The sequence below is a fragment of the Girardinichthys multiradiatus genome, chromosome Y, assembly GCF_021462225.1.
Source record: "Girardinichthys multiradiatus isolate DD_20200921_A chromosome Y, DD_fGirMul_XY1, whole genome shotgun sequence".
Taxonomy (NCBI): domain Eukaryota; kingdom Metazoa; phylum Chordata; class Actinopteri; order Cyprinodontiformes; family Goodeidae; genus Girardinichthys; species Girardinichthys multiradiatus.
The window spans coordinates 11,360,623-11,476,841 of record NC_061818.1 but is presented as its reverse complement, the minus strand read 5'-3'; the positions used below and the strand labels follow the sequence as shown (position 1 = coordinate 11,476,841).

Sequence of the window (116,219 nt, the reverse complement as noted above, 5' to 3'; positions counted from 1 at the left end):
GGACAAGAGCCCAAAACATACAGCCAGTGGCATGGTTTAGACTAAAACATACGCATTTGTTAGAATGGCCTAGTCAAAGTGCAGACCTTAATCCCTTTAAGAATCTGAGACAATGCTTGAAAACTGATGCTCTCATCCAACCTGACTGAGTTTTTGTCTCTAAATGTAAAAAGCGGGTTGGGACATACCCCAAAATACTCGCAGCTGTAAATGATGCAAAGGGTTTTTCTACAAAACATTGACTAAGGGGGTGGAATACAAATGCACACCACACATTTCAGACTTTATTTGTAAAAGTGTTTGAAAACCATGCATCTTTTTCCTTTTGCTTCACATGTATTTCTTTGTGTTGCTCTATCACAAAAAGTCTCAGTAGAACACAATAGTTTTGGTTTGTAACTTCAATGGGTATAAATACAGAGCACAGCCCCTTATGACAGGAAAACTGCCCTCACTGTGGGTCAGATATTCCATTCACTGATAAAATGCATCATGAAACAAAAATGGAAAATAAAACACAGCACTTAAAGCCAAATCCCTCCTAAGCATTCTGAACTGGCCCAGTCATTTGTCAGCTGCTGGCCAAGGCACAGTTACCCAGACCTGCTACTGAAAACTGGCACTGCTCCTGTTTTTAGTTTAGGTTTTGCGAGACGAGATGTCAGAAAACAGAAAGCCAAACATGCAAAACGAGATGAAATGTTAAAGTAAGAGGATTGCTTAGAATAAGTGTGAAAAGTTTTTAAAGGGTGGGGGGTGAAAAAGTGTTTAAAGTAAAGGGGGGGAAGTTTTTGAGCCAGAGTAGGTCTTTGATTGAAACCATCTCTTGCGTGAGTGAGCATGCACCACTCGGTCAAGGGGCTTGGTCAGAGCCTGTTCCTGAAGAGCTTTACCAAACATGGTCACATAAGAGAGACTCAATGAAGGTTTCCTCCAGCTACTACAGCACAGCCTCCATCCATGCCTGAGCTCAGAATCATCACCTGCATGTCCTGTGGACTGAGGGGTGCACCTGTATGTTACAGTAAATACCGTCCATCATCACCTGCAACGATAGATGAATAGAATGCCGTGCTCGTAGATAGTAGACTATGTTTACTTTGTGTCCACAATTACATGAATTCATGTCTGTAAACGTCAAGTCTCCTCCTTAAAAGCTCTAATGTTTCACACTAATCACAAGCCAGTCACAAAGGCGAAGTAAGAGCTGTGTAAACATAAGCAGATTATAGAAATATGTTTATTTCAGGAGAAATTCATGCTGAAGACTTTTTCCCAGACTTCCAGAAGAAACAGAAACGTGGTAAAAAGTCAACATTCCAGGCTATGCAGGAGCTTTAAACCAGGTCCGGTTTACAAGGTACTTGGTGAGGGTTGAATACGTTACATAGCTAGCTTGTTTACGGACAGAACCAGAGTGTCACCTGGCACCTCTGACACAGATGGCAAGAACCTGTCCAAGCATTTAGGAGCAGAACTTATAAATTTGATGTTTCCTCCGAAATGCTCAATTAGTCAAAAAACTTGGACTTTCAGTTTTTAATCTGAGCTGAACTTTAAACATTTTCTCACAGCAGTAACAATGAGTAGAAGCAAGCAGAAATTAAATTACATGTACAGTACAGACCAAAAGTTTGGACACACCTTCTCATTCAAAGAGTTTCTTTATTTTCATGACTATGAATATTGTAGCTTCACACTGAAGACATCAAAACTATGAATTAACACATGTGGAATTATATACTGAACAAAAAAGTGTGAAACAACTGAAAATATGTCTTATATTCTAGGTTCTTCAAAGTAACCACCTTTTGCTTTGATTACTGCTCTGCACACTCTTGGCATTCTGATGGTCCAACTAAACGCAAACCGGATGGAATAGCATGCTGCTGCAAGATGCTGTGGTAGCCATGCTGGTTCAGTATGCTTTCAATTTTGAATAAATCCCCAACAGTGTCACCAGCAAAGCACCCCCACACCATCACACCTCCTCCTCCATGCTTCACGGTGGGAACCAGGCATGTAGAGTCCATCCGTTCACCTCTTCTGCGCCGCACAAAGACATGGTGGTTGGAACCAAAGATCTCAAACTAGGACTCATCAGACCAAAGCACAGTTTTCCACTGGTCTAATGTCCATTCCTGGTGTTCTTTAGCCCAAACAAGTCTCTTCTGCTTGTTTCCTGTCCTCATCAGTGGTTTCCTAGCAGCTATTTTACCATGAAGGCCTGATTCACACAGTCTCCTCTTAACAGTTGTTCTAGAGATGTGTCTGCTGCTAAAACTCTGTGTGGCATTGACCTGTTCTCTAATCTGAGCTGCTGTTAACCTGCGATTTCTGAGGCTGGTGACTCGGATGAACTTATCGTCCGCAGCAGAGGTGACTCTTGGTAGAACCACCATCTGTGAACAAGTGTTGCCACATAATTTCTATTGGATTTAGGTCTGGACTTTGACTAGGCCCTTCTAACAGATTAATGAGCTTTTATCTAAATCATTCCATTATTTCCCTGGCTGTATGTTTCGGGTCATTGTCCTGCTGTAAGGTGAACCTCTGCCCCAATTTCAAGTCTTTTGCCAGATTCCAGGATTGCCCTAGATTTATCTCCATTCATCTTCTCCTTCCCTTCTGAAAAAAACATCCCCACAGCATGATGCTGCCAACACCTTGGTTCGATGTTGGGATGATGTTACTAATTAGGTGACTACTGAAGGCACTGGCTTGCACTGGATTTTATGTAGAGGGATCAGAGTAAAATGGGAGCTGAATACAAATTCATGCCACACTTTCAGATTTTTATTTGTAAAAACAAAAGTTTAAAATAAAATAAACTGAAGTTTGTGATGTAACATAAAAAATGTGAAAAGGTTCAATGGGTATGAAAACTTTTGCAAGCCTCTGTCATCAATCATCGACTATATGGGAGGAGATCATTCAAGTTAATTTCCGAAGGTTCAGATGAAAGTGGTAAAGCTGAAATAGTAGCTGAAAATCCAGATGAATAGGTCCTGGAGTGCCTCTCCAAGATGAAAGCAGCCAAAGCATCAGTCTCTGATGTGATGACAGTTTATCAAATGGTTAGAAAATCCTTAATTGTTTTGACGGGTCTTAAAGTGTACCCCACCACACCGCCCAACAAACTAAACATCCAGGTCCATGACTTCAAGCAGTGATTGAATACATCTCAGTATAATTTAACTGACCAAACCCAGGTTTGTTTAAGGTTTCCCGTCCTTCTGTAGCTACAGGTTGGAATTATGATGCCATGAACTCAGAACTCGCTGAGTTGCTTTGGACCATAACTAGCCAGAGTTAGGGTAGTGAGGGAAGCCTGGCTCTCATCAGAAATGCACCTCAGCATTTGTCAGAGGCCATCCTTCTCCTCTTTATCCGTCTCTGTTTAAATCCTTTAAATCCACCAACTAACCATCTTACTTTAATGAAAGGTCTTCACTTTCAAACTAAATCTTCCAGCAGGTTTGTCAGATAACGTGTAAGTAAAGATCTGACATCTAAACTTCTATAAATTGGATTTGGGAAGAGCTTATGATATTTTAAACTAAGCTCTAACACAGTGCCTTACAAAGAGACTTTATGTGACTTCAACTTTTTCACACTGTGTTAGAGCCACAATCTTAGATTTTAAGTGATACACCAATATAAAGTAGTGCATAGTTGTGAAGTAAAAAGAAGGTAACAAGGCACATCACCCTGAACACGCTATCCCCAAAGTGAAAAATGGTGGTCGCAGTATCATGCTGTGGGGATGCTTCAAGAGGAATCCTGCAAGAAAACCTGGAAAAGGCTGTAAAAGTATTGAGAGGCTCACCACACATACAACTAGAACTACAATGGAATGATTTAACACATATTCATGTGTTTGGCCTAGTCAAAGTCCAGACCTTGACCGTTTTAAAATCTGTTGTAGGGGTTTACAATTAATGTTTATAGAAACTCTCTATCAAATCTGACTGACCTTGAAAAATGTTGCAAGGAAGAATGGGCAGAAATTTTATTCTCTAGAGTCATGTCTTTTTCCTTGCAGTTGTCTCTATCTCATAGAATCCATATAAAACACTTTGTAGTTTAGGATTATAACATGACAACATGTGAAAAATTTCAAAGGGTATGTATTTAATAAAGGTTTCTCCTAGTTGATACAACCTTGACAGATTTTATTGGATTTGGCATTCTGCAACACAGGAAAGTCAGCCTGACTTAGTCCAAATCATTTAAGTGTCAAGTGACGTCAAATCAACATAAACAGTGCAGCAAATATCTAACTGTAGTCTGTTATTTTTAGTGTGAGGGATTACTATTTCGAGAGACATTACCGCTTGAGCACAGTTAGCTTAGGCTCCTTTATTCTCCCATAATGCCCAAATAAAGTGTCCAAATTCAATGTGTGTGCTTCTTCTCTCTGTGAGATGTTTACAAGACCATTGCTTGGACTGTGTGTGTGTGTGTGTGTGTGTGTGTGTGTGTGTGTGTCTCTGTAAGAGGAAATGTGAAGGAACAGAAATGAGAATGACTGTGGGAGCTTAAAACGAGGTAAAGGTTTTATATGTTATAATTTTAACTTACTTTAACTTGGAAACCTAAAACAATGCTATAAATGAATAGCTGCAATAGCTCCATCCAAAAAAGAAACACAGCTAAGCACAGAAGCATGGTGTCAGGAGTATGATTAATGGCAGCAATAAAGCCATCAGTGGTTTCATCCAGATGAGACAAGACAGGTCGCCGGTCCATCGCAGGGCAACACAGAGACACACAAGGCATACAACATTACACACAGGCCCTCACACTCAGACTGAAAGCCTGTTGAGCTAACATCCCTGGCTTTGGGCTGTTGGAGGAAGCCACTGTAAGTAAAGAAAACCCACAGATGCACCAGGATAACATGCAATCTTCATGCAGAAAGACCCCTGGCAAGGATTTGGACTTGGAACCTTCTTACTGTAAGGACTAGGAGAACGTTAAATAAAAGACAAATACACGCACCAACAAAGAGAACACAAAGTTGATGAGAGCAGTTACACAATAAGTGACTTTTTCTAGGAAGGAAACACAGCTAAACACAGAACTAATAAACCTGTTTCACTTTCTATGAAAAAGAATAGATTGCACAACGGTACTGGCAGCAATGACTCTATCCCAAAAAAGAAATATAGCTAAACAACTAGTTCTGGGAAAAGTGTAGATGCAAAAAGGTCAAATACTTCAACATGGTTCAGTCCAACAAAGATCACAAAAGCACAGGACTAAACGTACTTTCTACAGGAAGTATCAGTAAACTTTCTAAGGTATTGTTTTGCTCCTGACAAGTTACTGCATCAGGTCCTGCTTCAGCCAGGCAATGCATCTAACATGAAGGTGTGAAAACAAACATATTCCAAATTTAGCTCACTTGTCAGTTCCAACAAATGAGTTGCTGATATTAGTGGCCCGAGGGGGGGAGCCAACATGCTAGAACAGTTCCTAATGAAGTATGAGGCTGTGTTAGACACAACTATTTGCTTTCTCACTTCAAGCCTCCAATCATTTACCAGCCAGGGTTTGTCATTAGCCTGATTCTTAGTATCCTGGGACACCATATGCAGATAACTACGCTTGTTTATTGGATGATTCTAAGTGTTCATGGTTGTACATTTCTGTTTGTCTCATCCCAGCTGTAAAACATGTTAAGGATAATTAGTCGAAATGTTCGGGTTTAATCACTACAAGACAACTCATACTTCGAGGATATTCTCAGAAATTGCATCTACTAAAATACAAAATTCCGCACTTATTTCTTCTAATAACTGCGATGCGGTTTTTTTTTTTTTTATTTCACAGTCCACAGAGCTATTCTAACACATGAGCATGCTATGATCTAAATCGTTTGTAGCTGTGGCTGGATACTGAGGGTCAGTGTTTGCCCAGTCTTAAGTCTTTTGCAGACTCGAACTAGTTTCCCTGCATGGTTGCCTGGTATTGCGCTCAATCCATCTTTGCATTGATGCTGACCACCTTTCCTGTTGCTGCTGGAAGAGAGCATCCCCACATCATGATGCTGCCACCACCTTGTTCCAAGATGTAATGGGATGTATAATTTAAGTTTTCCACCACATATAGAATTTTGCATGTTGGCTAGAAGGTGCCCTTTTGGTCTCATTTGACTGCAGCAGCTTTTCCCACATGTTTGTTGTCATGTTCCCTACATGGTGTGTGGCAAACTGCAAATAGATATTTCTTGTGGCTTTCTTTAACGAACAACCATACTTTACCACTCCTCCATCAAAGCCCCACTTGGGTGACATCAAAAGACTATTTTGGGGTATCAGGGTGAAAAGGGCCAAAAACAAATGAAAGCCTCACTTTTCAGTTATTTTTTAATTTGTGAATTTATTTCCTTTTCCTTCAGGCTGTCATGAAAATCCAACCAAACAAAAAATTATTTAAGTTTGTGGTTGCAACATGTAAGAAACCTCTAATAAATGCTTGCAGAAAATGTCATATAACATCTGTTTTTGTTCTGTCATCACATTACATTTTTCACCCAACTAGTGCCGCATCACAGCAGCAGTGTGCCACATGGAAATATTTCTACTGTTTTTGTCAGTCAAAGCCTATCATGCACACCATTGCTCTGCACCAATTATTTTTAGCTGTGTGAAGACAAATCCACCACCAGATGAATGAATGCATTGCTGCAGCTGTATGCACTCCCAGTCGAGTAGATACAGCAGTCTGCAGCAGCAACTATTCCTTTGCTCTCTTTCATCCACCCCTGAGGTTTCCAAACTGCTCCCGCTTGGCTCCGATGGCAAGCCTAACATAGCCGTGACCCACAAGCTCCAACAAAAGAAAGAGCGGGTGATGAATCATGCAATCCATAAAGCAGCCTCCTCAGTGCTCCTGAATCCTGTTGCATTCCTCTCCTTGTCCTTGCCTGTGGAGGGAATAGGGAGGAACACAGTGGGATAAAACAGGAGAACTACCTCATTGTTCCCAAAGTGACGTCAGGCGTTCACAAACACAAGTCCAACATGCTGCCGTCAGCCCCACAGCAGTGTAGGTAGTTGTATTGTTGAATTCCACTGAGTTCCTTTTTAATAGTTTTTTTATTTGCTGTTAAATACATTTTCAAACAATAAAGCAAAAATGTATAAACAGCTTATAAACCCGATGTTTCGTCTGACTCCAAAGAGTTAACAATTGCACTTCAAACGCCAAATAGAGGAGAAATTGAGCCAATAATTCCTTTTGAGAACAAGATCAATCATTTTCTAAGACATAATGTTGGATGTTTCTTATGTGAGATCACACATTGCTAATTGTATACATAATATTGCAATACTCTCATTGGGAAAATGTATATTATAAAAGTCAGCCTGAGCCATAAAAACCGGATCTATGGTACTGACTGTAGCTTTTCATTGCGTAATATCTTTCACCAGTCTACAGTGCTGTGAAAAGTATTTACCCTCTCACAGATTTTTTTCATTTTGCTTTTTTTTGGCACACCTACATTTTTTAGATCATTAGAGACAATTTAATATCAGCCAAACCAATAACCAGAGTAAATAAAAAATGGCAGTTTTCAAATTTCATTAATTAAAGGAAAAAGCTATCCAAACAAGCCTAGTCCTATGTGAAACATAATTGCTCCCTTGTTAAATTGTGGATTAAATGGGATTAATAAAATGTTTTGTTCAGTTTCAGTTGCCATAATACCCAGGCCTGATTACTGAGCTAATCCAAAGAAACTCAAGGACATCTGAGAAACACCAGGCATCTCTCAGTCTGGAAAGAGTTACAATGCCATTTCTAAGGCTTTGGAACTCCAGCAAACCACAGTGAGAGCCAAGACCAAAGAAAATAGAGAAAACATGGAACAGTGGTGAACCTTCCCAGGAGTGGCTAGCCTACCAAGATTACTCCAAGAGTGCATCAACACCTCATCCAGGAGGTCATAAAATAACCAAGTGCAATATATAAAGCATTGCAGGCCTTAATTGCCTCAGGTGAGGTCAGTGTTTAGGTTCAACAATAAGAAATAAATTGGGCAAACATGGCATCCATAGAAGAGTTCTGAGGCCAAAACCACTGCTGATACAAAAAAAAAAAGAAACTCGCAAAGGCTCACATTTGCCTGAAAATCTCCTGATGATCTCCATTGACCTTGGAAAATTATTATAGGTGGACTGACAAGACAACAGTGAAATATTTTTGGAAGTTATGCATCGCGTTACACCTGGTGTAGTTCATAAAATGAACATCATACCTGCAGTCAAACATTTGGGTGGTTTATGTGATGATCCAGGGCTGTGTTCCTTCTTGTACAACCTGCCGTAATTAATGGAACCATGAATTCTGCTCTGATCTTAAGCCCAAGCACACTTGGGTTATCCAGCAGGATATTGATCCAAGGCGCACCTGCTGGTCCACCTCAAAATACAATAAAAACAAGCAAAAAAAAAAACAAAAACAAAAAAAACTAATGGAAGGTTCTGGTAATGGCCTATTCAAAGTCTAAAACCACCAACAGAAATGGTGCGTCCATTCATGCATGCTCCGGTGAGGCTAGATTAAAGCAATTCTGCAAAGAAGAGTGGGTTAAAACATTTTTGTTTCTCCGTGATGGCAGGTTTTGCACCAAGGGTGACCTTCCCAGTTATGAGATTTAGGTGGATTTTTCTTTTCAAACTGTGATCTGAATGACTTTTTCCCTTAATAAAAAGAAACATCAAATAGTGGCTTTCATGTTTCTCCTTTGTAAAACATTGCATTTAATATTTCTACAATAACGCAGGCTTCATAGAAAGTGTTTTGACCTCTAAGTGATAGCAGAGTATTCCATCCAAACACAAGTAGAACTCATCCCTTCCTGGGTCTGAAGGTGGAAAAAGTGACACTGATTAAAACCCAATATCCGAGCGATGACATCACTCCCCCTTGACGGAGAGGCTGCGTCCGGATTGGACAGCGGCTCCAGCCAATCAGAGAACACACACATGGGTAGAGTTTAAAATGATTTCTGAAAGTGTTGGAAAGTTGTCATAAAGGCTCAACAGCTGTTCCGAGAGGTACCGTAGCTAATTCAACAGGCTGTTTACTTAAAGAATTACAGACACCTCCGGGTTTTCTGAGGACTTCCGTGCTGCGTGTTCCTGCCTCGGACTGAGCACCGCAACCTGTTTTCTCCATTTTTGAACGCAGCTCCTGCAAACACACACAAACTGCAGAATGACAACACATTTCAGGAGCGGCCCGTCCTTTGGACTTTCCGCTGAGGTTAAGAGTAAGGTATGTTGTCCTGAAGGGTCCACAGGATGGAGGATGGACTCAACAAGGTGGGACCCGATGGGTCCCCCCATCCCCTCCCCGGTGGCAGCACCGAATATTTGGGGAGCTTATGGGAACAGAGTCCTGCACACAGTGGGTTTATGTTCATATGGTTTTTGTTATGGCTTATTAAAGCCTTTGGCAAGGAAGAAAGATGAGATATTGCAATGTAAAGTATAGGGGTTGGCTTCTGAAAGGGTTAGAAAAACATTTTTATTCTTGTAGATTATAGTGATGGATGGTGCTTTAGTTCTAAATACTTATTTCAGATTGACTGAAACATTCTTCATACAGCTGACACAGAGAAGAATCTGGTTGTCTGTACAATTTAGCTGGAAAACTACAAATCTGTTTGAAGGGGAGATATAAAAAATCTGCAGTACCCTGGTTTCATCTTTTGCACACCCTACTTTGTTGAACCCCATTTTATGTTCTGTTTCAGCATTCAGGGTTCTTTGATATGAGTCTTAACAGCGTCCCACGTCTTGACCTGGTCGTATTTACCTTCTATACCCAGCTGAAATCCTCCAGATCTCTCAGATTGACCACAGCCCTCTTTAGGTAAACCCCGCAGATTTTCAGTCAGATTTAACTTTGGACTCTAGAACCTCTCTGTGGGTTTCGGTGTATTCTTGCACTGCTTGTGATGCTGAAAAATCAAACCTTTCTTTATGTTCAGTTTCTGGCACCTAAAGGTTTTGGGTCAAACCTGGTTGATATAGAGTACCATTTATATTTTTCCCCACCTTGATTAAAAATCCCAGTTTCATCTGAAAACATTGGAACCCCAAATCCCGATGCTGCCACCACCATGTTTCACAGCAGGCATAGTGTGTTCTTTTGCCATGGCAAATGTTGTTTTTGTGTAATGTTTGTTTTCATCAGACTATAACATCCTCTCCCACAAGTTTGTGAGGGATATTTAGACAGATCGAGATGTTTTCTTAGAAAGAAAACACTTGTGTCTTGAAATCTTGCTCCTTAGCCTCAACAGAAACATAGTTTTGGTGGTACAAAAGCTACTGTAATGTCTAGTTTAAAGCATTCTGACATATTATGACTGTTTAATTATTTTTAATTGGCATAGAAATAAACTGTTTGAAATATTTTTAAAAGCCCAGTTTTTCCCACTACCAAGGCATTTTCAGTTTTTTCTCAGCGATCAATGAAATGAATAGAAACATATTGGTAGCATTGTATTCAAATGTATTGTAGTAAAACAAATGTACTGAATATATTAATATATTTGGCATACTTTAGTATCCTTCCAGTCAGGCTAATCATCAGTATACATTATGTATATTTGAAGATTACTGTGCCCAAAGTTGACCATTTTGGAACAGCTATATACCATATAGTCAAAATCAAAATTTCTATTTCACTGAGGTACATTTAGTAATATATTTATTTGTTGTTCCTTACAAAGAACAAAAATGTATTCTGACTTCTGCTACAGTATTAATAGCTGTTTGCACGGTACATTCAGTCATATCCATTGATGTACAAAGAATCAGCAAGAACTGATGATGTGTCTCTTTTAATAAGGAGCGGCCCATTTCTCAGTGGATTAGTTTGCATGCTGAGTTGCAAGCAGCTGATTGAGAAGCTGATTCCTTTGCCAGCTGGTCATTTGGCAGCCAGTGGACTGCTTGTCTTTGGTGGGGAAGTTTGGCTTTTTGACTCCTGTTGTTGCTCCAGGTCACCTTTGTCATTTCATAGCCTCATTTTGCCCCTTCTTACTTCTATTTCGTATCTGTAAACAAATCATTTCACACCAAATTACTAAAACCGATGGATATCTGTTTATTTTTCTTCATACTCAAGTATTTTCATCACTTGTGGAAATAAATCCTCTAACTATATTCAAATCTCACATATAATTAAAGTTACTGTGTATTATTTCCAGGAAATATCTGGTATATCTCGTTTCTGTTTATTTTGGTTCTGATCCCCATTTAGCCCAGCTTACATTCATGGACTATGAAGGCTATGGCCCCTGGTCGAACTAAAATACCTCCCAGAAACCTCCTGGTGGTAGGTGTTATTTATTAAACTTATATAGCTACAATTCCTCACTGTAGAATAGGAGTAGAATATAGATTATTACTTCAAGTCGTTGGTTATTAAAGCAGGTACAAAATGTTGCTTTTGGTTTGAATAGGAGGAAGTTCGGTACAAAGCAACCGAAACTGCAAAAGCACAGAAGGGTGAAATGACCAGTGCCATCTGTTGGGTATAGGTTTATGTGGCAGTGAATGCTAACAGGAAGATAAACCTATTGAGGGGTTACTGTTTTTCAATGAGGGTATTTGCTTTTTTCTTTGAATAGTGCTATCAAGTAACAGAGGTTGGACAATGAAACTGAAACACCTGGTTTTAGACCACAATCATTTATTAGTATGGTGTAGGGCCTCCTTTTGCGGCCAATACAGCGTCAATTCGTCTTGGGAATGACATATACAAGTCCTGCACAGTGGTCAGAGGGATTTTAAGCCATTCTTCTTGCAGGATAGTGGCCAGGTCACTACGTGATACTGGTGGAGGAAAACATTTCCTGACTCGCTCCTCCAAAACACCCCAAAGTGGCTCAATAATATTTAGATCTGGTGATTGTGCAGGTCATGGGAGATGTTCAACTTTACTTTCATGTTCATCAAACCAATCTTTCACCAGTCTTGCTGTATGTATTGGTGCATTGTCATCCTGATACACGGCACCACCTTCAGGATACAATGTTTGAACCATTGGATGCACATGGTCCTCTAGAATGGTTCAGTAGTCCTTGGCAGTGACGCGCCCATCTAGCACAAGTATTGGGCCAAGGGAATGCCATGATATGGCAGCCCAAACCATCACTGATCCACCCCCATGCTTCACTCTGGGCATGCAACAGTCTGGGTGGTACGCTTCTTTGGGGCTTCTCCACACCGTAACTCTCCCGGATGTGGGGAAAACAGTAAAGGTGGACTCATCAGAGAACAATACATGTTTCACATTGTCCACAGCCCAAGATTTGCGCTCCTTGCACCATTGAAACCGACGTTTGGTATTGGCATGAGTGACCAAAGGTTTGGCTATAGCAGCCCGGCCGTGTATATTGACCCTGTGGAGCTCCTGACGGACAGTTCTGGTGGAAACAGGAGAGTTGAGGTGCACATTTAATTCTGCCGGGATTTGGGCAGCCGTGGTTTTATGTTTTTTGGATACAATCCGGGTTAGCACCCGAACATCCCTTTCAGACAGCTTCCTCTTGCGTCCACAGTTAATCCTGTTGGATGTGGTTCGTCCTTCTTGGTGGTATGCTGACATTACCCTGGATACCGTGGCTCTTGATACATCACAAAGACTTGCTGTCTTGGTCACAGATGCGCCAGCAAGACGTGCACCAACAATTTGTCCTCTTTTGAACTCTGGTATGTCACCCATAATGTTGTGTGCATTTCAATATTTTGAGCAAAACTGTGCTCTTACCCTGCTAATTGAACCTTCACACTCTGCTCTTACTGGTGCAATGTGCAATCAATGAAGACTGGCTACCAGGCTGGTCCAATTTAGCCATGAAACCTCCCACACTAAAATGACAGGTGTTTCAGTTTCATTGTCCAACCCCTGTAGTTTCTCTGTTTTCAGTAATTATTTGTTAGTAAATCTAACTGTTTCTCTCCATTAGATTAATTAGTACTGTGATGTTTTCAGTAACGTCGTTGTTGTGGTTATATATGCGTTTGTTGTTTGTCCCTGTGGTCTTCTCTCTCTCTGCAAGTGCAGAGGCAGTCATCTAGGGTGTTATTTTGTATTCTCTTTATCCTTCTTTCTCTCCTTTATTTTTATCTTCTTCTCTCCCTTTTACCTTTTTGTCCCACCTCTCTCCCTTCTCCTCTTCTTGTATTCCCTTTCGTTTCCGTCTCCGTCTCCATTGCATTTGAAATAATCCCAAAGCAGTTTCTAATAAAGTTTTTATACATATCAAGTGAAGCATCATAGCGAAAGCCGTAATCCTCCACTTGTGAAAGTAAATCTGTTGGACTTCTCTGCCACTCTGTGATGAGTGGTACTCTGCCAGACAGGACACCTTATTAAAATCGAATCAGCATTTTAGTTGTGAGTTAGTGGGCCCTCAGAGTGATGCTTACGTTCCTGTGGGATGACATTAAGAGCAGAGACGCAACCGAAAAGACTGACAGGTACATCAGCATCATCCGATGGCCTTTTAAGGAGTGGCCAGGCTCTGGCCGGGAATTTGAGAAAGTGTCTCTCTCTCTAAACAGTTTACATCAGAGTCAGGAATGAAAAACAGTGTCCTGACAGAACACAGGAGGCGGACTGGAGCAGGAGGCCGGGCAGCTAGAGAAACCTGGCCAGTGGAAGTGCAGTGCCTTCCAAAAGTATTCACACACCTTAAATGATTTCATGCTTTGCCATGTTATAACCACAAATATCAATGCATTTAATTGGTATTTATTGTAATAGACCAAGGGTCAAAACAAAACAGCTTGTTTTATAGTACGGTATAGGAAATATATTTAGTTTTTAAATTAAAGAAAAACAATTTTACTTTTTGTTTTTAGATTTTATACATCTTAAATGAGGCATTCAAAAATTATAAATATGCAGCACTTTGTTGCAGCTGTGGTTGTTTTAATGTTCATTATAAATAAATGAAGTAAGTTTCATAGAAACTTGTGTCAAAAAGGCACATAATCTGAAACTTATTGACAAAAAATGACTTCATAAAAGCTAATATTGTTTTAATTTTTTGTAGAAATATTATGCATATATTGCATGAAAACACTTAGGGAAACCTGGCTTCCCTGTCCCAGTTGAAGAATAACATCCTCGCAGCATGATGGTGCCACAAACCGTGTCTCACATTGAAACTCATATCTGTGTTTTAGGGTGACATGCTGTGCCAGTTTTCGGCCACACAAAATATTTTACATGTAGGCGAGAAAGTATAATCTATTTTGGTCTTATATGACCAGACAACCTCCACGTTTGTGCCTCCCCTACATGTGCTGGTGACAAACTGCAAGGACGATCCAACTGAAAACTCCTCCATTAAGTCCAGATTTGTTGAGTAAGAACTGTTCCATCAATGGATTCTTTCTCCTGAGCTGCTCCTGAGCTGATGGATCTCTGCGGCTCCTCCAGTTACCCTGGGTCTCTTGGCTGCTTCTCTGGTTAATGCTCTCCTTGCTGAGCCTGTCAGTTTAGATGGACAGCTATGTATTGTTAGGTTTGCAGCTGTGCCTTAATCTTCCCAGATTTTAATTTGTAAAAAAAAATTATAATAATAATAAGGATAGTTTTCCTTCCACTTGGGCTGTGTTTTGTGTTGGTCTGTATCCAGTAAAATGCATTGAAGTTTGTGGTTTGAATGTGACAAAAAGTGAAATAACTCGGGGGTTTGAACACTTTCTGTGTATATGCAGCGATCTCCACATGTCAGATTAAAACGGCTAAACATCCAGGAAGATGTTACTGTCTGGACTTCTTCCACTTGCTTGAGTTGTTTTGCTGTTGGCTGATAACAGGACTGATCTGAGAGATTCCACTAAATAGTTGACTCCTTCCTTTTTTTAGAGTATTACCCTGTAACAAACCACCCACTGGCTCCAGGATGTGAGAAGAAATGCTCCACTGCTGAGTCACTTTTTGCTCTGGGCTCAGAGTGATATTTGCCTTACTTGGTGTGGCGTGGCATGACTGTGTATTATATATTATCATGATCTTAATGGGTCATAGTGAAGGGATGTTTTACTCTCATCTTGTTTGGGCCTCCTCCTAGTATAGCATCATGTGACTACATTTGGGTGAAAAATTTTGTGATGCTTTCTGGCACGGTGAACTTTGATTTATAAATCATTTATACCCTTAAAAAGCATCTAATATAACAAATAAATTCTGTAGATAGGGTGCCTGAGTATAGGTGGCTTTGTAGAAGTTAGATTTTAAATTAGGACTGATATGATATGCAGGATTAGATTATACCTGTGTAGAAGCAGCGCATATAATAATCTAATATAGTTGTCTTGCAGGATTGCCTTTTATTTAGCTCCACTTATCTTCCCATTGACTGACCAGCTTCCCTGCCCCTGTTGAAGAAAAGCATCCCCACAGCATGATGCTGCCACCACCATGTTGCGATTTTGGGATGATTTGTTGAGGATGATGTGTAGTGTTATCTTTTTGCAACACATAACATTTTGAATGAGGCCCAAAAATGTAAGTTTTTTTCCCTTCTTCCATCTTGCTGCATGGCTTGTAGCAAACTGGACTTCTTATGGCTTTCTTCTTGCTATTCTCCCAAAAAGACCAGTTTTGTGGGGTAAATAATGAGTAATTAATCAGTGTTCTTCATGATGCTGTTTCTTTGCTAATTTTAAAAACTACATATTGATGTCCTTCCCCCTTACAATTATATATTTCTTTGTCTGTCACATAAAATCTCAATAAACTAGATGGAGGTTTGTGGTTTTTGTGTGACAAAATCTAAACACATTCAAGGAGTGTGAAATGTTCTACATTTGATGTATCAGCCCCACATCCCTGAACTGGAATTGGAAGACTACAGCAACACAAAGTACCGCTTATTTTTGTTTAAACGCAAATAATATAGAGATATTGAAATGTGAAGTTTCTGCTCCAGATTTACCTCATCAGAAGGAAATGTATTTCATTTTTTCAAGCCTAATCATAATGAATTAAATGGAAATTTAGATTCGTCCTTCTTTTCTCTTCCAATGATAAGGGCACAATCCACTCCGAATTACCTGGAATTATAAGTTTTTTTAAACCAATATGCCTGTGAAGCATCTCTGTCATTAAGAACACCCCATTTGATCGAATTTAATGGATATAAACTAAAAGTTGACAATCTAATTTAAGGACATGCCAGACGTTTTATTTTTCTGAGCATTTATTTTTGCTGTCATTTAAAGGGAATTATCACTAAACCTTAAGTCTTTAGTAAGAGATTTAGTAACTTCAATTTTTATTTTTGTGTGACCTCAGAGTGTTGGGAAAAGTAACATAATTCCCAATAGCTCAAGCAAATGCACTTTTGTGTTTTTTTTGTTTTTTTTTTGCCACAGCTTTACTTGTGCCATGACATTTAGCTCATCATTGTCACTTTCAGGAACTTAGAGCAAACCACCTCCTTCATGTATTTAAATAAATAAATGATTTTACCACTAGTTTAATTTGGCATGTTGCTAAAACTTTCAAAAGAGCTGCATGTCGGAACAAATAATTTCTCACGAAAGAGCAAAACAAATGATACCATGTTCATGTGTGTAGGTTAAAAACGAAGACGGTGATAGGGTATGTTCAAAAGATTTTTTTGAGATGTTCAACAAATGCTCTTTGACCCATGTGTGTCCTTGTTATTTGTTTGAATATTTATTCATTCTTTTGTAACTGTCCTTTTATTCAGCCAGAAAGTAATGTCCATGAAGATAAGAGTATATAAAACCGGCGAGGGAGACTATTCTTCCTTGAAACAAAACGGCATTCATATAGCATTAGTTTAAATGTTAGGATTATAAATAAATTCTGAAATTACGATTCTAAACTAGTTGCTATTTATGATGGAAACCAGACCTTGTGTGGGTAAATCAAGCACGTGGTTTTTAGAAACATGACCTAACAGACTATCTGGTTGATTTAAATAATGTTTAACGTGAAAACAGTTTTGTCAGACCATGCCTTCAACAATGTGCACCGTCTATATTCCTAACAGGAATGGAGGGAGGGTGTTTACTTCTTGTTATCAGCAGACTTTCTCGATTAAAGATGGTTGTTGCAGCATGGCTAATTATAAAATTAACCATCACATGACAATCTATGTAAATGTATGGTTTAGAATTTTTGCAGTGAGGTTCTGTTAAAAAGGTTATGACCCATTAATATATGTTCTACAGTAGAAAACTCTCTTGGCATCTTGATTTCCTATAAACCCAGATTTGGACCTGGAGGCTGAAGCTAACAGCTAGTCTAGCAGACTGTTCTTCATCTTAAACCAACGTCATGCTCAAAAACATCATCGAGGTAAATGCAAACGTTTTAAACTTTTTATGAACCTTTAAATCATTAGCAATTTTGAGTTAGACTGTTATTTGCTAAGAAGCACATGATTGTTTACACGGGAAATGGAAATAGGAGGCGGTGTGGCACCAATGATCTTCCTGAGTGAAGCATGTACTGAGAAGAGAACATGGACAGGGTAGCTGCCTGATATAAAGATAAAAAACAAATTTTAAACTGCTTTCTGGGAAATCTATTTATGTGTTTTCATACCAGCTTACTTTACTGAGTTCTGCTATGAAAAGATGCCACAACTTTAATTAATACACTGAGTTAAATAGTCTTCCTGGAAGCAGAACCTGCTGAGCATGGCCTGCGTTTGTCAGATGTGGGCAGTCTGGCTACTCGGTTCACTGTAAAAGGGCACATTCTGGAAAATCCACGGGGAGGAGGGGAAAGAAGAAAGCATGTGTGAGAGAAAGAAATATGAGCTAAGCCAATAGGAGATGGGGAGCAAGACAGTCAGGAAGGGGGAGGGAGGGAGTTTTTAGGAAAGCAGTTTCTCCCAAGTTTGGTGTGATGGACTGGAAGCTCAGCTATCCCTGCTGCTTTGAAATACGTGTTTGTGTTGGCTGCATGTCCTGCACTGAGAAGACCTATCTGCAGAACATTCAGAAAACACATGCGGTTTAGTATGTGCATAATGCCAGAATTCAAAGTATTAGTATCTTTGTGCCAGTAAGGTAATACATGGAAAGCAGAACAGGGGGGGGCTGAGAGGTTCTGGATGCAGGAATGTCAACAGGCCTTTTTCATTTTCATTTCACGTCCTGTTCTGTTCATGCACCTCACTTTAAGGCCCTTGTTATTACACAGTAAGACTTTCAGTTATGCTAAAAGTCTGCTGTCTGTTAGGAGAAAGGAATTTGTGAAAGCAATGTTATTTTAGGTACTGAAACCATAAAAACAGGAATCGAGTGAGCCACTGACAATTACAAGAAGATCTCATTCATCTACACTACATTTATTTCTTCATTTATGGATACCAGGGAAACGAGGCTGAATTTTGATGTTTGATGATGAAGCCATGTAAGATTTTCCTTCCGCTTTACGATTTTGCACTCTTTTGTGTTGGTCTATCAGATAATATCCCAATAAAATAAGCTGAATTCTGTGGTTGTAACATGACAAAACCTCAGGAAGTTAAATTATATAATACACTCAAACAAAAAGAAATGGGGAAACTGCATCGTCTGTTGGGGTTGCTGGATCTGACCAAAAAGTTGGACTTAACAAGACTCAACAAGCTGATAAAGAAGGCTGGCTCTGTTCTGGAGACCGGGGCTCTGGAGATGATTGCTCAAGAAGAATGTTTGTCCTCTTCACAAGTCTGTAGCACAACAACAGAGCGTCTTCAGTCAGAGGCTTTTTCTGATTCCCTGTAACACAGACCTCTACAGGAGATCCTTCCTGCCCATAACCATCACCATCAATAATGACTCATTGGAGAAACTTGAATAGTTTAAGTAACTTCATTTAATTTCACTTTGGGATAAAATTAAGATTTAACCTTATTCATGTGTTAGAATGGCTCAGTCCAGACCCAAATGCAGTTGAGAATCTGTGGCCAGATTCTTCTGGACGCCACATCCATCTATATTACACAGGAGATTGGGGGGAATAAATGTCTCTAGATGTGCAAAGCTGGTGGAGATACAACCCAGCATACTGACAGTTGTAACTGCAGCAAAAATTGTTCTAAATGTCATGTTGGTAATGGTGACAGAAAAAATAGGTCAAAAGAAAAATGGCTGGAACCAGCTGGGGAAGAAGGCTTGAGAAAATGTTTTCTGTGTAACCCTAAGCAAAGATCTAACATGTATTGATCCAACTCCAATATCATATATGTAAAGGCTCAGTTACTTTGGGTAATTTAATGTATTTTAACGCAAAACAAATTTACAATAGTTGTGTCAAAAACTAGCTTAATAAAATACATTATTAGAGTAGTACTAGTTTTTACATATTAATGCACCTAAGAAAATGGCATAATTATATTAATCCCAATGTTCTGAGCATGGATAATTGTAAATTTCCCATCTCCTACTGATTTCCTGGTTTATTTTTAATCAGTTGGCTGGGAAGTATGACCCACACAAGGAAGAAGAGCTGAGGCTGTGGATTGAGGACGTGACTGGCAAACGAATTGGAGAGAACTTCATGGAGAGTCTGAAGGATGGAGTCCTCTTGTGCGAGTGAGACACCGGTGATAGAAGCACAAAACTTTTCTAGCAAACTGGGAAATCTTACTTCTTACTGAAGTTATTTTTTTTCCTGTCTTTGTAGACTCATTAATATTCTACAGCCAGGCTCTGTGAGGAAGATCAACCCCTCCAGTCAGAACTGGCACCAGGTACTGCAGCAGCCCCGCAAAACAGTTATATTTCCTTTCCATAACGTAGCTGATTCAAAAACTGAAGCAAATTAGCCTTTCACAGCAGTAGCACAACAATTAGAGATTCTTTGAGCTGAATAAAGATTTCTCCACATGTCCATGCCATACTCAACTTACTCCACTTTAAATCCTGACCGCTTCCACAGCTGGAAAACATAGGAAATTTTGTTCGTGCCATCACGGAGTACGGCCTGAAGCCACATGACATCTTTGAAGCCAACGATCTGTTTGAAAACGTCAACCACACACAGGTTCAGAGTACGCTCATCGCCCTGGCTGGAATGGTGAGACACTGCAGTAAACCTTACTGTCCACATCTACCGGTTCATCTCAGTAAATTAGAATGTCAGCAAAAAAGTTAGTTTATTTTAGTAAATCAGGTCAAACAGTTTAAATAAAGTGTAAAATGGAGTTGTTACAGAGTGAACACCCACAATTCATCTTATCAGAAAATAAGAATATTATATTACACCAAAAAACCTACACAATCTGAGTTCACATTTTTCCAAATGGCATTTAAACCCCACACAAGGACAGTGAACCACAGATGGTCATTACCAAAGAACCTATTTTAATGGAAAATTAAGTGGAAAGAAAAGGTGTGGTAGAAAAAGATGCACAACCAGCAGGACTTAACCACAGTCTTGAGAGGATTGTGAAGCAAAGCCCCTTTTTATTGGCCTTATGCAATATTTTAATTTGCTGAGAAACTCAATATTGGGTTTTCATGAACTTTCTGCAATAATCATCAAAATAAACAGAAATGAATGCATGAAATATATCACTTTCTATGTTATAGATCCATAAAATGTCAGTTTCCCTTTTTGAAATAAATTATGTTTCTGACAACGTTCTGATGTTTGTTTTTTTATGCCCTTGTATGAGTACATGTTGACTCCACCTCATACAGGTATTGTGGGCTTTTATACCAAAGACACTAAAATAAAAAATTTGAAATTTTCCTCTGTGTTTCTTCATTTTCTTGTTCTCAGGCCAAATCTAAAGGTTTCCATTCAAAGTATGATCTAGGAGTTAAGTATGCTGAGAAGCAGCAGCGACACTTTGCTCCAGAGAAGCTCAGGGAAGGACGGAACATCATAGGCCTGCAGGTCAGAAAGGCTAAGCCTGTACTTTTCTAATAAGTGACTATTGTCCTAGCCAAGCTCTTTAAGCATTAGGGTTATTATGTTATCACTCACAACAAACACTTCTATTTTATTGTGATTCCAGATGGGCACCAACAAGCTTGCCAGCCAAAAGGGCATGACCTCTTATGGTACACGTCGTCATCTGTACGATGCCAAGATTGCCATGGACACCCCAATGGACCAGTCCACCATCAGCCTACAAATGGGCACCAACAAGGGAGCCAGCCAGGTGAGGAAAAAACTTCTTATTTTAACCCGAATTCATGCATCACTTCCACTTTTTGCTGGATTAAGGAACAGGTTTATTTAGCAGTTGTAGTATTGAAATGTTTCTCCATTACAGCCCTAGATTGAGGCTCCGGCCACTCAGCAGGTCTCCTAATTCATTTGTAGTGTCTAGCTCACACCCCGGGGCAGGCCTGAAGATGTTTTAAAGCAAAACAGTATTGAGAAAACCCAGCTAGGTTGATTTGTGGCCATTTCATATCAAATGGGGGGTGGATAAGAATAGGTTTTCATGCAGCTGAGTATTTTTTTTTTTTATAAATCAAAGTATTAAGAAGCAGGTTTTTAATAGAAACAATATAAACAGTTTGTTCCTCTGGGCGAACAGGGAACCCCAGCAGAGTCTAAACACGGCATTGTCTTTTAGATCATTTTAAAGGGTACTCACTGAAAACTTCGCATACACATTTCCATAATACAGTGGTATTGGACTCCCTTTTAAAGTTTAACAGTTTTTATCTTTATTTAGAAAAGCAATGTTAATGTAGTGACCATATGTTGCAAATGCACATTTTTATTTATATATGTACATATTTGTATATTGTATATATGTATATTTTGTAATGCAAAAACAAAAACCAGAGAGCAAAATGTACCGGAGTCCAATTCCTTGTTTGTATGTACGAACTTGGCAATAAAGCTGATTCTGATTCTGATATATGGGTCCTGTCTGTAGTTTGAAGAAGATTGTATAGAAGATACAGGAAAAACACAAAGTGAACAGACCATTATTTTAGAATACTATAGGACATCTTACTGACGGAGGTACTTGTCAAACACGGCTGGTACATTTTATAGATTGATGATTTTGCCTCTGGCTTGGGGCATTTGATTTAGCAGTTGCATTGAGCATTTAAGCAATGTTGGATCTTGCAGGTCCACCAGAAGAGTGTTGCCCTCCTTGCTGTAGAATTTGTAGGTTTGGAGGCTGCTGTTCATAGGGGCATTGAACACGGAGTGGTCGAACTGTACAGACTCATTTTGGTGTGTGGCAGCGGTGTCCTTATTCAGGCTTGGAAACATCAAGAGAAGTTAGCTTGTCGACAGAGCTTCTTAAGGATCAAGGCATGACTGGCCTTTTTAAAGGCATTCCTGAACACTACAATCTTTTAGAGGCAGGTTGTCCACTCTAAGTACCTCACAGTCCACCAGGCAAATGACATTCAGGATATTGACATTGATGGTGTATGTAAATACCACCTCTTTGACTTCATGGGGGTGCAGTGGAGGTGCACCAACAAGTTGCCCATATCAACCCAATTCATGTTTGCATTGTAACTTCTGATGACATCTGAGGTGCTCACGGACTCTTTCCTCTTGGACTGCAGTTGGTGTTTCAACAACTTCGTATACAATAGAAAAGTATAGAAAAGCTAAGTAACACCAACAAGTATAGGCACCAATAACATCTACAACCACAACTAGCATCAGGCTGTGCAAATACTTAATACAGGGACAGGAAAGCTGGTCAGAGCTGGTGAGAAGATGGGATGGAGCTAAAAACAGGGCAGTCCTGGGGGAAACTGTTTAAAAGCTTCAAAAGATTTGAGACTGGAGTGGAGGTTAACGTTCCAGCAGGACAACAACCCTAAACATACAACCAGAGCAGCACTGGAATGGTTTAGATCAAGGTATATTAATCCAGTAGAAGGGCCCAGTCAAAGTCCAGACCAAAATCCAATTGAGAGCGTAAATGGAAAATGGCCTGCACTTGTATAACACTTTAAGTCCGAGGACCCCAAAGCGCTGTGCACTACACCCAGTCATCCACCCATTCATACACACATTCACAGTGGTAAGCTACGTTGTAGCAACAGCTGCCCAGAGGCAGACTGACAGAAGTGAGGCTGCCATAAAATCAGCGCATGCAAAGTGGGTGAAATGTCTTGCCCAAGGACACAATGACTGAGATGGTTGGAGCGGGGCTTCAAACCAGCACCCTGTAACCTGTTGCCAGAAATCCCTGCCTCCATCGCCCGAGAGTGTGTGCCAAGACTAGAAAACTGCTGTCAGGTGATCTCCATCCAAGCTTGAACTGTGAGAGGGGACAAATTTCTGGTCTCAAAAAATCTAAAGCGGGTAGAGACATACCCCAAAAAACCTTGTAGCTGTAATTGCAGTGCAAGTGGGTTAACTTGGGGAGGCTACAAAAGCATGCCACTTTGTCTGGTTTTCATTTGTTAAAAAGAACTTTAGCATTTGAGCACCAAAGTATCAATTGTCATGTTAATCCTTAAATTGAACCAAACATTGAAACTGTAGTTTCTTTACAAATCCCTTCGTCTAACTCTCTGTTCCCTCCAGGCCGGCATGATGGCACCTGGAACCAGGCGGCACATCTTTGACAAGAACCTGCAGCTGGAGAAATGCGACACCTCTACCATCTCTCTGCAGATGGGCACCAACAAAGTGGCCTCCCAACAAGGCATGACCACCTACGGCCTGCCCCGCCAGGTCTACGACACCAAATACTGCAACAACCCCATCGAGACCTACTACAACAACGGGAGCGAGGTCGAGTTTGATGGCTACAACCAGTACTCTGACTAAAGAAGCCACAGACAGCCTCCCCTCTCGCCCCGCCATTCCTTCCCTTCGCTTTAACGCTCGACAACCCACCACAGCTGTCTCTGCGACGAGCAAAACTTCCAGACTGTTATTTGACTGTGAATTACATCATTTTTCTAAACATGTTCTTACCCCTAAGAATTTTATATTTTGCTTTTCCATGAGCACGAGACAATATATTGTTTACACCAGCCTTGCGTTGAAGATTTTCATGCTGTGGCCAACTTCTGTTGCTCTAGTTATTGTTTTTATTGGTAGAAAATACCCACACAGCACACAGAAGTTGAGATATTTATAGTTTTTCTTAAACTACATTGTATTCTTTTTATCAAAGATTTTAACTCCTGACACCCCTAATGTCTCTTTATTACAGTTCCAAAAATGTTTGAACACTGATGGAGTAGAATCTAAAGGTTGGTGCTATTGAACTTTGACCCAGCCGGAACAGAGCCATGTCCACATAAAAGCTTCGCAGGCTGAAGGTTCCCAGCGTTTGAGATGGGGCAGGAGCTTCAAAGCCATGGACTAATCCATGCAAGGACGGATACTCACCCAGCAATGTTAGCCATCAAACAGGAGTTATTCATGTGGTTTATGTGCCACATTTCTGAACAAATGGGTTTCAAGGAAGTATTCTGAATGCTTTTTGGTCACAAACGCATCAGGCTTCCACAAAGGAACACATCTACGTATAGGGTTATGTAGTTAAAAGGTTTGGTGAACATATTTATCAGTAGTTCCTGTATTGCACACAAGTCCACTTAAGTTACCCTCCATACTTGTATCAGCGGTTTCCTTTTGCCTTTTCGTAGTGGATTTTAACACTAGAGCTGTTGCTTTACTCGCACTTAACGTTTTGTGCAGAAAACAGCGGTAGAATGCTACTAGCTACATTTATTCAGATACTCTTTCTGGTAATATTCAATTCAATTCAAAAATACTTTATAAATCCCAAAGAAAAATTAAATGTTGTAGCTCATTATGAAGGTTTCTTCAAAGAGCCGTTGTAGATGCTGATTGCTGTGGGCAGGAAGTATCTCCTGTAGCGCTCCGTCTTACAGCAGATCTGAAGAAGCCTCTGACTGAAGACACTGTTGTTGTAGGACAGTCTCATGAAGAGGATGCTCAGGGTTCTCCAGAATGTTCTTCATTTTATGAAGAATCTGTCTTTCCACAATGATCTCCAGAGGTTCCAGAGGAGTCCCCAGAACAGAACCAACCTTCTTTATCAGCTTGTTGAGCTTTTTTAATATAGGATAATAATCATCTTGGCTCAGATGTAGATAAGGCAGCACCTATCACATCTCTTCATGACCAAACACCAGGAGGACTTTCCTTAGTCAGTAATGTCTTTTCCCTGTGCAAGTATCTGCGGTAACCACAAGTCTAACTGGCCTGTGGATGTACCACATCATCAGAATAAAGGTTTGGTGTAAAATCATCCCTCCCCAAACTAAATGTAACACATACGGCAGTACAGCCAAAAATAAGAATGCTTTTGCATTCGAGAGCATGCAAGACCATGCACCGGGGGCGGGCATGCCACTGTTCTTAAACCTGAATGGCTCTCAGACAAGGTCTGAGTACCACCACCACCAGCAGCAGTGGGAATATCGAAGGAGCACAAAATGCTTGATAAAGCTGTTGTAATGGAGATTTAGCCTAAAGAAATTAGAGTTTTTGATCATTATTGCTTTATTGTAAGGTTAAAGATGCCACTCACTATCGTGGTATTTATTACCCAATCAGCTGTAATTAAAAACTGATGTAGATTAGGTTAAAAGGCCTCAGACATTTCATTGGCAACTACACCTGTTGCTGTGACTATTGGAGGTACGCCATCTAGTGTTTCATGCATGACATCACGTATTAATAATCTACCAGATTGCCATCTCTTGTATTTACTGCATTAAATTTAGATTAAAGATTAATTTTTCGGATTGTGCCTTAAAGAAAATATTTTCGTCCTATCACCACAATAGCACAGACTTATTGTAAAGAACGGTTTCACCCTAAAATGTGTTTTTTTTGTCCCAATATTTAGGCTAATCTATCCCCTCCTCTGCCTTTCACTAAAATGGCATGTGTGCAATAAAAACACTTGAAAATGGTGACTGTGTTTTTATTGTTTTAATCACTGTCAGCACCTAAAAGGTACAAAATTCAAAATATATCACAGTGGTGTGAAAGCAAGTATGTGATTGTGGATCCACAGGGTTAAAAAAAAATTGGAAAAGTTTGTCAGTGCTTTATTGATAAAGGTCGAAACTTGACAAAACCTAAAAAAAAAAAATTAAAAAACGTCCATTCTCAAACTTCAGAATATTAGAGAGAAAAGGAAATGACTGATTATATTTTTGTTTAAAGAAAAAAAACATTTAAAAAATACAAAATGGTGAGAAAACTCCATGACAGTTTGGTCCATAACAGGAAATACAAATTAAATCTTGACTTACAAAATACAATCATTGAACATGTTTACATCTACACTGTGAACCGTGATGGAGACCAGTCACTGTCCGTGTGGCGTCACTCTGACCCAGAGGAATGTGACCTAGTCAGCAAATGTGGAACTAAGAATGTGACACAACTCAGAGAAAACAAACTGTTTGGCTACATTAGGTGAACCCAGGGTGAGGTTAAACTGAAGGTGTGAGCTAGGTAAACATGACTACTGATTGGCTGCTTCGCAGGCATCAATCCAGTCTCTGTAAACGTCCACAGGTTCAGAAAGATCTGATGAGTTGTTAAGAAAGATCATGTTTGTATTTTCTTATACATTTGTCTTCAAAACGTATTATAGTACAAAGATAAAGCACTACAGTCTCTTTCAGTTTCAGAGTGTTGGCTTTGAATATTTAATAAAGATCATTGGAACTTTGATTTATTGTAATGGAAATAAACTATATTTTGCAAACTAAAAAAACTAACAGTACGGTTGGTATCATACTATTGTACCATTGTATGAAAGCACCAATAAAATAGCAATATATTGATAAATCTGATCAGTTTCTCTTCTTTCTCAGCTCTCACAAATAATGGAAAGACTATTCATTACCAGCCCAGAGAAATCTATCAATAAAGACAAAATATTAGCAGAAAGCAAGTATGGGTTTAGAGCAAACAGATCAACAGCTATGGCATATAATTAAATTCAATGAGAAAACAAATTATATTGACAAAAAGAATACGAAGTTGGGATTTTCATAGACTTAAAAAAGCATTTGACACAATATCAATCATAACATACTGTACTCTGTGTATAGTTTAATTGAAAACAATCAGCACTAAATGTCAATAAAACAATCAATTCTATTTGGAAACAGTATTAAGAATATAGAGGTAAAAGTAAATAATGTCACGTGTGGTGGCTCTCTGGATACTCCTGCTTCCTCGGACAACCCAAACACATAACTCTAAGGTTAACTGGTCACTCTTAATTTCTCTTAGATGTGTGTGTGTGGTTGTTTGTTGGGCTGGCCACCCATTCTGGTTAGCTAGTAGAACCGCATTTGTAAATGAAAAAGCCCGACACAATCAACTTTTAGGAATTTAGACCCACTGATTTAAAACAAAAATAAAGAAACAAGTTTATAAAGGTTTAAAGGCATTCGTTGATGTTTATATTCGGACCAAGCTTCAGTTGTAAGACAAACATTTGACTTTAAAAGAGTCCAAATTAGGAAAAACAAAAAGGATAAAAAAAACTGCGTGCAAGGTTCCCAGGTTCTTCGGCTGCATAACAAGGAATCAAGAACATTGTTAGAAATGCATTTAGGGTTTGGTCACATTCAACTTTGTAAACCTGATCTTTGCTACTGTGTTAAAATTACATGGCAGATACTTTGAGTGGGTAGCTCTTCAAAATAAGCCATGCTAATTCTGAATTTATTTTCTACATAGCATTGTTATGAACTTTATAATTTTTTCATACGAACTGGGTTCCCCAAACAAATAAGTCTCGCGTGATAAATACTGTTTTTTACTGTTTTTGCTTTCTTTTTTTAAGATATGCTCAAATAAATAAACAGTGTGCAGTTGCACCACCTTTCACTGATCAAAAAGGATACATGTTATCAGAGTCTGAAACTCCTCCAAGCACACACTGCATGATATAATTCCCGTATTCCGGGTTTTCTCCCTGGAAAACAAGATATTGTAAGCGAAATGTTCATGATCAGCACACTTTTTAAAGCAACAACAGTTACTCACATCTTGACATCGCAGGATTTCTCATGGTTACAGAAAGGACAGGTGAACTGGGTGTCCAGGTTGCCCGTCATTTTCTTTTTGGGTGGTGGCTTTCTTTTAGACTTTCTGCGTCCCATTGTGTCGCTTGCAGAAAAGACAAACAGAAACTAACATGTTGTTCTTCTCATTAACTGATTTGTTTCCACAGCATTTTATTTAAGGGAATCAAATTAGTGTGAATGCAAATGCACACACACAGATTTGTAGTGGTAAAAAAATGAAACCATGAATCTCATTAAATTAGATTAAAAAAAAAAAAAAAAACATAAAATACATTGAGGCCTCTGACATAATGTGGAAAAGTTAATTACATTACAGGGCAAATACAATCCCATTTCAGTTTATTTATGAATTACAGGCTTTGTTTATTACTGACCTAATGACACGTTTCTTTATACCAACGGAAAGCCAATATAGCTCTTTAAATGTCTGCAAAAGCTTCATCCATTTCCTGAAGTGAGGACCAATTAAAATAGAAACAACGGCACATACTATAGATGCTTCGAAGCTAGCAGCTGCTAGCATGCATGTGCTAACTAGTGACTGACTCAAACGTCTGCGTCTAGCGCTTATCTAGAGGACAGATGTCAGCCTTAAACGCGCTGAACTTTTGTCTCCATGTTTTACTCTTTCGCCATTCAAGCAATATCGTTATCATTATCTCACCAAAATGATGGCAGCAGCGGAGGATGCTCAAGAGTTCGCTTACCAACTCCAAACGGATACGATAACAGTTAGAACGTCTTCGATTGGTTAGTAGAGACGTTACGCGGGCTCTGGTTGGTTCCACACTATCCAATGGTGGCGCTTCCTCTATAGCACCCGCTTCCAACAGCATCGGAGAATAGAATAGAATAGAATAGAGTTTTACAAAGAGGCATTAGAAAATAGAAAAAAAAGATCTAAGTTATTTGATACAAACTGCTCGTATGTGAGGGAAAAAAAATCAAAAATAATAACTAAATAATAATAATTTAATGCTGTTAAGATGTTTTCAGCCTGCATTTTCAAAGGTAATTGACAAAATCAAAATCGCCAGCTTCTATTTATTTGAATAAACGAGACGTTTTTAGCAAAACAAAACAAATGCTAAACGTACAGAATATATATATAATAATCATAGGACGTGTAGATAAATATGCTTTGGCGAAGAAATAATTGAAATGTCGAAAGTTTTATTTCAAAGTGTTTGTCCATTTAATAAAAGATTTAAAAAAAAACTGTATTTTGTTCGCAGCTGCTTCTGGTTAAAAATAAATCATATACTCCAAAAGAACGTCACCTTATATTAGGCATGATAAATAAAATACCATAAGAAATATATTATTAAGATTATAATTTAAAGAGACTGGGGCGCTTGTCTGTTCGTACACACGTGTAACAGTAAATAAAACAGCTGTCTACGCTGGTGAGGCTGTTACAATGGAGGTCGAAAATGAACCAATTAAAAACTGTAACAACAAATTATCACCTAACTAAGAATATGATTGGTCTGTTTCCATTAAAGGGGCGGAGCTCTTGATTCCAGAAATATGACAGAGGAATTGGATCTCCGGTAACGCATTCTGGACTTTGGTTCACCCTGTCGTTGGTAAACTGTGGTTGTCCTTCCTGAAAACGCTTTGGAATAAGGTCGGTACGGTGGCTCTGGGCATGCTGAGCTTGTTGCCGGTCTAATTATTCAAGATAAGTCTTAAATAAGGCTGTGGTTATACATGTGTAACTGTGCTAGCTCAGTAGCTAATAGCTCGTTAGTTGTTTTGTTTTAGTTGAGGTTGTTACTGGTGGTTTTTATGTGTTCCTTTAACAGCTTTTCTTCGGTATACCTGTATCATTTATTTAATCATGAAGGAAAAGTGAAGTGTAACTACTGCTCTGCCTCCTTTCTCTAATCTCACCAGGGCTCTTATCTCCTCTGTTGCATAAGTAGTTAAAGCGTCACTGACGCCCAAGTAATTTTATCTGTCAGTCCCTTGGTTTTTACTCAGAAGTCTTGGGTTTTCTGAATATCAAACAGCCTTTCTGAAAGGAACCTGAGACAATTGTGTTCTCAACCTGTTGCCTTGATATTTCCCAGTATCCTAAAACAACAGCTTACTTAAACTCTGCTCCAACAAAAGGTTTTGGTCAGGATTCAGGAGGCAAAAGTATTCAGAACACTTTGGTACACTACAGCCTCAAACCTTGGTGTATTTTACTGGCGTTTTAAATGAAAGACTAACACAGGTGTTGCATATTTATAATTATTTTTGATTTTGAATTTAAAATCTAAGAAGCTTCTCATTCCAACCCCTAAATCAGTGCAATGTAGAAAGACATTTTGCTTCCGTAACAGAAGCTCTTTCCATTCTCAGTTGATGGATTGAAAGTCATAAGATGGTAAAAGCTTGGCATATTGTTTTAGAACTTTCTCACAGACTTGTCTGCTGTGTCCTTGGTCTTCCTAAAGCAATTTTTGTTTCTTACCATTCTCTAATAAACCTCTGAGGCGTTTATACAGAACAGCTGGATTTTTACTACAATTAAATCACAGATGGAATCTATTTCTTAGCAAGCAGACTTCAAAAGGCATTTAGTTGCACTGGATTTCATTTAGGGGTACCTGAGTAAATGGGACTGAATACAAAGTCACTTTGACAATCATTTATCGTTTACCTTCCACTTCACAAGTATCCAATAGAGTGAAACAAACAGCTCTATCTTAGACTCTATAGACCTCAGTTTGCATATTAAATCTGCTGCTGTTAGAAAAACGATTGAACTCGTACAGCTTGGAAGGTTGCAATGAGGAAGTTTCTCTATAAAAAGAATATGGCAGAATGACTTGCATAATTATGCATGAATGAAGCGCAAGACCTTTGGAACAATGTTGTTTGAACACATAAAACCTGATTAGTAATATTCGACTACAGAGAATTATGTTTGGTGAAAACCTAACCCAGCATTTCGGCACAAGTACCTCATACCAGCTGTGAGGCGTGGTGGGGGACAGATAAGTTGGACCTGTGTTGCAGGTACAGGACCTGGGCACACTGCAAGCATTTAGTTGGCATGCTGTCTATACTAATGTATTCTACTGTCAAATCTTGCTCATCAATAGATCTGTGGTTCCAAACACAGCGGCCAATCTGCATATAGGGCCGAAAAAGAGAATAACTAGGGGGTTGTAATGGCCCAGTCGAAGTCCAGACATCAGCCTCTGTGAAATTGTTTGGTGGAACCCTAAGAAAGTTGTGCGGAAAACGGCTACTTCACGCTATTGCTGCAAAAAGGCATTTCTGCAGCCTGTTAAGACATGGGGTGTGCTTTCTAAACCAGTTGTAACACTGCATGTCTGTTTTTGTAGCGATGCCATGGCAACAGAAGGGGAGCCAACCGACTCAATCAAGGTGTTACACCTGCTGCTGCTCTCCTTCACCTGGGGCATGCAGGTGTGGGTCTCTTTCATTGGAGGTAGGACTGGCACAACCCAGGAATGGAGGCATGAAAAATATTTCTGTATTAAAGCTGTCTGGTTTTGGTCCCTGTAGGTTTCACTCTGGTGAAGCAGGTAACGCGCCATACCTTTGGTTTGGTCCAGAGCAAGTTGTTTCCTGTATACTTCTACTGCCTGCTGGGAAGTAACTTTGTCAGCCTTGCTGTGTACGCCATGTACCACCCCAGGGAGTTGCTGGACTGGCATGAAAGTGTGCAGGTGAGCACTGATATTGTTCTTTGGCCAAAAAAAAAAATAACTTCAGAGCACGCCTGCAAGATGTTTGGTGTCATTTCCTCATCTTGTTCTTCTCCAGATGGTTATGTTCTTCATGGCACTGGTCATGGCAGGCCTGAATGCCCAGTGGTTTGGACCAGCAGCCACCGAGGTGATGTTTCAGATGAGGGCCGTGGAAGAGGAGCATGGACTGGGGAACCAGATCGGCCTTGGCAGCCAGAGAGAGGAATACGCTAAGCTGAAGGAGCAGGACCCAAAGTACAGAGCCTACAAGAAAATGTTTGGGCAGTACCACGGTCTGTCGAACCTCTGCAACCTGATAGGGTTCATGTGCATTACAACTAATCTGATCTACACAGCTCTGAAACTCTCCACCATTTAAAGAAGAGTACATCACAGGTGTCTCAGGTCTGCAGACGTTCATGCCGTGCCTCACACAAGTATTTACACCCCTTAAACGTTTTCACATTTTGTCACTGTACAACCACAGACATAATTTTGAAGTAGAAGGAAATGGTGCATGGCCCAGAGCACTTCAAATGAAAATGGTATGGCAAAGCTGCAAATCTACCAAGACATGGCTGGGATCCTCCTAAGCCAGAGGTCTCAAAAGTTAGTCATTGAGGGCCGTTGTCCTGCTGTCAGTCAGCCCTTCTTAGTATGAGAGGAGGGGAAGACTGGGCTCTTCGAGAGGAACCGACCCGACATGTTTTGAATTTTTTCAGCCCAATCCGGACGCAGTCGGGTAGTGTGAACTGATTACCGACCCGAGTGCAAACTGAGACAGCTGAAGAGAAATAGGCTGGGACACGACCTCAGCTGCAGGCTGGTTTGTTATTTTTTTTTAATGAATAACGTGTTTAACTGTATAACATTATACACAAAAAAACAATCGGCTAACTAACTACAACCACAGACTGATGAAACAGTAGCAAAAACAAACAAAATACAGTAAATAATAAAGGGCCTTATTTAAATGAACCCACCATTGGAAAAATACTCCAACTGAAAAGTTCCTTTAATGTATAAAATAAAGTGCTTTATTCGGGGCTTAATTTAAAGAATTTATCTCGGATCTCCTCTGTGTCTGTCTCGTGCCCTCTGGGGCAGGTCTGTGGCTCCTCACACTCGCTTTTGCTTGTTTTTATGGAGAAACCTTGTATACACAAGCGCACAGTTTGGATTCAGGTGTTAAAAAATACACCGATGCTCTATATTGAGCTGCAGTTACCACTAAATACATCTTGCATTCATTAGTAACGTGCACTTTTCACTTACATTGCTGTTGTTATATATGTTTCTGCAGGTGTAAAAGCAGTCTTTTAGGGTCTTATCTTGTATTCTCTTCATTTTCTTTCTATCTGTCGTCCTATCTTTCTATTGCAAGGTTGCAAAGAATACATGTCCAATTAGTGGAAGAATGGCAGGAAGAAAGCTATTGTTGAATGGAAGCCATACAAAGTCTTCTCACAGTTTGCCACATGCCACCTAGGGGACAGAGAGAAAATGTGGAAGAAGGTGCTCTGGTCAGAGGAAACCAAATTTAAACTTTTGGCCAGCATGCAAAACACCATATGGCTAACTAACATGGCACATCATCCTGAACACATCATCCTCATAGTGAAACATGGTGGTGGTAGCATCAGGCTATAAAGGTTTTTTTTCTTCTGCAGAGACAGGGAAGTTGGGAAAATGTACAACCTGTTGAATTCTTAGAAATACTTGTGTCTCTGGCAGAGGTTATGTTGAAAACCATGTTTCCTTTTTCTTTCCATTGTATTCACCTCACAGTCATGCGCTGCGGTGCGTTGGTCCATTACATACAATTCCAATAAAATCCAACAAAGTTTGTGGTTGTAACATGACAAGAATGTGCAAAAGTTCAAGGCGTAGGAATATGACTGTAAGATGGAGTCTAGAGAATTAATACTTGGATGTAGACTCATTTATGTCATAAGTGGTCAAGAATTTAAAAGGTAATTTTGCAGTACCGGATGCAGAGCATACATGGACGGAAATGTGCAAATGCCATTAAAAACATGCAGTTGTTGCCTGCTTGTCTAATTTTTAGTGAGAAAATTAGATGTATCATTTTTGCTTTAACAATTACTAACATATCTTTTTTTTAATGTTTATATATTGCTTTACGTAACTGCATGCACCTTGTCTGCTGAAGAATCTGTGTAAAGACAGTAATCAGAATATGTTTTGTAGTTGCATTAAGTCTCCAGCAGATGGTGATGTTTATCCACAATTTTCCAGTCCATTTCTGCGGCCTGCATTTCAATTGTACCGCTGTTGCATCTTATGGTAACGCAAGTTTATTTCAGTTGAAATAAACCCTGTAAATATTGCAATAAACAGAAGGTTTAGTGTATTATTTCCCTTTTTACTTGCAGAATCTGTTCAACAGAGAAGCTGTCTTTGTATTTTTGCTCCTTTTTCACAGTGATATGTAAATCCAGACCAAGCAGGCATGTTGGATTCACAACTGGTGGCTTTGAGTAAGAAATTACTCGAGATCCACATTGGGTCATGAGAGAAGCAGCTTTGAAGGCAGAGAGCAGTGCTTTATGGGCTTGCTGCAGGATCAGAGAAACACTGTTCCCATTCCACTTATAACACCATTAATAATGGAGTTCTCTTATGAAAAGCATGGATTGATAGTTAACGGATAAGCTTGCACAAATGTGAATTAATTCTGGCCCTTTCCAACTTGGGGTTTCGATTTTCCTTTCTGGGAAATATAAATTCCCTTAAAATAGATCCTTTATCTTCTTTGTCAAAGCTACATGCCAAACTAACATGTTATACAGGTAAGTTAGGTTCTTGAGGAAGCAGCGCAGCCATGTATCCTGTACCTTCTGGAAAATGTTAGCTGTCCTTACGCTGCCTGTTGCAGCTCTATCAGGAAATAATCCTTGTTTAGCCAGAGAACAAGTTTATCCACCCCACCGTTTGCATCTTCAGGGAAAAACATTTGGTAGAACTTCAAAAATGTGGACATAGGAAGATACTGGATCATAAATACAATGCTGTGTTCACTTCATATAACATCTATTATGTAATACTCTCCATATCTGTAAAAATCAGAACATGAGGAAATGTGGGACTAGAAGGAAGTTTGATGGACTGGCATGAGACAAAATCATTCCTGTCTCATTCCAGAGATACGAGGAAATACAAATAATTTGTCTAAGCAGATAACAGTGAAACCAAGTCTCACATTTACACAGACTCCTGCAAGGTAGTTTCCATTGTTTAGAAATGTTAAACTCAGATCACTCTCAGTGGGGTTATCCCATCTATAATGTGTAAATGTTGGCCTAATACGTCCATCCATCTGGTTCACACTTAAACCTGCTCAGGGTTGCCTAAACCTGCAGTGTAAAGGCAAGAGGAAGGTGACGTCTACACAACCACAGGAAATCAAAACACTTTATAGTCTGTAACAAGGTCCTGGCTTGCTTTTGGCTTAATGTTTAGTCATTCTTATCAGAATAGGTATAGGTCATTTCATTCGGCTCAGGTCAGGGCAATTCTAGAACCTTAATATGTGTTTGATTTATGTGTTCAGGAACACTGGCCAGTTGGAACATTGTGTCCAGTTCTAAACTGTCTGACCTATATTGTCACCCTAAAAGGAAAGAAAAGTTGTTGGAATGTTCAGGAACAACCCAGGAACCAAACAAGGGTGAGCTGATCATTGACTAGAAACTGCTAGAACACCAGTGTCCCTGTCTAAAATAGTGAAGGCACTTGCTCTAAAGTTGACACCACCAAGATAGACCGAAAAGTGCCGGTGTCCACATGGACGACCCCAAAGCCTTCCCAAGAAAAGTTTTATGGGCTAATGAGACTATGTTTAGCTTCAATTACAAGAAGTGTTTTGAGGTGTCAAAATAAGGTCTTCAACACCTAGAACACCGTACCACCAACCAAAAAGTAATGAAGATGGAGGAAAAACATCTTCAACATCATACTGTCATACAAGATGGTGGCATCATCATGCTCAGGGTCTGTTTTGTTGTAGAACTGTACAAGGAGGTGGAATAAAGAAGATTAAGGACCACCTCTAAACTACACTAGGTCCCATCTGTCAAGCATTGTGGTGGAGAGCTAATGATTTGGGCTTGCAGCAGTCTATCATTAACTGCTCTGTATGCCAAAGCATTTTAGTAACTGATAAGAAGTAATCTGTCCAAAAGCTGGAAATTCAACACACTGGTTCATGCAATAAGACTTTTATCCCCTGTCTGCTTCTGATGAATGCCTACATTTACAATTGTGCCATAATTTATCCACTTTCACAATGTTTGGAGAAATATTCAACGCCGTGAATATTAAATAACCACATCCTGCTATAAACCTCTCCACAACTTTATCCCTGACTTGTCTGGTATTTTCATTGGTTTTTATAATGCTGTTTGTTTGCTAATGTTCTCTAACAAACCTTTGAGCCCATCACAGGACAGCTGGAGTTGAGATTAGGACCAGACTACACAGGGTAGACTTTTGAAGGCTACTGGTTGCACTAACCACCATGTACAGGTCCTTCTCAAAATATTAGCATATTGTGATAAAGTTCATTATTTTCCATAATGTCATGATGAACATTTAACATTCATATATTTTAGATTCATTGCACACTAACTGAAATATTTCAGGTCTTTTATTGTCTTAATACGGATGATTTTGGCATACAGCTCATGAAAACCGAAAATACCTGTCTCACAAAATTAGCATATTTCATCCGAAGAATAAAAGAAAAGTGTTTTTAATACAAAAAACGTCAACCTTCAAATAATCATGTACAGTTATGCACTCAATACTTGGTCGGGAATCCTTTGGCAGAAATGACTGCTTCAATGTGGCGTGGCATGGAGGCAATCAGCCTGTGGCACTGCTGAGGTCTTATGGAGGCCCAGGGTGCTTCGATAGCGGCCTTTAGCTCATCCAGAGTGTTGGGTCTTGAGTCTCTCAACGTTCTCTTCACAATATCCCACAGATTCTCTATGGGGTTCAGGTCAGGAGAGTTGGCAGGCCAATTGAGCACAGTGATACCATGGTCAGTAAATCATTTACCAGTGGTTTTGGCACTGTGGGCAGGTGCCAGGTCGTGCTGAAAAATGAAATCTTCATCTCCATAAAGCTTTTCAGCACATGGAAGCATGAAGTGCTCCAAAATCTCCTGATAGCTAGCTGCATTGACCCTGCCCTTGATAAAACACAGTGGACCAACACCAGCAGCTGACACGGCACCCCAGACCATCACTGACTGTGGGTACTTGACACTGGACTTCTGGCATTTGGCATTTCCTTCTCCCCAGTATTCCTCCAGACTCTGGCACCTTGATTTCCGAATGACATGCAGAATTTGCTTTCATCCGAAAAAAGTACTTTGGACCACTGAGCAACAGTCCAGTGCTGCTTCTCTGTAGCCCAGGTCAGGCGCTTCTGCCGCTGTTTCTGGTTCAAAAGTGGCTTGACCTGGGGATTGCGGCACCTGTAGCCCATTTCCTGCACACGCCTGTGCACGGTGGCTCTGGATGTTTCTACTCCAGACTCAGTCCACTGCTTCCGCTGGTCCCCCAAGGTCTGGAATCGGCCCTTCTCCACAATCTTCCTCAGGGTCCGGTCACCTCTTCTCGTTGTGCAGCGTTTTCTGTCACACTTTTTCCCTCCCACAGACTTCCCACTGTGGTGCCTTGATACAGCACTCTGGGAACAGCCTATTCGTTCAGAAATTTCTTTCTGTGTCTTACCCTCTTGGTTGAGGGTGTCAATAGTGGCCTTCTGGACAGCAGTCAGGTCGGCAGTCTTACCTATGATTGGGGTTTTGAGTGATGAACCAGGCTGGGAGTTTTAAAGGCCTCAGGAATCTTTTGCAGGTGTTTAGAGTTAACTCGTTGATTCAGATGATTAGGTTCATAGCTTGTTTAGAGACCCTTTTAATGATATGCTAATTTTGTGAGATAGGAATTTTGGGTTTTCATGAGCTGTATGCCAAAATCATCCGTATTAAGACAATAAAAGACCTGAAATATTTCAGTTAGTATGCAATGAATCTAAAATATATGAATGTTAAATTTTCATCATTACATTATGGAAAATAATTAACTTTATCACAATATGCTAATATTTTGAGAAGGACCTGTACAGGTACCACCATGTTGTATTCCGGGTTATTCTTTAACTTCTAAAGGGAATTACCTGCCTTGGGTTTCATTAGTGGATACGAGAGTAAAGGAGAGAGGAATACACATGTAAAATACATTATTAAGGTTTTCATTCTTAAAAAAAAAAAAAACAAACCCGTATATATGGCCTTCCTCTTCAAAATTAAACCCTACATTGTGTGTCACATTAATTCCCAGCAAAAGACATTGAGCTCCAGGGGTATGAATACTTTTTTAAGGCTGTATACCTTGGACACACCTTTAGAAAGTGGAGAGAATATCAAGGTAGCTTGGTTGCTGTTGAACGCGTGAATGTGTGCTCGCGCGCACACATTCACGCGCCCAGTGGGCAGCCTCCTGTCCTCTCTTCCCTCGCGCCGCCAGCTGCTCGTGGACTCATCCCTCGGAACAGCCTCCTCTCTCAGTCGGTGCTGTGGTCCAGAGACGGCACCAGCAGACAACCCGGTAAGCTCTGGGTCAACAACACAGGGACGATAAAAAGTAGCCTGCTGCGGAAGGGAAGCACGTCGGCTGCTGTTGCCTCTGTTACTGGAGCAGGAAGGATTTTTCAAGAGATTTTACAGTGAATATATTCTAGGGCGCTAACTTACCCCTCACCTTACGGGCCAGACAGAAGAGAACAGAGCCGAAAGGGAACCGAGTTGGGCGGTTCTTTTACTGGGTAAAGAGGTAAGCGTCTTGATGCGTGTGGCGCTTATTTCACACTTCCTTTTATTTCGGACTTCTTACTATGTATCATGACCCTTACCATTAAATTGCAAGAATACACAATATTTAAGTTTCATTGTTGAGTCGTTTATTGTTTATTTGCAAAAGGTGGTGTCGCCTTGAAGTATCTTCCCCTTGTTTCTCTTCCTGTTTGAACCCTCCTCCTAATTAAAGAACAGATGTGGCAGCTGGCTGAAAATCAATAGTGGTCATTTCCTATTGGTTGGGTCTGCAAACAGTGCCAGCTGAGGGGCCTGGCTGCACTATCATCAGCCTCCATACACACTACTGGCCTGTGTATGTTTTTCTGAAAGGCTCTGATGAGCCATTGTGCCATAAAGTTAGCTTCTCTGCAAGGAGATGACTGCTATGGTAGGACAGCCGGTGCTGATGTTGGACTCCTTATCAAAGCCATCGCTGCTGCCACAGAGTGATCTGTTGAGCTAGGTGTCTGGTGGTCCTTCAGCTAAGCTGTTACTTTCATGCAAAGACTGACTGCTTTATCATTTCACCCAGTTATAATGCTATTCTGTGCTGTGAGTAATATGTGCCAATCCTATCAGAACAAATTATCTTTGACTTAAAACTTTTTGAAATGTATGGTGGATTTTAAAGATTATAAATATAATTTTTTTCATCTATTTCTCTCTGTAGCGAAATTCAGGACGTGATGAGGTTTACCCTCTGGCTATTCTAAGCTGAATGAAGCTTTATGTCAGTTTAAAGTTATTCAGTTTATATTATGATCTGTAATGCCCCTCTGGGACCCTCACATAGCCTTGAGATCATGTGACTTAAGATTTCCCAGCCAGGTGCTAAGAGCTTAAAGAAACCTCAGACTTCCATTAGCATTAGATAAAGGCCTATGTTCCAGCAAAAAGAAATTCATTTAAAAATAAGTTAAAATTTTAGCAGTCAAAATAGTTTACATTTTAATCTACCTATTAGTTTGTAAATCTGTTACTTAACTTGTGACATAAACAACTTTGTTGAACAAGCAGAGAACCATAAGCCTGAGGTTTATATGTAATATTTTATGCATTATTAAAAATATCAACTCCGTAAAAGTGATAAATTGCCATAAGGTTAATGTGGGAGAAGGAATTTAAATTTGTATCCAGATTTAACTAATTTAACGACAGCAATGCTAAAGTCAAACCTGCAACATAACAGAAAACAGTTTTGTGGAGACTGTTAAATATTAGCCATTAAAATGATTTACCTGTTAATCAAGCACAGTATAGTTTAATTGTAATGTGGAGTAATAGTTCAGTTCCGACATTGCTACTTTATTTTGGTAACAAATCTTTCCTTTAACATTTTGATTAGAAAGGTGTATTTATTTTTTTTGTTTGGTGCTGTTCGTCTTCACATTGTACTTTTTGCAAGTTAACTATTAATTGCAAACAAAGCCACATGTGTGACAATCATTGTTCCCATTGGACCAAAATGACTAGAGGCGGGACAGAGCACAGAACCGGTGATGGAGGAAAATTGTCATGGAAGTCCCACATGCTGCTTTTCTGTTCTACATATTTGTGCAGTTATTAGAGCAGAACAATCATTGTGGGTGTCAAGGGCAGCTCATTCAACGCAGGTTTCGCAACGTTCTAGTTCTAATTTCGGAACGGCGTTGCGAATGTGTGCTGCAGGCCGAAGGAGACAATGTACTCTGTATCCATGCATTTGTAGCGTTAGCAACACTGAAAGGCTAACGTTTTCCAGTGATGCCCTGCTACAGTGGCTTGTTAAGTCCGAAAAGGCGTATGTTTACTGTAGTTGAGTCGGATTGAGGCCGGTTCATATTCACACCAGACACAAACTGCACCAGAATCCGTTTTGAAGCAGACCAAGACCACTCTAAAAAGTGGGTCTCAGTCCGGTTGTTTGGTCTGGACCAGGATTTGTTTGAGCGTATTTACACCTGCACGAAGGTCCCGATCAAGGGGGGTTAAACGAACTCTGGTCCATTTAAAGCGGACCAAATGTGGCAGGTGTGAAAACACCCTAAGTGAAGCAGTTTGTTCAGTCAACAGTCAGCTGTTCTCATTGGTTGTGTTCGGTGTCCGCAGAAATAAACCCATGTGTGTACATGGGTTGTATTATGAGTGCGTATATTAACACAATGAAAGTTAGGAACTATCACAAAACTTGTGGTTGGTCAAAGTTTCTGTTTAGAAAAGAATTTAAGCTTGTATTTAGCTTTAACAGGTTTAAAAGAACTTTCATTTATTTTAGTAAGTTTTAACAGTTAGATAGAAATAATTATTAAAATTCACCCAAATACATTGTATGCCTATTGTTGCTCTAGTTTTATTGGTTGAATTCTAACAGTGTAATCCCTAGGAGACAATTTTCCAAGTAAAACTGATTGTATTTACAGGAAGCATGGGCCTGGCCTCCATTTAAAAAATGAAGAAAAGTTATGAAAGAGGGTTGTGTTATTTTTACCATCGTCTGCAAGCAACAGCATTTCATCATCAACCAACACACAAGATAGCACAGGTCTATGGGCGTATTAGGCCTGAGGGCCTAGAGAGTGATTGCTTTTAAACTAAACACAAAATGAACCTGGAAAAAACCACTTTTTCAATATTTCCATGCCGTACTACAAGAGGTTTTTAAGCTAAATAATTGTAAAAAACAAGACGGTTTAGTGTATTTATAATCTATCCAGCTGAGTACTTTGATAGAACATAATGTGAGCCTAATTTAAGCCTTAATGTTTGTGTGGGAGGGAAGAACACTGACTGGTCCTCTCATAACCTGCATGGTAATTACAGTGAGACTAATTGTGTTGATGCGGTGAATGTCATGCTTCTTAAACGTTGTATTTATGATCCTCCTTCCATGTTTTTTTCCCCCTGCTGGCCGTCATAATCCCAGCAGATCATATCTCACTCTGAAGACCTCTGTTTGGCCATTTAAAAGTCGAACAAACTGGCTGCTCCGGCTGCTAATGGGTCTGCATGTAGTTGAGCCTGGTCTCCACGGAGACGGGCCTCAGAAGACGGAGGCAGGGCAGCACTGCAGCGATTGATCAGCCTTGTGCTTGAAAGCATAGACACGGCCAGCTCGTTGCTTTCCATTTAATAACCAAAGCCACAGCTGCTCCCCTCCTCCCTCTGTTTGCTCAACTAAACTTAAAAGGCCCTGATGGCAGGTAATCTCATATCTGCCCTCAGGAGAGATAGCAGAGATTAACGCTTAAAGCAGATGGCATGGCTTTCTTTCATTACTAGCCACAGCTTTCAAACTTTTACATTTCAGTTTTACAAACTTTGATCTTTACATCGTGGGTACAGAGAGGGAAATCGTATAATTATTGGATCTACTGTTGATTTTGTATGCTTTTCGCCTCTAAATGAAACACCGGTCTTACTTATTGGCATATTCTTTTGTCTTACTGTATGCAACAATTTCAAGTAAAAAACTGACTCACTTCCGTTAGTCTGCATTGACTAACTGTAAGGTTGTAAGGTTGATGCATGTTGGCTTTAGCGACATCTGTTGGCAGTTGTGGACCAGAATATCCTAAATATCACTGACCATATTTATCCTTTAAAAACTGATGAAACCAAGTTGCATAGTTCTTTTTACTGTACAAATACGGTGACACAGTATTGCTTACTTATGAGAAAAAACGCTTTCGTGTCATGTCTTAGACATGGGTTCTTATGAGATCCTCATGGTATGATAACCTACAAATGGCACAAAACATGTCAAATAAAAATAGGCAAAAAATATTTATTTGTAGGGCTGCAACTAACAGTTTTGGAGTTCTGGATAGAGCATAATTGCAAAGAAGATTTTTATTCTTTAATGCAAAATGTATATATGTTCTTGTACAGTTTTGGCCTAATTTCTGCTCTGAGGGGGTTGTTCTTTCAGCAAACAACATGTTTTAGAGTCTGTATATGCCAGTTAATGATTATTCGATTACTAAATAAATAGTTGACGATTATTTCAATAATCAATTAATCACGATTAATCTTATGAACTGTTTCAGCCTAATTTAATTGTTGTCATTAAAAACTGAAAGTGAACAACTATTTTTACTGCTGCTAAAATGATGTAACATATTTATTATTAAAATGATAATAATGTATCCAAAGCAACTAGTCAGTCAGTCAGTCAGTCATTTTCTACCGCTTATTCCATAGTGGGTCACGGGGGAGCTGGTGCCTATCTCCAGCAGTCTATGGGCGAAAGGCAGGGTACACCCTGGACAGGTCGCCAGTCCATCGCAGGGCAACACAAACAACCACACACACACACTCATTCATACACCTAAGGTCAATTTAGAGTGACCAATTAACCTAACAGGCATGTTTTTGGACTGTGGGAGGAAGCCGGAGTACCCGGTGAGAACCCACGCATGCACAGGGAGAACATGCAACTATTTATTGTTATTTTGATTTTGATGCGAGAATTGGGACGAATTGAGCCTTCTTTTACCCAGCTGGCCAGCAGTGCTCAGACAACAGGTGGGGAAGGGGCCACTCTGCATGTCTCTATGCTGCATACAGCTGAAGGAAACTCCAGCCACTTCTCTGACATCTTATTAAGAGGACTTTATTGCTAGAATGTCTTTAAATAACTGCAGATCATTTCATTACAAAATAAACACAACATATCTCCTGCATCTGAACACTTATTTTAAAGAACACTTCTGGTTATATTTACTCAAAAATGTTTAATGTGATACATCCCATGGAATATATTTAATGTCTAGTCTTGACAACAAATGTTTAAGTGCAGATTTATTTCATCTGATAATCTTGCAAATCCTCAATTTCAGAGTCGGGAAAAGAAATTTCCAGACCTAATTTAATGCCCTATATGCTAGCAGTGGAGATTATGGAAACTTGGATTAAAAGGCGTTGCCTACATCATGACAAAGACATATACAATTCTTTAAAATAAAGGCACCGAAAATAAACTTTGTTCGGTGTTCATGTTCAGGGGTTGGACAATGAAACTGAAACACCTGTCATTTTAGTGTGGGAGGTTTCATGGCTAAATTGGACCAGCCTGGTAGCCAGTCTTCACTGATTGCACATTGCACCAGTAAGAGCAGAGTGTGAAGGTTCAATTAGCAGGGTAAGAGCACAGTTTTGCTCAAAATATTGAAATGCACACAACATTATGGGTGATATACCAGAGTTCAAAAGAGGACAAATTGTTGGTGCACGTCTTGCTGGCGCATCTGTGACCAAGACAGCAAGTCTTTGTGATGTATCAAGAGCCACGGTATCCAGGGTAATGTCAGCATACCACCAAGAAGGATGAACCACATCCAACAGGATTAACTGTGGACGCAAGAGGAAGCTGTCTGAAAGGGATGTTCAGGTGCTAACCCGGATTGTATCCAAAAAACATAAAACCACGGCTGCCCAAATCACGGCAGAATTAAATGTGCACCTCAACTCTCCTGTTTCCACCAGAACTGTCCGTCGGGAGCTCCACAGGGTCAATATACACGGCCGGGCTGCTATAACCAAACCTTTGGTCACTCATGCCAATGCCAAAGGTCGGTTTCAATGGTGCAAGGAGCGCAAATCTTGGGCTGTGGACAATGTGAAACATGTATTGTTCTCTGATGAGTCCACCTTTACTGTTTTCCCCACATCCGGGAGAGTTACGGTGTGGAGAAGCCCCAAAGAAGCGTACCACCCAGACTGTTGCATGCCCAGAGTGAAGCATGGAGGTGGATCAGTGATGGTTTGGGCTGCCATATCATGGCATTCCCTTGGCCCAATACTTGTGCTAGATGGGCGCGTCACTGCCAAGGACTACTGAACCATTTTTGAGGACCATGTGCATCCAATGGTTCAAACATTGTATCCTGAAGGCGGTGCCGTGTATCAGGATGACAATGCACCAATACACACAGCAAGACTGATGAAAGATTGGTTTGATGAACATGAAAGTGAAGTTGAACATCTCCCATGGCCTGCACAGTCACCAGATCTAAATATTATTGAGCCACTTTGGGGTGTTTTGGAGGAGCGAGTCAGGAAACGTTTTCCTCCACCAGTATCACGTAGTGACCTGGCCACTATCCTGCAAGAAGAACGGCTTAAAATCCCTCTGACCACTGTGCAGGACTTGTATATGTCATTCCCAAGATGAATTGACGCTGTATTGGCCGCAAAAGGAGGCCCTACACCATACTAATAAATTATTGTGGTCTAAAACCAGGTGTTTCAGGTTCATTGTCCAACCCTTGTATATATATAACACATATAAGTATTTAACAATTTTAATGAATTGAACACTATGCATTATTTATCAAAATCATTAACAGCAGAAATGTTTTACATGTTGAATTAACAGTTAATATGTTAAGTTAAGCCTAAGGACAAAACTACATGATTTAATTTTGTAGACAGACTAGCATCTGATGAGAGATGCATGCCAATTTCAGTCTTTAGAAACAGAAGTGTTGACTTGGACTCGGAAAAACACATATTTTGTTTTTCAATCTGTACTCTTGTCATTTGTCACACTGTAAGCAATGAATAGCTGCAGTCAAGCTGTTCAAATATGACTTTTTTACGGATTTATTTTTGCTCCCTGCTCTCTAGATGGCATCAAGCGACTCACGGCTTCATCAGCCTCCCTCACAGAAAGATGCGGCTGACCAAAACTTCGACTACATGTTCAAGCTGCTGATCATCGGCAACAGCAGCGTGGGAAAGACCTCCTTCCTCTTCCGCTATGCCGACGACTCCTTCACCTCTGCGTTTGTCAGCACCGTGGGCATCGACTTTAAGGTCAAAACTGTCTTTCGTAACAACAAGCAGATCAAATTGCAGATTTGGGTGAATGGATGAAACTGGGAAAGTGAAATTATATCAGATCACCAAATTGCTATTAGTCGTCCAACTGAAGGCCTAAAGGGGGGGTGTTAGTTTGCCAAGTAACAGACTTAAACTTAAACTTAACAATGCTTTGAAATGTTTGTAATAAGAAATAACTGAAAACCTTTATGCAGCAGTGTTTATCTCTGTGGGTTTGCCAATGGTGCAAGTTTATGTTGTCAGTCGTGCAAGTGCAAAAGCATGACTTCCTCAAGTTTTCACATTCTTACTTGCTACTCTTTCCCGGCATCTGCTGAAAGTTCACAGTTAATGCATGGGTCATGCTGATTAAGGGGGTGGGGTTCACATTTCATGTTTCCACAGTTGTTTTTGACCTGACAAAGTTTTATTTAAACCTAGGTTATAGAGAATTCAACTAGGACTGGTCAAGTTTTGTTTATTTTTATTAAGGTCTTAATAAAACAGTTGTCCTGAAGAGATAGTTCAATACTTTAAAAAAAAGAATGTTCTTTTCAAACACGACTTTACAAGCAGTTAACATCTTAACTTTAGTAGGGTCTTTGATAAGTATGAGTCCAGGTTAATGTGTCCCACAGTCTGATGAAAAATGCAAGCTCGAGCAGGGCCAAGACCAAAAGGGACTTCTACGGTCTTAAAACAACGGCGTTCTCAAAAACGTCATGGCAGTTTATGCAAACACTAGTTTATAAACCTTAAACATTGTCACATTTGCATTGGATTTTTATTCATGCAGAAGCTGGGAAGTATTTACAGGAGAAATGGAGGTAGGAGATGGAATGCCACCAATGATCTTCCTGTGAAACATGTTGGGAAAACTGCAAGTGTTTCCAGTCAGAATAATCTGTCTGAAAGAAACTAAAGACAGTGTAAAAAAAATCAATAAAAACCTGTTCATTTATTAAATCTTTACAATATTTTAGTTTTTTCATTGCCCCATGCAAACACTGACAGTTATATAGATTTTTATAAAAACATTTGCATACACTACTGTGGCATGCTTGAGACTGGAGATGGTAGAAGTACACTTTGGCCTCTGCCCCTCCTGGAGTTAGTCTCTAGCTGTGCCCTCCGGGTCCAAAATGTAGCTTCTGCTGCTAATGTTGTCATGCTGAGCAGATTGCTGAAGTGCTAAGCATTTTAGCACATTTACTCTCTTCATTGATATGACGTCAAACACAATTCACTGTGGTTCCAGTTATTCACGCTGGGACCAAACTTGTGGAGAAAGTTGTTCCCTTCATACTTCATACACTTAGCTATAATTGTTATAAAATGTAATGACATTTCAGCTGCTTTCTGCACAGTTTTCTCTCCTACATTTCCTTGATACCACAGCAGAGTACTCAGATGACACAGGCAGACAGGGAACAGCAGCAGCCAACACAGTCTCTCTTTCACAAGAGTTTTTCTTGGATTATTTCAGCATCCTTATGTCCTGTTCAGATTTGTTTCTTTTTTCTGTGCTAATTTTTCCTCACTTTTCTCTAAGGTAGTAGCCTATGTTAATTTCTGCTTCTCCCACCTGCCTGCTCCGTGCGGGACTCTACGAATCCTATTGGCAAGTCAAACCGATGACTCATTTGAACTAACAATCTGTGAGCCACTGTATGGTACACAAATAGTGAGCGACATTAATCGGCAGCAGAGGAGCTCACACCAAAACACACAGCCAGTCACCTTCCTGACCAAACATTTGGCTTTCATAAATGGTGCGTGATGAAAGTGTTGCAGCGGACAGGGAGGGACAGAAAAATTATCTAATAGAATATCTTGCTAAAGCATTCACAGCAATTGAACTTTGGCCCATTTCGTCACATTGCAACTACATACTTCAATTAATTTATTTGGGTTTTATGTGACCAAAACAAAGTAGTTTTTAATTTTTAAGTGGAATGAAAATGGTTCATGTTTTTCAATGAAAATCTGATAATTGTCATGTATTCAACTTTCAATCAGCTTTTACTGCAATAACAGCTGCAATTCTTTTGGCGAATGTCTTTTCACTGTAGGAAATGTTAGACACTTTTGAGGCTATAATTTTTACTTCATAAGTTTGCTCTTTGTGTTGGTCTATCACATAAAATCCCACTAAAATAGCTTGAAGTGTGTAATGTGACAAAATGTAGAGAAGCTCCAGTTCTATGAATAGTTTTGCAAGGTCCTGTAAGCGTTTTAATGAGTGTTAACTAAGTATCTAATGAGCTGTGTTTAAAAGGGTGATCAAAAAAGTATGGCTGTTCCTGCCTGGTCTTTGTGGAACCATTAACAGTGCAGCCAAATGACAAAGAAACCTGGTATTTCCTAAGCCCAGGAAGCAGAGGAAGTTCCTTATCAGCATCTGACCGGGACACAACGAAGATATATTGCAGCGCCACTGTAGCAGTGTATTTAAAGGGTGTGGAAGCAACAGGAAAGTGTTAGTGTGAGTCCTCATGTGCTGTAAAATGTCCTGACTGTAAAATTCATGTTTGTTCCCATTTAGGAAAGATTTCCCTAGACAAAGCGTGTTGGTAACTCTGCCAGCTGCTAGCTTCTGTTTTGTGCCTCATGGAAACCAGGCTGGTCTGATAACACACCACAAGGCCCAGATGAGGTGCTGTGTGTTTAGATTGTTCACACATACATCCTTTCTTTTTGTCAAGTGAAATATGTTACTGGTCTTACAGTAAACACACACACACACCTTTCATACACTTTAAATAAGTACATCCAGACATATGGTAGGTGTGTGTGTTGTCCCAGCAGATGTGCTTTGCTGTCTCTTGTTGGCAGCTAATTTAAACACAGGTGACGCATGTTTGAAGAACAGGATCCCAGTGACGTCTGAGTACCTGACTGTGCAGGAGCCTGATTTGTCTTCACACACATGCACGTTGGACGGGAGGTTTTGTATGCTGTTCGAGTTTGTTTTGTAGCAACACTAAATACTGTATGTTTGGTTAGTCATCACATTTTGCTGGCTAATATTTGACCGTTTTCTGCATGGCTGGGATAGTGATGGACCTTATGTGACTCTTGTTTTACTAACACAAAACTGAATGCTGCTGGAGAGCAGATCCTGGAGGGAGAAGGGAAGAATGCAAAGGTTTCTCTGCTGAGAAGATCCATGCAGTGTGCTGGTCTGTGTCCGTTGCATTTTGTAGAGAGATGAAGGTGATGTGAGGTTGCCACCTTGTGCAGTCCTGGCTGTAATGGAGCATTCATAACCCTTATCGGCCTCTGGTTACCTAAACAACCTACTCCTCCTTTTTGAAATGAGGGAAACAGAAGACAAAAAGTAGGACACAATGGCCCCTGATGCAAATAAAAGAGCCAGACATATTGGCTTGATGCAGATTTTAAAAAGTTGTTCTCCCAACTTTTTCTCTGGCTTCACAAGGTTGTCAGCTCTTCTCTAGGAGCTCACACATAGTCCTCATTCAATCAGAAGATGTTTCTGATTGAAAGGTGCTCACTGTTCCTGAAAGCCGCCCGAGCCATCGACTATTCTTTCCCTTCTATTGCGGATCAGAAACAAGCGGACCCAAGATTCAGCCAGACAGTACTGAAAATTTAAAAGGTTTATTCAGCCACAGGAAAACGTCACTCAGGTAAACTCCACACAGCTTCTGGGAATCACTGGGGCAGAAAGAGGAATTAGTGACTTGTAGTTTCTCAAGAGATTGCAAGGATCAGAAAAGTCACTAACCTGCTTTTGTCTTGGGTAGAACTTGAAACCCAGAGGGGAAAACCTCAGTGGGTGGCAGGCAGTGATCTCCACAGCGCAGGTAAGAAGTGACTCCAGGCTGAATAATCCAAGGACAGAAACACGGTCAATGATCTGAACAAGAGACGTCAGGCAAGGGCAGGCAGAGGCATAAACCAGATGTGGGGTTGAAAAAATCCAAACAGTCCGACAGGGAGCAGGCAGAGAGGCAAAAATCCAAGAGGCAAGGCAAGGTCAAGAAACAATGATCAGACAGGAAGGAATGCTGGATATCTACTCACACGATGGCTTTGAAAAATCTGGCACCGTCTGCTTGTCAGAGTCAGTATATATCAGGGAAGACACAGGTGCTTGGCATTCCACAGATTGCACTACACTGCAGCAGTCACCAGGTGCATCTAATCTGCTGATTGCAGCCAGGGAGACAGGGTAGAGCAGATGTGCCAGAATCATAACACCTTCTCTGTAAGCCTTGCATCTATTATCTGTTTGTTTTCCCCTCTTGGCTACATGTGTATGCCAACCAGATGTCCTGGGATGATGGCACTTTATAGAAGCTAAACGGCAAAATATACTGATATCCAAAGATGGTAATCGTTGGATATCAGTATATTTTTATTGATCGCAGCAGTTTCAGTGCTCTGGTCAGATGGGAACAAAATGTAACTATTTGGCCTTCATGCAGCTACGCATCTACTGTGTGTGGTGGAAACCATCACTGCAAGCACAACATCCCCATGCTGAAACATGGAAGTGGCAGCATCATGCTGTGGGAATGCTGATCTTTATCACTGACAGGGACGCCAATCAGTCGATGGGAAAATGTATGGAGCTACACCCAGGACAATCTTGGAAGAAACCTGTCGAAGGCTGCAAGAAACCTGAGACTGGTGCGGAGACACCTTACTTGAGGGGCTGAATACAAAGGCACATAAAACGTTTAAATAGTAAAAATTAAAAAAAATCTATAGTTTTTTGTCCACTATACAATTATTCAGGACTTTGTGTTTGTCTATTACATAATCCTACAATTGCCAAGTTATTTTTGAAAGTTTGAAGGATTTTATGAAGAATCTCATCTGCACCTATTTGAAAGCTGGTTGGCTGGGGTGCATGAAGAGTAATTTAAAAGTTACAAATATAGTTATAAACTCCCTCCCAATGAAAAAAGAACTATTTACTGTGGCTGTAAAGACGTTTCTGAAATACAGTCAGTTCATGTTTTAAACAATTAGTATGACTTCATTGAAATGCTTTCATGTTTGCACCACCTGAGCCAGGGCCAATGCAAGACTTACAGCAGATTGTTGGGGGAACAGAAGGCAGCAACTGTAACGTAGCCCACACTGCGCCCTTGTGGTGTATCATTATACATAGTGGGATCACACACGAATGGTATGAATTTTTATATGTATGTCACTGCAGGACACAGCAGGACAGGAGCTCTACCGTACAATCACCACAGCCTACTACAGAGGAGCCATGGGCTTCCTGCTCATGTATGATATCACAAACCAGGACTCCTTTGGTGCAGTGCAGGACTGGTGAGTGGGCAAGTTTAAAAAAGATTTTCTTTGTCTTTTTTTTTTTTTTTTCGCAAAACCGTTCAGCTCATGTAGGACACAATGCTGACAATTAGTTAGTATTTGTTGTAAATGTAAGCTGCTATACCATTACTTTGGATTTATTTGTTCTTCGCATGTATTTCCTTATAAACAATCTCTTTTTGTTAATATTTTCTTCCAAAAATATTTTCCCCGCCACATTTCCTGAAGATTTCTTTAAATCTCCATCAGTTCTGCTGCTTAACATCTGCATGTCTTATTGACAAAAATGTTTCTTAGCACAATTCTTCTATAACTGAACCTGAAAAATTCTGGTGCCCCTTTACTCAAAGGATTTTGTCTTCTAGGGCAACACAAATCAAGACATACTCATGGGACAATGCTCAGGTGATCCTAATTGGTAACAAATGTGACCTCGAGGATGACAGGCTTATAGCTACAGAGGATGGCCAACGGCTGTCTGAAGAGCTCGGTAATAACTGCTAATATTACATTATTATTTGTAGTAAACATTGTTTTACAGTGCCTTACAAACATTTTCAAACACCTTGAACCTTTTCACATTTTGTCATGTTACACCCAAGAACACAGCAGACTGGGTCAAAGCTGTGAAGAAGTTTAAAGCAGGGTTAGGTCATAATCCTTAGGACATCTCAGAGCTCTACACAAATGCAAACCTAGAAAGATATGACCTTCAACCAAAACTGACCGGCCAAGAAAGGAGAGTATTAATCACAGAAGCAACCAAGAGGCTGCTAACTCTGAGGGAGCTACAGAGAGCAACAACTCGGGTGCAGATGGAAGGACTTTTAGCCGTGTACTCGACAAATCTAGCCTGAAAGAAAGAGTTGCAAAATGACAGCAATTACTGAAAGAAAGCTATAAGTTTGCCACGAGCCATGTAGGGGATACGGCACACATGTGGAAGAAGGTGCTCTGGTTAGATGACATATAATAGAATTTTTTGGCCTACATGCAAAGCAGCTATATGTGGTAGAAAACTAACTGCACATCACTGTGGAAGTCGCATAGCATCATTCTTCTTCAGCAGGGAGATGGAAGCTATCAGAGTTGAAGATGATTGTAGCTAAATACGGAGCAATTCTGGAAAAAAGGTAATATTTATGTGTTAGAATGCCCAATCAAGGTCCAGACCTCAATACAATTAAGAATCTATTGGAAACATGTATGTGTACAGGTAGTCACTATCTAATCTAATTGAGTTTGATAGATTTTGCAAAGAAGAATGGAGAACATTTTCAGAATAAGTTTGTAATTATGCACTTCTTTGTATTGGTCTATCACACACAGTCCCTGTAGAATACACCCACATGTGGTTTTTGTAATGTGACAAAATATGAAAAAGTTCGAATGGATACTTTAGCAGAGCACTGTATGTATTTGTTCGGTGTGTATGTATGAGATCAAGTCAACTTCTCCTGTTGATTGCTCTCAGGCTTTCAGTTCTTCGAGGCCAGTGCCAAGGACAACATCAACGTCAAGCAAGTGTTCGAGCTTCTTGTTGACGTCATCTGTGACAAGATGAATGAGACCATGGAGGCAGACACCAGCCTTACAACCAACCACAGGAACAAGAGCCTTAAAGACTCTTCAGAAAGCCATGGTGCCTGTTCTTGCTGAGTGATGTGTCTTTTTATGAAGTCAAACACACACACTCTGCCACTCACACACACACACTAATAACTCATATGAAGAACTTCTTTCACACTGTGCCTGGACCATGGAAAGGGCTGCACCTCTCCTTCTGACTTCTACTTTGTCCACATAGCTGCATGGCCGCCAGAGGATGGCTAACTGAGATTATCTTGATTTGACCTTTCCAACATGGCAGTCATTTCCCGTAAAGATGTTCACCGTGTCTCTTATGTCTGTTTTCTATGTGCTCTTTTCTGGTGTTACAACTAAGAACTATGTACTGAAACCTTCTCAAGACTGTTTCCAAACATAAACCTCCTTGGCCAATCAGCATGTAATATTTAGTTTGTGGATTTGGTTTTCCAAACAAATATCATGGCAAAGTGTAAATGATATCACTGAACACTGTTAGAATGATTAAGTTCCCTCAGTGTAGAATCCTTCAGTAAAATGTACACATTCAACCACATTTGTACAACGATAAGATTTGTTAAATTAAAGAAACAATGTGAAACCTACTCATGTACCAAGGCCACTTGACCTTTTAGATTTTGACATCAGACAATGCAACACTTGCAGTGATTTTAGATCTTAACATACATATAAGTTTATGCACAGCTTCCAAAAATGTACACATGCAGACAAATATGTTGGCACCTATGGTAAAGCTGATTATAAATGAATAAAATAAACCCATCTTATATCACAGAAACATAAATCCAACCTTCAATTTTAGAAAATGTATTAAATGTGTGAAAAAATATTAAATAATTATTTTTGAGAAAAGCAGTGGTTGCATAATTTTTGGTTCCCCTGACAATCTCTTTAAAATAGACAGTAGTAGTAGAGTTTTTTTCAAACTCATACTTAACATTTTTAAGTTGATCAGAGTTTCTAGGAACTTCTAGTTGGTAATTTAGGATTTTCTGTTTCACTTTGGGATAAATTAGACGTGACCCACAGGCCCAATTCTTTTCCGCCTCAGGCCGCTAGGCTGGAACCATATTCATCTTGGCTCCACACACAGTGACTATGATGGAAGAAAAATCTCCAGAGCTCGCTGTGGTGTCTAGGGGTCAACAGGTCTCTACAGCAACAATTAGATGCTATCTAAATACTAGTTGGTTGTTTGGAAGTGATTCTAGAGAAAAGCTTTTTCCATCATATCATCATAAATGTAAACCTATGGAGTTTTCTAAACTCTACTAGAACTTACACTGGAAATGTGCTTCATTCAGTTGGGAAGTTAAGGCTTTTAAGAAATAACACATCCTTGGAGGGTTTGGCCTGTAACAAAGATAGGTGGAAAAGCTCTTCATGCCCACCATAAAGAGTTGGGGAGGATGTGTGATGCCGTGGGCCTGTTTAACATAAAAAAACAAAGAGATCTTTTTATCCCTTTTGAATTTTTTTAAAGTACATAAATGAAAGGTTGGATTTATAAAACAAACAATAAAATCTGAATTTATTTTAAAGATTTTTAAGCATCTTTACCAGCGGTGCCAATAAATGTCCTAAAGGAAATGTTTTTCTATTTTGCAGAGAAAAACATTTGTTTCCTTATTAAGCTTTAAGAGATACAGTACCATTGTATGCTGATTTTAACATAGAATTTAAGACAATGTCAATCAATTAACTCCAGCTGATTGTAAAAACATTAGATTTAATGTACAGATATGCACCTGTCATCTTGCTTATATGTCCTCAATCATCCAACTGTGCCATGCTTTCTTCAAGGTCTATGCTATGACACACATGCTGCTGCCCTGAAAACAGGTGGGGAAAGCAAGTCTGTATTTGTATTAACTGAGTACTTTACAATGAGATAAATTATGTTGTTATTGACATAATTACTGTTCTCTAATAGCAAAACAGTGTGTGTGAGCTCAGATGAGAAGGAACACTGATCTCTGACACTAAGTCAAGGGCTCCAGTCAGCTTGTTCAAGGTGCCACTTTCTTCCCAATTATTGTTAAAAATTCATTTGAAGAAAATGAAATGATGTGTTATATTCATTCCATATGTTTACCATAAATATCCTGCATATTAAACAACTTTTTCCTTCACCCTATTTTTGACGGTTGATGATTATCCCCTCTTGTAAATCTGTTTTTCTTAGAAGAAACTTAACGTTTTCCTTTGATCGGTTCATTTCAGGTCAGTAGTTGCAATGTGCCATACCATCTGACTCGACTGTTATCACCGTCCACGTGCTGACCACTAACTGTCATCATGAACCAGGACTGTACAATGATAACCGATCCTTGGCGCAGGCCCCTCCCTCCAGGCAGTGGCTAATCCACCCCCTGCTGTTACTTGAGCCCTTGGTCACGTGTCCCCTGTCAGCTGCTACTGTATGATGATATACTTTCCATTTACAACTGATAACTAATTCAAAAAAATGTACACTGAGCTTTGATGCACCATACTACAAATATAAAATGAGAAAGAGCACCGACAATACCGTTTTGCAGTACTTTGCAAAAGTATTTATACTCTTGAATGTTTTTTTGTTTTTTTTTCCTGTATGGTGTGACAGACATAAACTGGTGCACAATGTGAAGTTGGAAGATAAGTAAAAGGTGATATGCATTTGTATTCTCTCCTCCTACTTTGGTAATCTTAAAGAGAGTCCAGTCCAATAAAATCCACCCCCATCTAAACTCTGTCACAACATCTAGTAGGTTTTCCTCCATGATTGTCCAGCTCCATCCATCTTCCCATCAACTCTGACCAGCTTCCCTGCCCCAGCTGAAGAAATGGGAATAATTTGTTCAGGGTTATGTGCAGTTTTAGTTTTCAGCCATTCAAACATTTTGATTTAGTTTTGGTCTCATCTGACCAGAGCACCTTCTTCCCTATGTTTCATGTGGGATATTGCTTTAGAACCTAATCCTGCTTTTAACCTCTCGACATCTTTCTCCCTGACCTGTCTGGTGTGTTTCTCGGTCTTTGTGATGCTGTTTGTTCTCTAATAAACGTCTGAGGCCTTCATAGAAAAGCTGTATTAATAGCTGTTTTTATAGTGAGATTAAATAACACCTGCACTGTACTGGCTCCCTGGATGAACTCATAGCAGCATCTCAAGTGTAATTTATGACCACAGATTTTAGAACTCAATCCCTAACATAGGGTCATAGTTTTTATGTTTTATCTGAAAAACCAGAGAAACCACAATAAGACTGATTTCCTCTTCCTGTCAGCACAGAAACAGCTACATTCCTGCATGGCCAGGACCTCTTTGTACTTTTTGCTGTAAAACACCGATTGAGCTTCTCACTGGATGTTGTTTTATAGCTACAACGTCAACTTCTGTTTACATCAGCATCTCACAACAAGGGATGTAAATATGCACCTAATTGCACTAAAACAGATGGGGATGGGCTGCTACGCCTCCACCACCCCCCATCCCCCTGCCCACCACTCGTCAAAGCCACTGATCACAAGTGCAGAGACATGGTTCTCTGCAGCTCAGATAATGCAGCTCATAGCATGAAAATATGCAAGTGCGGAGAGGAGATAATAAACTATGTTCCTCTTCTGGGCTGAGAGCACACTGCAGTTTCCTTTACATGAAGTTGTCAAGGGTCAGTCAGAGTGCAAATATCTATCTATCTATCTATCTATCTATCTATCTATCTATCTATGATTTTTACATTTCCTCTCCCATTTCTATTCAGCCCACTGAGCCAATACTTTGTAAAACCACCTTTCGCTGTAATTACAGCTGCAAGTCTTTTCAGGTATGTTTCTATCAGCTGTGGATTTAGTTCAGGATTTGGATGTTTTTATTTAAGCCAGAGTTGAGCAACGTGTCCCCATTTGTGCACCTTGGAATAATTGTGTGTGGACTTCAAACTCATGGTACAAATTTGTCCCACCAACTCAGGTTAATAAGGATGAAGGATAAATACATTTTTAGGGTGAGGTAACTAATTAACATCTTCTTGTAATAGAACATTTCATCTCCCTTGCTTTTAATTTTTATTTGTATAAACATCGGCCAACTTTTACAAAAAAAAAACAGACTTGGATAAATGAAGCAACAGTTTTAATAAAAAGAGTATTTCTATTGTAGCTCCGGCTGTATGCCCAGAGTTGTTATGCTGCTGAAAGGTGAGCCTGCTCTTCACTCTCAAGTCTATTGCAGCTTCTTCTTTCCATCAAGTCTAATCAACTCCCTTATCCATATGAAAGGAAACCATCCCCATGGCATGATGGTGCCAATCCCATGTTTTGTTTAGGATGATGCAGGGTTAGTTTTCTTCCACACATAGAGCATGAAAGCCCAACAAAATTTCAAAGATGGCCTCATCTGATCAGAGCACCATCTTCCACCGTCTTCGTTGTATCTTGGCTTGTGGCAAACTACAAACGGGAATTTGTTAGGCTTCTTCTTGCCAATCTTTAACTGTGAAGTGCAGGACTAGTTGCAGTATCAGCGAATTTATAGACAAACCTCTGAATCTCTGCTGCTCCTCCAGAGTCAACATAGGCTCTGGCTGCCCCGGATTTCACCCCAATTATAAGGAGGGAATATATACCAAGAAACTGGTTCATGCATTGAAGACATATACAGTAAAGCTGGACAGTTTCAAAAAAGCAAGTTTGATCTGCTAAAATGAATGTTTTACATTTGGCTGTAGCTTGTAAGCTTTGAGAATTACCTTGCAACTGATCACAGAATGTATTATAATCCTATGTTTAATCAAAATGATCAATTGTGATTACAAAAATTCTTAAAAAAGAAGTGTGTCTCACCTATTCTGTCTAGTAGAATGATTTCACATTAGTTTTGTATCATTGGGTCATGTGACCTAAAAGCTATTGAAAAAAATCATGATTTGTGATGAAAGAAATTTATAAAAAAAATAGAAAATGCATTAAAATCAGATTTTTAAAAAAGGGTGTGTCTCATCTATCCAGACTAGTAGAACAATTTCAGATAGATTCTGTGTCAGTAGGTCACATGATCTGGAAGCTATTGAAGAAAAATGCTAATTTTGGACTAAAAACATTCCTTAAAAATTTAAAAAGGCTTAAAATGAAATAAAAATGAGTGTGCCTCATTGATGTAATCTAGTAGCATGATTTACCATTGTTTTTGTCTCAATTGGTCACAAGACAAGGAATTTATTTATTTTTATTTTCCACGATTGTTTGGTTCGGAAACTTATTGACTGTCCCTATAAGTGAACCACCGCGCGTCAGAGAGAGCAGCTAGCCGAAATCTGAGTGCCTGAATCGGATCAACCGTGAGCTAGATGCCGCTAACTCCGCGGAGCATGAATATCCAATATCCAACTTCAAACTAACTTCTCCGCGGTTGCAGACCGCTGTATCTACCCGTCCATCTGCTCGGTGCATTTTTACGCGCACTTTGGATCTCAGCCACAGGCTCGTAAACATAAATGAGAGCCTGCTTCTCACCCTAAAAAAACCCCCCGAAAACTGAATAAAACAGTTATCTTATGGTTTGTTTTTCGCCCCACCTCCTCTCCTCTGACTGTAGAAGGTAAACAGCTCAACGCCACATCTTATCGCGGTCAAGCAGGCGCCTAACAGCGTTGCGCTATCGCAGTCATATCTGAAGCAAAAGAAAAGCAAGAAAAAAAAAAACAAGCCACGCTTCTGGCTGCAGCGCGCCTGCTTCTGACAGTTGGTTGTCCAGGGATGCAGGAGGACAGCAGAGAGTCCGAGTCTTTCGGTGCACAGACAGGACAAAAGGATGACATGTGATTAACTCGTACGACTGGTGGCACTTTCCCTGATGTTCTGCGCCGCAGGAGCTGCTGGAATCGTTCAAGACGCGCAGGATTTCAGGAGGAAAGGTAGGATCAGCTTCATTTAAGTAACTGTGGCTGGGCAGGGTGTGTGAGATGATTATAAACCCGGGGATATGTATGGGAGAAACAGAGAAATTGTACAAAAACACCCAAGGAGAAAGTTGTGTTGGTGTTGTAGCATTTAACCGCCTTGAGCCTGATCATGTTGGTGTCCAGCATGATGTTCTCACACTTGTTCCCATCCTCATTTTGTCTGTATAGCTTCCATGCTTCTAAAAGAGGAACCAAAGAACCCTAAATGCTTTGCAGAGAGCAAGAAGGACTTTGTGTGCTTCTGGGAGGACAATGAGGAGAGGGCTGGTTCTGTGGATCAGTACTCCTTTACATATGCCTACCAGTAAGTCAGCTTCTTATAGGACACAGTGAAAAACATCCCACAGTAAAAGTAGGCTACTATCCAGCATCTTCGTTCTGGACCCACAATGTTGTGTCACATCTTCTCTGTTCTGAGCAGAAATGAGAACAGCAGCATGTGCCCGCTGGAAGTCCTGCCTGCAGCAGGTGGTAAAAGGCTCTTCATCTGCCGTTTGACCCGGGTACAGATGTTTGTCCAACTGGACGTCCAAGTTCATCGGGAAGGGATGCAGATCCACAATCGCAGTCTTCTCATTGAGCTTCTGTGTAAGTGATGTTACTGCGGCTTGTGAACCTGTCTTCACATTCCACTGCAGTGCCTCAAACTCCTGGTATATAATAATAGGGATTATTATTACATGTGTTAGACCAACACAAAATAACTCTTAAGTCTGAAGTCAAGGGGCAAAGGATATATAATAAAAAAATATAATTAATTCATATCTACAAGGTGTGGAGTGGATTTGTATTTAACCCATTTACTCTAATATTCTAAAATAAAATCCAGTGCAACCAATTCCCTTTAAATATTACCAAACAAACATAGTTATCACCCTGAACACGCCATCCCGATTGATACGCACGGTGCTGGCAGCATTATGCTGTGGCATTGCTTTTCTTTAAGACGGGCAAAGAATCTGGTCACAATTGATTGCAATATGCATGGAGCTAAATTCAGGATTCTGGAGGAAAAACTGTTAGATGCTGCAAAAGACTTGAGACTAGGACAGATATCCACCTCCCAGCAGGACAACAGCCCTAAACATGCAGCTAGAGCTGCAATGGAATGGTTTACATTAACACATGATCAGATAGACCAATCAAAATCCAGACTTGCTGTAAATTCAATACATAAGCTGTGTTGCAACTGTAAAACTGATTAACACTCCATCAAATCTGACTGAGCGATTTTGCTAATAATAGTAGGCACAAATTTTAATTTCTAGACGTGCAAAGCTGGTGGAGACATATCCCCAAACATCTTCAGCTATAACTGCATCAAAATGTGATTCTTCTGAGTACTGACTCACGGGAACTAAATACAAATGCACAGCACACTTTTCAGATTTTGGGTGGCAGAGAAACTTTTGTAAAGCATTTTATATGCAACAAAACAGTCTAAACGTTCTATAATTGGATTTCAGGTGGCAAAGGTTTGTTGGGTGAATCACAGTTCCTCTGTCTTTTTGAAAAAAACCATTGAATTTGAGTACCCTCATCTTTGTCTGACAGTTCTGCTCGATCCTCCTAAGAATGTGACAGTGAGCACCACGGGCCATCAGGGGCAGCTGAATGTGAGCTGGGTGCCGCCTTCTCTGAAGTACATGGATGACAGCATGATCTATGAGGTTCTCTATGCTCTGGCAGACAGTCCTGTCGGGCAGGTATGACAGTTTGTGACCTTGCCAGCATAAGTAACATTGAAGAACTTGCATTGCATGCCTTCAGCTTCATGCTGAGGAGAAAAATTATCTTTATTGCAGGTGGAGGCGATACAAGCCTGCTCCGAGATGATTCTGACAGGCCTTGAGGCTGGTACAAAGTACAAGGTTCAAGTCCGTGTGAACCTGGATGGCATCACCTACTATGGCTACTGGAGCGCCTGGAGTGACCCCATGTTCATTGAAACTTTGCCTGCAGGTGGATGTTCTACACATGTATTAATAATACTAATTTGTTTTGTGGCCCACAAGTACTTTCGACTTGATGATTTTGGCCCACATGAGAAAAAATGTGGACACAATTGATCTAAATCAACCTGAGCTTGCTTTGTACCCTACAGAACTTGACCCACTTAGTGTCCCTGACTTTCATCGTGTCCTTCATCCTCGTTCTGCTTTGTCTTGCTATGCTCCTGTCCCATCACAGGTCAGTACACTAGGAACACACAACATATGGCTTATTTTGTAGCCACATCATCATGTACCTTCTTTTAAACATCTCAAAACTATCAAATGGAAGATTTAGGAATACTACATTCAGTTTGTTTCTCTTTGTTTTTAGGTTTCTTATCAAGAAACTTTGGCCAGTTATTCCAACTCCTGACAGCAAATTCCAAGGTCTTTTCACAGTTTATGGGGGGGACTTCCAGGTAGGAAAAACCCTGAAATTATTGGAGGGGGAGGGGGGTTTGGTGTTTCAGGACCATTCTCTCATCATTTTTTGTGTTTCTGCATAGGAGTGGTTAGGACAGACCAGTGGAAGCATATGGCTGACTTCCCCTTTTATTGTCTCTGAAGAATGCCCTTGTCCACTGGAAGCACTCTCAGAACTCAACCTTTGCCCACCCCTGTCCTCCCCTCCTCTTCCAACAAAGGCCTCTAAAGCTTTGACCCTTGTCATAAATGAGGACATGGTTTTGAAGAAAGGTCTTCTTGACAGAGAGTCAGTGGACAGGGTTGATTCTGTTCAAACAAATGGCTGGAGAACACATCACCATGACCACTGGCTGTTGGATCGTCTACGTGAAGTCCAACAGCACCCTGTTCCCAGCTCCCATAGTTCTCTTCTGGAATCTCAAGACACCTACATAACCCTCAGTGGCAACAGACGTATTGAAGAAAGACACATGGAGGACTCCCTCGAGGAAGCCTTACCCCTCGGGGTGCTTTTTGCCTCCAGAAAGACTCCCATGAGTGAGTCTCACTCTGACCTGGGGTCTGTGCAGCAAAGCTCTGGTTCTGGGAACCTTTCGTCTCAATCAAGCTTTGAGTTTCCAAACCATGCCTGGATAGCCAAAGATCCTGGCTACACCTACATGGCTGTTGCAGACTCTGGGGTCTCCATGGATTACAGCCCTATGAGCAGAGCTGACGACATGAGCAAAGTGGTTATCTATGCCAATGACTACAAAAACGAGATTCCTCCTCATAGACCTTTCCTGGTGAGGCAGTACCCTGTCCACGATGACGGCTGAGAGGATACCAACTTGAACTAGCTGCATATGTTGGCAACTTGGAGAACAGCATTTGGATTTTCACTCCAGGCTAATGAACTCTCATGAACTGGTAGGAAAATAACCATGGAGCTGACGGATACCAGCTAAAAGACTCGAAGAGAATGGTACTTTGGATATTCTGTAAATAACATAAGATTTACATATGAAACAGTATGGTCTGTGATTCACAACAAATACTAATATTTGGCACTCTGCATACCTATCCATAATATTTTTCAGATTAGATCAGAACGAGTGTTTCCAGTGTTTTATTTGAGCTAAATCTGTTTCTGTTTTTTTAGTGGCAGGATTGCTATGACAACTTTAATACCACAGTCATGGTGTAGACTGTTCTAGGGGCTCTTTCCCTGGTATTTCTTTATTGTCAACAAATTTATTAACAAAGAATAAGCAAACAACTCTTTCAGAATTACCTCTTTTTTTTCTACAGTGATCTATAGTAGCTTAAGCTAAATCTGTATCCAGGTGCAGGCACCATTCTTGGACCCCTCTGTTCTCAAGTTCTGCACTCTCAGTCCTTTTCCGGTTCTTAAACTCTTTGCTTTAATGTCCTAATTCTCAACCCAAACCTTCAATTAAAACTACATTAGGTCAGGAACTTTTCTCTTGTTTTTTATCCTGTGCACAGATTTCACCCACATACAGGTCCTTCTCAAAATATTAGCATATTGTGATAAAGTTCATTATTTTCCATAATGTCATGATGAAAATTTAACATTCATATATTTTAGATTCATTGCACACTAACTGAAATATTTCAGGTCTTTTATTGTCTTAATACGGATTATTTTGGCATACAGCTCATGAAAACCCAAAATTCCTATCTCACAAAATTAGCATATCATTAAAAGGGTCTCTAAACGATCTATGAACCTAATCATCTGAATCAACGAGTTAACTCTAAACACCTGCAAAAGATTCCTGAGGCCTTTAAAACTCCCAGCCTGGTTCATCACTCAAAACCCCAATCATGGGTAAGACTGTCGACCTGACTGCTGTCCAGAAGGCCACTATTGACACCCTCAAGCAAGAGGGTAAGACACAGAAAGACATTTCTGAATGAATAGGCTGTTCCCAGAGTGCTGTATCAAGGCACCTCTGTGGGAAGTCTGTGGGAAGGAAAAAGTGTGGCAGAAAACGCTGCACAACGAGAAGAGGTGACCGGACCCTGAGGAAGATTGTGGAGAAGGGCCGATTCCAGACCTTGGGGGACCTGCGGAAGCAGTGGACTGAGTCTGGAGTAGAAACATCCAGAGCCACCGTGCACAGGCGTGTGCAGGAAATGGGCTACAGGTGCCGCATTCCCAGGTCAAGCCACTTTTGAACCAGAAACAGCGGCAGAAGCGCCTGACCTGGGCTACAGAGAAGCAGCACTGGACTGTTGCTCAGTGGTCCAAAGTACTTTTTTCGGATGAAAGCAAATTCTGCATGTCATTCGGAAATCAAGGTGCCAGAGTCTGGAGGAAGACTGGGGAGAAGGAAATGCCAAAATGCCAGAAGTCCAGTGTCAAGTACCCACAGTCAGTGATGGTCTGGGGTGCCGTGTCAGCTGCTGGTGTTGGTCCACTGTGTTTTATCAAGGGCAGGGTCAATGCAGCTAGCTATCAGGAGATTTTGGAGCACTTCATGCTTCCATCTGCTGAAAAGCTTTATGGAGATGAAGATTTCGTTTTTCAGCACGACCTGGCACCTGCTCACAGTGCCAAAACCACTGGTAAATGGTTTACTGACCATGGTTTCACTGTGCTCAATTGGCCTGCCAACTCTCCTGACCTGAACCCCATAGAGAATCTGTGGGATATTGTGAAGAGAACGTTGAGAGACTCAAGACCCAACACTCTGGATGAGCTAAAGGTCGCTATCGAAGCATCCTGGGCCTCCATAAGACCTCAGCAGTGCCACAGGCTGATTGCCTCCATGCCACGCCGCATTGAAGCAGTCATTTCTGCCAAAGGATTCCCGACCAAGTATTGAGTGCATAACTGTACATGATTATTTGAAGGTTGACGTTTTTTGTATTAAAAACACTTTTCTTTTATTGGTCGGATAAAATATGCTAATTTTGTGAGATAGGAATTTTGGGTTTTCATGAGCTGTATGCCAAAATCATCCGTATTAAGATAATAAAAGACCTGAAATATTTCAGTTAGTGTGCAATGAATCTAAAATATATGAATGTTAAATTTTCATTATTACATTATAGAAAATAATGAACTTCATCACAATATGCTATTTTTTTGAGAAGGACCTGTATGGCAATGTGCCAACCGGGAAAAATGTCATGCATCAGCGGAAAGGGTTTTTCATTGTTGGGTCTTACAATGGCGTTGAGAGTCTGCATCCATACAACAGCATTTTATTTGAAATTGTTGTGCTAATCATGACATGAAAGTAGGATTTTTCTTTACATTTTCCTATTGTTGTTTTCATTATTATTTGCTGACTATACCAAAATGACATATTGTTAAGTATATTGGTATAATAAATACCACAGAATTTCAACCAGTCCTCACTATCATGTCATTTCTAAATCTGACATCTGGAATGTTTGGATAAAATATAAAATTATTATTAAAGAACTGCCCCATTATTTCAGACTAATTTTTGGGTCATTTAGCAAAGACATCATTTTAAAGTACATTCGGTGAAACTCTTATTACTGTAGGTTCTGCAACATTTATTTAAAACAATAATCATATTTTGCCAACCGTACATCTTTAGGCCAACACTGCCCCCTTAAGAGTTTCAGTTTACTGCTACTCTGATTAACCTTCATGACCTTTTTAAAACGCTAATTTGCTAGCCATGAAGGATAATCTAGTTGCAGCAGAAATTTTACATTTTCTTGAATGGTATTACTGAACTGCTAAGCCTTATTATTATTTTTTTGTAAAGGTGTGTTTTAGGTTAGCATGAAACAAGAGAGATGCAGATTTACAGCAAAACAACCGTCCCAATTGGTCACATTCAAACCATGCCAATGCATCTCCATCTCCTTGCTTACTTGAACTTTATTTGTATGTCTTATTTGTATTTGTATAACTTGAATAAACACATCTAACCTAAATGGTTTTTTTTCATATTTGTTTTTACTTTATAAACAGAAATTTATGATACCGATTTTTTTAATAACTGACACTGTCAGGTGTTATAAGGTCACAATACACCTTCACTGCACCATTTATAATTTATTGAAAAACACTGAACAATACGAACAATAAATACAAACTTGTTTTAACTGCACATGAGGTCATGCTCTCAAATATAAATGAAAAGTTTACAGAGTATTGCAGTTCCTTTAGTCTTTCATTTTTCACATTTTAAAAACAAAACGTGCAAAACAGGTTAGACAAGTAGATAAGATCGGTTTCACATGTAAGTATTGGCTGATCACCCAAAATTAAGGACAATCGATCAGGTGCACCCTTACTTTTTACATGTAGACGGCCTCAGCCAGAGATCAGAATCAGCCAAATTTCCCTTGATCGACAAGTCATACACTGAAAAAACTTTTGTTTTTCCTTGTTCATCAAACTCATCCAAACTAAAACCTCCAACAAAGGGTTTGTCTATAAACACATAAACCAGCAGCATGTACCTTCATGCACTTTTCTGAGTTAAATGACAACTAGATAGACGTTAGAAACATACGTGTCAGTCCATAAATTTGAATGATAGTCCATCATTTTCTGTTGGATTCCAAACTACAACTTCTATCAATGATTCTGGTGTACATTTATTTTCTCTTTTATGTGATGTAGTCTTTAGAAGCAGAAAAAATGCTATTAGAAAACCAGGGGTCAGTATCAGCTGGTAAAAGCCTGGTCAGTGCATCTTTAAAAAATAAGCTGTTATAAATACTGCTTTATTTTTGAAACTTTATCTTTCCATTGCTGAGGATGTATTACAAATCTCAAAAGGCCTTGAGGTAATAAATTACATTGTACAGAAGTACATCAGCTCAATATTATAGAAATGCGATTAACGTATCTTTACAGTATGTTGTTTACAAATGGTTTTCATCTCGGCCTGCTGTGGTGATTTTAAACAAGAATGAAAGGGTTTTAAAACGTAACATTGGGCAACAAAGCCTTTCAAACTAACTTAAACTCCATTAAACCATCAGGAAAAGTGAAGTTTTCACTCTTGCGTTAAGCTGGCCCATCCTCACAGTCCTCTGGGCTTTTTGTTCCGGAAAGGTATATGTGCCACACCTCCTGAGCTGCAGCTGCTGCAGCTTCATAGCTTCTGTCCTGATCCAGAGTGCAGCGAGCTTGGAAGTAACGGTCAAGAACAACCAGAATTGGATCTGTCGCTGAGGAATCCCTACTTTCCTGCCCACTGTCTACATTCAAGAGGAAAGAGGCAATGATGCGGCAGGGGGCTGAGCTGGACCCCCTCTGTTCGAGGACTTCTGTGAGAAAAGCAGCAATGTCGCAAAGCAGCGCAGACAGATGAGCAGCGCAGGACTCCTCTCCTGAGTGAAACCCAGCATGGCTGCCGGCAACAGGGTCCCGCAGGAAGCCATCCAGTCCGTCAACGATGATGAGTGAGGGAGGTGAAGGGGATTCGTGAAGGCTGGCAACCTGTTGGAGCAGCTCCTCCAGGGTCCGGGGATAGGAAAATGCGATTTTCTGAAAATAATAAGAAAAACATTAGTAAAGGGTAAACTGACAGATAATTGCAGAGACTATAACTCTGATAATCCTGACACGCTGTAATGAAAGGGGTTCAACTATGACCTTTGTTAAAATAGAAGTCTTTAACAGTTTCTAACTTTTCAGGCAATCAATCATAGGCAATCCCAAAACAAACATCACTGATAAAGGGGCCTTAACACTGGTTCATATTTATCTTGATAAACGATTTAAAAAAATTAAATGTCATATAATAGAGATACAGCACATTGAAATAGTTTTCATACAACTGGAACTTTTTCACATTACATCTACAAACTTTAATGTGTTTTATTCCAACGCAATGTAGTGTCTAATGTTGAAGCACAAAGAATGTAAATAATACCAGTACTGTGCTTTTAACAGCCTTTAACTAATTTTCTCCTGAGACTGACCAGCATTTAGCTCCATCCATCCTTCTTTCAACTCTGAAGATGGCTCCATGTGCCTGCTGAGGAAAGGCATCCCCACAGCATGATGCCGCCACCACCAAGTTTCATGTTGGGGACGGGTTGTGGGTTTTCTACCAAATATGGCATTTTACATGGCACACAACAAAGTTCAATTTTGGTGTCATCTGACCAGAGCACTTTCTTCCCCATGTGTCCCCTGCATAGCTTGTGCCAAACTGCAAATGGGACTTTTTATGGCTTTCTTTTAACAGTAGCGGTCTTCTTCTATAAAGGCCAGATTAGAGGAGCTCACAACAGAAATCTCCTACCTGAAACCTGGGAAAATCTCAGCAGCTCCTCAAGAGTTACCAAGGACCTTTAGGTTGTTCCCCCAATTATCTGACTGAAGGCATTTGAAGCTTCGTACCTCATGGATTGCTTCAATTGCTTTGCTACATTTGTTTGAAATATTCTAAAGCATTTCATTTAATCTGTAATGTATATGAGGTTTTGTTTGAGCATATTTCTTTTTTTTTTTTTACACAAATGAAAACACTCCTTTCAACAAAGATGATACTGGTGCATCAAGTCCAGAGTCTATGTGCTTACTATCAGCAAGCACTTACTTAATCTTAATATATAATCTGTAATGATGATTCATTAGTCAGCACACATGTAAGAAACATGATCAGAATTGAAAAAAAAAGTGTTTTTATTGTTGATTTGGGATTGAACCAGTGCTCTAGTCGAGCTTAGGTGGCCCCCAGGTGTCGCTGTTTTTAGTTAAATTGAAGGTATTGTGTGGTTATTACCTAACTTTGGCCAAAACCGTGCAGTTTGCGCACTATTGTGAAACTACTGCAGCCTTCACAGCACAGTTGTTCTTATAGTTCGATTTTATTTCACACAGGGGCCTCTGTTTATTAAATAGAGACTTAAGTGGGCAGTTTGTTGCGCTAATTTAAATGTAGGGGTAGCTATACGAGTAAAAGGGGGATGGATAAAAATGAAAGCCTCTTTTTAGATATTTTTTCAAAAATATATATCTTTTCGTTGCACTACTTTTTGGTGGTTCGTCACATATCGGATAAAACATAGTCTGTCGCTTTACACAGCACTGTAAATAAATTCAGGTATTCTACTAAACTTTTCACTGATAGTTTGGCTTCACCTTCAGTCCCTCTGGATTCAGTGTCGCACTGCATCTCTGCAGACACACCGGGAGGCTCTGAATCCGGGTTTGGGCGAAGAACGACACTCTGATGCCGAGCTCCGAGGCGGCGGTGACGGCCGCCAGCAGCAGCACGGAGCGGCTGAGGCGGTGCTCTCCCACCACCAGGGTGGTGCAGCGGAGAGATGGTGGCGAAGGACCAACACTCGGGTCCTGCTTCTGACTTGTCTGTGACGAGAAGGTCCTGAACACCAACGTTAGGATGTCTGTCATCGCAGAAATTTAGTTTCTCGTTCACTCGAAGCTTCCCGCTTCTTATGAGTGGCACACCGGTGCTCCAGCGTAAATGGTCCGGGTGGAAAACAGGGCACTGCCTCATATATATATATATATATATATATATATATATATATATATATATATATATATATATATATAGCTTTAGCTTTGCTTCTATTCTGTGGCAATTTTAACATGGTAATCCTAAACCAAACTATAGTGCTTCCTGTGAGGCTTTGCGCAACTTCCGCTAATCGCAGGATCAGCTGTTGGCGTTAGTACCAAGATGGCGCACTGTCCGGTAGATTGTCCTTCTGAGGCCGACCGAACCGGGGACCGAGGTGTACTGAGGAGGTGTAGGGGCCGACCGAGGCTCACAGACTCAGACCGAGCTCAGCGGAGGTTGGAATCCCGAAAGAAGTACGATGTTAGGAGGGTGTACCTCGGAGAGTCCCACAAGCTGTGGAGCGAGCTCCGCAGGAGGACCAGCCTGAGTGATGCTGGGCTGGCCGAGTACCTCATCCTGCTCAATTCTACTTATGGAGACAAATACCGGCAGGAATGCTGCAGGTAGGAGGGTGATTCACTGCGGATACTAAGTGCACATACAGCTGGGTGCATTTAAATCCACTGTGAAAGTGATGTGATTGTTGTGTTTCAGAAAGAAGATTGCAGCAGAGGTATCTGGGGAACAGCAAGGAGGTGTGTGCTGTTTTTATTTATTTGGGAATATCTTGAGAAGACTTTTAGGATTGTGGTGTCTGCCTACAATTGCAATGCGTTTGATGATCATGTTTGGATTCCCTGCTCATCATATGAATTTTAAGATCAGACAGCTCAGGCCAGGTGAAAAAGTACATTTGTAAACATTAAAGGCCCAATGCCATAAAAACCACAGTTTTTATGGACCTATTTGAGATTCAACTTGCTTCGTCTCTTCTTCCCATTATCGACAGGAAAGTTCATCTCTGCCTAGTGTATCGCCGTCACTTTCCTCCCCATTGAACCTTTCCACTTTTTGTCGTATTCCAACCACAAACCTCAGTGTATTTTTGGAGTATTTTATGTGATTCAAAAGTTGTGCATAAATGTGAAGTCAATGGGAAGAATAGGGGTTTCCTTCTTTTTAAATAGAAAAAAATGAAAGTATTCTGATACTCCTAAATGAAATCTATTGCAGGGTGACCAAGTCTGGTCCTCGAGAGCTACTATCCTGCAACGTTTAGATGCATCCCTACTACAACACATCTGAATCCACCGGCTCAATTCCCTCATCAGCAAGACTTTGACTTTCAGCTCTGCAGAGGTCTGGTAACGAGCCATTCATTTTATTCAGGTGTGTTGGTGTAGGGATGTATTCAAAAGTTTTGGCACCCCTCATCTAGTGGAGCCAATTGGCTTCACAAGTCCCTTCGTTTGTAAGCAGAGTCTGCTGCTGTGTGGTTTAACTTCAGTGTTACTCCAGCTGTTCTGTGAAGGCCACAGAGGGTTTGTTAGAAAACACAGTTAAACAAACAGCATCAGGAAATCAAGGAACACAGCATTACAGGTCAAAGATAAAGTTGTAAAGAAGTTTAATGCAGGGTTAGGTCAGACAATAATATCCAATGCCCTGATCAACTCATTAAGCACTGCTCATTCCAGAATTTGAAAATGGAAAACCAATCCCATAATCTAAAATACTAAGAAGGTGCATTTACTGTGTTCCTGTCTACAGCAGGAAACGTGTTTTGGCTAAATGCTGCTTGAAGCGGGCTGGTGGGGATCTGAGTATAAAACCAGGTGCGTGCGGGCTGATCTTCTCTGTCCCACTGCAAAGCTTACAAGACATGGCTGTCCATCTAAACCGAAAGGTTGGAAAAGGAAAGCATTTATCAGAGAAGCAGCCAAGACATTTATGATAACTCTGGGGGAGCTGCAGAGATTGCTTCTGCACTTTACAGATGTGGCCTTTATGTGAACACATAAATGATGCAAACTCTGGAACACACTGAGAATGGGGCAGAGGTCCACCTTCCTGCAGGACAACCACATAAAAGACTTGTAGCTAAATATAAATACACCCCACACTTTTCAAATCTCTATTTAAAAAAAAAACATAATTCATGTATGATTTTCCTTCCACTTCACCATTATGTACTACAATGTGTCAGTCTCTCTAAACACAAAACTTTTAAGTTTATAATTGCTTTAATGACTAAGTGTGGAAAAGTTTAAAGACTACAAAATATACTCTGGAAGGCACTAAATCTTGTTATCTTGTTGGAAAATATATCAACATCTTCCTTGTTCTTGCTGTTTATCAGGTAGAAAACAACGTGTTTCCAGCCTCCAGAGACTGGTGAGTTGGTACCGGGAACACTCGGCCTCCTGCCCCCACGAGCCCCAGCTCAGAGCTCTGGAACCCAAGCCTGACTGCTCCACTGCGGCCGTCTGGCAGTGCGTCTCGGACCACTCCTTTGTGCAGTACCTTTACTCCCCACTGCAGGAGGTCAGTGGCTCAGAGCATGAGGAGAGAGGAAGCGGGGATAGCGATGGAGAGACAGCAAACACAACGGACCCGTTGTCGGTTAAAGGCACAGGGGCCAGACAGAGAAGAAAAGAAGGTCACAAAAAGTGTAAAGGTGCATTGTCTTAACTGTGGTGCTGGATTCTAACCTGCCTTGTCGTGATTATTTTACTAACATGTATTTTTCTACATACATCTTGTGCAGATGAACTAATTGATACTATAAACCAGCCTGAAGAAGATGGAGGTCAAAACAACCAGCCAAGGATAGAGGCTTCATCTCAGGACACTACACTGGTGGGACCGCCTGCCTGGGACACAGAATCTTCGCATTCTGCCTCTGCTGAGGAAGAGGAGGCAGCAGCGCTTGAGGATGTGGGTCGAGGTACAGATGAAGAAGGAGAGAAGGAGAAGCTCAGGGAAGAAGAAGAAGAAATGAGAACTTTTGGGACCGATTACGAATACAACACCACAGCAGCGCCTTTACCCAATGAACTGGACATGGGGAACGAGGGCTCCCAGTGCCTGAATGGTTCCGTTCCTCTGAGTGCTCAGATGGAGCTGTCTGTCCCACCAGCTGTGCAAGTCCAGGAGCGGGCTGAGCTGTTCGACCCTCAGTCTCTACAGACAGTGGTGACAGGCTGTGAAATTCCCAACCAGCGGGCAGCTCTAGAAGGCTCCCAGGTAGCCTTGCACAATGTGTCGCAAATTGATTGGTCTTGTAATATTACTGTACGCATTATGCATGTTGCCTGGCCTGCAATACGTGTTGGCTCATTATTTAAGTACCATGCATTCAGGCTGTCTGTGCCTGTAATATGTTTGGTAACAGTAGTTGTTTAATGCAGCATAACATGTTTTTTATGGTAAAGAGTTGGTAAATTGTTCACATCATTAAAAGTTCCACTAACGTTTTATCGCCAAACAGCAGACATTGGCCAGAAGCAGCTTTATCCATAAAACCTTGTTGTAGACATGGAAATATTGAATATTCATTATCTGGGGTCAATCTTTGCTATGAACCCAAAGCAGAAATACTTTAACACTTTTTAGTTCATTGTTTAATTATTGCAAGTCATGTCGTTATAGCAACATTTCCCAATGTTATCGCAGGCTTTACTAATATCATGCAGCTCTACTCCCTGGTAGGTAAATGGGTTAGTCTCAGAACTCAGAACAGTGCGCCCACATTTCCTAATGCCATGGCTGCCAGTAGATTTCTTCTTTACTTCATTGTGTCCTTCCCTCATTTCTTCCTTTTTGTCTTCCTTGTTGTTAATTTCTGTCTCTTTCTCTCCTTTCTTTCTGCTATACTTGCATCCTCCCTTCCAGTCTCTGTTTTTCCATCATTAAAGTTTCCTGCTTTAAAAATGTCTGCCATAAATTCAAGGTGGAGTTTATCATTTTATATTTTAAAATAAACTCATAGAAATTAGGACTCAGAAAAGTAAAATAATTCAATGAAAAATGTGTAGGAACCCTGTAATGCATAACTTTGGCTTCTTCCTTTCATTCCCAGTTAATTATCATCACTGGTCCCAGCTATGAGGCCTTTGCATCAGAAGGAGTCCAGCTCAACATGGGGTGCGGAAATATGGAGGAAGTTACTTGCACTGTCATTGGCGGTGTCACCTACAACCAGCTGTGTACGCCCGACTTCAAAGTCCGATCGGCACAAGAGGAAGATTCCCTGACAGGTTGCCAATAAAAACCCGACCAGAGATACTATCATTAGCTGTAACAGATCACTGTGCTGTACTTTATGCATACAAACATAAAAATGTGTTGACTGTCAGGGGTTGGACAATCCTGTCAGGAACTGACGCAAACAAAGTGAAGGGCTAGTGAACAACAGCTGTTACAGCTTTTTATGGAAAGGGTAGAGCATACAAGTTCTAACTTTGAACTGACAAGATTCCTGGAATCTGAGGAAGAAATAGTTTATTTGTTGTTTCCCACTAAGATCTTAGAAATTCCAGTATTACATCTAAAACCATTAGAGGCTCGTTGTTTCCTCCTTATCAGCATATTGAGGGCAGTGTAGCGCAGCAGTAAAAGTCTTCCCTCCTGACTTCTGGTAAATCAGTTCCTAGAGTCTCTAATTAGAGAGCATCCAGAAAAATAAAACTGCATTCTGCAGTTTTGATCGAGGCATTGGTGGATCGAGGTTAAAAATGATCAGTGAATTTCCCCCACAGTGTTTCTGTTCTAGTTTGATTATATTTTGAACCGTAAAGCAGCATTATGCGTGTTTTGGTTAAAAATTATCAGTGTAAATTTCCCCCACAGTGTTTCCGGGAGCAATGAACATCCTCCTGTCTGTGGAGATTAGTAACCAGCTCAAGCCATTAGAGAAAAGCCGTGAGCGCTTTATGGTGCAGGAATGGCTCCAAAGCCCTGGGAAGTCAGAGTCTCAAATGATACCCAGGGCGAATTATGTTAATGATGCTCATTAACTGTTTATGTTCTTGATATAAAACGTATTTAAAAAGTATTTCCACGCACTTTGACGCAACACAGCTAAGCATATCAGTAAAATATACAGACAAGTTCTTTTGGTACCTTTTACAAACTATCTGAAATAACTTGAAACTGACAAAGACCTAAATGTGCTTTTTTTTGTTTTTTCCTTTCCATATTTAATAGAAGTCAGTCTTTGCTTTAGGTTATTGATTTGGTTGAATATTTCAAACAATTAAACTGATCTTTTCACCATTGTTTAGTAAGATTAAGATCTGGGCTCCTGAAGGCCATTGAGGAATGGTTTTTTTCTTCTAGCTGTCTGTTTTTCCAGTCATTATTATTAAAGGACAGGATACTAGTGGGTGTCTCACCAACTCCAATACAACGTCAAAGTAAATGTATTTTAGGTTCCATAGAATGGTTAGAAAGATTTTAATCATATCCATCATCAAAAACCCAAATATTTTTCTGATCAGTGAATGCACCTTACCTAAGCACTACCTGGTCACGGTAAGAACACTCAATGTGGATGATATTACTGAGGAAAGACTCAACATTAGCTGATTTTAGTATCACTGAAGTGATTAGAAAAAGCTCAGGGATAGGAAAAGCTCTTTGAAAAGGAACATTATTTTTTTTAAGTTCTGATGGGTCAAGGCTTCTCTGCATTTCATTTAGGCTGTTAGAGAAGCAGGTTTTCACCATATAACAGGAAGGCTAATCCATCATAAAACATGATGGATTTGAAAATGTTAGCCATTTGGCAATCTCAAGCCCCTATCAGATCATTATTCTGCTCTAAACACGCAAACACAAACCCCCATTTTGTCATTCAGATCAAATAAGTCAGTCCAGTGTGAGCTCATGCTGTGCGAGCTTTCAGGTCATGCAGATGGGACGGCAGAAATAAGAGGTCCACAGTCTGACTCTGTGGTGCTCCAGGAACAACTGTATCCTGAGCACCAGCAAGACCAAGGAGGTCATAGTGGATTACAGGAGGTCCAGGAAGGATGAACACGCTCCTCTCTGCACACAGAGGGAGGTGGTGGAACGTGTGGACAGCATAAAGTTCCTGGGCCTCTCCTCTGACCTCTTCTGAACTGACAACACCTCCACCTGGTGGAAAAGTCCCAACAACGGCTCTTCTTTCTCAGAAAGCTGAAACAGGCTGCTCACAAACGTTTACAAGGCCACAACTGAAAGCATCCTGTGCCTCAGTGTGACGGTGTGGTGTGGGAGCTGCACGGCACAGGACTGAAAGGACTTAGTATGGGTGGTGAGGACAGCACAGCGGATTATGGGATGGCGTCTACTAGATCTGGACTCGATTTATGCAGCACAAGTCCAGAAAAGAGCCAGACACATTGCTAGAGACCACACCTACCCGGGCAATGCACTGTTTGTCCCACTTCTGTCAGGAAAACAATTTAGGAACATCACATCAAAAATAAATAGACTCAGAAATGTTTCTTTCCCAAAGCAGTGAAGGCAACTGTCCCCCTGCAGGCAGACACTAAACATCCCTTCTGACAAACAAACCACCAGCCCATCTCAGACTGTTTCAGCACAAGCTGCACTTTATGTAAATACTAAATACTACATGCCACATTCCATCCATATGTTCTCTTGTTTTTACATTTTCAAAGTCTCTTCTAAGGATGCTTGCTTTTTGATTTTTCTAGAAGTGTTTTTACATTTTGTAAGTGTTTTTAATTTATGTCTGTGCACTACATGTATTTTTTTTCCAGTGTCTCAGCAAAATTTTGTTAAGGTGACATAATGACAACAAAAACTCTTGAATCTTGTAACTTACGTCAGCAATACGCATGAGGTCCGTGAGAAATCTCCCCTTTATCTGAATGTCTGCGCCAGGATCCTCATGCAGGCTGTCCAGTTGCATTCAGTGCTTTAAAGATGAGCAATGTTGTTGTGTGCCATCCTGAGCATGTTGTTCTTGTCTGCACCAGATTCTGCTGATCAGCATATTCGTCATGTTAGACTCCGGAAGGATCATTGGATGCCGCTGCTCTGTTTACACCAATGAACTGTGCCGCATCTGCTGCTTTCTTTGCTTTGTTTCATATCACTATGTCAGATTGTCTTAACCTAACATCAATTAATGTTGGTGGCTACCCCCTGAGGTGGACCAGAGAGGTTATACTGGTGAGGGCAACACAGTGACACACAGGACAATCAACCATGCAGACACTCATTCACACCTAAGGCCAATTTAGACAGACCAATTAACCAATTTTGGACTGTGGGAAGAAGCCGGAGTACCCAGAGAGAACCCACACAGGCACGAGGAGAACATGCAAACTCCATGCAGAAAGACCCCCAGCCAGGAGTCAACCCAGGGCCTTCTTGCTGCAAGGCTACAGTGCTACCAACTGCACCACTGTGCTAAATTAACTAAACTGAACTAAAAAAAATAAGTTAATTTAGTCTTTCATTTTTTACATTTGGTGGATAAGGTCAGGTTCACATGCAAGTATCGGCCGATCACCCCAAAATTAAGGAGATCGACATAGACCGATCGATGGGTGCACCCCTACAGTCATAGAGAAAACTCTTAGGATGATAAAACAGAAATGTCAGATTTTGTATTTATTTTATCTTTGTTTGACATGGTGTGACATCACCTCTTCACCTCATACAAATAATTAATGACAGCTGGTTGGTAGGAATACGGGATAGAAATACCTTGAGTTCTGTTTTGAAATCTGCCATACTTCATGAAGAAAAATGCATTCATTCATCAATTCCTTTATTTATTGTCATCCACCCATCCACAATGGGGTTGTAAGGGTAGCAGATTCACGGAGCAAATGAATAAAAATCCCTCTAGCAAGTTCTTACTGGACGACCAGGAGGAATCCTGAACCACCTTAGCTGACTTCTGTTGATGAAATAAAATCCCATACTGCTGAAAGGATTGTTGCCAGGTCGAGGCTTTACAGAATTATGGTGTGCAAAAAAGCTCTAATTGGTGCATCTTTACTGACAACTCAATGCTCTCCAAATTTTGTATTACTTGCAAGATTATCTAAATCCAAAGTGCTGCCAACATTGTCAGTTTAACTTGTGTTTTCATCAGCATTTTTTAAATGTGGTGCCATAAAAACCACGTGCACGCTCAGACCAGGACCCCTGTAGATTGACCATTTGACTAAAATTCTAGAGGCAGCTGAACATTCAGGCTCTGTGAAACATTTTCTAATCCCACTGTCTCTCTGCAGGTTTGAGTGAAACACAGCTAGTGCAGAACACTGTTGATAACCTGGAGCTGAGCAGTAACAGAGAGCTGCAGCGGGGTCTCAGCAGGTATGTGGCAGACATACTGCTAAGATCCTTAGTGTTGGCAGATATTGTAATCCATCTCTAAAGGGGACTCCCTATCGTCTTTCACTGTGTTTCTGCAGTGTCAGGTCAAAGAGAAACAGGCGAGGGCCAGTCATTGAAGCAGACGGCATGCTCAAGATGTTCCACTGTCCTTATGAAGGCTGCAGTCAGGTTTATGTAGCAATCAGCAGTTTTCAGGTAAAACACCACGACCCATTCTTTCTCCATCTTCCCTGAGAAGATCAAAAGTAACTGTTTGTTATTTTTAGAATCACGTGAATCTAGTTCACAGGAAAGGTAGGACCAAGGTTTGCCCTCACCCTGGCTGTGGAAAGAAATTCTACCTGTCAAACCACTTGCACCGTCACATGATCATCCACTCAGGTGGGCTCCGAACACATCAAAGATAAATCATGAACAGCATCCTAAAAGAACAGCACATATATTTCTGTGGGCATTTCTACAGGGGTCAGAGATTTCATCTGTGAGACATGTGGGAAATCATTTAAGCGCAAGAATCATCTGGAGGTCCACAGACGGACCCACACAGGAGAAACCCCACTCCAGTGAGTTACCAGTCTACTGTTACTGTTGAGTAGTTTGGAACATCATACAATATACTGAAATGTCAATTTTTGAAGTTATGTTGGAGTGTGAAAAATTTAGAGTACATAACTAGAAAGAGGAAGTGGTGTTGACATACTTATCTTTTAATTTTACTGCAGACGATTTACATATAAGATATTTCTTAGCTTCTTGTTAAACAGTACGTGTGAAGAAATATTAACACTACACCTACTCTGAAAACACCGGCCCCATTGTGAAACATGGTGGTGGCAGCATCATCCTGTGGGGAAGTTTTTCTTCAGCCGATCCTTTGAAACTGTTCAGAGTTGATTGGGTGGATGGAGCTCAACACAGGGGGATGCTAGAAGAATACCTGTTTGGGGCTTCAAATGATTTGATTTGCATGTATGCAACCTTGGCCAGGTCTGCTTTGTAAAACAGAGTTCTAAACTCACTGAGACTTTTCATATTTACCTTTATTATTTAACAAAAGAATTGAGACAGGAGTGAAGATTCACCTGCCATCAGGACAACACTAACTATACAGCCAACACTGATGGCCCAGTCAAAGTTCAGACTTAAATCCATATGAGAAATTGCTGCAAGATTTAAAAAAGATGTTCTCCATCCAATCTGACTGAGTCTAACCTAATTTTCAAAGAAGAATGAATGCAAGTTTCAGACTTTGGATGTGCCAAGCTGGTAGAGTGGTTCTATACAGTATAGGCTCATCAGGTCTCAATATTAACAAGACACCATACTTTTCAGATTTGTTTTTTGTATAAATATTTGAAAAGCATAATTTTCCAGTATTGCCCTGCTGTGTGTGGATTTGTGACATAAAAAACCCATTAAAATACATGGAGGTTTATGGTTGTAACGTGACCAAAGTTCAACAGAAAAGAGCAGCAGGGGTGAACACTTTTGAACATGAACATTTACATGATCATATGACCTCTCTTTTCTGCTGTTTTTCCCCTCGTACCTTCCAACCTTCTCCGTCAGATGTGAAATCTGTGGCTACCAGTGCCGCCAGCGCGCGTCCTTAAAATGGCACATGAAGAAACACACTCCTGAGGCACTTTACAACTTCACCTGTGAGTTCTGTGACAAGAGGTTCGAGAAGTTGGACAGTGTTAAATTTCATAAACTAAAGAGCCACCCGGAAAAGCAGATGACCTGAGGTGTGTGAGGTCAACTCGCCAGCAAATCGAGGCTCTCCTTGGATCACATGGCTAATGTCTGGTTTCAAGGAACATCACCTTGTTCAGACAATACTGAAGTGAGCCAGTCAAACAGCTGTGCAGGACACAGACTGTGACAGAGTGGAAGGTGCTGTGGGTTTTATGATACTGCTTTACTATCACAGGAAAATGTGCAAAGGAAAGCTCCACATGTTCTCAATAACCGCTAACTACCTTATTGAATGCAGTAGTAACTTACATTCAGGGACAGTAATATTTAGTGATGCTGATTAAGTTTTTATCCCTGAACATCACATACTGATCATTAATTTTAAGTGGGATCTGGGATCCCACATCGTCAAAAATGAAGTGAATTGTAACCTGTGGAAGTCTCAGCAGTTTCAACTTTAGTTTTTTGTGTTTCAGCTGTTAAAACAGGAGGGAGTGTGATTTAAATTTTTTGAGGAGTCCTTTAATATCCAGCTAGGGAAAGTTGCTGTTTTCAAGCCAATGTGGTGGGTTAATATTAATGCAATATGACCCATGTCTGGTAAATTTCCAGTGAAAATTAGGACCAGTGAAGGACCTGGCTGAGTTACTAGTTGGATGTTATATTGTGTTTTATGATAGGAAAGTAGTTGAATTGGGCTCAGTATTGTCAGTGTATCCCATGTGAGTTTAATTACTCTTCTCAGGAAACTCCCATAAAATCCATTTTGCTCTTTATTTGTTTTTTCTGTTTCACCACTGAAATAAATGCACTTTTCCTTTTTGTATCAATTACAAAGTTGTGAGTGTTTATATGAAATAAATAACTTTCTTGTACATTGTGCTTCTGTCACATACCATAAACCTCTGCTGGGACTTTGGTCATTTTTTAAAAGGCTGGCTATTCATATACTAAAAAAAACCCATTAAAGCTGTAATGATGTCTGCCATCATAAAATCTGTTTTTCATGCAAGTTGTTGAAGTTAAAGTGTATTCGCAAGATTGCTACAAAATTGTAGAAAAATTTGTTTAAAAGAAATGTATTAAAGGGGTGCAAAAGAGGCCTCATAAACTGGCTACTTTAAGGGAAAGAGATGCAAGTTAATATGGAAGTGGGTAGTGGTAGTTGTACTATCTATAGAAAAATGCAAAGAAGGACATTAGTTGTCCGTCTGTGGCTCCATTAGAACAGAGAGACAACTGAGCCAGGAACACTTTCTATGGCAAGGAGCATACATAGCCAATAAACAGTAAAAGCTTCTTCAGTCACTTCATCATGTAAAGAGATACAATTGAACACAAGTTCTGGGCCAGGGGTACTTTCTAAGGAAAATAAAAACAGGGCATACAGTTGTTGGCTGCAGTAGCTATTTTGTTAGCTCCATAGAGGGAAAGAGAGAACTTAACATACAGCATTGGGCAAGGCCAGGTTATACAAAAATAAACGGAGAGGGTACACCAAGTCAGAGGCAGTGATGGTTCTTTTAATGGCTCCATGAAAGAATGAGTCGCAGCTGAAAGAGATACTGGGCCAGGTCTACCTTCTACTGCTAGAGAAATTAAAAGAAACCAATGAAGGGAACTAATAACCTGTTTTTTCTCTAGCAGGTGATAAGCCCCAGATATAATTTTAAATACAATGTTTACACTGTGTTTGGCTTTATCACACAACATGTAAATAAAGATGAAACTCTGAGTTGTATTTTTTTAACAACGATTTTGATTTATATTCTTCTTTACATGGTTTATTGGTGTCTGTGAGGCAAAAAAGTTAAACTATAACACAGCAAATAAAGTAATATGAGGCCAATTTGATTTAAGTGTTGGCCATGATGACAGTTGTTACATTTGGAGAAAAAATCAGGAAGACTGCTTCCCTAAAAACATCATCCCAACTGCGAAGCACAGGGCTGGCAGTATCATGTTGTCATAGTTTTTTAATGCTGTAGGGATAGATGCACTTCATATAGTAAATGACATCAGGAAATAACATTATGTGAATTAATCAAGTGAATAACTCACCATCTATTTATCAGTTGAAACAAAAACAATATTTATTAGCTAAACTGAGTGAAGGAGAAATGTCATCTGCGGGAATGAAGGTGTAGTGCAGTTTGCTTCACAACGTCCACATACGTCATTAGGCTGATTTTAATAAATAGTCCATGGCCTCTCTAAGCAATGGAAAAAGAATGTACACGATTCTTTTTAGCCGGGTAAAACAAATCTTGGGGCTTTTGGAGGATAAGGGGTTAATGAAGCTACATCTCAAAACATCAGTCATGGAGTTAAAGATTTAACACAAATGGGTCTTCCAAATGAACAGTGACCCTAAACATACCACCAAATTAGTCACAAAGTAGATTAAGGACAACAAAAGTAAATGTCTTAAAGTGGCCATCACAAAGCTCTCATCCCAATTCCAAAGAACAATTGTGGGCATAGGATGTGTTTGAGAAACCCGAAGAGGACAAGCCATCCTTTTCCGGTCGAGAACCATGGCCTCGGACCTGGAGGAGCTGATCTTCATCCCAGCCGCTTCACACTCGGCTTCCAGTGCCACAGCGCATGCTGTAGGTCTTGGTTAGAGGGGGCCAGCAGGACCACGTTATCTGCAAAAGGAAGAGATGAAATCCCCAAACCAGGGTCCCTGCGGCCCATGGCTACGCCTAGAAATCTGGTCCATAAAAGTTAGGAACAGGACTGGTGACAAAGGGCAGCCCAGCCGGAGTCCAACATTCCCCGGGAACAGGTCTGACTCAGTGCCGGCAATGCGGACCAAACTCCTGCTCCATTTGTACAGAGACTGGATGGCCCCTAATAAAGGGCCCCCGACTCCATACTCCTGGAGCCCCCCCCACAGGGCACCACAAGGAACACAGTCGAATGCCTTCTCTAGGTCCACCAAACGCGTGGACCGGTTGGGCAAACTCCCATGAACCCTCGAGCACCCTGCAGAGGGTGTAGAGCTGGTCCAGTGTTCCACAACCGGGACGAAAACCACACTGCTCCTCCTGAAGCTGAGGTTTGACTATCGGCTGGACTCTCCTCTCCAACACCCTGGCGTAGGCCTTACCAGGGAGGTTGGGGCGTGTGATCCCCCTGTAGTTGGAACACAACCTCCGGTCACCCTTCTTATGAAGGGGAACCACCACCCCGGTTTGCCAGTCCAGAGCCACTGTCCCCGACCGCCACACAATGTTGAAGAGGCTTGTCAACCATGACAGCCCCACAACAAACATTTCTTTTTGTACTTAATTGAAATAAAAATGCATACAGCAATAATAATATATTGCATTAGGTAACCGAAAAAATGAGATTGTTAATTTTAGTCCTGGAAGCAATGACTCTGAGGGTGTATGGACCTGTGTTCTGAATGAGCAGAAGCCTTCTTATTGTGCAGTTAATACATCAAAAATAATCTTTTCCTACACTGACGTGCCAGCAAACCTCCAACATGTCTACAAGGCAAACAGCTTCTGTTTTTTTTTAACCCTGTCATGTTGTGGAAAGGCAAACAGAAACCTGCTTGTATTGTTTCCTAATTTGACCTGTTTGACCACTTTCCTCTGTTTACAGTAGGATATGTAGAACAACATTTAGTGTTGCAACACATAATATTAAAGTTAAAAATACTGTAGATCACAGATAAAACCTATCTACACTATATACTTTCATGGGGTGTAAAGAATTTAAACTCACTTTATTTCTTTAGCAACAGTTCAAAACTAAAGCAACCTTAATGCACGTCAAGACAACTTTAATTCATATCCACGTAGAGTCCAACTCAATTCACATTCCATTCGAATCAATCTGATTGGGAGGAAATCATTCCAACTTAACCCAATCTTACTGTCAGATTCAGATCAGGATAAATTCGGTCCAAATATAATACAATACAGTACGATTCAGTTGGTCATAAATTCCCACTTGTTGTCCAGCTGATTGCATGAAGACATTGTTTTCACAGCATTGCCATATCCTGAGTAGGAATTTGGTCAAAGTACAAATTATCAACCTATTCAACAGGGAGAAACTTCCAGTAAAACCAAGCCAATAATTAGCATCTATCTGCCTCAAATAGCTGGAAATTGAAAGGATAGAGGGGAGACACACAACAAAGACAGCACTGAGCCAGGGTACTTTTTATGGTAAAGAATAACAAGGGGAGCACACAGAGTTGGTAGCAGTGACTTCTTCAGAGCCTCCATTTCAGAAAGAGACACAGCTAAACAGAGATGCACTGGGCCAAAGGGGTACTTTGGCCCAGGAAAAGCGGGGTACACAAATTCAGTGCAGTGAAAGAAGATGATTTAGCTATTTTTGAGAGAGCTGAACACAGAAGCACTGGGTCAGTCATACTTTCTATGGGGAAAAGAAATAGAAGGCGAGTACATAAGGTTTTTGGCAGCAGTAGCCACTTTGATGGGTGCCTTCTATGGAAAAAGAAAAAGAGACCACAGACAACTTGCTATCCAATAGTCAATTGTGACTCCATTACTTCAACAACTAGTGGAGATGGCAATGAGCACCAATTCACAAAGACTCATATTCTCTCGATTGTAAACCTAAAATCGACTAGTCCAATGGACAGCTTGTCTGTTTCCTGAGATATGAATCTGAAACAGCAGCTGATTTTTATGGAGTGCACTGGAAAACAGATGGATACGTTTTCATCGTTTGCATGCCCTTGGACTATTTGCATGCATGCTATAGGTGTGCTTGTGTCACAACGTTCAGATGATACAAGTGATCTTCTCATCTCTCTTCCTCCCTCCCGCTGGAGCTAAAAAGCCCAGCTCCATGGTGAAGTGTTATTACACAGCTGCTGTGGTCACACCCACTCACCCTCCCCTTCCTGGTGCTTATAACTAGGCTCACATTAATATGATACCGCTTAGAAAGTACTCCCAATGCTCTTTTGTGTGCAACAGAAAGAAAAAGGCAGAGGCAAACTAAGGAGGCAGTAAAAATATTCTGGATTATTTATTGAAGACAGAGATTTCCTGTGTTCCTGTGACCTCACTGTGTTCTCCTACAACAGCCTCCACCTCAGTAGTGAAGGTAGAATCTGAAGCAAACCACAAAGCTCTTCACTGGACTTCTACTTTAACAGGTAAGTCACTCAGTAACCTAATTTTGTAACTTTTGGCTTGTGAAAGGGATTCGTCTGTTTAGTGTTTTCCAGTCTTGTTATTTGTAGCAACATGGCGAGGGATATGTCCAACAATGATCCCTTGTCTCCTGGGACCTGCCCCCAAGTATTTTCCTGAATGCAGCCTTTTGAGATTTGTCCATCTTTGTTTTTGATGAAAGTCTGTGACTCAGAGACAGTTTGGTTTTTCCGATCCAAGAGAAGCGATTACAAACTACTTACTCTGGGAACATTTGGCACAGAAATTAACGGTGTATACTTCAAGCACTCGCACCTGCCTTTTTCCACCTCTATTGGAGTTTCTGCTTGCAGCTCATTTTTCATACTACGCTGGGGCACTGGGAGATTTTCATGTGACTTTAGCTTGTTAATACATCACTTAGGAGACTCCTTAGTGTCAGAGTGCAAGTGCTGACCACAAGGAAGCAGGAAAGGTTTCTGAGCAGTAAGAACATTGCTGGAGGTTCGGGGGTGTCCAGGCAACAGCTCATCACATTTTGGGCACCACTCGGCCAGTGAACTTATGATTAACCTTTCGTTACCGGTTCGTTAACCACTTCCTGCTTTTCTTAAGATACATGTTTTGTACGAAAGAAATACTTGGAAATAATGTTAATGACACAAATCTATAAAGCTATTTGTTTAATAGTGGGTATTGATAAATAATCTAGGAGGCAAGAGCACACAGATGATTGTTGTTCTTAAAAAGAAGCTTGTTGCTATAGACAAAAGGGATCTGCCCTGTCTTTGTCATTGTCTTTGTGAATACAATTTATTTGTTCTGCTCCACCACACAAAGAGCACTGTTCCCCTTCTTGGATGCCACAAACATAAAAGCTTTCAAAGAAAGCAAACCTAAAAGTGACTCTAAAGGAGTAGTCGTTTGCTGATGACAAACTGTTTAAGAGTTTTATGTATCCGTAAGAGTTCTTTAAACACTGTCTGAATAAGATAATATGTGGGTACATAAATAAATTCACATAAAGGTATTGTTAATACCGTATTGTTGTGAGCTTGGGGTTATATATTTTCCAATTAATTTATATCCCAATTTGGAACCCAATGTACCCCACCCTACTTCTGTTTTGTACTTGTAAATTAAACATTTAATGCCCTCGGCCATTATAGCATATTAGTTTCAGTGGTTTGGATGGTGGTCCTTTCAGCTCCTTTCCATTTCGCACTTTAGCAGTTTTGTCCGTTTTGTACTGGATTTTATTTCACATACGAAACCAAAAAAATCATTCATGCGTGGGTTTGCACCTGCCAGGGGATTGTCACGATCCTGCTTTGACAATCAACAATTTATATTGGTTTTACAACATTCATAGTTCACTGCAATAAATGTGGTTTGAGGACTCCAAAAATGTATATTTACCAGCAGAAGGTCCCTCAGAATTAGGCCATTTTAGGCTGAGCCAACTGGGATAAACAGAGGTCAGAACCACAATAAACTGAAATGTGTTGTAATGCAATGTGTCACTGCTTGTGAAATGGAAAAAATAAGAGTAGGAACTGACCTGGAGCCCTTTTTAAACAGACTGAATTAAATAATGCAGAAGTATTTTAATCAACAACAGTTTTCTGCTTCAAATTTGTACCATATTGAACTCATTTGTGTAACTTTCCACTTCTATTTCAGTGTTTCTGATCTTTGTTTGTCAGTTGACTTCAATGAATATTGAGAGATGTCACTTCTGATTAAAAAAAATAAATTGGAGTGACCTTCTGCTTGAAGATAATATTTATCAGCAACCACATCTCATGCCCGAGTAGACTGTACTTTCCCTACAGTGCACTATTAGGAGATGAAGGAATTTTATTTTTAATCACTAGTTTATCACCTGGATTCAAAACTGATGATTCAGTACTTCTTTATAATGTAGTCATGGATATTTTAAAGGAAACCCGGTTGTACAACACTGATAAGTAATATTTGAAGTTGCTCGGAGTTATTTTTGCTTGATCATATTTCCTAACTTAACTGGCCAAAAAAGATCAAAACCAAAATTACAAGGAATAAGATGTAATAAAAACTTTTTTGCAAACCTTTTGGTAGGTTCCTGTTTTATTGTAAATAGTCTGGCCCTTTCTGTTCTGTGTTTCTTTTGCTTCCTGGTTTCTTACTGTTTCTGAGTCCCCCAGTCTCCTGTTGGCTTTGAGTCTTTCTTATATCCAGTTGTGTTCTGTTTGTGTTATTCTTATGAGTTTCTGGTCTTTGCTCAGTGTCTGTTCTGAAATTCATTCTCGTTGATTCCCCCCGTCTCTGTTCTTTCAGCCGCTTCCACTCTGCTCATTACTCTCATCTGTTTATTTTTGTATCATGAAACTTCTTTATTGCATTTGGGTTTTCCACAACCGTCACCACCTTTCTGTGACAGTATTTGAGATTAGAGCATTGTTATGATTAGCTCCAAAATTTATCAGAATATACCTAACTACCAAGCAAAATAAACGGATAGACTTTGGTTAACTCCACTGTCATGAAAAAGGTTTATCTATGAGTGAAATGGATGTTGGAGGGGAGGAAATGGCAACACGTGGGTATGAAAAAGCAAAGAAGCGAGCTGACAAAGAGCGCAGTGGTTCTGATCTCTATTTGGGCAATCTGACCTGAAATATGAGAGATGTCTTCTGGTCAAACCAGTATTACTCTGAGAACCATGTGTTCTGAGAGCTGACCACTCCTGTGTCGCTTTACATAGTGACATAGGAGGCTTTCTGTCTTTACTGTAATGTAGAGCACATGTCCATCCAATTGGCCAAAAACCTCAAACTAAAATGTATGACATTGTTTTAGAAACAGCGTTTCTCATCAGTAACAGCTAAATGTGCTTTCTTAGAATGCTTATAAATACCTGGTATGTTGTTTGAAAATAAATCTCTGAAAATTGAGAGGCTCACTTCCTCAATTGTCATCTCTCCCCTCCCACTATGTGTCTCCATGTTCCAGGAAAGGTGACGTGTGTAATAAACACCATATAAAAGCTTCCGGTACTTCAAATGTTTATTAAGCTCACAAAAAGGTATAAAGAGCAGAGTTGTGAAATAATTTACTGTTCCTGCCCTGTTTCTCCCACAACTGAAAGGGCCTATCCAAATTTAATCACCTCAGGTCCAAATCATAAGCAACTCAATACAGTACTCCAAGTGAGATGATTCATCCTGACATGTACATGATCAAATATTCTTCTATTTTGGTATGATGATGAGCAATATGATTAAAAGTACAGAAAAATCTATGAATAAAACCTAAAAAATTTTAAAACATGCCTGTTTTTTTGCCACTGTAGGAACTATCAGCTGAAAAAATGGGATGCTTTGGATTCCTCAAAGCCATGATGTTTGCTTTCAATGGCATCATCTTTGTAAGTAACTTTCACTTTTTTAATACAACTAATTAACCTTTTATTTTACATGAACATGTGAATGTTTTGGAAAATAAGGCATGCAAATAAAAAATGATACATTCCTCCATTGTGGAAGGCACCCAGGGAGGATTGGGATTGCATATTACTGTATTCAAACAGGTTATTCAGTCATACCAGACTTTTCCCATGAGTTTGCCAGATACAGTGTCTGCAGCCTGACCCTAGTCAGCTTTAAAGAAACACAGTTAAGCAAAAACAACACCAATTCCAGTAAGGTCTGGACGTTGTGTATCATTCTAAAAAAAATCAAACAGAATACAATGATTTGCAAATCCTAATTTATTCTTTATTCTTGTGAAGCAATTTGTGATTTTTATCTGTGAAAGTTCCTATATAAATAAAAATGACTTTCTTACTTATTTATATGCAAATTGAATACAATAAAAAGACAAGATATTTAATGTTAAAACTGATAAACTTTATTATTTTGTTTTTTTGCAAATATTCTCACTCACTTTAAATTTGTTGCTTGCAACAAATTCCAACAAAGCTGGAACAGGAACATGTTTGCCTCTGTGTTACGTCACCTTTCCTTTTAACACTCAATAAGTGTTTGGGAACTGAGGACACTAATAGTTGAAGTTTTGTAGGTGGAGCTCTTTCCCATTCTTGCTTGATGAACAACTTCAGTTTCTCAACAGTCCAGGGTCTCTGTTGTCATATTTAGTGCTTCATAATGCTCCACACATCTTTTATGGGAGACAGGTCAGGACTGCAGACAGGCCAGTCTAGGACCAGCACTCTTTTACTACGAAGCAACACTGTTGTAACACGTGCAGAATGTGGCTTGGCAACGTCTTGCTGAAATAAGCAGAGACGTCCCTGAAAAAGAAGTTGCTTGGATGGCAGCAGATGTTGCTCCAAAACCTGTATGTACCTTTTAGCATTAATGGTGCCTTCACAGATGTACAAGTTACCCGTGCCATGGGCACCGACACACCCCCACACCATCACAGATGCTGGCTTTTGAACTTTGCGCTAAAAACAATCTGGATAGTATCTCTTTGACCTGGAGGATACGACTTCCATGATTTTCAAAAACAATTTAAAATGTGAACTCTTCAGACCACAGCACACGTTTTCCCTTTGGGTCAGTCCATCTCAGAGGAGCTCAGAGTCACAGAAGCCTATGGCGTTTCTGGGTGTTGTTGATAGATGGCAGAGTTTTAACTTGCACTTGTAGATGTAGACATGAACTGTGTTAACTGACAATGGTTTTCTGAAGGGTTCCTAACACCACATGCTAATATCTGTTACAGAATGATGTCGGCTTTTAATGCAATGCCTCCTGAGGTTGTCAAAGTCATAGGCATTCAATATTGGTTTTCAGCCTTTCCACTTATGTGCAGAGACTTGCCCAGATTTGCTGAATCTTTGATGATATCATGGAATGTAAATGATGAAATCTATAAATTCCTCGCAATTGTAAATTGAGAAACGTTCTTAAACTGTTGGACTATTTGCTCACACAGTTGTTCACAAAGTGGTGAACCTCGCCCCATCCTTGATTGTGAACGACTGAGCCTTTCAGGGATGCTCCCTTTATACCCAAAAATGACACTCAGCTGTTTCCAGTTATTCTGTTCACCTGTGGAATATTCCAAACTGGTGTTTTCTGAGCATTCCTTATCTTTCCTAGTCTTTAGTTGCTCCTGTCTCAGCTTTTTTGGAACAGGTTGCAGGCATCAAATTTAAAATAAGTGAATATTTGCAACAACAAAAAAAGTACAGTTTGAATATTAAATATTTTGTCTTTGTAGTGTGTTCAACTACGTATAGGTTGAACAGGATTTGGAAATCATTGTATTCTGTCTCTATGTACATTTTACCCAACGTCCCAACCTTATTGGAATTAGGGTTGTACAGACATCTTGTGGCCATATTGAAGAAAGCATCAATCCCAAATTCCATCTGCTAAAATAACCAGTCAATAGACTGGATCTGGATTTGTGGAAAATGTGGAAAAAGTCTGTGTTCCGCCCACACATAAAACCTTGGATTTTATTCATTATATTCTATCTCGGAAATAAAAACCTGCTGGGGTTTATTTTTGTTTTATGTCTTTTGCTTATAATGATTGTCTTCTTAGTCCATTTTACAAGTCACTTTATAAGACTTTGTTCGAACCCTAACACCCTAAACCTTGAAATGTGTTTTTAAACAGCTGGAAGAGCTCCAAATTTAAACTTCTGAAGCTAAAGATACTGATATTATGTGCTAAAAATCTGTCATTTCTTATAAACCCATTGAGTACAGTTAATTTCCCTGTTGTGTAACTACAGCAACATAATGAGGCATTCAGTAGTGTTCCAGCAGTGAAGTGTAGTTTTTCAGGTCATGCTTGACATTCTGAGTTCTCTTCTAACTCTCTAGAATTTCCCTTGTTTTGTACTCATTCCATCTTTTCTTCTCTCCCATTTAGCTGGCAGGGATTGCCATCCTGGGCGTGGGGATCTGGGTGAAGGTAGACAGTGGCTCCATCTTCAGCTTTCTTGGAAAAATTGAAAATGTTCCACCAGAACTTAGTCAGGTACTCAACGTGGGATACCTGTTGATTGCCATTGGTGGTCTCCTGGTCATCATCGGCTTTCTTGGCTGCTGTGGGGCCATCAAGGAGAGCAGGTGCATGCTGCTGCTGGTAAGCCTTTTTCTGCTGAGTTTTTAAGGTGGCCAAAGTAGCAGTTTTATGTTTTTTGTATCTACTTTTTTGGTGTAATATGAAAGTTTTGGTCATGCAATTTAATTAATTAGTATATAATCAAGATGTTTCAGTAATACAATTTGCAAAAGGGAAATATATATTTGATATACCTTAAGTGGTTCTGCTGTTAATTTTCCTGATAACTGCATACAGCTAATGCAACCCCAAAAGTCTGTTTCTTAAAAAATCTAAATATTACATTAGACAAATAACAAGAGGAAGTTTTTATACAGAAAGGTTATGGCCTGCACAATCACGAGGAACACAGATGACTTCACAGTTGTCCACCAGACAGTCATTGATGCCGTGCATAAGAGAACGTTCAGTCAGAACAGGACAGTGCTAAAGAAGCTGGCTTTTTTCAAAATAGTTTGTCTAACCATATTAATGGAAGGTTGAGTGGAAGGAAAATGTGTAGTCATAAAGTGCACCAGAAACAGTCTTGTTTGGCGGTGATTCAAAAGGCCAGGATTTTGAAGAGCTACCACACACAGATGTCTCCAGGACATGGACTATACCTTTCATATTCCTTGTGTTGATTCACTCCTAAACCAGCAAAAATGTCAGAAGCAGCCTAAATAGATGGAGGAAAATGACTGGGCTGTTTCTCAGTGATCTAAAGTCCTCATTTCAAAAGGTAAACTTTGCATTTAATTTCAATATCAAGGTCCCAGATTCTTGAGGATGTGTGGGGAGGCACAGAATCCAAGCTGCTATAGGTCCAATGTGAAGTTTCTGCATTCACACTGGACCTATAATCTGGCTCAGCTGTCTACCAGAACTTTTAAGACTGCACACTGCAAAAAGTAACAGTTCTTTAATGACCTTGGCATCTCTGTGCATGATTAATGAGGGACAACAGTGCCAGACATGGAGAAGAGAAGAAAGCCGCTATTGCAAGCTGGGCTTCCTTAAGATCACAACAGAGCCAAAGACTGGTCACCTTCATGCCACACTGTACTGACGCAGAAATTCATGATAAATGAGCCCCAGGTGAAAAAAACACAGTACAGTGCATGGATGTAGTTTTCAGTAGGCAAATATTTCTGTATTAAAAATCTTTCTTTATTGATGTAATGTAATGTTTTAACTACCCAGCTCCTCTGCAGCAAAGCACTGAAACGTTCACCATGTTTTATGAAATTCTTCAACATAATTTACCTAATAATTGCTCAGATGTACTTCCCTGTTCTTTTCTGACTGTGACAGTATAATAAAGAACAATAAATTATAATTAACTTATGCTAAACAGGGAGAAGGTGTACTCTCCAGATTTAGAGAAAATATCACAGATTTAACAATTAAATTCCAGCCTTGCAATTAGTACTCTATTTATGCTGGTTGGGGAATTTAGTCAGTGTCTGACAGAGACAGACAAGCCGCCAAGCAATAACAAATTAATAAAAAAATCCATCCAACCTTTAAATTACATATACCTGCTTACCCATACCTATCTCCAGCAGTCATTGGGCGACAGGCGGTGGATAATCTGGTCAGGGGAACACAGAGAAACATGTCCACGCATGGACGGGGAGAACATGCAAACTCAATGGGGAAAGGCCCTAGGCCAGGATTTGGACCCAGGACCTTTTTGCTGCAGGGCAACAGTGCTAATCACTTCACCACCATGCAGTCTTAATGATCCAACCATTAATTTTATTAGCTTGTTATTACAGAGTTGGGTCATTGCTTTCCACACTTCCAGTTTCAGTGCATCATGCAATGAGTAGCAGAATAGGTTATATTAACCATCTAGAGCCACTTTCCACTTCTCATGCATGCACAAATTCACACATAACCAAATTAGAAATAATCGTTAACCCAATGTCTGTGTTTAAAACTTGGGTAGACATCCAATATAGCTGAGGGAAATCAGCTATATTGGTCAATTCAAGGTTCAAACATGTGCGTTTCTCATTGCAATGTGGCAGTTATAATCACCTGGGGCCTAAAGTACGAAACATAGGCCTACTTAGGCACAAAAACCTTGTGGCGCAATGTTTTACGCACAACTCGGCATGTACTATAATAAAAGTTGCTTAAAAGTGTGCGGAAATCCACGGAAAATATGGACCTGCCGTGAAAATGTGCGGTAGCCACACAAACTGTTTAGGCAACAATAATAGACAACAGAGAACCAAAATTCACATAAATCCATTGAAGTACGACTCCATTCACTTTTATTTTATGGAGCATCAAACTTGATGATCTTTCATGAGTTTGAACACCTCTGTGAACACCTCTGTGTCTGAACAACTCAGGTTGTTCAGACACAGTCTCTCTTGGCGTTTATCCGCTGAAGGGAACCGGTTCGGGCTGTAACAGCACCGTTGCCATGGTTATTTGGACACGTGGTAGGTGCTTTCCGGTTAGTAATACTACTTTGCATATGGGGCAGGAACCGCGCAGTCCAAGCGTCACATTTGATTTATTTGTGCGGGACAAGTTTCAGCATTGCTCTCTACCTTTACTGTAAAACCTGCGCACCCTTTCTAACATGAGGCCCCAGGTCATGTATCCTCATTGTACCAAATCTACACCATCAAACTGCTCATCCAATCCTACCAGAACCAGAACCAAAGCTGAATCATGAAGTTGAGGAGTAACTTCTAACGTTTTATGTGTTTTTTGCACTAATGCACAAATAGCATCAAGCTGGCTGGATTAATGAGTGTTTAGATTCTTGTAGAGATTTCTGCTGTAATTCCTGAATTGAGCTGTACAACCAGAGTTGCAATGAATGCAGAAAATAGTGCAATGGTCATAAATGCTTCTTAAGTTCTTCTGAGTTTGATTCAACTACTAACAAAGTTTGCATGTTTTACCAAACTGCCTCATATGTTGATCAGAAGCTGAAAGGTTTGTGAACTCAAACAAAAAGAAAATACTACCAAACCCATCCTAATGCTAAGCTAATAGTTATCAGTAACATCCGTAATTCTGTTCTTCTTCCCAGTTTTTTATGATAGTCTTGCTGGTCTTCATCGCCGAGGTTGCAGGGGCAGTGGTTATTTTGGTTTTCAGACCACTGGTAAGTCACTGACAGAGTTCAGACGAAGGAACCTCATTACAAGATAATGTGGAAACCTTCAGACAAGATATAAGATCTAATATTGTATGTTGTTGTTTATTAGGCAGATGAACTGTTTGAAAAGGTTGGCACAGCAGCAGTTGCGAACATCAAAAAAGACTTTGGGGAAAATGCTGACATTACTGGACTGTGGAATACTACTATGGACACGGTACAGACGTTTTCTGAACAGTGATATCTCTCCATTGCAAAGATTCCTCAAAGCTTATCTAATCTGCTCTCTCTTCGCAGTTAAAATGCTGTGGATACTACAACTTCACAGACTTCACAGATTCCCCATATTATAAGATGCAGGGCAGTAACTATCCACCCCAGTGCTGCTTGAACTCGGGGCCTTGTAATCAAACTGTGGCTGATAGCAAAGTATGAATGTTGAATCTAATTGGAAAATATTTAAATTACTAAAATAATTTGGTAATTGTTTGTCAAAACCTATGGTAAAATAAAGGTCTGTGTTGTACTTTCAACAGAAAAAAGATGGGTGCTTCCTAAAGATCAAACAGTTGATTGATGACAACACAGTCGTGATTGTGGCGGTCGCTCTTGGGATTGCTGCCCTTGAGGTAAGACCCCAACCTCAATTTATAAATACAACATATAGACAGGTGATGATTTTGCTATTTAGTGTGCATTGTTTTATTGTGATGTTTTTTGTTCTCCTCAGATATGTGCCATGATTGTCTCAATCATACTATACTGCAGAATAAAGTCTACAGGAGCCTAACTATGAGCAGTAAGGGATCACTTCAGTCACTGAATTCCTGCATCACCTTCTACAAAGTCTCATCGCTGAAAACATCTACTGTAATGTCAGGTCATGTGCAATAGAGGACAACTGAATGATATTTTTACTATATGTCAATGTATCAATTAAATTTGATTTATAGATCTAAAATAATAACTTTTTCATAAATCATCTAGAAATACCACCAGCCACACATATGTTATTGTATATATCAAAACTGGCTAAAGGGTTAAACACATATCCAGTAAATGGGGAATTACATGATGCTGTTTCTGTAATAATGAAGCAAAAGCTGGTTATTGTTTTATGAAGGGGAAGTAGTGAAAAATTTACGAGAGCTTCTTGTTTAATAAATCCAGTAGTTGGATAATAGTTGTTTGTAGGTTGTTAATTGATACATATTTGCAATAAAGTCCATATTTCCAAGTAAAATGTTCTAATTTTGTTGCTGTTGTCGAGTTATTGAACTGAATTTAAAGGGCAATCAACCATTTCATCGCTGGTTAACCTAAAAGTCTTAAAAGCATAAAACCTTACTTATTTGACACATAAAGGTCTTTGGAGCAGCACCTCTTTAAAAAAGAAAGACACACCCATAAATGGATGATGATGTAGTGTTTGTAACACTAGAGCTTTACTGTCTGTCATTGTAAACAGAAAACAAATTGGCTTCAATGTGACAAACAATCAAAATCTGAGTTACAAGGACATAACCTGGCTACATCAGATAGCTCTAGTGGACTCAGCAGTAAGACCATTAAGGAGACCCATGGTGGTATTTGTGAGCACATTGTTTTTCAGGCCAATAAAATGTTTGTTTTACTCTAGTTCTTGCTTTTTACATGTTAGTGCAAAATGTCTGTACACAGATAACATGCTTCAACCTAGTGAGATATCTACCTGTAAGGACATTCTGTCTCATGGTCATGATAAGCTGCAACAGTGACTTGTTTCTTGTTTCCTCAGTGTCTGATCCAAATGAATGAGAGCGAGAAAGAATGATAGGGAATATAGTAATTCTAGAAAGTAAAATCTGTCAAAACCATTTTCCAAGATACTTTCAGTGATCTATGAAAGTATCTTGCATGTGGTCAGGCAACAAGTAAGAACATAGTGGAGGGCTCCCTTGATCAAGTGAATTCCTTCAAGCACAGTTGTAAATAAAGTTTGAATTTCCATTCATCTTCTACACCACTTATTCCATAGTGGGTCATAGGGGAGCTGGTGCCTATCTCCAGCAGTCTATGGGCAAGAGGCAGGGTACACCCTGGACAGGTTTCCAATCCATCACAGGGCAACACAGAGACACACAAGACAAACAACCATGCACACACTGATTCGCAGTTTAGAGAGACCTATTAACATAACAATCATGTTTTTGGACTGTGGGAGGAAACTGGAGTACCCAGAGAGAACCCATGCATGCACAGGAAAACCATGCAAATTCCATGCAGAAAGACCCCTGGACATGAGTTGAACCCAGTACCTTCTTGCTGTAAGGCAACAGCAGTACAGACTGCGCCACCATGCAGCCCCTAAAGTTTGAATTTGAGCTTTTTAACCTGTTCTCTTTTCTGTCCAAAAATCGAACAGGACAATGACATCAGATATCTCAAAATGTATCTTTCTGGGGAGGGAGGGGTGAGAATACTTGTGGAATTACTTTTTACGGGTTAAAGTATCAGCCAGCTGCATCATGGGAGACAGCGTTTTGAAACAAACTGACTGGCGACGATGCTTCTTTTAAAGGTCACCCTCAAGACCGCTGTCTTTGAGAGCTCAACAGTCTGTCTGATACTACCTTGGTCCCTCGATGTCCTGACTGCTGGTGCATGCCGGATGTGTTGGGGGCTCTCCCCTGCTTGGTGCCAGCAGTCTTGCTACTGGGGACTTGGTGCGAGCACTGTGCTGCTGGGGGACTGTTTCCTGGGCTTGGCTTGTGTAACCGGGGGTGGCGGTGTGGCTGGGCCGGGGTGGGTCACAGTGTCCTGCCTTGCTCTGTGCCTCTTTGGCCTGGGGGCTGTTGCTCCTGTGCATTCCTGGCAACCTACTGCTGTGCTGGAGGTATGGCTGACCTGGGGTGATGCTTTAACTGTGGCCATCCGGATCCGTGTCTACTACTCTTAGTTGGTGTGGATTGCAGTCCTTCTACCATTCTCGCCACAATTACCAATGTACACTTCCAGGTGAAAAACTCGCACTCACAAACACCCACTCAACACAAACAAACTTGTTTCTACACGTATGCTAATCCAACATGTACAGCAGGGCCGGTTCGAGGGATGCATATATTAAGGGGGCAGGCAGAAATGTGATGGGGGCATCATCAGGCATACACGTTATGCTCCGGCATATTTATTGTTGTTGTTGATTAGTATTTTCTTTCTGTGTTCGGGGTAAACTGTGTTGTGATGTTCAAGTTGCCAGACTGGACTGGTTTCCCCCCACATTGGCTTCTTTTGAACATGTTAGGCTGGGAAAAATAGCTTTGGGCAAGTAGTTAAAATTTGGGCTGCTCTCACAATATTTGGAGGATGTTCAGAAATAATTCTAATAAAATTTTTTAAAATGATTCTAATTAATGAACACGCATGTGCTGAGGCATTCATAAGTACTCTTCACTTGGCAAAAGAAACAATTTTTTATTTAACTTCAGTTAAACACATACTACTCATTGTCTCTATAGACAAAACTAAAGAAGTTTAATGGAAATTTACAAAAAACAAAACAAAACAAACTGAAATAACTCAGTAGCATCTGTAGCAAGAAGGGGGACTGTACTAGAGGCCACTGTACAGGTCCTTCTCAAAATATTAGCATATTGTGATAAAGTTCATTATTTTCCATAATGTCATGATGAAAATTTAACATTCATATATTTTAGATTCATTGCACACTAACTGAAATATTTCAGGTCTTTTATTGTCTTAATACGGATGATTTTGGCATACAGCTCATGAAAACCGAAAATACCTGTCTCACAAAATTAGCATATTTCATCCGACCAATAAAAGAAAAGTGTTTTTAATACAAAAAACGTCAACCTTCAAATAATCATGTACAGTTATGCACTCAATACTTGGTCAGGAATCCTTTTGCAGAAATGACTGCTTCAATGTGGCGTGGCATGGAGGCAATCAGCCTGTGGCACTGCTGAGGTCTTATGGAGGCCCAGGATGCTTCGATAGCGGCCTTTAGCTCATCCAGAGTGTTGGGTCTTGAGTCTCTCAACGTTCTCTTCACAATATCCCACAGATTCTCTATGGGGTTCAGGTCAGGAGAGTTGGCAGGCCAATTGAGCACAGTGATACCATGGTCAGTAAACCATTTACCAGTGGTTTTGGCACTGTGAGCAGGTGCCAGGTCGTGCTGAAAAATGAAATATTCATCTCCATAAAACATTTCAGCAGATGGAAGCATGAAGTGCTCCAAAATCTCCTGATAGCTAGCTGCATTGACCCTGCCCTTGATAAAACACTGTGGACCAACACCAGCAGCTGACACGGCACCCCAGACCATCACTGACTGTGGGTACTTGACACTGGACTTCTGGCATTTTGGCATTTCCTTCTCCCCAGTCTTCCTCCAGACTCTGGCACCTTGATTTCTGAATGACATGTAGAATTTGCTTTCATCCGAAAAAAGTACTTTGGACCACTGAGCAACAGTCCAGTGCTGCTTCTCTGTAGCCCAGGTCAGGCGCTTCTGCCGCTGTTTCTGGTTCAAAAGTGGCTTGACCTGGGGAATGTGGCACCTGTAGCCCATTTCCTGCACACGCCTGTGCACGGTGGCTCTGGATGTTTCTACTCCAGACTCAGTCCACTGCTTCCGCAGGTCCCCCAAGGTCTGGAATCGGCCCTTCTCCACAATCTTCCTCAGGGTCCGGTCACCTCTTCTCGTTGTGCAGCGTTTTCTGCCACACTTTTTCCTTCCCACAGACTTCCCACTGAGGTGCCTTGATACAGCACTCTGGGAACAGCCTATTCGTTCAGAAATGTCTTTCTGTGTCTTACCCTCTTGCTTGAGGGTGTCAATAGTGGCCTTCTGGACAGCAGTCAGGTCGGCAGTCTTACCCATGATTGGGGTTTTGAGTGATGAACCAGGCTGGGAGTTTTAAAGGCCTCAGGAATCTTTTGCAGGTGTTTAGAGTTAACTCGTTGATTCAGATGATTATGTTCATAGCTCGTTTAGAGACCCTTTTAATGATATGCTAATTTTGTGAGATAGGAATTTTGGGTTTTCATGAGCTGTATGCCAAAATCATCCGTATTAAGACAATAAAAGACCTGAAATATTATAATATTATATATTATAATAAGTTAGTGTGCAATGAATCTAAAATATATGAATGTTAAATTTTCATCATGACATTATGGAAAATAATGAACTTTATCACAATATGCTAATATTTTAAGAAGGACCTGTAATTATATATGTTTCGTTCAACCAGGGCGCGACTGGGTTGACATTCTAGCTCCAACTCACCTGCAGTGACGCAGTTGAACCTGACTTCCTGCTCCTTTACAGGAGACTGATACCGTGTTTTATGTGAATAAAAACAAGTAAATATTCATTTTTATATCAGAGCAGTTTATTCAACTTTTCTATTTTGTGTCTCTCATGATCCATCTCTTCATAACTCACGAAGTACACTTCCGCGTTTCATTGAATAGAGCTGCAGTTTTTTCCAATCCAACTATCATAGAATATGAGTAACCCATGTTTCTTTTGCCATCAGCTTCTCTTTACAAATGGCTGCTGTCTTTTCTGCAACTCATTTTGCCATCACTTCATAAAGCGCAACCATTCTGACTGCGCAGTGCAGAGCTGTGATGCACCAAATTTAGCGCCACACTTAAACCAAAAGTAAACCAGCCTTCCTGAGGTCCTGTTATAGGAGCGGCCTCTTATTCAAATGAAGAACAACAAATGGTATTTTTTATGAGATCAGGGAATTAAGTAGTTCAGATTTTTTAAATTTTGTTATCAGATATTTTTCTAGTGATCCATTTCCCCGCAGTAACTATTGCTCCATCAGGACGCACAGCTTTCAGTTAGAGGTTCGGAGTTAGGGAACCGAACTTTTCTGTTCTGTTAAATATATTTTCAAATGATTTTCAATCATGTTGCGCCCCCGTCTCTGATGGTGGTGTTCACTCTCTGCTCCTGAGAGCCGGGTTCATGTTGAACTGTACCTTCAGGTGAAAGACCGCAGCAAACCCCTGCCCGCTGGTGCTCCGCATAAAGCGGGAAATATTGAAGGTAATGACGAGTCGGTCAGCGCGTTGGTAACTGAAACGGAGACAGAAGGCAAAACCAAAGCGCAGGACGCTCAGCTCAATGTGGTGCGGTTCAGACACACAGACTGTTCCTCTGTTTCTGTCCATAACAGGCTGACGATCCTCGGCTGACAAAGCAAAGCAGCGACAAATATTTGCAGTCAAAGTATCTTTATTTGCCTTCGGACAGAAAGTACTCCTGCAGAGAGAGAGATGATCTGGGAACATTGTTCCGACACCTGCTTTTAAACACCTGATATTCCAGAGATAGAATCTCCTCCTACTGTGGGAAAAGGGGAAGATATAAAAGCCTCGACTGAAGAGCGTCGACTGTGAGCCGCACGAACACTCAGGCCGTTCGTGCGACTCATCTACCTGGCAAAAAACTCACAGACAGCAGTAGCGATAGGGACACACACCTTTCTTTTTAGAGGCTGTCTGACAGCCGTGCAGAGACACACAGCAGGATGTGCGCCGGATAAGTAAACAGACCGAGAGCGACAGTTAAAGGAGGGTAGTTCCACTTGGAGGAACCAAGTGGGTCAAAACTGAATTAACATTGTTTAACATTTTGAGGTACTACAATATGGTTAACGAAAAGGATCTGGAAAAACAATTCGTTTAATTCTAAATTATCCAGGAAGTCAGATGTTGTGTTCTCTACTCCATTATATAAATAAGTCCTTTACATAAATTATATAAATATTGAAATATTTTATTCAATTATTATTGTGCGGGACAAGTTTCAGCATTGCTCTCTACCTTTACTGTAAAACCTGCGCACCCTTTCTAACATGAGGCCCCAGGTCATGTATCCTCATTGTACCAAATCTACACCATCAAACTGCTCATCCAATCCTACCAGAACCAGAACCAAAGCTGAATCATGAAGTTGAGGAGTAACTTCTAACGTTTTATGTGTTTTTTGCACTAATGCACAAATAGCATCAAGCTGGCTGGATTAATGAGTGTTTAGATTCTTGTAGAGATTTCTGCTGTAATTCCTGAATTGAGCTGTACAACCAGAGTTGCAATGAATGCAGAAAATAGTGCAATGGTCATAAATGCTTCTTAAGTTCTTCTGAGTATGATTCAACTACTAACAAAGTTTGCATGTTTTACCAAACTGCCTCATATGTTGATCAGAAGCTGAAAGGTTTGTGAACTCAAACAAAAAGAAAATACTACCAAACCCATCCTAATGCTAAGCTAATAGTTATCAGTAACATCCGTAATTCTGTTCTTCTTCCCAGTTTTTTATGATAGTCTTGCTGGTCTTCATCGCCGAGGTTGCAGGGGCAGTGGTTATTTTGGTTTTCAGACCACTGGTAAGTCACTGACAGAGTTCAGACGAAGGAACCTCATTACAAGATAATGTGGAAACCTTCAGACAAGATATAAGATCTAATATTGTATGTTGTTGTTTATTAGGCAGATGAACTGTTTGAAAAGGTTGGCACAGCAGCAGTTGCGAACATCAAAAAAGACTTTGGGGAAAATGCTGACATTACTGGACTGTGGAATACTACTATGGACACGGTACAGACGTTTTCTGAACAGTGATATCTCTCCATTGCAAAGATTCCTCAAAGCTTATCTAATCTGCTCTCTCTTCGCAGTTAAAATGCTGTGGATACTACAACTTCACAGACTTCACAGATTCCCCATATTATAAGATGCAGGGCAGTAACTATCCACCCCAGTGCTGCTTGAACTCGGGGCCTTGTAATCAAACTGTGGCTGATAGCAAAGTATGAATGTTGAATCTAATTGGAAAATATTTAAATTACTAAAATAATTTGGTAATTGTTTGTCAAAACCTATGGTAAAATAAAGGTCTGTGTTGTACTTTCAACAGAAAAAAGATGGGTGCTTCCTAAAGATCAAACAGTTGATTGATGACAACACAGTCGTGATTGTGGCGGTCGCTCTTGGGATTGCTGCCCTTGAGGTAAGACCCCAACCTCAATTTATAAATACAACATATAGACAGGTGATGATTTTGCTATTTAGTGTGCATTGTTTTATTGTGATGTTTTTTGTTCTCCTCAGATATGTGCCATGATTGTCTCAATCATACTATACTGCAGAATAAAGTCTACAGGAGCCTAACTATGAGCAGTAAGGGATCACTTCAGTCACTGAATTCCTGCATCACCTTCTACAAAGTCTCATCGCTGAAAACATCTACTGTAATGTCAGGTCATGTGCAATAGAGGACAACTGAATGATATTTTTACTATATGTCAATGTATCAATTAAATTTGATTTATAGATCTAAAATAATAACTTTTTCATAAATCATCTAGAAATACCACCAGCCACACATATGTTATTGTATATATCAAAACTGGCTAAAGGGTTAAACACATATCCAGTAAATGGGGAATTACATGATGCTGTTTCTGTAATAATGAAGCAAAAGCTGGTTATTGTTTTATGAAGGGGAAGTAGTGAAAAATTTACGAGAGCTTCTTGTTTAATAAATCCAGTAGTTGGATAATAGTTGTTTGTAGGTTGTTAATTGATACATATTTGCAATAAAGTCCATATTTCCAAGTAAAATGTTCTAATTTTGTTGCTGTTGTCGAGTTATTGAACTGAATTTAAAGGGCAATCAACCATTTCATCGCTGGTTAACCTAAAAGTCTTAAAAGCATAAAACCTTACTTATTTGACACATAAAGGTCTTTGGAGCAGCACCTCTTTAAAAAAGAAAGACACACCCATAAATGGATGATGATGTAGTGTTTGTAACACTAGAGCTTTACTGTCTGTCATTGTAAACAGAAAACAAATTGGCTTCAATGTGACAAACAATCAAAATCTGAGTTACAAGGACATAACCTGGCTACATCAGATAGCTCTAGTGGACTCAGCAGTAAGACCATTAAGGAGACCCATGGTGGTATTTGTGAGCACATTGTTTTTCAGGCCAATAAAATGTTTGTTTTACTCTAGTTCTTGCTTTTTACATGTTAGTGCAAAATGTCTGTACACAGATAACATGCTTCAACCTAGTGAGATATCTACCTGTAAGGACATTCTGTCTCATGGTCATGATAAGCTGCAACAGTGACTTGTTTCTTGTTTCCTCAGTGTCTGATCCAAATGAATGAGAGCGAGAAAGAATGATAGGGAATATAGTAATTCTAGAAAGTAAAATCTGTCAAAACCATTTTCCAAGATACTTTCAGTGATCTATGAAAGTATCTTGCATGTGGTCAGGCAACAAGTAAGAACATAGTGGAGGGCTCCCTTGATCAAGTGAATTCCTTCAAGCACAGTTGTAAATAAAGTTTGAATTTCCATTCATCTTCTACACCACTTATTCCATAGTGGGTCATAGGGGAGCTGGTGCCTATCTCCAGCAGTCTATGGGCAAGAGGCAGGGTACACCCTGGACAGGTTTCCAATCCATCACAGGGCAACACAGAGACACACAAGACAAACAACCATGCACACACTGATTCGCAGTTTAGAGAGACCTATTAACATAACAATCATGTTTTTGGACTGTGGGAGGAAACTGGAGTACCCAGAGAGAACCCATGCATGCACAGGAAAACCATACAAATTCCATGCAGAAAGACCCCTGGACATGAGTTGAACCCAGTACCTTCTTGCTGTAAGGCAACAGCGGTACAGACTGCGCCACCATGCAGCCCCTAAAGTTTGAATTTGAGCTTTTTAACCTGTTCTCTTTTCTGTCCAAAAAACGAACAGGACAATGACATCAGATATCTCAAAATGTATCTTTCTGGGGAGGGAGGGGTGAGAATACTTGTGGAATTACTTTTTACGGGTTAAAGTATCAGCCAGCTGCATCATGGGAGACAGCGTTTTGAAACAAACTGACTGGCGACGATGCTTCTTTTAAAGGTCACCCTCAAGACCGCTGTCTTTGAGAGCTCAACAGTCTGTCTGATACTACCTTGGTCCCTCGATGTCCTGACTGCTGGTGCATGCCGGATGTGTTGGGGGCTCTCCCCTGCTTGGTGCCAGCAGTCTTGCTACTGGGGACTTGGTGCGAGCACTGTGCTGCTGGGGGACTGTTTCCTGGGCTTGGCTTGTGTAACCGGGGGTGGCGGTGTGGCTGGGCCGGGGTGGGTCACAGTGTCCTGCCTTGCTCTGTGCCTCTTTGGCCTGGGGGCTGTTGCTCCTGTGCATTCCTGGCAACCTACTGCTGTGCTGGAGGTATGGCTGACCTGGGGTGATGCTTTAACTGTGGCCATCCGGATCCGTGTCTACTACTCTTAGTTGGTGTGGATTGCAGTCCTTCTACCATTCTCGCCACAATTACCAATGTACACTTCCAGGTGAAAAACTCGCACTCACAAACACCCACTCAACACAAACAAACTTGTTTCTACACGTATGCTAATCCAACATGTACAGCAGGGCCGGTTCGAGGGATGCATATATTAAGGGGGCAGGCAGAAATGTGATGGGGGCATCATCAGGCATACACGTTATGCTCCGGCATATTTATTGTTGTTGTTGATTAGTATTTTCTTTCTGTGTTCGGGGTAAACTGTGTTGTGATGTTCAAGTTGCCAGACTGGACTGGTTTCCCCCCACATTGGCTTCTTTTGAACATGTTAGGCTGGGAAAAATAGCTTTGGGCAAGTAGTTAAAATTTGGGCTGCTCTCACAATATTTGGAGGATGTTCAGAAATAATTCTAATAAATTTTTTTTAAATGATTCTAATTAATGAACACGCATGTGCTGAGGCATTCATAAGTACTCTTCACTTGGCAAAAGAAACCATTTTTTATTTAACTTCAGTTAAACACATACTACTCATTGTCTCTATAGACAAAACTAAAGAAGTTTAATGGAAATTTACAAAAAACAAAACAAAACAAACTGAAATAACTCAGTAGCATCTGTAGCAAGAAGGGGGACTGTACTAGAGGCCACTGTACAGGTCCTTCTCAAAATATTAGCATTTTGTGATAAAGTTCATTATTTTCCATAATGTCATGATGAAAATTTAACATTCATATATTTTAGATTCATTGCACACTAACTGAAATATTTCAGGTCTTTTATTGTCTTAATACGGATGATTTTGGCATACAGCTCATGAAAACCGAAAATACCTGTCTCACAAAATTAGCATATTTCATCCGACCAATAAAAGAAAAGTGTTTTTAATACAAAAAACGTCAACCTTCAAATAATCATGTACAGTTATGCACTCAATACTTGGTCAGGAATCCTTTTGCAGAAATGACTGCTTCAATGCGGCGTGGCATGGAGGCAATCAGCCTGTGGCACTGCTGAGGTCTTATGGAGGCCCAGGATGCTTCGATAGCGGCCTTTAGCTCATCCAGAGTGTTGGGTCTTGAGTCTCTCAACGTTCTCTTCACAATATCCCACAGATTCTCTATGGGGTTCAGGTCAGGAGAGTTGGCAGGCCAATTGAGCACAGTGATACCATGGTCAGTAAACCATTTACCAGTGGTTTTGGCACTGTGAGCAGGTGCCAGGTCGTGCTGAAAAATGAAATATTCATCTTCATAAAGCTTTTCAGCAGATGGAAGCATGAAGTGCTCCAAAATCTCCTGATAGCTAGCTGCATTGACCCTGCCCTTGATAAAACACTGTGGACCAACACCAGCAGCTGACACGGCACCCCAGACCATCACTGACTGTGGGTACTTGACACTGGACTTCTGGCATTTTGGCATTTCCTTCTTCCCAGTCTTCCTCCAGACTCTGGCACCTTGATTTCCGAATGACATGCAGAATTTGCTTTCATCCGAAAAAAGTACTTTGGACCACTGAGCAACAGTCCAGTGCTGCTTCTCTGTAGCCCAGGTCAGGCGCTTCTGCCGCTGTTTCTGGTTCAAAAGTGGCTTGACCTGGGGAATGCGGCACCTGTAGCCCATTTCCTGCACACGCCTGTGCACGGTGGCTCTGGATGTTTCTACTCCAGACTCAGTCCACTGCTTCCGCAGGTCCCCCAAGGTCTGGAATCGGCCCTTCTCCACAATCTTCCTCAGGGTCCGGTCACCTCTTCTCGTTGTGCAGCGTTTTCTGCCACACTTTTTCCTTCCCACAGACTTCCCACTGAGGTGCCTTGATACAGCACTCTGGGAACAGCCTATTCGTTCAGAAATGTCTTTCTGTGTCTTACCCTCTTGCTTGAGGGTGTCAATAGTGGCCTTCTGGACAGCAGTCAGGTCGGCAGTCTTACCCATGATTGGGGTTTTGAGTGATGAACCAGGCTGGGAGTTTTAAAGGCCTCAGGAATCTTTTGCAGGTGTTTAGAGTTAACTCGTTGATTCAGATGATTAGGTTCATAGCTCGTTTAGAGACCCTTTTAATGATATGCTAATTTTGTGAGATAGGAATTTTGGGTTTTCATGAGCTGTATGCCAAAATCATCCGTATTAAGACAATAAAAGACCTGAAATATTATAATATTATATATTATAATAAGTTAGTGTGCAATGAATCTAAAATATATGAATGTTAAATTTTCATCATGACATTATGGAAAATAATGAACTTTATCACAATATGCTAATATTTTAAGAAGGACCTGTAATTATATATGTTTCGTTCAACCAGGGCGCGACTGGGTTGACATTCTAGCTCCAACTCACCTGCAGTGACGCAGTTGAACCTGACTTCCTGCTCCTTTACAGGAGACTGATACCGTGTTTTATGTGAATAAAAACAAGTAAATATTCATTTTTATATCAGAGCAGTTTATTCAACTTTTCTATTTTGTGTCTCTCATGATCCATCTCTTCATAACTCACGAAGTACACTTCCGCGTTTCATTGAATAGAGCCGCAGTTTTTTCCAATCCAACTATCATAGAATATGAGTAACCCATGTTTCTTTTGCCATCAGCTTCTCTTTACAAATGGCTGCTGTCTTTTCTGCAACTCATTTTGCCATCACTTCATAAAGCGCAACCATTCTGACTGCGCAGTGCAGAGCTGTGATGCACCAAATTTAGCGCCACACTTAAACCAAAAGTAAACCAGCCTTCCTGAGGTCCTGTTATAGGAGCGGCCTCTTATTCAAATGAAGAACAACAAATGGTATTTTTTATGAGATCAGGGAATTAAGTAGTTCAGATTTTTTAAATTTTGTTATCAGATATTTTTCTAGTGATCCATTTCCCCGCAGTAACTATTGCTCCATCAGGACGCACAGCTTTCAGTTAGAGGTTCGGAGTTAGGGAACCGAACTTTTCTGTTCTGTTAAATATATTTTCAAATGATTTTCAATCATGTTGCGCCCCCGTCTCTGATGGTGGTGTTCACTCTCTGCTCCTGAGAGCCGGGTTCATGTTGAACTGTACCTTCAGGTGAAAGACCGCAGCAAACCCCTGCCCGCTGGTGCTCCGCATAAAGCGGGAAATATTGAAGGTAATGACGAGTCGGTCAGCGCGTTGGTAACTGAAACGGAGACAGAAGGCAAAACCAAAGCGCAGGACGCTCAGCTCAATGTGGTGCGGTTCAGACACACAGACTGTTCCTCTGTTTCTGTCCATAACAGGCTGACGATCCTCGGCTGACAAAGCAAAGCAGCGACAAATATTTGCAGTCAAAGTATCTTTATTTGCCTTCGGACAGAAAGTACTCCTGCAGAGAGAGAGATGATCTGGGAACATTGTTCCGACACCTGCTTTTAAACACCTGATATTCCAGAGATAGAATCTCCTCCTACTGTGGGAAAAGGGGAAGATATAAAAGCCTCGACTGAAGAGCGTCGACTGTGAGCCGCACGAACACTCAGGCCGTTCGTGCGACTCATCTACCTGGCAAAAAACTCACAGACAGCAGTAGCGATAGGGACACACACCTTTCTTTTTAGAGGCTGTCTGACAGCCGTGCAGAGACACACAGCAGGATGTGCGCCGGATAAGTAAACAGACCGAGAGCGACAGTTAAAGGAGGGTAGTTCCACTTGGAGGAACCAAGTGGGTCAAAACTGAATTAACATTGTTTAACATTTTGAGGTACTACAATATGGTTAACGAAAAGGATCTGGAAAAACTATTCGTTTAATTCTAAATTATCCAGGAAGTCAGATGTTGTGTTCTCTACTCCATTATATAAATAAGTCCTTTACATAAATTATATAAATATTGAAATATTTTATTCAATTATTATTGTGCAGGACAAGTTTCAGCATTGCTCTCTACCTTTACTGTAAAACCTGCGCACCCTTTCTAACATGAGGCCGCAGGTCATGTATCCTCATTGTACCAAATCTACACCATCAAACTGCTCATCCAATCCTACCAGAACCAGAACCAAAGCTGAATCATGAAGTTGAGGAGTAACTTTTACATTTCAGAAAACACTTTTACATTTCAGAAAACAAATTTACATGTCAGAAAACACTTTTAAATTTCAGAAAACACTTTTACATTTCAGAAAACACTTTTACATTTCAGAAAACAAATTTACATGTCAGAAAACACTTTTAAATTTCAGAAAACACTTTTACATTTCAGAAAACACTTTTACATGTCAGAAAACACTTTTAAATTTCAGAAAACACTTTTACATTTCAGAAAACACTTTTACATGTCAGAAAACACTTTTACATTTCAGAAAACACTTTTACATTTCAGAAAACAACCGGATATTCTTTCTAAAGAATACCAGAAACTCCTCTTACTGTGGGAGAAGGGGAAGAAATAAAAGCAGGTGTTGCGTACCGGTGCAGTACTCTGTCCAAAGCGAATTTCTCCCAAGGTAAACGAATAAAGATACTTTGACGTTGACTGCAAATCTTTATCGCTGCTTTTTCTTTGATAGTCGAGGATTACCAAACTACTATGGAGAGAAACAGAACCGTCTCTGTGTTTGATCCTCCGCACATTGAGCTGAGCGTCCTGCGCTTCGGTTTCGTCCTGGTTCTTCGTTTCAGCTATGAACGCTCTGACCGACTAGTCGTTACTTTTAATATTTCCCGCTTTATGCGGAGCGGAAACGAACAGCGGTTCTCTACTTTCTTACACCTGATGATGCAGTTCAACATGAACCTGGCTCTCAGGAGAAGAGAGTGAACACCACCATCAGAGACGAATGCGCAGTCTGTTTGTAACAGATTTTAAGATCTGCGTAGAAAGAGCAACAATTCGTCACAAATGAGCTGAAATAATTTCAAAATATATTTAACAGAAAAGTTCGGGTATCTAACGACGAACCTTGTAACTGCATGCTGTGCGTCCTGATGGAGCAACAGCCATTGGATGGGTACCCCCGTGTATTACTAGAAAAAGATCTGATAACGAAATAAAATATTAAATACCCTGATCTAACACGAAATACGCGTTTGTTTGTTCTTTACTCACATAAAACGTCTCAGGAGCTCAGTGCGCCGCTGAGTTTGGAGCAGCACAGCTCCGCACTGCTGTGGCGCAGTCAGGATGGTTGCGCTTTGTGAAGTGATGGGAAAATGAGTGGCAGAAAAGACAGCAGCCATTTGTAAGGCGACGTTGTTGGCAAAAAAACATGGGTGACTCATATTCTATCAAGGTAGAGAGACACAACATGATAAAGTTTAATAAACTGCTCTGATATAAAAATGAATTTTTACTTGTTTTTATTCACATGAAACACGGTATCAGTCTCCTAGTAAATGAGCAGGAAGGCAGGTTCAGACATGCTCCGCTCTGGTTGGGTTTCATTCATGTCACTGCAGGCGAGTTGGAGCTAGTTTGTCAGCCCAGTCGTGACCTGGTTGAACAAAACACACCCTTACAGCTACAGCGAGAACATGAGTCTTCCTCTGGTTTCTCTAGAAAGACTCCAGCCTAAATGAGTCTGTGCTCCAAAGAAAAATATCAAAGCACCAGTGGAAAAATGCAAAAAGCTGGTCAGCATTTCTAAAATGGGTTTCATTGCTTTAACAGCAGTAGAACCTTTCCTATTAACTATTGAGAAGACTATAAATCATTTTCTATACGTGCTTTTCTAATACAATGTAAATAAAAACAGATTTTTACTCCTTATACCTTAAGAACTCAGTGCCGCTGAGTTTGGACAGGGTACAACAAGAGCGGGTCCGTCGACGGTGACGTTCGGAGTAGTCAGGGAGAATGCGGAACCGTTCACATTAATTATAATAATAATGGAGTTACTCCGTAGGTCGAAGCAAGCCCGGAGGATGTGGAATCTGGGGTTGACGCTTTTTTGAATCAGATGGATCATGAGAGAAATGTAAAATAATAAAGTAATAATAATAATAATAAAGTTAAATAAACTGCCCCGATGTAAAAATTAAGTTTTAGTCGTTTTTATTCACATAAAACACGGTATCAGTCTCTATGTATAAAGGAGCTCGGGAATTAAGACTCATGTTCAGCTTTCTCGGTCCCTTTCCTGTGGACTGCGTCCCTGCAGGTGATTTGGAGCTAGTTTGTCATCACAGTCAAGCCCTGATTGGACAAAACACACACATACAGTTACAGTGACCTCTGGTACAGTCCCCGCGTCATGAAAGCATGTCCATAGCTGGCACTCACTGAAGAAAAAACATTAAATTCTGCTATTCTGGGGATGTTTCTTTAAATACTTAAATATCAGATGTGTGTGACAGCAGTGCTATATGTCTCTGATCGTCAGCATTAAGCAGAATAATCTTTGCCCCATGGGTAAAGGAATGGCAGTGCAAAGCACCTCAACAGCTGTTAGGAGCTTGGTGTGGATGATTGGTGTGGATGGGTCAATTTTACTGCATGTCCATTAATCGGTGGTCAGGCCAACACCTCGGCTCCAGTCATTGGGGGTCCGGCCGATGCCTCGTCTCCAGTTGTCCTTATACCTTAAGAACTCAGTGCCGCTGAGTTTGGACAGGGTACAACAAGAGCAGGTCCATGTTGAACTGTACCTTCAGGTGAAAGACCACAGCAAACCCCTGCCCGCTGGTGCTCCGCATAAAGCGGGAAATATTGAAGGCAAAGATGAGTCGATCAGCGCGTTGGTAACTGAAACGGAGACAGAAGGCCAAACCAAAGTGCAGGACGCTCAGCTCAATGTGGTGCGGTTCAGACACACAGTGTTCCTCTGTTTCCGTCCATAACAGGCTGACGATCCTCGGCTGACAAAGCAAAGCAGCGACAAATATTTGTAGTCAAAGTATCTTTATTTGCCTTCGGAAAGAAAGTACTCCTGCAGAGAGAGAGATGATCTGGGAACATTGTTCCAACACCTGCTTTAATACGCCTGATATTCTCTCTAAAGAATATCAAAAAACGAGACATTGACTAAGCACAACAAATTAAAATATACATTTCAAAAAACATTTCAAAAACTGCAACATTTCAAAATATATTTCACAAAATGCAACATTTCAAAAAATATTTAAAAAAACGCAACATTTCAAAAAACACATTTCAAAAAAACTCAACATTTCCAAAAAAATTTTTGCAACATTTCAAATATTAAAAAACCAATATTTTGAAAAACATAAAAAAACCGCAACATTTACTGCAGGCCAACCAGTCGGCTCCAGTCATCGGGACTCCAGCCGTCGCCTTGGCTCCAGTTGTGGGGGTTCTAGCCGACGCCTCGGCTCGAGACATCAGGGGTCCGGCCGAAGCCTCGGCTCCAGTCAACGGGGGTACCGTCAAACCCTCTGAGGGTCTCAGCGATGCCTCAGATCCTGCTCCTGCCGCTGAAGGTCGGTTTTACTGCTGCTACGCCTCAGTAATTGGGGGTCCGGCCGATGCCTCCACTCCAGTTGTCGGGGGTCCACCCGACGCCTCGGCTCCAGTTGACGCGGATCTGGCCGTCGCCTCGGCTCAAAACGGCAGGGGTCCGGCCGACGCACCTGCTCCAGTCGACGGGGGCCTGGCCGACGCCTCGGCTCCAGTTGTCTGGGATCCGGCCGACGCCTCGGCTCGAGTCAACGGGGGTACTGTCGACCCCTCTGAGGGTCTCAGCGAGACCTCAGGTCCTGCTTCTGCCGCTGAGGGTCTGTTTTACTACTGCTACGCCTCAGTAATTGGGGGTCCGGCCAAGGCCTCGGCTCCAGTTGTCGGGGGCCCACCCGACGCCTCATCTCCAGTCATTGGGGATCCGGCCGATGCCTCGGCTCCAGTTAGCGGGGCTCTAGCCGACGCCTCTACTCCAGTCAACGGGGGTCCGGCTGACGCCTCGGCTCCAGTTGTCGGGGATCTGGCCGACGCCACGGCTCGAGACGTCGGGGGTCCGGCCGACGCCTCGGCTCAAGACGTCAGGGGGTCCGGCCCACGCCTCGGCTCCAGTCAACGGGGGTCTCGGGGGTCTGTCTAATGCCACGGCTCTAGTCAATGGGGTTCCAGATGATGCCTCGGCTCCAGTAATCGGGTCTGTCCTACGCCTCAGCTGCATTCATCGAGGGATCTGAACTTTTATGTTCAGTTAAATATATTTTCAAATGATTTTCAAACATGTTACGCCCTCGTCTTTGGTGGTGGTATTCACTCTCTGCTCCTGAGAGTCGGGTTCATGTTGAACTGTACCTTCAGGTGAAAGACCGCAGCAAACCCCTGCCTGCTGGTGCTCTGCATAAAGCGGGAAATATTGAAGGTAATGACGAGTCGGTCAGCGCATTGGTAACTGAAACGGAGACAGAAGGCAAAACCAAAGCGCAGGATGCTCAGCTCAATGTGGTGCGGTTCAGACACACAGACTGTTCCTTTGTTTCCGTCCATAACAGGCTGACGATCCTCGGCTGACAAAGCAAAGCAGCGACAAATATTTGCAGTCAAAGTATCTTTATTTGCCTTCGGACAGAAAGAACTCCTGCAGAGAGAGAGCTGATCTGGGAACATTGTTCCGACACCTGCTTTAATACACCTGATATTCTTTCTAAAGAATATCAACATTTCAAAAAACACATTTCACAAAACTCACCATTTCAAAAAACGCAACATGTCAAATCATACCTTTCAAAAAACATTTTTTCCACATTTAAAATATTAAAAAAACAATATTTAGAAAAACATATCAAAAAACGCAACATTTACTTCATGTCCATTCATCGGGGGTCAGGCCAACACCTCGGCTCCAGTCATCAGGGGTCCAGCCGTCGCCTTGGCTCCAGTCATCGGGACTCCAGCCGTCGCCTTGGCTCCATTTGTGGGGGCTCTAGCCGACGCCTCGGCTCAAGACATCAGCTGTCTGGCCAACGCATCGGCTCCAGTTGTCGGGGATCTGGCCGACGCCTCGGCTCCAGACGTCGGGGTTCCGGCCAACACCTCAAATCCAGTCAACGGGGGTCCAGCTGACGCCTCGGCTCCACTTGTCGGGGGTCCGGCCAACGCCTCAGATCCAGTCAAAGGGGGTCTCGGGGGTCTGTCCGACGCCTTGGCTCCAGTCATCAGGGGTCCAGCCGTCGCCTTGGCTCCAGTCATCGGGATTCCAGCCGTCGCCTTGGCTCCAGTTGTGGGGGCTCTAGCCGACGCCTCGGCTCGAGACATCAGCTGTCTGGCCGACGCATCGGCTCCAGTTGTCGGGGATCTGGCCGACGCCTCGACTCCAGTCAATGGGGGTCCAGCTGACGCCTCGGCTCCAGTTGTCAGGGATCCGGCTGACGCCTCGGCTCAAGATGTCAGGGGTCCGATCAACGCCTCGGCTCCAGTCAATGGGGGAACTGTCGACCCCTCTGACAGTCTCAGCGATGCCTCAGGTCCTGCTCCTGCTGCTGAGGGTCGGTTTTACTACTGTTACGCCTCAATAATTGGGGGTCCGGACGAAGACTCGGCTCCAGTTGTCGTTGATCTGGCCGGCGCCTCGGCTCAAGACATCGGGGGTTCGGCTGATGCCTCGGATCCAGTCAACGGGGGTCCGGCCGACGCCTCAGCTCCAGTTGTCGGGGGTCTAGCTGATGCCTCGGCTCCAGTCATAGGTCCTCGGCTCCAGTTGTCGGGATCTGGCTGACGCCACGGCTCAAGACGTCAGGGGTCTGGCCGACGCCTCGGCTCCAGTTTTCGGGGATCCGTCCGACGCCTCGGCTCCAGTTTTCGGGGATCCGTCCGACGCCTCGGCTCCAGTTGTCGGGGATCTGGCCGACGCCTCGTCTCCAGTCAACGAGGGTCTCAGGGGATCTGCCTGACGCCTCGGCTCCAGTCATCGGGGTGTGGCCGACGCCCCGGCTCCAGTTGTCGGGGGTCCGGCCGACGCCTCAGCTCCAGTTGTCGGGGGTCTAGCCGACGCCTCGGCTCCCATCATAGGGGGTCCGGCCCACGACTCAGCTCCAGTTGTCGGGATCTGGCCGATGCCACGGCTCAAGACGTCGGGGGTCCGGCCGACACCTCGGCTTGAGATGTCAGGGGTCAGGCCGACGCCTCGGCTCCAATTTTCGGGGATCCGTCCGACGCCTCGGCTCCAGTTGTCGGGGATCCGTCCGACGCCTCGTCTCCAGTCAACGAGGGTCTCAGGGGATCTGTCCGACGCCTCGGCTGCATTCATCGTGTTAGGGGTTTGCTGCAAGGGTTTGCTGCGGTCTTTCACCTGAAGTTACAATTCAACATGAACCCGGCTCTCAGGAGCAGAGAGTGAACACCACCAGAGACGAGGGCGTTTGAAAATCATTTGAAAATATGTTTAACTGAACATAAAAGTTCGGATCCCCCGATGAATGCAGCCCAGGCGTGGCATCGGCGGGACCCCCGTTGACTGGAGCCGTAGCATCGATACAGACCCCCTGAGACCCCCATTGACTGGAGCCGAGGCGTAGGGCCAGACTCACGAAAACTGGAGTAGAGGCGTTGGCCGGACCCCCAGTGACTGGAGCCAAGGCGTCTGCCAGACCCCCGATGAATGGACATGCACTGCCATTCCTTTACCCATGGGGCAAAGATTATTCTGCTTAATGCTGACGATCAGAGACATATAGCACTGCTGTTACACACATCTGATATTTAAGTATTTAAAAAAACATCCCCAGAATAGAAGAATTTAATGTTTTTTCTTCAGTGAGTGCCAGCTATGGACATGCTTTCATGACGCGGGGGACTGTACCAGAGGTCACTGTAACTGTATGTGTGTGTTTTGTCCAATCAGGGCTTGACTGTGATGACAAACTAGCTCCAAATCACCTGCAAGGACGCAATTCACAGGAAAGGGACCGAGAAAGCTGAACATCTGAGTCTTAATTCCCGAGCTCCTTTATACATAGAGACTGATACCGTGTTTTATGTGAATAAAAACGACTAAAACTTAATTTTTACATCGGGGCAGTTTATTTAACTTTATTATTATTATTATTACTTTATTATTTTACATTTCTCTCATGATCCATCTGATTCAAAAAAGCGTCAACCCCAGATTCCACATCCTCCGGGCTTGCTTCGACCTACGGAGTAACTCCATTATTATTATAATTAATGTGAACGGTTCCGCATTCTCCCTGACTACTCCGAACGTCACCGTCGACGGACCCGCTCTTGTTGTACCCTGTCCAAACTCAGCGGCACTGAGTTCTTAAGGTATAAGGAGTAAAAATCTGTTTTTATTTACATTGTATTAGAAAAGCACGTATAGAAAATGATTTATAGTCTTCTCAATAGTTAATAGGAAAGGTTCTACTGCTGTTAAAGCAATGAAACCCATTTTAGAAATGCTGACCAGCTTTTTGCATTTTTCCACTGGTGCTTTGATATTTTTCTTTGGAGCACAGACTCATTTAGGCTGGAGTCTTTCTAGAGAAACCAGAGGAAGACTCATGTTCTCGCTGTAGCTGTAAGGGTGTGTTTTGTTCAACCAGGTCACGACTGGGCTGACAAACTAGCTCCAACTCGCCTGCAGTGACATGAATGAAACCCAACCAGAGCGGAGCATGTCTGAACCTGCCTTCCTGCTCATTTACTAGGAGACTGATACCGTGTTTCATGTGAATAAAAACAAGTAAAAATTCATTTTTATATCAGAGCAGTTTATTAAACTTTATCATGTTGTGTCTCTCTACCTTGATAGAATATGAGTCACCCATGTTTTTTTGCCAACAACGTCGCCTTACAAATGGCTGCTGTCTTTTCTGCCACTCATTTTCCCATCACTTCACAAAGCGCAACCATCCTGACTGCGCCACAGCAGTGCGGAGCTGTGCTGCTCCAAACTCAGCGGCGCACTGAGCTCCTGAGACGTTTTATGTGAGTAAAGAACAAACAAACGCGTATTTCGTGTTAGATCAGGGTATTTAATATTTTATTTCGTTATCAGATCTTTTTCTAGTAATACACGGGGGTACCCATCCAATGGCTGTTGCTCCATCAGGACGCACAGCATGCAGTTACAAGGTTCGTCGTTAGATACCCGAACTTTTCTGTTAAATATATTTTGAAATTATTTCAGCTCATTTGTGACGAATTGTTGCTCTTTCTACGCAGATCTTAAAATCTGTTACAAACAGACTGCGCATTCGTCTCTGATGGTGGTGTTCACTCTCTTCTCCTGAGAGCCAGGTTCATGTTGAACTGCATCATCAGGTGTAAGAAAGTAGAGAACCGCTGTTCGTTTCCGCTCCGCATAAAGCGGGAAATATTAAAAGTAACGACTAGTCGGTCAGAGCGTTCATAGCTGAAACGAAGAACCAGGACGAAACCGAAGCGCAGGACGCTCAGCTCAATGTGCGGAGGATCAAACACAGAGACGGTTCTGTTTCTCTCCATAGTAGTTTGGTAATCCTCGACTATCAAAGAAAAAGCAGCGATAAAGATTTGCAGTCAACGTCAAAGTATCTTTATTCGTTTACCTTGGGAGAAATTCGCTTTGGACAGAGTACTGCACCGGTACGCAACACCTGCTTTTATTTCTTCCCCTTCTCCCACAGTAGGAGGAGTTTCTGATATTCTTTAGAAAGAATATCCGGTGTATTAAAGCAGGTGTCGGAACAATGTTCCAAGATCAGCTCTCTCTCTACAGGAGTACTTTCTGTCCGAAGGCAAATAAAGATACTTTGACTACAAATATTTGTCGCTGCTTTGCTTTGTTAGCCGAGGATCGTCAGCCTGTTATGGACAGAAACAGAGGAACAGTCTGTGTGTCTGAACCGCACCACATTGAGCTGAGCGTCCTGCGCTTTGGTTTTGCCTTCTGTCTCCGTTTCAGTTACCAACGCGCTGACCGACTCGTCATTACCTTCAATATTTCCCGCTTTATGCGGAGCACCAGCGGGCAGGGGTTTGCTGCGGTCTTTCACCTGAAGGTACAGTTCAACATGAACCCGGCTCTCAGGAGCAGAGAGTGAACACCACCATCAGAGACGGGGGCGCAAAGTTCTGACACTATGACAGATTTTAGGATCTGACAGCAACACTTCCTCACAATTCAGCTGAAATCATAGATACCAAGTGATGGATCACTAGAGAAAGATCTGATAACGAAACTATAATTCTAAACTGTTTAATATACTGATCTAATAAAAAATGAGCATTCGTTTGTTATTTACTCGCATTTACTCCATGCGGCTCTTAAGGAGCTCAGGAAGGTTTAGAAGTGCGGCGCTGAGTTTGGAGCAGCGCAGCTCCGCACTTTCGTGGCGCAGTCAGGATAGTTGCGAAAGTGCTGCGCGCTCCATGAGGCCCATCTGAGTAGGCAAATAATGAACTATCAGGACAACTTTCAGTTTGCATAAAGGGGGATGGGGGGTTGGAGTTGA

General features: G+C 41.0%; 8 protein-coding genes and 1 long non-coding RNA gene across 12 annotated transcripts; 7 read left to right on the top strand and 2 right to left on the bottom strand.

The window, feature by feature from the left end:
* The first annotated feature begins 9,031 nt into the window (after positions 1-9,031).
* On the top strand, positions 9,032-24,002 carry LOC124864028 (calponin-1-like). Its single transcript, XM_047358633.1, has 7 exons — positions 9,032-9,291; positions 19,489-19,610; positions 19,702-19,768; positions 19,957-20,094; positions 20,803-20,919; positions 21,041-21,187; positions 23,548-24,002. Exons 1-7 carry the CDS (start codon positions 9,232-9,234, stop codon positions 23,791-23,793), a joined length of 897 nt encoding a protein of 298 aa, XP_047214589.1. The 5' UTR covers positions 9,032-9,231; the 3' UTR covers positions 23,794-24,002.
* Positions 24,003-25,742: 1,740 nt separating this feature from the next.
* LOC124864402 lies at positions 25,743-27,939 on the bottom strand. The gene is made up of 2 exons (XR_007037302.1): positions 27,882-27,939; positions 25,743-26,547 (listed from the first exon to the last, which is right to left on the bottom strand). It is a non-coding gene; the product is annotated as an uncharacterized LOC124864402 (long non-coding RNA).
* A 1,656-nt stretch (positions 27,940-29,595) lies between these two features.
* Positions 29,596-32,953, top strand: LOC124864401 (transmembrane protein 205-like). Its single transcript, XM_047359179.1, has 4 exons — positions 29,596-29,694; positions 31,409-31,515; positions 31,593-31,756; positions 31,854-32,953. Exons 2-4 carry the CDS (start codon positions 31,416-31,418, stop codon positions 32,154-32,156), a joined length of 567 nt encoding a protein of 188 aa, XP_047215135.1. The 5' UTR covers positions 29,596-29,694; positions 31,409-31,415; the 3' UTR covers positions 32,157-32,953.
* A 5,262-nt stretch (positions 32,954-38,215) lies between these two features.
* Positions 38,216-54,528, top strand: LOC124864400 (ras-related protein Rab-3D-like). 3 transcript variants are annotated; one of them, XM_047359176.1, is made up of 5 exons: positions 38,216-38,418; positions 45,273-45,509; positions 50,662-50,780; positions 51,149-51,273; positions 52,258-54,528. In XM_047359176.1, the coding sequence occupies exons 1-5, from the start codon at positions 38,266-38,268 to the stop codon at positions 52,440-52,442; spliced, it is 819 nt and encodes a 272-aa protein (XP_047215132.1). In that variant the 5' UTR covers positions 38,216-38,265; the 3' UTR covers positions 52,443-54,528. The 3 variants fall into 3 exon arrangements, with proteins under 3 accessions (XP_047215132.1, XP_047215134.1, XP_047215133.1); XM_047359178.1 differs by having other exon boundaries at positions 38,296-38,643; XM_047359177.1 differs by lacking the exon at positions 38,216-38,418 and adding an exon at positions 38,942-39,218.
* A 3,378-nt stretch (positions 54,529-57,906) lies between these two features.
* LOC124864520 (erythropoietin receptor-like) lies at positions 57,907-62,369 on the top strand. Its single transcript, XM_047359327.1, is given in 9 exon segments — positions 57,907-58,288; positions 58,505-58,640; positions 58,758-58,924; positions 59,891-60,042; positions 60,142-60,298; positions 60,441-60,453; positions 60,455-60,526; positions 60,662-60,749; positions 60,837-62,369. Coding segments are annotated over 9 exon segments (1,584 nt in total). The 5' UTR covers positions 57,907-58,227; the 3' UTR covers positions 61,575-62,369.
* Positions 62,370-65,041: 2,672 nt separating this feature from the next.
* On the bottom strand, positions 65,042-68,185 carry LOC124864658 (ATPase SWSAP1-like). The gene is made up of 2 exons (XM_047359520.1): positions 67,856-68,185; positions 65,042-66,250 (listed from the first exon to the last, which is right to left on the bottom strand). The coding sequence occupies exons 1-2, from the start codon at positions 68,126-68,128 to the stop codon at positions 65,768-65,770; spliced, it is 756 nt and encodes a 251-aa protein (XP_047215476.1). The 5' UTR covers positions 68,129-68,185; the 3' UTR covers positions 65,042-65,767.
* Positions 68,186-68,378: 193 nt separating this feature from the next.
* LOC124864029 (zinc finger protein 653-like) lies at positions 68,379-79,024 on the top strand. 2 transcript variants are annotated; one of them, XR_007037250.1, is made up of 10 exons: positions 68,379-68,704; positions 68,796-68,836; positions 70,441-70,758; positions 70,849-71,327; positions 72,163-72,340; positions 76,346-76,430; positions 76,529-76,646; positions 76,734-76,832; positions 76,915-77,014; positions 78,021-78,062. XR_007037250.1 is itself a non-coding variant. In XM_047358634.1 (10 exons), exons 1-10 carry the CDS (start codon positions 68,421-68,423, stop codon positions 78,196-78,198), a joined length of 1,896 nt encoding a protein of 631 aa, XP_047214590.1. In that variant the 5' UTR covers positions 68,379-68,420; the 3' UTR covers positions 78,199-79,024. The 2 variants fall into 2 exon arrangements, 1 of the variants encoding a protein (XP_047214590.1); XM_047358634.1 differs by having other exon boundaries at positions 76,718-76,832; positions 78,021-79,024.
* Positions 79,025-83,160: 4,136 nt separating this feature from the next.
* On the top strand, positions 83,161-93,743 carry LOC124863924 (tetraspanin-1-like). Its single transcript, XM_047358487.1, has 8 exons — positions 83,161-83,304; positions 86,637-86,711; positions 89,197-89,412; positions 92,432-92,506; positions 92,610-92,717; positions 92,798-92,929; positions 93,037-93,129; positions 93,231-93,743. The coding sequence occupies exons 2-8, from the start codon at positions 86,655-86,657 to the stop codon at positions 93,288-93,290; spliced, it is 741 nt and encodes a 246-aa protein (XP_047214443.1). The 5' UTR covers positions 83,161-83,304; positions 86,637-86,654; the 3' UTR covers positions 93,291-93,743.
* A 6,003-nt stretch (positions 93,744-99,746) lies between these two features.
* LOC124863925 (tetraspanin-1-like) lies at positions 99,747-101,155 on the top strand. Its single transcript, XM_047358488.1, has 5 exons — positions 99,747-99,918; positions 100,022-100,129; positions 100,210-100,341; positions 100,449-100,541; positions 100,643-101,155. The coding sequence occupies exons 1-5, from the start codon at positions 99,850-99,852 to the stop codon at positions 100,700-100,702; spliced, it is 462 nt and encodes a 153-aa protein (XP_047214444.1). The 5' UTR covers positions 99,747-99,849; the 3' UTR covers positions 100,703-101,155.
* The last annotated feature ends 15,064 nt before the right edge of the window (positions 101,156-116,219 follow it).

Bases quoted from the DNA above. Each gene is read 5' to 3' on its own strand.
- LOC124863924 (XM_047358487.1), top strand. From the start codon at position 86,655: ATGGGATGCTTTGGATTCCTCAAAGCCATGATGTTTGCTTTCAATGGC. The intron at 92,507-92,609 runs GTAAGTCACTGA...GTTGTTTATTAG, and splicing joins TTTTGGTTTTCAGACCACTG to GCAGATGAACTGTTTGAAAA. The intron at 93,130-93,230 runs GTAAGACCCCAA...TGTTCTCCTCAG, and splicing joins TTGGGATTGCTGCCCTTGAG to ATATGTGCCATGATTGTCTC.
- LOC124864658 (XM_047359520.1), bottom strand. From the start codon at position 68,128: ATGACAGACATCCTAACGTTGGTGTTCAGGACCTTCTCGTCACAGACA. The intron at 66,251-67,855 runs GTGAAGCCAAAC...TATTATTTTCAG, and splicing joins TGAATCCAGAGGGACTGAAG to AAAATCGCATTTTCCTATCC.
- LOC124863925 (XM_047358488.1), top strand. From the start codon at position 99,850: ATGATAGTCTTGCTGGTCTTCATCGCCGAGGTTGCAGGGGCAGTGGTT. The intron at 99,919-100,021 runs GTAAGTCACTGA...GTTGTTTATTAG, and splicing joins TTTTGGTTTTCAGACCACTG to GCAGATGAACTGTTTGAAAA. The intron at 100,542-100,642 runs GTAAGACCCCAA...TGTTCTCCTCAG, and splicing joins TTGGGATTGCTGCCCTTGAG to ATATGTGCCATGATTGTCTC.
- LOC124864401 (XM_047359179.1), top strand. From the start codon at position 31,416: ATGGCAACAGAAGGGGAGCCAACCGACTCAATCAAGGTGTTACACCTG. The intron at 31,516-31,592 runs GTAGGACTGGCA...TGGTCCCTGTAG, and splicing joins GTGGGTCTCTTTCATTGGAG to GTTTCACTCTGGTGAAGCAG. The intron at 31,757-31,853 runs GTGAGCACTGAT...GTTCTTCTCCAG, and splicing joins ACTGGCATGAAAGTGTGCAG to ATGGTTATGTTCTTCATGGC.
- LOC124864400 (XM_047359176.1), top strand. From the start codon at position 38,266: ATGTGTGCTCGCGCGCACACATTCACGCGCCCAGTGGGCAGCCTCCTG. The intron at 45,510-50,661 runs GTGAATGGATGA...ATGTCACTGCAG, and splicing joins AGATCAAATTGCAGATTTGG to GACACAGCAGGACAGGAGCT. The intron at 51,274-52,257 runs GTAATAACTGCT...GATTGCTCTCAG, and splicing joins ACGGCTGTCTGAAGAGCTCG to GCTTTCAGTTCTTCGAGGCC.
- LOC124864028 (XM_047358633.1), top strand. From the start codon at position 9,232: ATGACAACACATTTCAGGAGCGGCCCGTCCTTTGGACTTTCCGCTGAG. The intron at 20,920-21,040 runs GTCAGAAAGGCT...TTGTGATTCCAG, and splicing joins GGAACATCATAGGCCTGCAG to ATGGGCACCAACAAGCTTGC. The intron at 21,188-23,547 runs GTGAGGAAAAAA...TGTTCCCTCCAG, and splicing joins CCAACAAGGGAGCCAGCCAG to GCCGGCATGATGGCACCTGG.
- LOC124864029 (XM_047358634.1), top strand. From the start codon at position 68,421: ATGGCGCACTGTCCGGTAGATTGTCCTTCTGAGGCCGACCGAACCGGG. The intron at 72,341-76,345 runs GTTGCCAATAAA...GTCTCTCTGCAG, and splicing joins AGAGGAAGATTCCCTGACAG to GTTTGAGTGAAACACAGCTA. The intron at 77,015-78,020 runs GTGAGTTACCAG...CTTCTCCGTCAG, and splicing joins ACAGGAGAAACCCCACTCCA to ATGTGAAATCTGTGGCTACC.